Source organism: Labrus bergylta, chromosome 9, assembly GCF_963930695.1.
Source record: "Labrus bergylta chromosome 9, fLabBer1.1, whole genome shotgun sequence".
Taxonomy (NCBI): domain Eukaryota; kingdom Metazoa; phylum Chordata; class Actinopteri; order Labriformes; family Labridae; genus Labrus; species Labrus bergylta.
The window spans coordinates 5,615,046-5,755,435 of record NC_089203.1 but is presented as its reverse complement, the minus strand read 5'-3'; the positions used below and the strand labels follow the sequence as shown (position 1 = coordinate 5,755,435).

At 40.7% G+C, this 140,390-nt stretch overlaps 11 protein-coding genes across 20 annotated transcripts; 5 read left to right on the top strand and 6 right to left on the bottom strand.

Moving 5' to 3' along the window:
• Positions 1 to 108: 108 nt before the first annotated feature.
• micu3b (mitochondrial calcium uptake family, member 3b) lies at positions 109 to 18,337 on the top strand. 2 transcript variants are annotated; one of them, XM_020629726.3, is made up of 15 exons: positions 109 to 512; positions 2,373 to 2,520; positions 5,219 to 5,250; positions 5,417 to 5,495; positions 8,257 to 8,304; positions 8,416 to 8,498; positions 8,608 to 8,679; positions 9,627 to 9,668; positions 11,426 to 11,521; positions 12,063 to 12,151; positions 12,355 to 12,526; positions 14,628 to 14,736; positions 15,346 to 15,503; positions 15,951 to 16,019; positions 17,195 to 18,337. In XM_020629726.3, the coding sequence occupies exons 1-14, from the start codon at positions 252 to 254 to the stop codon at positions 16,017 to 16,019; spliced, it is 1,458 nt and encodes a 485-aa protein (XP_020485382.1). In that variant the 5' UTR covers positions 109 to 251; the 3' UTR covers positions 17,195 to 18,337. The 2 variants fall into 2 exon arrangements, with proteins under 2 accessions (XP_020485382.1, XP_065814893.1); XM_065958821.1 differs by lacking the exon at positions 11,426 to 11,521.
• Positions 18,338 to 19,518: 1,181 nt separating this feature from the next.
• Positions 19,519 to 32,541, top strand: zdhhc2 (zinc finger DHHC-type palmitoyltransferase 2). 4 transcript variants are annotated; one of them, XM_065959133.1, is made up of 13 exons: positions 19,519 to 19,676; positions 22,865 to 22,891; positions 25,144 to 25,238; positions 25,945 to 26,065; positions 26,234 to 26,303; positions 26,405 to 26,437; positions 27,499 to 27,619; positions 27,773 to 27,811; positions 27,965 to 28,097; positions 28,678 to 28,804; positions 30,680 to 30,772; positions 31,053 to 31,168; positions 31,285 to 32,541. In XM_065959133.1, exons 3-13 carry the CDS (start codon positions 25,179 to 25,181, stop codon positions 31,323 to 31,325), a joined length of 954 nt encoding a protein of 317 aa, XP_065815205.1. In that variant the 5' UTR covers positions 19,519 to 19,676; positions 22,865 to 22,891; positions 25,144 to 25,178; the 3' UTR covers positions 31,326 to 32,541. The 4 variants fall into 4 exon arrangements, with proteins under 4 accessions (XP_065815205.1, XP_065815204.1, XP_020485346.1 ...); XM_065959132.1 differs by lacking the exon at positions 19,519 to 19,676 and adding an exon at positions 19,726 to 20,090; XM_065959134.1 differs by lacking the exon at positions 19,519 to 19,676 and adding an exon at positions 22,075 to 22,202.
• A 76-nt stretch (positions 32,542 to 32,617) lies between these two features.
• On the bottom strand, positions 32,618 to 41,437 carry cnot7 (CCR4-NOT transcription complex, subunit 7). 3 transcript variants are annotated; one of them, XR_002277858.3, is made up of 8 exons: positions 41,257 to 41,436; positions 40,486 to 40,699; positions 40,204 to 40,397; positions 39,431 to 39,592; positions 37,717 to 37,861; positions 37,449 to 37,559; positions 34,514 to 34,732; positions 32,618 to 33,540 (listed from the first exon to the last, which is right to left on the bottom strand). XR_002277858.3 is itself a non-coding variant. In XM_065959135.1 (7 exons), the coding sequence occupies exons 2-7, from the start codon at positions 40,600 to 40,602 to the stop codon at positions 34,601 to 34,603; spliced, it is 861 nt and encodes a 286-aa protein (XP_065815207.1). In that variant the 5' UTR covers positions 40,603 to 40,609; positions 41,257 to 41,437; the 3' UTR covers positions 32,618 to 34,600. The 3 variants fall into 3 exon arrangements, 2 of the variants coding, with proteins under 2 accessions (XP_065815207.1, XP_020485348.1); XM_065959135.1 differs by having other exon boundaries at positions 32,618 to 34,732; positions 40,486 to 40,609; positions 41,257 to 41,437; XM_020629692.3 differs by having other exon boundaries at positions 32,618 to 34,732.
• A 997-nt stretch (positions 41,438 to 42,434) lies between these two features.
• On the bottom strand, positions 42,435 to 53,703 carry mtmr7a (myotubularin related protein 7a). The gene is made up of 14 exons (XM_020629689.3): positions 53,497 to 53,703; positions 53,086 to 53,208; positions 52,684 to 52,846; positions 52,293 to 52,450; positions 52,075 to 52,203; positions 49,936 to 50,070; positions 49,610 to 49,742; positions 47,652 to 47,761; positions 45,765 to 45,890; positions 45,341 to 45,390; positions 45,060 to 45,260; positions 44,649 to 44,783; positions 44,368 to 44,494; positions 42,435 to 44,279 (listed from the first exon to the last, which is right to left on the bottom strand). Exons 1-14 carry the CDS (start codon positions 53,518 to 53,520, stop codon positions 43,935 to 43,937), a joined length of 1,959 nt encoding a protein of 652 aa, XP_020485345.2. The 5' UTR covers positions 53,521 to 53,703; the 3' UTR covers positions 42,435 to 43,934.
• A 3,807-nt stretch (positions 53,704 to 57,510) lies between these two features.
• On the top strand, positions 57,511 to 68,942 carry slc7a2 (solute carrier family 7 member 2). 3 transcript variants are annotated; one of them, XM_020629738.3, is made up of 12 exons: positions 57,511 to 57,822; positions 59,212 to 59,589; positions 59,672 to 59,827; positions 60,781 to 60,946; positions 61,148 to 61,284; positions 61,371 to 61,593; positions 62,487 to 62,626; positions 64,727 to 64,829; positions 65,305 to 65,516; positions 65,600 to 65,766; positions 65,861 to 65,969; positions 66,608 to 68,942. In XM_020629738.3, the coding sequence occupies exons 2-12, from the start codon at positions 59,220 to 59,222 to the stop codon at positions 66,793 to 66,795; spliced, it is 1,971 nt and encodes a 656-aa protein (XP_020485394.2). In that variant the 5' UTR covers positions 57,511 to 57,822; positions 59,212 to 59,219; the 3' UTR covers positions 66,796 to 68,942. The 3 variants fall into 3 exon arrangements, with proteins under 3 accessions (XP_020485394.2, XP_029132424.2, XP_020485393.2); XM_029276591.2 differs by lacking the exon at positions 62,487 to 62,626 and adding an exon at positions 62,884 to 63,020 and having other exon boundaries at positions 57,512 to 57,822; positions 59,209 to 59,589; XM_020629737.3 differs by having other exon boundaries at positions 57,512 to 57,822; positions 59,209 to 59,589.
• Positions 68,943 to 72,419: 3,477 nt separating this feature from the next.
• pdgfrl (platelet-derived growth factor receptor-like) lies at positions 72,420 to 78,078 on the top strand. The gene is made up of 6 exons (XM_020629715.3): positions 72,420 to 72,663; positions 73,393 to 73,666; positions 73,747 to 73,898; positions 75,405 to 75,698; positions 76,196 to 76,332; positions 77,739 to 78,078. The coding sequence occupies exons 1-6, from the start codon at positions 72,609 to 72,611 to the stop codon at positions 77,925 to 77,927; spliced, it is 1,101 nt and encodes a 366-aa protein (XP_020485371.2). The 5' UTR covers positions 72,420 to 72,608; the 3' UTR covers positions 77,928 to 78,078.
• A 1,131-nt stretch (positions 78,079 to 79,209) lies between these two features.
• Positions 79,210 to 94,483, bottom strand: mtus1a (microtubule associated tumor suppressor 1a). Of its 2 annotated transcripts, XM_065958529.1 has the most exons (10): positions 93,922 to 94,483; positions 90,645 to 90,862; positions 85,441 to 85,507; positions 82,957 to 83,171; positions 82,416 to 82,521; positions 82,168 to 82,241; positions 81,929 to 82,024; positions 81,096 to 81,212; positions 80,899 to 80,996; positions 79,210 to 80,285 (listed from the first exon to the last, which is right to left on the bottom strand). In XM_065958529.1, the coding sequence occupies exons 1-10, from the start codon at positions 94,040 to 94,042 to the stop codon at positions 80,057 to 80,059; spliced, it is 1,341 nt and encodes a 446-aa protein (XP_065814601.1). In that variant the 5' UTR covers positions 94,043 to 94,483; the 3' UTR covers positions 79,210 to 80,056. The 2 variants fall into 2 exon arrangements, with proteins under 2 accessions (XP_065814601.1, XP_020485329.2); XM_020629673.3 differs by lacking the exons at positions 90,645 to 90,862; positions 93,922 to 94,483 and adding an exon at positions 86,188 to 86,389.
• A 5,636-nt stretch (positions 94,484 to 100,119) lies between these two features.
• Positions 100,120 to 104,340, bottom strand: LOC136179925 (uncharacterized). The gene is made up of 2 exons (XM_065958527.1): positions 103,774 to 104,340; positions 100,120 to 102,482 (listed from the first exon to the last, which is right to left on the bottom strand). The coding sequence occupies exon 2, from the start codon at positions 102,443 to 102,445 to the stop codon at positions 100,415 to 100,417; it is 2,031 nt and encodes a 676-aa protein (XP_065814599.1). The 5' UTR covers positions 102,446 to 102,482; positions 103,774 to 104,340; the 3' UTR covers positions 100,120 to 100,414.
• Positions 104,341 to 106,681: 2,341 nt separating this feature from the next.
• sybl1 (synaptobrevin-like 1) lies at positions 106,682 to 110,741 on the bottom strand. Its single transcript, XM_020629710.3, has 8 exons — positions 110,554 to 110,741; positions 109,992 to 110,168; positions 109,211 to 109,268; positions 108,989 to 109,126; positions 108,726 to 108,816; positions 108,349 to 108,416; positions 108,130 to 108,222; positions 106,682 to 107,733 (listed from the first exon to the last, which is right to left on the bottom strand). The coding sequence occupies exons 2-8, from the start codon at positions 110,135 to 110,137 to the stop codon at positions 107,668 to 107,670; spliced, it is 660 nt and encodes a 219-aa protein (XP_020485366.1). The 5' UTR covers positions 110,138 to 110,168; positions 110,554 to 110,741; the 3' UTR covers positions 106,682 to 107,667.
• A 490-nt stretch (positions 110,742 to 111,231) lies between these two features.
• polr1d (RNA polymerase I and III subunit D) lies at positions 111,232 to 115,903 on the top strand. Its single transcript, XM_020629732.2, has 5 exons — positions 111,232 to 111,385; positions 111,989 to 112,086; positions 112,358 to 112,434; positions 113,815 to 113,897; positions 115,570 to 115,903. The coding sequence occupies exons 1-5, from the start codon at positions 111,347 to 111,349 to the stop codon at positions 115,615 to 115,617; spliced, it is 345 nt and encodes a 114-aa protein (XP_020485388.1). The 5' UTR covers positions 111,232 to 111,346; the 3' UTR covers positions 115,618 to 115,903.
• A 2,788-nt stretch (positions 115,904 to 118,691) lies between these two features.
• On the bottom strand, positions 118,692 to 132,804 carry LOC109981026 (endothelin receptor type B). The gene is made up of 8 exons (XM_020629644.3): positions 132,576 to 132,804; positions 126,376 to 126,919; positions 124,205 to 124,317; positions 123,923 to 124,127; positions 121,203 to 121,352; positions 120,971 to 121,104; positions 120,750 to 120,858; positions 118,692 to 120,654 (listed from the first exon to the last, which is right to left on the bottom strand). The coding sequence occupies exons 2-8, from the start codon at positions 126,760 to 126,762 to the stop codon at positions 120,514 to 120,516; spliced, it is 1,239 nt and encodes a 412-aa protein (XP_020485300.2). The 5' UTR covers positions 126,763 to 126,919; positions 132,576 to 132,804; the 3' UTR covers positions 118,692 to 120,513.
• Positions 132,805 to 140,390: the final 7,586 nt, after the last annotated feature.

Below are 140,390 nucleotides of genomic sequence, written 5' to 3'. Positions count from 1 at the left end.
ACACTCAAAATTCACATTAAATCTGAACCCAAATATGCTTACAATCAACTTATATAAAACCAGCGAAATATGACACACAATTTCAGTGTATTTTTCCGATGGTTATCTACTGATTTCAACATTTCCTTCACTTTCATGAATCGGCGCCCTTTAATCCCAGAGCGCCTTGAAATACCCACGGCGTTTCTCGCGATGCTCTGCGCTGCCTTACGCTGCGTGTTATCGGTCACGACACCTCAGTGTAAACAGCCATGGCTGCCCTGAGAAGACTTATCCACTCGCTCGCTCACAGCTCCAAAACAGGGACCTTCACGACACGGAAACAACAGACATGTTTCAAAGGGACAAAAGCGCTGAAAGTAACCGCAGCCGGAGCATGCGTCACCGCCGCGGCCGTCGGTGCGGCTTATTATTACTGCTGCTCGTTTGACGGCAGACGCTCCGGCTTCAAGAGCCATGTCGAAGCTCGACTCTTTCATCTGGCGCTGCCATCAGTTTCTGCCACCGATAAGGTACAGTGTGACGTTTGGTGCTCCGCTGGTTTAGGCTGTTTTAATTTGAATCCTTTCTCATGACGTAACTGCAGCCTTTTACGCATTTCTGACATAATTAGCCATCAGAGACGTTAATGTGTCGTCATGAGGAGCTATCCCCGACCTTTGGTGCTGAAATTGAAGTGGTATTCGTAGGTCATGTGACCCAGTTGCTGTAGTTGACTGCTTTTTCTGTGTAAAGTCTCATTATGATGGTGTCAGTCTAACGCAAGAGAGAACAGTCACATTTACATTGTGCTGTATTTCGTTTATTCCTCAAATTACTTCGCTGTGGGAAGCCTATAGGGCAAGACTATATGACGTTTCCTCACACTTTATCTTGAGTTTTATCTACAGAGGTGAACTCAACTACATAAATGGTCATTGTTTCATATTTAAGGGCCCAAGTAATGAGATCTTTAATTTAAATATTTTTTGGATTTAAACTATCAATTATTATAGTCCAGGTAACATCTCTTACAGGTACATCACAATTTTCAAGTGTTATTTGTGACATGTGACAATGTGACATCCCCCAGTTGATTTGTTCAACCATCAGCTTCAAAAAAAGATATTCAACTGATAGTGATAAATATGAGAAAACAAATAAAGAAGCTCTAAGCAGTGGGCTTTAAAGAGCTTTAGTGAGCTTAAGTGATTCATCACAAAGTCTGTCTGTCCTTCTTCAGACAATCGTCAACAATTTGGATGTGAGTATGTCATTCATAAGGAGAAACGTCTGGCTCGTCATTTTGATTTGTCTTTGCTGGTTAGAAAACGGGGGTTGGTTTGGACAGTTAATTGAACAAAATAGTACGAGTTTTTGGCTCAATCTTTTTCAAAAGGAAAAGGAAGAAGTGTTAAAGGAGGAAAAATTCAGCAAGACTTCTTGAATTCAATAATTTATTTACAAACCAACATATAAGACATAAAGGACATAAACCATGCATTTATAATAATACCCAACAAATAGCTTGATCAGTTATAAGAAGATTAAGATGCAAAATGTGTTACTAATTAATCTGTTTATACATTTATTTTATAAATCAAATACTCCTGCTCTAATAAAAAGCCTTTACACATATTCTTCCAGCACTATCTGATTTTCTTCCTAACTGTGGCAGAGAGGTATTTTTCTTGCCCAGTGTACGGCCTCATTAGTGCGTAAACCAGCGCTTCAGCAGCCAGTCCCTGTAGCTCAGACATGTGTCGACATTGATGACAAGATGTTCATGGATCACAGGGGATATAAACAAACACGTTAGCCATGTAAACAAAGTCTAGTTTGTCCTCTTCTAGCTACACAAGATTCCTTGTTCCATAAGTGCTAGTCGAAGGGAAGAAACCTTGACTGGTGTCCACAGGCTGCAGGAATCCAGGGACACAGGAAACTGGACACTGGGACTTGGCGGAGGGGCTGACACTTGATGAGAGGCGGGGGGTGGTTAGAGGGGGTTTAATGGTTAAGCAGAGGGGGGCACACATTCCCTTGGTGTTTGCTCTGTGCCCAGTAGACCTGGCACACTGCCACCTGACAGAGAGATCCATTCTGTCCTCACCAGTCCAGCCTTCTGATCTGGCCTGGTTTGAACAGTTGTAGGGACATTATCTGGTGCACAGGGATGAAAAATAAAGCTGACATAACATGTGCCCCATTACTGAATTAAACCATGGGCCTCTTTGTTGTTCTACAGGAGTACGGCCTTTTCGTGACAAGAACAACTTCTGCAGATTCCATAAAAAGCTTTATGACTATGTTATCATGTTGATATGATTTCAAATATGACATGAGTGTGTGTGTGTGTGTGTGTGTGTGTGTGTGTGTGTGTGTGTTTACAGGCTAGAAGCTATGGCCTGGATGATGGAGACGCTTACATGTCGTCCTATGAAAACAGATTTCGTCTGTTTAGTTCAGTGGAGTACGAAGGACAGCTCTACATGACGCCACTCAACTTCATCGAGTCCATCACTTCCAATGAACCCAAGAGTGAGTGCACTTCTGTTACTCAGCGCCTTCCCATAACTCTTAGCATCCTCTACAGGAACAGAGCAGCAGTTATTGATTACTCATGTTTAGGGTTTGAACAGTCAATTCTTAGATGAATTTAAAGACACAAGTATCGATCAGCAACATTTTACTAACTGATGAATCAGTCTTTCTCATTTTATTGTCATTATAACTGTGAATGTAGACATCACATTGATCAGTCATGTATCATACTTTGATGTTACTGATAATACTGTACATACTTTCAGTATTATCACGGCCATTGTAGCCATGAATCTGTTTTATTTATTATTCTACAATTCACTTAGCAGACGCTTTTATCCAAAGTGACGTACATCAGAGAGTAAGTACAACACAAGCAAGGATCTAGAAAAGAGGAAACAAAGTCAGTAAGATCAAACGATCAGACACACAGGTGCTGACAGGCATTACACAGAGGCAAAGCACAACATTGACAGCAGTTGTTCAGAGCTCTAATCAGTATAGAAACCATCTTGAAAGTCGTCGTTATCAACAAATTATTGTTGTTGTTGTTGTTGTTGTTGTTGCTCTGTTTGTCTCCATCCGTCTCTCTCTATCCCACGTATCGAGCCCAGCACAGTTTCCGCAGATGGCTGTTCATCATGAGTCTGCTTCTGCTCTTAAAGGAAGTTTTTTTCTTGCCACTGTAACTTTGCTAAATGTTGCTTAGTGCTCATGGTGGATAAATGTTGTGTCTCAGTAAATAATATAATCATAATAATAATGCATTTTATTTATGGGCGCCTTTCACGTCACTCATCAGTAAAACAGTAAACAAAAACAAGAACACGATCAACTACATGAAAACAAAAACAGCAATAATAAGCAATAATAATAGCAATGTAACAAAACAATAAACCAGCTCTTTTAGTAAAGGGTCCTAAGATTACATTTGTTATGAATTAACGCTATGAAGGTTGATTGATTGATTGATTGACTCCGCTACCTTTAAATTGTACATATTTGCTCATTTTCCACCTTTCATACATATTTCATTTAGATTAAAACAGTTTCTGTTGTAGCACTTCTGATATTGTTTTGTGTTTTCATGCCAGAGGAAACATCAACACAGACTCACCTTACCCTTTTCTGTACTAACTATTTTGCAACTCAGTTAAAACATGATGAATTGAGTGGAAACAACATGGCCGAAGAATTTGCAAAGACTTCATTTTTTACTAAGTGCATAAATGCATCAAATCAATTATTTTTCGCTTGCTTGCCACCATTTATTCTAAAAGTAATATAAGTTAATACATAGCCTTCATAAATTTCTCCACATGAACTTTTCTTTATGTTGATGCTTACTGCTAGTTGTGGCAGTCTGAGCTCGATTTGAATAACTAGCGAGGGATGTTGAGCCCCGCAGAACTGTTCTGTAGTTTATTGGCTATAAGAGAGTTCTGTTACTCAGTACATTTGCTATCAACATTTCTTTAGCAGAAGGTTTTAGGCTCTTATTCCTTATAAAGACTGTTTGCTGCACTGCTGGTGCTTCACTCCTACTTAATTTGTCAGCAGCCATTTGCTTAATTACTTTTCCATCAAGTAGTCGGATAAATCTCTGCTCCTTTATCTGGTGGTTCAGAATGAGAAAGGTCCCTGGGTTATTTCCTGGTACATTATTTGTTTCTGAGGGCCTGTGAAGTGTCAGTGGACAATAAGCCACAGCTTGAACAGCTTCAGTCATAACACCTGCATAAAGATAGAAATCTTTACCAGCAACCTCACTTTTATGGCTCATTTATGTGGCAACAAACTCGCACAGACCCAGAGAGACCGAACGACTTGGCATGTTGGTCATAAAGGTAATGATAAGACTTGATTGCTGGCATTGATGATGATATAAGGCGTGTAGCTTGTTGTTATGTTTTTGACATGGCTTCACTGGCATCTAGAAGGGAGGTTAAATAAGGAGCATTAGCATATTAGCATAGCACATGTCACATTCCTCTGCCTAGTGCGTTTCAGTATGGTAACAAGAGTTTTTATGGTTATTATGGCTGTAAAAATACATTTGTTTTCGCCATTCCTGTAGATATTTAAAAGGCCTTGGCCATTATTATCAATGATCATTTTATCAATACATACAAGAAGTATATGATGGTGCGAGTGTGAACCAGTGTAGTCAGAACTTCAGATCCAGACACTTTGCTGGTTATGAAACATTCAGAGAGAGCATGAAAAGCACAGCAGGTAGGGTGCTGGTGGACTAGCAGTTAGTTTGCGTGCCCCATGTATGGAGGCTGCTGTCCTCGAAGCTTGCGGCCCTGGTTTGCGTCCAACCTGTGTGTCCCCGCATATCAATCCCCACGCTCTCTCCCTCTACACAATAGGACAATAGGATCCTTTATCTCCTCGTGCTCACTCAGACACCTCACAGGCCATCTAATGACAATCATAACAGCAGGCTCTAAAACGTGTCAGTGAGGGGTTATTATCACTGCTGTTAATGTGATTTTCCCTTCATATTCTTTTACAACGCGTCCACCTTATCATACACTTTATTGACCATTGGAATGCGCTCACAGAGACAAATAGCGTTAGTGTTTTTGAACGCCTGTTGTCTTGTTTTCTACATCTATAGACTTCAGTATTAAAACATAACAAGTCAGACATATACCTTCCAGTAACTGTGAATCTTCTTCTGTTTTAGGTAGGAGAGTATGGAAGGCTCTTACAAAGAAGGTAAGTTGTTCTGTCATCAGAGTACTTCATGCTGTTTAACTTAATCTCCTCTTCATCTGCGTACAAACCTCTGTCATTACTGTAATGCCCACAAAGTTGCATTACTGTGTGATTATCGGGACTTAGAATTGAATAATGGATTTGGGATTGTCTTCTGTTCTCTCAGGAGTTAGACAAGATGCTGGCTGATACCCCCCCTGTTTGGAAGGGATCATCTAATTTGTTTAGAAATCTCCGTGAACGAGGTAGGTAACTCAGCTGACAGAGCTCGACACATAAAGCCACAGAATCAAAGTAATTCCCCTTTATGCTTTAAATCTTTGAAAGCACGTCCGTGTCTTACTCAGAGCTTTCTCTGTTGTGCTTATAAACCTCCCTAACCTAATACAGCAAGTGTGTTGTAAATCCTATCTTATCTTTCCATCAGTCTGCTAACTTTTTGCTGAGTTACTCTCAAGTAACCTTCACGGAGGGAATGGTCCATGATAGTAAACAAAATGATCCTTCATGCTCTCTCTTATAAATATGCAAACAGTGTTACTAATAATAGGGAGAGTATGAATTCCCCTTCAGTAAGCTCTGTAACACCTGTGTCAGTTAATTCATTAAAAATAAACAGCTCCTCAGGCTACACGAGCGAGGGTTCAGAGTGAAATGTTAAAACAGCCTTGAAGTTTCCCCAAGAATTAGCAACACAATTTATTTTCATTTTATTTAGAATACTTTTAGGAATTTAGATCTCATTCTGCACGCATAGACAATAAAAATTAAGTCTTATATTAAAGGAGCACTATGTAGATTTTGTAGTGAAATTTGAAAGTTTAAGAAGTGAAACAAGTCTATGCTTTATTTTCTGAACTAAATACACAAACTTTATTCAAAGGAAAAAATCTGTCCCTGGAGCTAAAAAGCTACCAGCAGAGTTACATTTCACAGTTGCGGGTCCACCACCATAACTTCTCATGTAGCGTTTTATCTTCAAACAGTGTTACATGGACCACATCTTCCTCTGAGGACAGTTTGTGTATTTATAGAGATATGAAGAATCTGTACCTTTCTCCAACTTTCAATTGTGCGTAGGATCTTCAGGTGTAGAATGCTTTCCCTCCTTTTTCATGTTTTCTTATTTTCAATATACCATGAATAATACCTATTTTTAAAAACGAAGTTTTAATCTTTTGGTCAATTGTTAAATTTACAATATTATACATAATTATTATTAATTCTAGCTGCTGAAATGTTTGTATTTGTGTTTCTTCCTTTGATGTATATGATAGTTAACTGAGCTTTTTTGTTACAGAGAAATGACTCTATCGGTCTTCAAAGGGAATCAGAATCGGTTTTATTGCCAAGTACATTTGCACGTACAAGGAATTTGACTTGGTGTTTTGGTCAAAAGGACTTTTGTTTGACACTTGATAGACAAATTTAACTGATTGATAAAACAAACTAAAGTTAGTATCAGTTGTTTTGATAATGAAAATAATGGAGAGTAACTTTCCTTATCTTATATCCTGACTGCTTTGAGAGGGAAGTGGTAGGACTCTGACAGGATCTTTTACAATCTGTCTCCGTGTTTAACCTGCAAATGTCAAGTTGTTGAGAAATAAAGTCAGAGAAGATCTTTTCACTTTCCCACCTGGACCTGCACACTCCCCGCTCAGTGGGTCCTGCAAGCCAGTGGAGCATCAGATCTCACTGTTCTGCTTTCTCCTCAGTTGCTTTTGCTAAGTGCCAATGCTGGGATTTGGGGCTTTTAATCCTGCTGTTAAACGTTGCGGCTTTGTCAGACGAAAAGGGCTGGATTGATCTGTGAACAAAGCATTGCTTTAGAGAATGAGGGAGCTGTTTGAACCCAGCTATGTCAAGACATGTCCCACTGGCCACCCCCAGATCACTACGGACATTATGAAGCCTAAGAATGGCATTGGATTACATCTCCAGGACTGCCACTCTGTATGAAGTGTTTCTGTGGAATTCTTTGTATTGTCTAACAACATCTACTTGAGCTCACAGGCTCAGAGGGAGGGGGGGGTGGCCCCCTTCAGCACTGAAGGTGTGTGGTATTGGTGAAACATGGCTGGAATCTTAAAAGTTTTTTTCTCTCTCCTCAACCCATTTAAGCTTTAAAGGCTTTGAAGGTAGAGATCTGTTGTCATTATAGGGCCGTACCTGCCAAACAAAGACAGCTGGGGAGAGAAAATGGCGCTCTGAGTCATGGGATTTTGTAGACACATTTTGTGTAACTGCACTCATCAAAATGTTCCTTTTTACACCTTAGTTTGTACTCTATTTTGTCTGTTTCACTTTATACCACCGGCATGCTTGCACAAGCATCAAGACAAACTGAAGAAGCAGAGCTAGAACGATATATTTTCTGTATGTTTTCCACTGAGTTTTCTTCTTTCTGGAAATATTTCCCTGAAGCTAAAACCCAGTACCTGAATTCTTTTCCCATAACACCAAGAGCAGTCACCCAGAACTATCTGCGCTCGATTCTCTATCTCCCCGAGCAAACAAAAGCTTGGGAATGCTTTCAGAGTCGGGTGGGAGAAGCCTCCTGAGTCGGCTGAGATGTCTCCTGACACTTACTCTTCCCTCTCTGTGTCACACAACAAAGGGAGCTGAAGGATGCAACACAAAACCTGAATCGGCTATTCTCAATCAGTGACAGATCACTTGAGAATGTATTACACCTTGTTAGTCAAACACGATCAGAAGCCGTAGGCCTTAAATTTGTTTGGGTTTGTGTCCAGATAGGTCATCTCCGTTGTAAAGCCTTTGTTTGTGTGAGGGGAACACCAAGCATGAAGTAAAAGGCACCTTTTAAGATGTTATCAGTCAGGCCGAGAAAATTACTCTAGTCTGAAGACGTGCAACGTTTCTTTGGATGGCTTATTCATCTCTGACGCCTGATACTAAAAATCAGTAAAAATCTTCTGCTAACTGGTTAATGCTCCTTGATCCCATCTTAGTTTTAGCTTGATAAGTCTTTCTCTATTCCAGGTGTCATCAGTTACACAGAGTACATGTTCCTGCTCTGCATTCTAACAAGTGAGTATCATCCAACACTTAAACTTCATCATTCAGCTGACTGAAGTTACAGAAAATGAGTTACAGATTAAAAGGTGACCGTTGAATGTGACTCCCTTTGTTTCATCTCAGAGCCCCGCGCAGGCTTTAGGATTGCTTTCAATATGTTCGATGCAGATGGGAATGAAATGGTGGACAAAAGGGAGTTTCTGGTGGTACGTGCATATCCTCGAGAAATCAGATGTTAGAAAATAAAGATATGATGAGATACACTTGCTCACAATATTAAAAGGATGCATAATAACTTATCCTCTCTCTCCTCAGCTGGAAGAAATCTTCCGTAAGAAAAAGGATAAAAAAGAAGTTAGTGAAGACGTGCAGAGACTTGACCAGCAGGTACGGATAAATGCTTTCATTCATTGTCCTCTGGCATTTGCTTTTAAATGTCTAATAACGGCTGCTAGACTTTGCAATGTTTTATATTACCAATGGACCAAAAGAATATGCTTGTTGTAAAGTGATGCTGGTCATAAAGTTCTTACAGATTTGCACTTCCCCTAATTTATGACTTGTTTTTAAAATGTTATTCATTGAGTAAGTCTAGGTCAAAGTGTCTCGCTTTGAAGCTCAATTCTACTCCATATTAAGTTGTCAGAAATGTTGTGTTTTTTATGTGCTGGGCAGGGAGTATACACAGCTCTTATAAGTGGGTTGTCATTAAAAATTCACCTACCTGTTGCCCTTAGAAACAAGATCAATGGAAACAGTAAAGTGTCTCACCAAAATGGAAAACAGTAAGCTGAGGCTTGTCAGAGGTTTTTTTTTCTTGCAACACTTGCAATGTTCCTGGAGAGACTACCGGCTGCAGAGAGGTGACTGTGGTCATGCAGGGTAAAACATGCCTTGAGTCTTTCATCTTTGTAGGGCTGCCTTGTGCTGCATGCAGGTGGATGTAAACATGCAGAGCTGAATGGAACGATAAGAGCAACTCTTTGAGGTCTTATCACACAAACACAACATGGAGGAGCTTATTTCACTGGGACAAACATAAGCATCTCAGGACCGTCTTGAATTAATCTGACGCCCGTATAACCTTCAAAAAGATCATTAGAAAAGAGCACTCTAGATTGGGAAATAAAGATGATGACAAAGTTAACACGATGAACATCATTCACAGAGCTGACAACGGGAATAAGAGTCTCAGCTCTGGAAGTTCCCATCTTATTTAGGCTACTTGAAGGCTATGAGATAACTTAAAAGCTCATTTCAAACCATCCTCCTGCTCTAAACATTCTTGTGAATTATGAATGAATCTTCTCTTTCTGCCCTTTTTGGTGTTTCAGAGCCTGCAGCTGTACGGTAGTCCCAAATCGCAGACGCACAGTGTATGTATTGTTCTCTTCCCTGAAGACAAATGAACTGCTCGGCTTGCTGCATGTATTTTTGGCATGCACTCCTCCTACCCTGACATTTTTGCATAGTGTACTTGAACAGAAAACACAGATGTATCTGAGAGGCTGAGACCTCTCATATGTATGCCTTATAACACAAAATAACCACATTCACATTCATCCAGATTCAAATATCTCAGTGTGTGTATGTGTGTGTGGTGGTGAAGGGGGGGGCGGGCACTGAAGATAATTCATGTTCCAAAGTGTGTCGGTGTTGGGCGATACTTCAAGAAGCTCTTACCTGCCAACTGACAGCATTTCAGCCAGACCCCCATGTTTTATTTTTACAGTTACTTGAGGAGTGGTATTTGGGCTCACGTTACCTTTTGTGATGGGTTTGACCATGAAGATGCCCTTCAGAGAGGACAGTAATGCAGGGAAACGCTCTTAACACACACGTAGAAGAGCTAACAGAGAGAGAGAGAGAGAGAGAGCAGTGTTTAAAGACTTTCTTTAGGTGTGCCTTTTGTTTTGATTCCTCCATGCCCTGCTCTTTGTATCTTCCCAGCAAAAAGTTCAAAAGTTGAACTTTTTCAGAAACGTGAACCAGACTTGTCTTCAGTGCTGTGGTTGGGCTTTCCCAAGTGTATTCTAATTACAAGTACATCAGGATCTTTTCATGGGATTAGATGGGAACAGGGCGGCACATTAAAGAGTTGTTCCATAATTAGTTGTGGAATCATGTCGTAAATCTCTCTCGATGGTGAAAAGCAACAAGGCGCAGAGGAAGAGCTGTTTCATCAGCTGTCTCGTATATTCGCCCTCAGGCTTGAGGGATGAAAGAAACGAGAAATAAATATTATGAAATGAAGCGCGCTGGGCTTAAGATGGCACCTGGTTTGTTGTGTATTGATGTTGCTTTTCAGTACGGTGATGTTCGACTTGAGAAACATGAGAATGAGAGGCAAGAACAGAGTTTAGATTATTACACGGAGGTAGATATGCAAGTGTTTTTTAAAGTCTGTCCTGTGATCCTTTTCTACATGACATCAATTCCAAACAGGATATTGTTGATCGTTGTGTTTCAGTGTAGCTGTAGTTACATTTGTCCTACACCATCCCAAAGGAAGCACTTTGAACTGTTTTGATTTAAACGATTGGTTTATTGGAAAGAAACCAAAGAGCATAATCTCATCAACAAATATTCAAGGGATATTTCTCTCCTTTTTTTTTTTTGTTTAGCTTGAATTGTTTTATCTTTTATTTTGACACCTTCAACCTCAGACAAGAGACACAGATTGTTTCTGAAAATGGATCTGAAGCTCATTCAAACCAGTAGATGAAAAGTGTCTGATAACCGGCTCTGACCTCACAGCGCAGCATCAAATGATGATTTATTGTGGGTTGAGTTACAATAGTTAACCTGGCATGAAACACCCCTCAGGTCTCACGCCCTGCATGCTTTGGACATGTACTAGCTGTGTTGGCCTAATGTTCTGCCAAGAGGCTGCATGCATGGCTGCAGAGCAGGCACACGAGGGGCCTCTCAGATACACACCTCTCAGTCCAGTTTCTGACTTTTGGCCCATCTGTCTCTCCGTACCGAGTCTGCTGCACCAACATTTTAATCATTACTTTCTTTTAAACCCGGGAGTCTCTGGGTCTGTCTTCGATGTGTCTTTTGTATTTTACTAACATGTTGCCAGATGCATTTTGTCTTTCTAACAGCTGTGATTCGATTGCTGCCACAGGTTCTTAAAAAAGACAGCCGGCATGTGGAGGCCCAGGGCATGTGGGATGTTCTCAGACGTGGCTCGAGTCAAGTTCTGTTTTCTGATCTCACCGAGGTAGCCACGTCGTCACTAAGATCCTTCCTTATTATTTTGTTCAAACAATTCACTTTACTAGGTTTTAACTATCTTAAGAGTTTTATATTCTTTATGTTTTGAGTCAGCAGTGATAGTTCTCAGAGAGCGCTCCCTCAATACTTCTCCTGTAGCATGTTTCATGGATCCTCTGCATGGCACATGTTTGTATCATGTAGAAATGTGAAATGCTGCCTCTCTGTTTAGTTTCAGGCTCAGTGGAAAAATTAACCATTAACTTTGAGTAATTATTTAATGAATCTGGGTATGGCTTTTAACTAACATCTCTGCTTCAAGCCTTCAAGGTAGTATGTCACTGATGGTGTTTACATAATCTTACTATGATACACACTTGTAACTTAAAATCTCAAACTGAGATTTTAAGCAGATTAACTCAACAATTGTGTGAATCATTGCTGTAAGTAGTTGTGCAGTCTGTGTTGTAATATTGATTTCACCACACAGACGCATAGTTAATGCGATGAGGATTCATAATTCTGTCACTTCTTTCCCCCTCTTGTAGCATGTGAACGACAAAACAGAGACAACGCTGCTGGTGCATTTCTTTGGGAAAAAAGGCAAAGCCGAGTTGAAATTTGAAGATTTTTACCAGTGAGTCTGAACCTTTGGTCTGCTCTTAAATAAATGATGATTATCTGAAATATGGCCATTAATCATTTTCCTAACACGGCGACCCCTCAACAGCTAAACCCTTCAGAGCTTTAGTTTGTGACTACGTTTAAGTGTTCCTTTGGGCGTGCGGTCCTGGTGGTGGCATTTCCTGTCATCAGCTGACTTCTGTCTCGCTCCTCCAGGTTCATGGACAACATGCAGACAGAGATGCTTGAGATAGAGTTCCTCTCCTACTCCAAGGGCCTGCCCACCATCAGCGAGGAGGACTTTGCTCGGATCCTGCTTCGCTACACCAACGTGGATGATGTCAGCGGGTATTTGGAGAATGTACGCCACAGCATACCGGATGAGAAGGTGCGTTTGTTTTCCCTTTTTTAATTATGTTTTCATAAGTTTACTCTGAGAGATACAATTCATCTTACAATTCAAGGTTTAGACTATTAAACATTTTAACGCTAAGGCCTCTCTTTAAGATGTAATCCAAAAAACATTTTAACAACGGGGGCCTCAAACAGGCTGGAGCGATTAATCAAGTCCTCTTTAAATAGGAATGATTAACTACACAATATGTAGTTAATGTATTGAACACATTATTGTTTGGACATAGGACAGTGGATAGAGCTGGAAATCAGGGAGTGAGAGAGGGGAACGACATGTGGGAAAGGAGCCACAGTTCGGATTCGAATCCACCCGCCTGGAGGAATACAGCCTTCATACATGGGGCACGCACTAACCACTGCGCCACCAGCGCCCCTGAACACATATTAAAGAGCCCATATTCTGCCCTTTTTGGGGTTCATATATTTAATCTATGTTCCTACTTTTGTACGTTCATAATAGATAAAGTCCTAAAAAAGTGTCTGTTTTCATGTACTGCTCCTCCTTGCTCCCTCTACACTCTGAGTCCGTCAGCTGCACTCTGTTGAGCCCACACTGTTAGACCCCACGTGGGCCAAGTCTGCTCTGATTGGTCTGCCGATCCGCTCTGTCGTTATTGGTCAGTTGCTCAGCACGGTTCTCTGAAATTTCAACATGAGCTGCTGGGCTTGCCACAACGAGCCAATGGGCTTAGATCAGTGATCTCACACTGACAATGACACCACACTGACAATTTTTTTTCGAGGGGGGCTAGAACCGAGCGCTACATGCAGCTAATGCTACAGCTAACAGGAGGAGGTAGCAGAAGCTGCGTTTCCGCAAACTTTGAATTTTTGCACATAGATGTTCCTAAACATGCACAGGACACTTGGAAAACACACTAAAGAGCATATAAAACCATATGGGACCTTTAAGGAATAGAAGGGGTAGATTGTTATCAAGGTTTCAGTGTATAAATGTGTATTTAAGTGTCTCACGGTTATTAGCTTAGCTTAGCACAAAGACTTGAAACCGGTAATACAGTAAGCTAGCTCTTCACCAGGTAAACAAATCCCCTCTAAAGCTCAGGGAAGTAAACAATGTGTCACATTTGTTGATCCGTTGTTGAACTCTTCCTTCAGCTCACTAAAGGAGCCTTTTGTCTTTTCAAATGAACAAAGTTTAGAATCTAAAATCAGAGATAAATTGCTTGTTTGGCCGTCATGCAGACACTTAATAAAGAGTACGACAGCACACATCTTCACACATATCTCTCCTGGATGTTAGCGTTAGTGTTTTTTGCTGGAATAGAAGCAACTGGCTCGTGATTCTTCTTTCTGAAAAGCTGCTGAGTGAAGCATCCTCAATGTAGCTTTATTTGGTTTTTCCTCTTTGTACATTGACCCGTTGCTCAGCCTCCTTGAGTAGCCTGTTGCTAGATGTCCATTGATTATCAAGTGGGTCTCATCGTTAGGCGAAGAGATATTTTATGGCCCTCACCTTGTTAAAACAGCAAAGCGTCACAGATTAGTCATTACTCCATTTGTTCCACTGTGTGCGTTGCCTGTTGGGGGGGGGGGGGGGGGGGGGTAGCCCCAGCGAGAGAAGGAGCTAGTAGCTGTGAGATGGTTGAGTGGAGATCAATAGGCTCAGTGTTTGAGTCATCAGCCAAGGCTGAGATGTTTTAGGATTCATCACTTTTGTTGTTTTTGTTTATTTAAGTATCAGGTTAATCTGCCTTAGAAAAGTCTGCAAACGACCTGACCTCTTCCCAAAAGAGGTAAATCCTCCCCCCCCTCCCCCGCTGCTGACAGCTCAGCGTGTCCATATGCGCAGGGAAAATCCAGCAATGTATACTTTGTCTGCTTGGGTGTGTTATCTATGTGATGGCTTCAAGGTCCCACACACACTAAAGGATTCCCCTCAGGATGAAAGGAGGCAGATTATGTGTTGTGTGAATTGTAGCACTATCCTTTGCTGAGTGTTGACACGTGTAGCAGTGTCTTTTATGCCGCTCCATCATTTCTCATGTTGCATTTTATTAGCTTTATCTTTTGTAAATACAAGGCCTTGCTTTATTGTTGTTGTCTCTTTACAGGGAATCACCTTCGAGGAGTTCAGGTCCTTCTTCCAGTTCTTAAACAACCTTGAGGATTTTACCATCGCCATGCAAATGTACAACTTCGCTCACCGCTCCGTTGGTCAAGGTGAAGTCTCACACATTGTAGTCACATACTCGTTTTCAAAACGTTCATTTACTGCTTAGTTTTTCTCAAAATGTGACATATACTTCTATCCTGTTCTGTACATGTATTCACTTGCTGGTGACATTAATGAAATGTATGTGAATCCATGTGAGACGCAGAAGTGACTTCACAAAGATATAAAAATCACTTTTACAAAGGCACTACTTTTATCAATAAATGTGTTGTATCCATTTCCAGGTGACTTTTTGCTAACTTAGGATCAAGGAGCTCATACTCTACTGTTGGAATTAGGAAATAAATCCTTTTAACTCGAATGGATATGATTGACTTGTGTGTAATTCAACAAGAAAGGGAAGTTTTGAAGACAATTAATCGTGTTTTCAATTTACTAGCTAACTCTTGAGTTAAGTTTATTATGGAGCTCACATCATGGGCCATTTTAAATGAAACTTCCAGACACAAATTTGTCACCTTTCAAAGTCTAATTTGATGTAATTGAATTGATTCAAAGCTTAGCTCTATTTTGCCACGTCATTTAATGTTGCTGGTGTCTTAGAAACTCTGACTTCGCCTCTTTCCTGATCACATGTTTCTCTTCCCCTTTCACAGAGGAGTTCACTCGCGCGGTCTATGTGGCTACAGGCATCAAGCTGACCCATCACTTGGTCAACACAGTCTTCAAGATCTTCGATGAGGACCACGACGACAAACTCAGCCACAAGGAGTTCATTGGCGTCATGAAAGACCGGCTGCACCGTGGTGGCGGGGTGAGACAGCAGTGATCGTTTAGATGATTTCTATGTCTCTTTTTTGAAGCTGTGGGCAACAATGAGAAGCTGCTTGAGGACAGATGAGAAGGAAGGTAGCTTGGAGGTGTCTGGACTTTACAGCAGTACTGGACGATGTGATAGTCAGCTTCTTCTTTATGTCTAATCTGTCATGATGGATGCATGACACATGGATGTAAAGTCAAGTGGGGCAAATGTGGGTTGATGCTGAGCACAGAGATACATGCTTATTGTCAAACAGAGTTTGCTACTTCAGTAGTCTAATTACAACATCTTGTTAGCACTTGTTAATTTTTGAGTTCTGCTACTATTCATTACTGATACATCTTTCACCTCTGATGGAGAGGAGTAATGATTATGCAATAATACTGCCATCTAGTGGACGCCATGTGTCATAGTATCCCCCTCTCTCTCCCACGCTCACAGGGTGCCAGAGTGGAGGAGAAGTTCACCTCTTTTAGAACCTGCATGAAGAAGGAGCTTTCATCCAAATAGGTACAAACTGTTTCCCTTAGTCAGCGCTCTTTGTTAAATTGTACAGGTAAACAAATAATGTTTAGCATAAGAAGGAAAAATGCAACAACTGTTCCCTTACAGCCTTCCTCGGGTACACCCTCTCAGTACCTAGTCAGTCTTTTCACATGTGTTTTGAGGCCCACACTCTGCTCGCCTGAAGCATTGAGTTACACTGTAATATTAACGCCTGATCTAATGCTACTCGATACCAGCTTTAGTCTGCAGACATGAGCAGAGAGCGGTGCAGTTCAAAGCCGTATGCATGTTTCAAAGGTAGAGCACCTCTTGGGAAAGAGCTAGAGTTTTCTCTGATAAACCTAAGAAAATCTGTGTGTTCTTGCACAAGATATAAAAAATGTTAAATTTAAATCCTCCGTTTGGCGGCATTATTTTGAGAATTTCATCATTACAAAAGTGCAGATTTGAAAAATGTGTTACTTGTTTTTATAATGTAAAATATTTTCTGCTCTGCCAGGAGTAAGCTTTAGAGATAAATACCACTCCTATGTGTCTTTTCAATAAGCTACACATCAGCTTGGCTATCCTGGCTGGGTCCAAATTGAACAAAATCCACCTATACCCACAGCTCCTAAGAGTGATAAAAAACATCTTTTATGTATCTTAATTTACACTTGAAACCAATGTGTGTAAGCTGCAGGTTGTGTTTGTAATGTGCCATATGAGGGCATGTTAGCCATGCTAACTGGCTGTAACTCTATCTGCACACATATGACAGTTGTATTTACTAGATATTAAAAAATGTTCTAACTTTCAGCATGAGCTACAAAAGTAAATCGGATTTTCTACAACTATTTATCATTGTGTAACCTCTGCGACCATTCCATTTTTTTTTTTTCAAATTAAAGTCATTAGTTTGTAGTTATTTGAGGTGAAAACACTTTTGTTTGTTGACGTCTGCAGGCTGTAAACCACATCTTTGGTCACTGCAGTTTTTTTCTGCACATTGCAGAACTATTTGTTTCTCTGTGGTTGGAGGTGTTATTGCCACTCAGTATTTACTCTTTGTCATGTAATATGAAAGAAAGAAACGACTAAGACTCTAAAAGAATGAATCCTTGTCTGCACTGTATGTAATGGCAGCAAGGTTTGTTCATACACATTTTGATCGCTCTCTCTCTCTGATTCGTCAACAGGTGAAATCCAATCATCAGTGCATGTCTGACAAAGTGGACAAGCTGCGCCTCACTGTGCTTTCTACAGGGAGAGTTGAAGAATTGGTTTATATTAGAAGTTCTGAAATAAACAGAATGAGGCACAAACAGGATGAGGTCGGCTTAATGGGGAGCTGTTGCAAGTTGTCAAATCAACAAAAAAAAAACATAAACCTGAAGAGACAATTCACTTAAGTCAGTGTAGCAGCGCTCTAAATCAGAACTATTTGTTTGCTGAAGTGCTTTTGCCTGCTTAGTAAAATATTTAAATATTTATTTATTCATCTATTTGTAAATATATTTATACATTTTAGATTGGGATCTCTTTATTTATTGATCTAAAAGTCCAAGATGGTCTTCTAGCAGCTCTGCTAACTCTCCTTCTGTCCTGAGCCGGGTTGTGGGCGACGGTAGCATTTCTCACATATTTTGTCTTTCTTGCGGCTCTGCAGCCCCCCTGCACAGATCAGCTCAGGACACTGCTCCCCCTCCTCCCTCCTCTTTCTTTCTTTCTCCCAAAGCGCTGCAGCTGAAATCCTGGAGGATCCTTAAGAGCCAGCAGGCCTGAACAAACTCTCTCAGGCGGTGGCTTTTCTCACTGTTTAACTACAGGCAGCTAACACTGTTAATCATTTCTTGGCTAGTACAGAAAAGTGCTATTTTTAAGTCCTCTTTATAAATAAATATGCAGAATATTGAAGCCATATGTTTGTTCCCCTCCTGGGACACTTAGCCTAAATTGTTGTCATTTTTGAAGTGTTCCATTGAAAGGCCTTCCCTTTATGCTCTGTGAAGAAGAGCTCACACTAAAGAGGATCCCTAACTTCTCCTGCTGTGCACCTTGTTACTGCTGCTTCCTGCTACAATGTTTGCTGTAAGTGCAATTCAGTACTTAAAAAGATGGAGTGAAGTTACCAACATGTAATATGCTTTAATATCAACCAGAAGTCTTTATTCTAAAGCAGACTTATTTGTGTTGTAGATTTTATCATGTGTTAGTTATTATACCTCTTGTAGAGTTTTGGAAACGTCTCGCTTTTTGTCATTCAGGCTTTGACTGTTACACTCGTGTGAGAGCGCAGGTGCATTCATGATGATATGTCACAATAAATAACATTTAAAAGATTTGCCTTGTTGATATATTTGTTGTTTTTCTCAACCATAAACACACACCTACTACCAACTGTGTTCCTGCTGTGTTGGGGTTTGTTATTCTCACTGCTTCAGAACAGGTGAACTGAACCAACTCAGCAAACTGCTGTTATGTTTTCTGTGTGTAGACAGCGGACTGATGGCAGGGCCACAGAAGAATACATTTAACAGCTTAATTCTAAACCTGAAGGCAAATCATTGACAGTATTAATCATTATGAAGCTGAGGCAGTGACACTCTAATCAGAAGTTTCATCTTTAAATGATTCATTGAGGAGGGTAATCATTTATATTTCCCTACTCTTATTCTGCAGAACCTCTTCAGGTAAGATCACATAGTTCTCTAAAGGGTTGTGAAGATTCCTGTTATATAGAGAAAAGATTTGGTTACGGCTACATTAAACACACTTCATCTGATAACTTTGCTTGTTAAGTGAACAGAAAATAAATGGACGCCTTTGCTTTTAAAATCAACACGACCAATGCTTAATGCCCACAGAGACATGACCCTCCTCTTGTGAATAAACTTCAAATTTTTATCAACTATTGCCTGTACTAGTTTCTTGTGGTTAAAAGGTGTTATTTCCCAGTAATTATGAACAATCCAATTCTTTTAAACAAGAATATCTCATAAAGAATGATCGATGCAGCAGACACAGACATCTCTAACATCTTTATTTACTTTTTATTTTACTTCATAAAACTGAAAAGCCGCTGATCCTGAGAACCAAGATGTGTGTGGTGCATGGTGAACTGTATGCCACTCCAACAATTGGCAACAGGTGTCTCACATTCAGAACAGAATTTATTTAATGTACTAATAGTCTATTCAAGCGAATCAGTGAAACGGGGATGCAGCTTGTCAGTTGCACACTGTGTTGTGTAGAGCTGCAAAATGTAGGATATTGTAAAACATCTGCAGGTGTAGTCGGTCATCATAAAGACTGCAGGTGTATCTTGGAGGCTTTGCCACCTTCACTGACAGGTAATGATATAATACAGCTGGAAACAACAGCTCTGACGCAAGAGCAGCACAAACAACCTGGTGAACAGAAAGTGAAAACAAAATGACATGTTTTATTAAAAATGACCATTTCTCACAACACCTTGCACAGGCTGGGCGGCACCATTCAAAATGTTTTGTGTGTGTGTGTTGGTTTGTAGGGGATGTGCGTGAACAGGCTCCGTCTCAACACTCGCGAGGATGAACTCATTGAACCCATCTGGCTCACGGTGAAAAATGTGCCAGGCTTGCAGCATCTCGCGGACGCCATGGCAACCTGTGGGGAGGCAGCAGGGGCGGTCCTGACTCCGTGAGTGTGTGTGTGTGTGTGTGTGTGTGTGTGTGTGTGTGTGTGTGTGTGTGTGTGTGTGAGGTGTCTGATATTTTGTTGTAGTCTGTGCTAGTGGCTGAGTGAGCAGTACGATTAGAGGGGAGTAGAGCAGCAGCAGCAGCAGCAGCACTAGAGGCGGGAGGATGTTGCGTCTGTGCTACCGATTAGGCTGATCAGAGTCGGAGCTACGATGCAGTGACAGACTACAGGAAGACACACACCAACACACACATACATAGAGAGAGGGGATGATATGCTACTAGACTATGGCACCGTCGGGCTCGCGTAGTATCAAGAGGGGCTGTCAGAGAGTTTTGTACTGGATCCCGGTCCTCTTCATTGCCCTCATTGTGGCTTGGTCATACTACGCCTATGTTTTGCAGCTTTGCATAGGTAAGAAACCCAAGTGTGTGTAAGAGCAAGAGAAGGAGCTGTGTGTGTGTGTGTGTGTGTGTGTGTGTGTGTATGTCTGAGTGATCGTGTGTAGTACAGAAAGACAAGGTGGAGGAATGCCTCTGCGTTTGTGTGAATGTGTTTGTGTGTGTGAGTGTGTGTGTGTGTGTGTGTGTATGGGTGTGTGTGTGTGAGAGAGAGAGAGAGTGTTTTTGGAGTGATGTGGTGGGGAGACATTTCTCTTCCTGCAGTTTCGTTTTGGATGCAGATGACCTGCTTGTTGGTGATGCATGTGTGTGGACAGTGTCAGTCACATGACAATAACAGTTCAACCAGGGATAGTCAGCACGCTGCTTACAAGACAGTTGCATTGTGTTTGCATGGTTTGTGTTTCTATGAAAAACACAAGTTCAGCTTTTAAAAAAAAAAAAAACAGAATTAGAAGAATTTCACGATCTGTTTTATTGTGAACAACTTTTTTAGGACATATACAATATCTTAGGAAGTCCATAAAAGGATTAGGGCCCCTCTATGAGATCCATTATCCCACACTACCACTCTATCAGCACTATCTTAAAGACTTACTGTAATAGCTTCAGGCTTGTGTAGTCACTGAGCTTCATTATCTGAATTGATATCCTCCACCACAACACCGGCAGTAGCATTATCTTCTGGCAAGAAGTCTGTCTGTAATGGCTTTTGAATCAGACAGGCCTCCTTCCTCCTCGCTCCCTCTGGCTGCTGAGCGTTGGATGGTATGGTTACAGAGAGCGAGCGTCCTCAGTGAACGCTGAAAACACAGTTGACCTGGATAGTGAGTAATGGTTTCTAGGATGTCTCAGAGGAGTCTCAGCAGCCTACTCCTGTGCTCCATTTGGCAGCTTGTCAAACCCCAAGGAAAGCAGATCTCTTCTGTCAAAACCGAGGATGAAATGGAGACGGTGTAATGAGACCAAACAGAGGAAAACACGGAGAGGGAGGGTTTGAAGGTCTGACTGTTTGTTCCCAATTCTGAACCGCTCCAAATTTAGCCAGACAAGCTATGAAGCTTTAACTGACATTGTGTGTTTCATCAGAGAGACCCAAGTATGATTCAGGAGTCATAGCGAAGCCGGAGGGGGAGCAGGAGAGGCTGCACAGGCCTCCTGAAATCAAATGGGCCAACATTTTTATTTTAGAACAACAAAAAACATGAATCTGACTTGATGAAGACACAAAACAACCACAAGATTCAAGAAACTACCAAAACGTCACACATCAAAACAACATCATCAGCACAGGAATATGATAATGAAAAACAACAACAAATAAAGAAAACAAAAACAAAACAACGACCATGAAAGCAAAAAAGAAAGCAAAAAACACCAACCAGATCGAGTTGACAATGACCACGAAGAGATGAAGAAAGTGTGTTTCTTACTGAATTGTTGGAGCGTTTGTTGGGTTTCGTCTGCTTTGGCCCGATGTTACATAATCTAATCATCATGTATTTGGGTAAACACTGAAATAGTGATATTATATTTTCGCTGTAGCACTTTATGGCTTGATGTCTTTACTGTCAGAGCCTCGTCGTGTCAGCCTGCCAGTTTCTGTCCCAAGATGAACCTTCCTCTAGAGTTACAGGACGCCCCGTCCCTGCTGAGACACCCTCTACCCTGCAGGGTGACAGAAAAAAGCTTAATCCCCTGTATGATCCTGATTTCTTTAAACCGTCTTGTTTTGCATCCCGGAGAACACACAAAATGTGATGCGTTGGAGTCACATGGGACAGTCAGAGGACAACACGAACAGAAGGGCAGGGCAGCGGCTGCTCAGGGCCAGCATGCGGTCTGCAAACACAGAGAGGGAGTTGTGTGAAAGTATCGTCAGCTGATACCTCTCGTTCAGCAGCTCAGTTAATCCCATTGTCTGGTTTACATAATTCACCCCCAGCAATCTGCGTATGACCCACTTTCTTTATAAATCACAGACTGTCAGCCTTTGAACATTTGGGCCTTTCCCCAAGATTGTTAAAATGTGAGATCAGGTGGTTCTTTTTGAGTTGCTGTAGCAGGATGGCAGAGGAGAGGGGAAAAGGAGTTTGGTAGAGACTGCAGTGCTTTCATACACACGGTAATATACTTCCCATCACATGCACTTAATCACACACACACATACTTATGCTTCTCTGTCGGACTCTTGGGCTTTTATGCTGGCAAGGCAGCATGCACACGATTTTTGGCTGTTTGCCTCAATTCAGCTCTCTGGCATACCTTTGCTCAGTCCGTACTGCGTGCATGCATTTGTGTGTATACTGCACTTTACAGGCTGTACAAAACTAATTGTAGTGGATGGATGTTTATTGTATATGCTATCCTAATAGTTGCTTAGACATTGGGACAAATGTAAAACTGTGTCAGTTTATCTTCTAACAGGTCTCCACTCGTCTCTTATCATGTTTATATTACGAGATCTTTAATGTGTATGTCTGTGAAGGTGCTGATGTTGACCTGTGATTGAACACATCACCCAGTCACATCTCTGGTGGTTGTAGCTGTCAGCATTTATATGAGAAATAACGCAGGATAGCAAGAGGTCCATGTGTTTTGTAAATTTGAAATCAGTTCCTGAACGTCTGTCAAACACATCAAGGAATGTTTTTCAAAAGCTTTAAAATAACTTTAATTTTCCTAATTGTGACCTACTGAATATTAAAGAGATGCTCCCGTGTGTTAAATTTTTCACTTGTTCATTCAGCACAAACCTAACTGTGTCTTTTTGTTTTGATATTTCAGAATCCATTGAAGACATTGGAGAAAAGGGTACGTTTCAACACCAGGAAGTGTTTTGACTTCTCTAATGTTTCATGTTGGATGTTGAGATGTGTTACATGAGGTTCAGTAGCTTTCAGTCTTTGTGGAGGAAGCCCTCAGCCAAACAATAAACAGAAACACGATCAACATGGATCAGCTGGGAGTGTTTCATGAGACTTTTATTAAACTGCAGACTTTAATTCACCAAACATTTACATCCACAGAGTCCAGAGATGAATTAGAGCAGACCAAGACCTTTAATCATTTTTGGTTCCACAAACAGCCGGTTGGTTCAAGAGAACATTTCACTCTGTCCATCGCTTTAGTCTAGATGGAATATTTGAATTATTACATTTGACTCATATCTGGAAAACTGAGGGGCGTCCAAAACGGCTGTGTGGGGGAGCCTTAAAACTGCCTTCAGTAGATATCTTACTGATTGCTCCTTTAAACAACCAGGCCCAGAGAATAAACAATGATCCACCATGAACAAAACATTTGGCAACAGCAACAAGAAAACATTTTCAACAGGCAGAAACGTCGAGCAGAACCACACTCATGTTAAACTGCTACCTGCTGAGACTGTGTTGGGCTAGATAGAGTCTGAAATCAGGCAGAGAGAGAGAGAGAGTGAGTGGGGAATGACATGCAGGAAAGGAATCACAGGTCGGATTCAAACCCGGGCTGCCCGGGACTTTTGCCTCTGTACATGGGGCACATGCACTGACCACTAGGCCATCGGCATCCCAAAATCAAATTTTTAATCCCCTGTCGCTGTAAGATGTCAAATGATTCTCTGCCTTATCCTGCAAAATACAGAGCCAATGTGAAATGTTTACGTTATAGTTCAAGGGATACGTCACCCGTTGAAACATGAATCTGTATTGACATTGGGTCATATATGTAGTAGAAATGTGAAATACATTTTGAAGTTGGTGCCTTCTTGACGAGAAAAGGCAGAAAGTGTCTTTTTGGCTCATGTGGATGAAAGACACTAAATCCCAGAATGCACAGCACCGCAGCACCCACTAAGGTCCTCTATTTCAGAATCAGAAATACTTTATTATTCCCAGAGGGAAATTCGATCGATACAGTTTCTCCAAAATATACAATATAGCAGTAGAAATATAGTAATAAAAACATTTACAGACATATTTACTTCAACACATGAGGCCGTTTCCTCAACTGATTCAGAAATTTCTTCCAGAATTGATCTTGTAAATTCCTGTCAGAAAACAGACTCTATGTCTGTGTCCATAGGCAAACAGTGAGAGCACCGACTCTACCAGTCCGCCCCAGCTCGAGCCGGCCCGGGCTCCTCGTCCTCACAGCCGCCGACAGGCAGGCATCATGTCTCGGCTGCTGAGCTGGCAGCGACGGCAATATAGCAATATAGCCGCTAGGCGGTTGCTGCCGACAGGCCGGTCTTGTGTCGCGGTGGCCAGCGCCCAGCGGCCGCAGCAGCCAAAGCACAAGACCGGCCTGTCGGCAGCAGCCGTCTTGCCGCTATATTTATATTTTTTCTCCATTATCAGCTTTCTCCATAGAGCCTGTTAGCATAGCTTCCAAGCAATATGGCGGACGTTAAGTTTTGATTCTGGGAGTGAGTTCCCACCCACTGATCTGTGATTGGTCTGTAGCTTCAGTGGTCGAAAATATGAGGAACTAGCGTTGTAGTTTCACCCAGCTTACCACAACCGCTTCCAGTGACGCAAAAATCGTCATTTTGCGTCACTTGAAGCTCCTTTTCAGACTCAGAAATACAAAGATTTCCCATCTCAGGGGAAAATGAGGGCGGGATGCACGACCATTCAAAAATACGACCAGGTTTCTAATGATACAAAACTTAATGCAAATGGGTGAAGTATCCCTTTAAAGTCAGGCTTGAGAACAGCAACATAAAACTGATGTCTGTAGATAAAGGTTCACAATCAATCCCCAGTGCCTGTTAAGAGTTTGAGAGAGCACTTTGTAAGTACTGTAGTTTAAACTTTAATGTAAGACGTCATTACATCCTGAATCAATAATTATGAGTTATTAGAGACAGACATGTGCTTTTAGTCCTGTTTCTTCTTTACATCGTTACACTGACATCTTCATAGCAAGTACAAAAATATGCAATAACATTTTCTGTGCCAGTAGCAGAAAAAATAAAACTGATTCACACCAATGTTAAAAACAATAAAGCTGCAAACTGAGTATAAACGGTTAGATGCACTGATGATGGATTATGAGTCTGACTTGTTTATGATCTGTTTCAGTTGTGTACCTGCTGGCGTACCATGTCATATTCATCATGTTCGTGTGGGCGTACTGGCAAACCATCTTCACCAAGCCAGTGAACCCCCTGAAGGAGGTGAGTCCGACAGAAACGCGGCGTTGTTGTCGGCTGGCTACGACGAGGCATGATACGAAGTGCAGATGTAGGTTACACAGCCTCCCTGCGTGATTGAACGCTGCATTTAGACTAATAATACTTTCCACTGCAAGTGCCTGAAGCTGCACTGTAATGGCCCTGATCCTGACCGCAGCACTTTAGCTCTACAGGGTGAATGCACACATGCATACATCTTAGAGAGGACGCTGGGAGAAAAGCCACCTTTGCATTTTATAGTGAAGTCAGGTGAAGCACACTTGCAGTGATATTCATCTCATATGAAGACTTTGCTTTATAAGAGCTGATGGCTGGATCACTTGAGGATTTGAGATTGTAATAAAAGTAAATTTTCATGTGTGCTGTGCTGTTTGTTATCCTCACAGTTATTTGTTGCTAGTGTTCAATCATAAATCGCCTGAGTGGCTGAAAGTAATATCGCAGCTCTGTGCTGCTTTGCTCCCATTTGCCTGCCGGGGCAGAAAGAGCCAAGACAAATGAAAGATAAAGAAAGACCCTTCACTGTCTACTGAGCTGCAGCTTCCCAGTAACAAAAAATCACTGCATTACCGACACTAACACAGCCGGCAGATAATCTGACAATTAAAATCACTGCTTGCAGATACAAGTATTGATAAATCACAGCAGGAGTTGTTCTTCTTTCCCCTCTGTGATCTGCCCTACATAGTTTCACCTGTCCTACTCTGACAAAGAGCTGCTGGAGCGTGAAGATCGGGGGGAGTCTCAGCAGGAGATCCTGAGGAGGATAGCCAAGGATCTGCCCATCTACACCCGCACCAACTCTGGAGGTACAGTAGAGCTCACATCGCTGCTGATGTGGAACAAGAGGAGAGGTGTGAATGACGGGGGCGGCTCTCAGAGCTCATTTCACCTCCGTCACCTTGTTAGTCTGTGGTCAAGTGTTAGGAGAGGCTGCTGCTGACGGCTGTGTGATTGAATTGGCTGTGTCTCCTCAGCAATCCGTTTCTGTGACCGCTGCCAGCTGCTGAAGCCTGATCGATGTCACCATTGTTCAGTCTGTGATAAGTATGGCTCTCTGCTCGTGCACCTATAGAGAAAAAGACCACACAGTGTATTGCAAAGAGTGAGATTCAATTACACTGATGTTTGACCCCGCTGTGTTACAGATGCATCCTGAAGATGGATCACCACTGCCCCTGGTATGTAGTGACATTAAACAGGCAAAGGGACTTTAAACAAAGATCAGTGACACTTTACCAGTGCAGTCTTTCTTGGTGCATCCTTTAATTAATGTCATCTTCACACACATCGATAGAAAAGCGTGATATATCGTCTACTGCAGGTCTCGATAACACACATCAGAGGGAAGCTTGAAGAGCTTGTTTACATGACAACATTTGACCCTGTAGCCTCTCGTCCTGCAACATGACAGATTCTGGCTGCAGAGGGAGACAAAACAAATATGATTCCACTGTCTGTCATTTTTATAAAATCACAATTGTTAATGCCGCTCTTCTCACAATAACAAAATGTTATTCCTGGAGTTCAGAGTCACACCAGAGGAACATTTATTTAGAGGAGCTCAATGTTGAAGTACAATTTGAAAAGGATTATTAAATAAGTGGGGCGGCAGCAGCTCAGTCTGTAGGGACCTGGGTTGGGAACCAGAGAGTCGCCGGCTCGAGCCCAGGTGCGGACCAATGCATGTTAAGTTTGTCTGGTAGCTGGACAGGTGTCAGGTCACATCCTGAGTACTGCTGGTGTACCCTTGAGCAAGGCAATAGCTGTAGTGCGCTCTCTGTGTAGCAGTGTGTAGCAGCACCACTCTGACATCTCTCCATGAATACATGTCCACAGGTCCTGTTTGTGCATGTGTGTGATTCAGGCCTATAAGCCAGAATTTCCCACAGAGATAAATAAAGTATGTAACATGTAAAGTGGACCCATTTGTTGTTTTGAGCAGCGCTCTTCAAAAAACAGAATCAAATGTGAACATGTCCTTCTGAATTCTTCGACAGATCAAATGTAAAATACAAAAGTCTGGCCTGATGGGCTGAAAACTTCCTGTTCTCCTGTATTCATGACACAAACCTTCTGATTGAAGGTTTTGTTTTTCAAGCTCAGCCGTCTACTTCTACACCCACCCTTCAATACCACCTTTCACATAAACCCACCATCCCAGTATTTGCTTCAGCATTTATATAAAACATGTAAATGTGATCCTATTGTTTTTGTAATGATCCTTTCATTCCTGCTGCAGGGTGAACAACTGTGTGGGATTCTCCAACTACAAATTCTTCATGCTCTTCTTGGCGTATTCACTACTCTACTGCCTTTTTATAACGGCTACGGATCTTCAATACTTCATTAAATTCTGGATGGTAAGGATGTCCATCTCAACATACGTTCTCGTTCACATACGTTCCTGGTTATCTAACAGTTAGTTGGTGCATTAAAATCTCTAATCAAATCTGAATGATTCTCTGAAAGATTCTGTGTTAAATTTGTGGCATTTGATTTTTTTTTCTCACAAGGCTGGAGGTAGAGCACATTTCCGTCTGAAAGAATACGTGGTATGAGCCAACGAGCTAGTTAGTGACAGTGACATAGAAACAGCTTGATAAGCCCAGTCGGCACATCTGAGTAGAAACCTCTTCCTGTCAGTGTTGTCTCATCTCTCAGTTCTTCTTGCACTTATGTTTATATATGTGTTGTTTCTCAATCAGAACGGTCTCCCAGACACACAGGCAAAGTTCCACATTCTGTTCCTCTTCTTCTCGGCCGCCATGTTTTCTGTCAGCCTGGCGTCACTTTTCATCTACCATTGCTGGCTCGTCTGCAAGAACAGGTCTACTCTGGGTAGGTGACGTTCTTGCACGTTTGTGTTAACTTGGAGGATGCAGTACCCATGCAGCCTCTGTTCCTCCTCTTTGTGTTTGAGCATCAGCTCTCCACCTGCACAAGGTTCTCTTTGCACTAATGATGGAAGGATGTTTTTTTTTCTTCTTTTTTCCACCATCCTCATCCGTGCAGAGGTTTGATGAAGCTCTCTGGGCTGTTATGAGACGGAGTGATTTCTCATTATGCGTGCACAGTGGCACACTTTGTCTGTGTGGAGGAGAGTGGATTATCCTGAGGAGTATGTTACAGTGAAATGCAAAGACACAAGGCTCAGAGCAGTAAGGAGCTTAGAAACAGAAGCTGTGAGGGGAAGTCACACATGGTGGCACGCACTAAGATGTCCCTTTCCTGTACAACAAAGACACTTTCATTCAGAGTTTTTCCACCGATTCAGCCATTCAGCAGGAATCCTCCAGCAGGAATGTGTTGATCCGTTGTCTGAATGAGCTTCTGTTGATAGTCTGAATAACAGCTTACATAAAGACTGAGAGGGAGTGCGTTTTTTTTTTCATATTCTCCTCTTGTGTGTCTCCTCTAGAGGCTGTGCGTGCTCCAGTGTTTCGCCACGGCACAGATAAGAACGGCTTCAGTCTGGGTCTGAATAAGAACTTCCGCCAGGTCTTTGGGGATGAAGTGAAATACTGGCCCATTCCAGTTTTCTCCAGGTAAACATTTATTTCATATAAAATCAATTTAGAACAAGAAACATCACGAGACCAAAGAAGGACTAAAGAATCATCTGCAACAAATCAACACCGTGTTAAGAAATGATTTCTAACAATTCTGGCAGGTGATTTGACCGTTTAGGAGACCTGATGAGCAGCAGTACAGAGTCCAAACTGAAGCATGATCAGGCTAAAGACAGAGCTGCAGGTCTGTCACCGTGCAGTAGGCGTTTAGCTGCCTGAATCTCACAATATGTTTCTTAATGTGTCTATGACACCATGTGGATCTTTTCCTCTCTCTGTCAATCATTGTAAAATATTTCCACAAAACAGTTAGATGATAAATGATGACAGACAAACCTGAGGTAGAGATTGTATTTAAGAAATGATCGATGCACGTTAATATTAAATGTGATTGTTTAGTGCCTTAATATTCATAGAGGCCAATTTTGTTTATATATATATATATATATATATATGTATAGAGAGAGAGAGAGAGAGAGAGAGGTGCCAGGTCACTCCTGAGTGCTGCTGAGGTTTCCTTGAGCAAGGCACCGAATCCCCAACCGCCCTGGTGCACTCCCTGTTTAGCACTCTGACGTCTCTCTACTAATGCATGTCCACAGCTCCTGTTAGTGTGAGTAGCGTGTCTCTCAATAACAGAGGGTAGAATTTCCCTCAGGGGTTTATAAAGTATATCAAATTCAGAAAAAATACAAATAAATAAAAAGGAAAAAATATCAATATATAGAGTCATCATCTCTCAACAGGAAGGTCAGGGGTTCGAGCCCCAGCTCCTGGAGCAACATGTCCAATGTGTCCTTGGGCAAGACATTTAACCTTAAGTTGTTCCCGCTGCTTCGACTGCGGCCTATAAATGTGTCTGAATGGATTAGTTACTTCTGATGATCACTTTACATATAAGCCTCTACCATCAGGGTGTGAATGTGTAGCTGTGACCTGTGCTGTAAAAGTAGAAAAGCGCTTTACAGGCTCAAGTGTATTTACCCTGAGTAAAACTCTTTTCAAAGCCTCTGTCTGCTCCCCCTGCACCCATCAATATAAATGATAAATAAATGAGGTCAATGATTTATATATGGATTCAAAAATTATTTAAAAATCAAACCACACAGTGTCTTTTTTTCTTCTTCAGATTTGTCTTCTGTAGTTCAAATGATTTAGTCAGGATGTCAGAGAAGTGTTGAATGTCTGAAGACTCTGTTCAGCTCGAGCATTAGAGTCAATGAGGTGAAAACAAAAGGATTGAATGGAGGGAAAAGACCTCAAAGCAGAAAAGAGAGCATCCCTTCAGTAAACAACAACATCAACATTATGAATTAAAGAGAAGCTCCAGCTTTGAGAATCAGAGATTCATGCTCACACAGTAAACAGTAAATAAGTAGAGTTTTCTTTGCGATCACAGTCAAACTATGAAAACATAAACTAACAAACTTCACATGTTTTATAAACAAAACAAAATACGGAGGCCCATTTGTTCCAATTTTGCAACTTGGTGAGGTTTATTTTGTGATCTAACTCAAAATAAAACTTAAAAACATGGAAACCTTCAGTTTTTGTTCTTTGCAGAACATTTGATGAATAAGTGAGAATAAGTTCAACTTTCTGTATATATAAGGATACATCACTGAGTTCATTGACTTTATGACAATTGTCAGTTTGACCTTTTTACATAATACTTGTTTTTTCTTTTATAACATGGATGTACATCAACGCAACCTCTGTCTTTTTTTTCTATAATTTCCATTAATGACTTTTAAAAAAGATAACAGTTAGCTCCACTGATGCTAACAGTTTCACCTATTTAGATTTTCTTATGTTTCTTATTCAAACATCAAACTCTTTACTGGTTTCCAGTTTAGGCGACGGCTGCTCGTTCCCAGCCTGTCTGGTGAACCTGGACCCTGAGCAGCCCTCTTCACCCACCAACTCCAACCCTGTAAACAAAGTGTGAGTACAAACAAGAATAAAAAAGTAGATCCCATTACATCACAGAAGACAAAATGACTATGCATGACTTCTTCAGCTTCTAGCAGTTTTACTTAACCCTTTATATTAAAACGATGCACTGCAGCATTTAGTGGTGTAAAATGAGTCTTTCTGAATACAGGATTAAAGACCAAAGATATTTTTATATTTTAAAGAGGGATGCGAGTGCTGAGATTTTTTAAGTGAGCATGTGATTCCTAACCATATTGGCCGACCTACCTTTGATTATTCGTGCTTCCAGTGCAGCAGAGGGCCGCCAGTTCCCTTCAAAGCCGCTGAGGGAGTCTCAGAGTCGACTGCTCACCAGCACCCCCTCCTGGTCAGAGAGTGACAGTGCAACAGACAAAGACAGGAAGGGTGGGATCATGTTATCCTCTTTATAAATAATTTTCCAAAACCCAAAGAAAACACATTTAAAAGAGTAAAAAAAAAAGAAAAAAAGTTAGATCTAACAAAACCTTTTGTTTCTTTAGGTGCCAGCAACCCGGTGATGATCATTGAAAACGAGGCGTAACCAGAGACCGGAGAGCTATTGGTGACACCTTCATCCCAGAAGAGTACGTTTACAGTCGTGTAGAAAGTACTCACACATATTTAAAAAAATCTCTTAGTTTGTGTTTTACACAAACAGGTCTATGCTGCCCCCTTCTCTGTGATGCTATAACAAACCTCTTCTGCTGCTATCTCAAAGTATCTGAGCTTCAGGACAAAATGATTGAAATTAAAAATGCATTCCAACATCCCATGATCTCCTGTTTCTCAATGACAAAGCACAGAGCAGCAGTGGAAGAAGAGCGGTTTTGTTTTTCACTTTGTATAATAGGAGATTATTTCTATGTAATGGTAGAATTTGTCTCGTGTGCCAAATGTTTGCACATCCAGTATAGCTTATAGAAGTGTTCATGTGACTGGTGTTCCTTTAGTCTTTTGTTTCGTTCTAAAAAGGGGGTGGGCAGGTTTTCCACCGACCACGTTTGAGTGTCGTGAAAGTCCAAAAATGATGCATGCTCTCACCTCAGGATGTCTACACACACTGTTGTAATGAACTGTACCACAAGATGTTCTGCCCTTTGCTTGGAAAAAAAAAAAGGTGTATTTTAATTAGTCATCTGAATAAGGGCTCTTCAGACTTGTTTTAGCATGAGCGAGGATTTTACTGTCATACGGGAACACCTGAGAGCGGGTGCTGCTCTGTGCTGCTCTGTGCTGCAACAGTGTGTGTGTGTGTGTGTGTGTGTGTGTGTGTGTGTCTGCCAAATATCTACACTTCTGTCTGGCAGTCTGTGCTACACAACCAACTCCCGGCCAAAAGCCTCCCGACCGTCTCCCCGGGGTTCACAGGCACACCGACCAGCCGCCAGGAAAGCCTGCAGATCTGCTCACCATCAAAAAAAAAGCAGATCCTGCTCAGTGTTTTTCTTTGACATTGTGAATGCACTGCAGAGCAAACAAAAACATTTTAAAAAAAGGAAAAAAAAGAAAAAAGCTCCAGTGGCTTTGTACAGTTTATTTTCCCCCTCTGAGGATTCTCTCTGTTCTCATCTGTGGCTGGAAACCATCTCTAAAAATGTATTTGGAAGAATGTATGCTTGTTACAAAACCCTACATGGTGACAGTGTTGCTCTATATTTTTCTATTCTACTGTCTGTATGACTCTAAAGACAATATGGATGTGTGAGTAATGTACTGTACAATTGTGATGCCTTATAAGAATAAAAAACAAGCTCATCTTCAGCCTCCTTACTCGACTCTTCACTGCACTGGAAAGGATCGACTCATGAAAGAGATGTCATTGCCCAGAGTGTGTTATGGTAGAAAATTGTCAAGCCTTTATTTACATTATAATCTAAAAACAATGCTCTTGAATATTGCATAATTCTTCTTTAACTTGTGGAAGATGTGCTGCAGAAAAGAAGTGGTCAGTTTGACGCAGTGCAAGCTTAAATAAGTCATGAACCTACACTTCAACACACCTGTGAGCGTTCAGAGTGCCATCACACCTCAGCATTTATTCAAACTTCTTAGTACATGCAGCTGTTCAACGCAGCATGGGTGAAAAGGAAAACAATACAAAAACAAATGCCATTCAATGGTCAGAACGTCAGGAGAAATGAACTCGACTGGAACAGAAAGTTGCATGTTTCAAAAGCAACATGTTTGGTTTTTTTTCCCTTCTCATGAGAAAAAGTGTTTTTCTTCTTTTATTACAACACTGAAACTCTACAAAACCTTCACTTCAATTAAAAAAAATGAAAATATACTCTCAACAGAGTAGTTCAGGGCAACTTCTCCTAAAGCAGGCAAGTGTTTGAAACGCTTTTTTAAATTTCTTTTTTCAAGCTCGGCTGAATTCGGTTTAAACCGGAACAAGACCATGTAGAGGCGTTGCAGACGTCTTACGTGTGTGCTTGTGTCAATGAGGGTGTTTATATGCACAAAGTATCCACATTCCTCAAATGAAAACTCTGTATGCTTTAGTACATACTGGATATAACTCTTTGCATAAGACGTCTCTGAACATTTTCAGGACTAGGAATTGAAAATCAGCAGCTGATAGGTCAAGAAGAAATGTGAAGCTTGATCCAAAGACCACTGGACTTAGGTGACAATCTTGAAGACGTTTCAGCGCTCCTCTGAAAGGCTTTACGAAACGTATTCAAGAGCTTCAACCAAGTCCACTTGTCTTTGGGTCAAGCCTCCACTTCACCATGACCTGGAAGACTGAGAACCTACACAGATCAAGAAGAAATGGTTTTCAGGTTTCCCCTGTAGGATCTCTGTACCAGATGCAAACTAAAGTTTGTAAATTAAAGGCTTCTCCAAGTGGGCTAAGAGTATATTTGACATTCACTTCATATGTACAAAAGGCAAAATAAACTTCAATGAGATGTTCATGTGCAGGTAAACACGCTCACTGAGAGCTCCCTTTCTCATCCTCATACAAAAAGTGAACGGGGCGAGAGTACCACCATGTGGAGTCTTAGTGTTTATCAGGTCATCTTTTCCATGTCAGATAAGCAGCACAATAAATTAAAAGTTTAAAAGCTAAGAATGCAGCTTATATTAAGGCTGAGTGTGGTGATGTTAAACTTTGACATGTTCACGATGTAAAACAAGGAACATACAGAAGGCAACAAAGAGGAGAGAGACACCAGAAACATTTTCAGCTTTCCATATAAAATCAGGTTAGAGCTTTAAAGTGCAAAACATGTCTACAGAACATCTTAGGAAAACTAAAATCCCATCTTTTCAAGCATGTTAAATTGAACTGACCCAACCAGACTGTCTAAACTGCTTCATAGGATTAAAAGACTAAACTCTGTCTCACACTCACACACACAGACACACACAGACACACACACACACACAGACACACAGACACACAGACACACACACACACACACACACACACACACACACACACACACACACACACACACACACACACACACACACACACACACACACACACACACACACACACACACACACACACACACACACACACACACACACACACACACACACACACACACACACACACACACACACACACACACACACACACACACACACACAGCTAGCAGGGGGCGTGTGTGAGGCCAGCTGGGTCATTTTTTGATCATTTTCAGTGATCTAAGGTGAGCAGAGGCTATGAGAAGCAGCTTGCTAAATGATGTGTGTATGTCTTTCTTTTCCTACATTATTATCATCCAGTTGGTAAAAGCCTGCTCCAGTGCCACACTGAGTGTGTGTGTGAACAGCAGGATGGGAAGTTTGGGAGTGATGTCACGACTGCTGCTTGTTAGCCTCCTCTTCGTAAGCGTTCCCTGTTCCGTTCTGGACGTAGGCAGAACCAGAGCTGAGCCCGTACAAGTGCCCACAGTACTTTGCATCGTCGATATGATCCTCAAAGAACATCTGTGGGAGGGGGAAAAAAAACACAGGACACTAAAGTCACCTGCACAGTCATTCACCATCATGTGATTTACTTCATCTTATAACCCAGTCATCTAGAAAAGATCCTGAATAAAGGTTGTGAAAGATAACTTTTTTTAACCCTCCAGTCATTTTTTAACCCTAGAGTCATTAGTGGACAAAAATGTACACTTCCAAAAACATTCATAAAAATGTTTAAGTTTGTTTGTTAAAGTTGTTTTTGAACATATATTTGGGTAACCTAAGTTACTACCGACCCACAAAATGTGAAATAAACACACCAAGTCCTTTGTTTGTGGTCTGCTTAAGTCTTACAACACAGAGAGAAATGCTCCGTTTCAAATTTGCTCTCTTGAACCCTTTTCACACATAACGGAAATCTCCTGAAAAACTCCGGAGATTTGGCTACCCGGAGGGTCTTTAGGCTATGTGTGAACGCAAACATCTGAATTTTTTGCGCTGACTTTACCCAGAGATTCTCCGACCAGACCCCTAGTATTTTTTCCGCAGAAAATCCGAGTGAGCTGATGTGAGAACACAGCAACATATACTCCGGAGATTTCACCTCGAGCCAATGGGACGAGAATGACGTTAATATACAGTGACCGGCTAAAGTGTCTGCACGCGACCACTAACGGCTGCATTCTGTTTTCTGTTCATCAGTATGTTGTTCTCCTCTCTTTTGTGGATGTTGTCATTCCATTGGATTACACACAGCATTGATATAAAGACAAATATTCTCATTATAGCGTCGTGTAGCGGACTCTGTTGCTACGACCGCTACTTCCGCGTTGTTTATTTACGTCACGTCTTACCTCAGGGAATGCCCCGACCCCCCTCTGACAGGTAAAGTCCCCCGCTGTGAGGAGCATATGTGAACGGCTAGGTCGGGAGAATCTCCAGAGCGGTCCTTCTGTAATTATCTACATATTATCTGGAGTGCATATGTGAAAACAGCTTTTGTGATGTCACACTGGGATTCTGGTAACAAAAATCCCCTCCCCTCCCCTGATATCTCCCCACTGGATTGTTGATGGACGGCTTGCCTGAACAACACAAAGGAAGGTATTTTACCTGCTTTTTGTAAGTGTCTCGAGATAACACTTGTTATGAGTTGACGCTATACAAATAAAAATTGATTGGTATCTCCACCCATGAACTCTACCCCCAGCCTAGAACAAAACTTTTGTGCAGGTCTGCCATTTTTATTCTCGCTACAGAGGAGTGATGTCTACCTGGAAAACTCAGGGGGGGGGGGGTCATTACATTTAAAGAGACACACACACCAAAACGGAGCGTTCTGAGAGAGCTGGTTTCTACAGGGTCACAAACCTCCTCTGGTGCTTGATTCATGTTATATTTTGACCAAAGCTCAGCACAGATGTTTCATTTAGACCACAGGGGGCTGTTTGAAAAGGTGGAGAAGAGGGATAATATGTCCTCTTTAAATATAAATATTTTCCCCAATTTTTTGGTTTGCATCTTTTAATCAACATCAGTCCTGATCAAAACTACCAAATACTTAATTATTTTCAGGATTTTATACATTTAAATGCCATTTAGATGACATGATGTCACTGTTGTTTTTCAGGAAAACACATTAAAACACAAGTTTCTATAAAATATATGAGGGGGGGGCTGGGGGACTTTTTTTTAAACACTTGGATATGTCAAAGATTATCCAGAACATTGATGAAATGGATTATTAGTTTTTGTGCAAGTTTGCCTCCCTCTTGAGCCACTCATGGACAAAAATGTCTGCTTCCCAAAACTGCTATAAAATAATACAGAATATTTTCTCCCATTCTTTTGTGGTTAAATGTTTTCATCAACATCAGTCCTGATCAAAACTATTAAATATCCAATTATTTTCAGGATTTTAACCCTTTTAAAAAAATGATTCCAAAATAAAAGTGGCAAATTCAGCCTTTTGGACAGAAGTGTCCAGAGTGATATCTGAGGATTAAACTGTTGGCTGGACAAAACAAAAGGTCGAGTTAAAAATAATTCTCTGATCAATGACACTAATACTTTGCCAATGACTCACTTAATGACGCCTGATGCTCTCCTTGAACCTGTTTTTCTGGCTCACACAGTGTTTTTCTAAACTTCTTTGGCTCGTGTCGCATCATGAGAGGAAAATACATTTTCATGAACTGAACTCATGTATGAACATAAATTTGCCTCTTTGAGTTTCTACAGAAAGATTATATTGTACATCTTAGCATTTCTGTCTTTCTCTCATTATTTATTTATCTTTATATTGTAACATTCATTCTCATTATTATTACTTTTACTTTCCCTCATAAGCCCTCTGTGGACAAGTAGCATGTGAAATAAAAAACTCAAACAATGCACCAGGTTCGTCAAATGTGATTTTGATGTCCATGTCAAGTTAAAAAAAATCTATCTATCCATCATCATCCATCTATCTATCTATCTATCTATCTGTCTTTAACATTGTACTGCCTCTTCTACATACTTCACATAATTCATACCTGTGCCTATTTAAAGTGAAAACACACCTTGATGCTTATTCAGACATGAGACATCCACAGTAAACTGCCATCAGATGAATATTAACATGTGCATGTCTGAAAGGTGATTGCATAACGCTGTGCTATCATGTTGAGGTCAAAGTATTAACATTCATAGTCATAAACTGTGTAAACAGGTGTCTTCAGCTTGAGGAGCCTACCTCTCTCATCTTGAAGAAAGCCATGCCTGTGAGTAAAGAGTCAGAGCCGGCCTGATGCTGTGGTCCAATCCTCTCCAGCTCCAGCTGCTCAGCTACTTCCTGCAGCCCCCCCTGGAAACAAAACACCGTAAGCTCCCTCAAATCTACGCTTCTGGTCAAACAAAGACCACACTCACAACAGATCTCAACACATCTCGAGGTGTAGCGGTTTAAAAATGAATGAAAGAGGAGATACTTATGTGTGCTACTTGCTGAAATATTTAGTTACCTTCAGGTTTTTACAACTCTTCATGAGGTACTTGACATCATAAATAACTGGAAAGTACAAGCGGAGAATCTCAAAGAAGTCCACCTCCTCCTCAGGCAAGTTAGCATTGGACAGAATTTTGATCAGGTATCCAAAGTCATAGCCACTATAAATCACACAAATACACAAATACACACACATCGTTTATCTCTGTCTGAAGAAATCAGATAACAGGGGATAGATAGATATTCACTTTCAATCTGCCATGACACTAAGACAATTAAACACACAATGACAGGCTCGGTTTTTTGAGTGGCCGGTCTCACTCCCGTGTCAGGATGCAAGACTGAACACTCATACAAGGATGTACCATACCATAAAAAAAGATCCTGTCATTTAGAGATGTTGCTAACATAAGATCAATGGCTAATGTCTATTTTCCAAAGCCTGGTTTTCTTTGACATCAGGTTGCCATGGAGACACAGGGGGAAAACTGAGAGCGACATGAAGATGTTGATGTTAAGCAGCAGAGTGCAGGAAATACAGGTCACAAGTATCTCTGTCTTTACAAGACTAACGTTTCTTACACTTTGCAGCAACTTTATATAAAAAAAAAATGTACTGGGCTTTTTTTAAACATGCTTAAAGCCAAATCTTCACAGTTCTGCGTAACATCTTACCTCTCACTTCAAAACAACAGGAAATTAAAGATAAATAAATATTAGCATTAACTAGTGCATCGCGATTCATTAAGGTCAGAAATTGTCTGAAGACTCATCCTGCACTCAGGGGTGTTTACTCATTTTTTGACCAATTAAAACCAAATTGTCAACACGTTAAGTCCCGCCTTATTTCTTGTGATTGGTTCCTGTTTGTGCTACGCTTTTGAAATACGTCACGACACGGCAGTACGTTACTCTCGAAGTTCTGTTTCATGGCGACTTTAAATAAATACACTTTATGGAGTGCTGGTTTCATTTATAAAACAAATGGGGGCATCATGACTCTGGACCAAAGTGTCGCAGGCTGTGGGTTTGTACTTCACAACACTGAGAGCTTAACTACTGAACTGGTAGCTGAGCAGGATTGCAAACTCCACATGGCCAAAACATCTGTGTTGCTGATCTGTCTGTTGTTTTTGTATTTCAGGTTGTTTCTGTTGTCTGATGTCAGAACAAGAACCTGCTGTAAACCAGTTTTAACTGAGTCAGGCCTGTTTAACTGTAACTTTTGTAATGTTACTTGTCATCCTTTGTCTGTATAATAATAATAAATTAAATGAAAACAGATGGTACAAGAGAGAGCTACAGGGCCGTTTAAAAACTGCATGTTGTGGACTTTGATGAACACAATGGAAATCATCATGCAGGATGACGGTATGAACTTTTTTCCTTCTGGGAAACCTCCCAAAACAGATTGTGTCTTATTTACCAGTGCAGCTTATATTTCAAAATAATTAAATATACTGCATGATATATATATGTACACAGAGAGAGAGAGGTGGAAAAAACAAAATTTTGGAGATACCAACGTCAGCATAATGTGTTTCTGTAACTGCTTTTTGTTATCTAACTGACAAGAACACAGTAATAAAACCAGAAGAGATGTTGTGGCTGGACGCATAGATAGTTTATGAAATTGTCTAATCTTCCTAAATACTGTGGGATAACTTGTGATGCTGCCACAATTCAGACATAGCTTAGTGGATAGATAAATAGCTACATAATCAGAATACCTGTGAAAAGACAGCCACTTGACCCCATCACAGAGCACCACTCCTGATGTCATTAGCAGCTCGGCAAAGTACAGCGTCTCGATGCCTTCGTCCTCGTGCTTCTTGAACTGGATCCCTGAGGTGGTCAGGAGCTCAATGGAGTCCTGTGCATACATATCTTCTCTGGTGATAAAGACAGACACATGTCACTCTGTACTTGTTGCAAATACCCTTAAAAAACAACAAACATCAAGTAGTGATGAGATAAATAACTCAAAAGCAGAATTTCTTAAGCTGTGCCAGAGGTGATCTGTAGCAGTTGTAAGCCTGCAAAAACTTCGACCAATTTTTGCCATGAGGTACCAATCAGACGCCTCCCTGTCTCCCTGCTCGTTCTCTACCTCACGCATGCACGAGCCCACACTCAAAGCACGAGCTGAGGTCCGCTTCTGGACCAACAGCACTTGTGCATGTAAATGAGGGGGCGTGGCTTTTGAGGGATTACAGAGGGGAGCGGGTGGGTGGGTGCAGACGGAGCACTGAGGGAAAGATACTTTCAAAATCATGCTAGTTTCTGAAAATGACCAACCCTACCTTTAAGATGAGCTGTTAGAAAGTGAAGGTACACTTTCTAATTGGACATTATAATGCAGCGTTGATAACTGCTGTATAACAATCTGTTTTGCATAACTTTTTGATTTCTGGTTAATGTAAATTTCATCGATACGCTATCCTAAATTAATCTCATGATCACCACATGAGAAGTAAAATGGGAGAGCTTCTCGTCCTCTTACGTGAGGTTAAACTTAAAATTGAACTGCCATGTTGATGTCCCAGGAGGATATTCCCCTTGTTCGTTCATAAACGTGAGGCCCAGCTGGATAATCTTGAGCAGATCCACATTACAGCGCAGTAGCTGGTACTGATAGTCTGCATTGCTTCTGAACTCTCCGATGGGTCTGGCTACAACACCTGGAAACTCTGTATCCTGTAAGATGACAGACACACATTATGCAAAAAGATATCCTGGCTACATCAGACATAATTACGCCCTCTTTCAGAAGAGCATTACTCACCATAGCAATATGGTTGTATTTTCGGATGACATTTCGAATCCTCTTCAACTCCTCCTCCAGGTTATTGGCCCAAACCTCACATATTCTTTGGCTGTGATCCACAGTAGCTGCGGGCATAGTGCCACTTTACCATGCAAGGAGAAAAAACGCCAGAAAGACAGAAGCCTTCACATGAGAGGTGGTGTATAGACCCAATGTGCTTTCCTGCAAAAGACTTGACAACAGGAGGAAAGGGGAAGGGTGTTTTAACTCATGATCACAAGATACCCGAGTATTGCTTTAAATCAATTTTGGCTAACAATTTATAGGGTTATGATTTTAATTGTAGTAAGCCCAACCCTAGCTTAGTATGTCAAATCAGCTGACTCAATTTCAGTTTTGACAATGGCATAGCTAATTAAATCTCACAGCCCCCACTCACTCTTTTTAGCAGCAGTATTCACAGCTCAATGAAGCAACATAAATGCAGACACACATGTGAACAGCAGCAGCAGGAGCCTGTATGGCTGCTGGTACCATTAGCCCGTCGCAGGTAGTTTTCAGCAGCACTTTGGGCTAGCTACATTACCTGCAGCAGTTAGCAGCCTACAGACTTATTGCTAGCTAACATGAGCAGGACAGTGCAGTATCTCAGGTGGACAGTTTCTGCACACTTCTCAGGTACACTCTTTAGCACGAAAGATACATAACATGACATGACAGAGAGAGGTGTAACAAGCTGCAAACACACAGTCGGCGTCACTTTGATAAAGCTCACTGACTACAACTTACCGTTCCCCGAACCGGCCGGGTGTGTGTTTTAATTGTGTACTATCAGAAACACTTTATTTGTTCTACGCTACTGTGTCGGGGTTTTATCGCTAACTTTTAAATAGTTTATATTCAGTAATGTATCGATGTCAGCCCACGGCTGCCATCACAGCTATGCCTACAACACTACGTCATTACGTACAGGAGCGTCATGTGCGTATGTATGCATGTATGTATGGTGTGTGGGTCACGTCTGCTTGGTATGGGTGAGTGGAGCATTTCAAATGTGTCCTCAAATACTTTAATATGAGGATTCATGTAAAATAAACCTTGTTAGTGTTTCTTCTTTCTATTCTTTAGATTAGAATATGTTGCAAAAATATAATGGTAGCAAAAATGATGTTTGTTCCTCATAGTACAGTTTTAATATGTTAATAATTCAAAACAAGGTAAATATGAAAGCAGATTCAAATGCTTTAGGGCAGTGGTGTCCAAACTTTTTTTCTTGCGGGCCACAGGTTTTGTTTTTAAAATATAGTTGAAAAAATAGGAAGGCTTTGTAGATCAGAATCAAAAGGCTCGCTAAAGAAACCCTTAAATAAAAGGAAATCAAATATTTTGATTTCTTCGTTCTACTTTATTTGTTTTTTCTCAGAATCAAGTCTGTAACGTGGTTCATGTTTTTGGAAAAGCTTTCTGCATTTAGCTCAGGTCATTAAATGGTTAAACAATAGTCCGCTTGTTTGCACGTTTTTTTTCATAGTTTACAAAAAAATTTGGAAAATAGTAAAAGCTGTAGATTTAAAAAACAACAACAACATACATGTCACTGAACATTTTCTATTTTAGGAATATTGTTCAGCCCCTGTTAACATGAAAAAGAAAAACAAGATAATGTGCCAATCTTAATCAAGGCCTCGGGCCAAAATCTTCTGATTCTTCATTTGAAGTCACGGCCGCAAAAAATCCCCTCAAGGGCCGCAAATGGCCCTCGTGCTGCACTTTGGACACCCCTGCTTTAGGGTCATCTTAGCTGCAGTACTGATGCTGACGGAGCTTCAGGGCCTGAAGCTGACTCAGTGCAGCTTATATGATTATTAAACCGAGGGAGTCTTTTGTGATATCACAAGTCTAATATGCTTTTATGTAAATCTGACTCCTTAAAGACCAGGCAAGTACACATCATGGACTAATTTAAACATAATTGACAATTACGTTTTTATTTAAACTGATACAGGTTTCACAACTTTGCATTTAATCAGTTTGACAAATTTGGCTCTTATTCCATCTGAACAAATAAACACATAAAGCTCTTATACATGGTCAGAAGTTATTATGACCACACAATTTAGACTTTCTTATACAAATAAAAACAAACACATTAAAGAAAGATTACAGTAGTCAAAAATATGTCATGGTACAAAAATATTTGAACATGCAATGCTTGATAATCTCCGCTTTGTTCATTTGCAGTTTTGGAGTGCATCACATGCGTATTTTACGCTATTAAAGTCAGCGGTTTAAATGTTCATTTTCAGTTGGCACAAGTCCTCCAAATGTTCATAATCTGCTACATGTAGCAGACTTATTTTAGTGTTCACATGCTCTAGTTTTTTTGGTTCAGTGCTCATTAGGCTCATCATCTACTCTGCAATGATCTGTTACCATCAGACAGTCGATCAGCTTTTGTAAAGTTTGATCATCAGGTGTTCAAACGCTATGAAGAAATATGCAAGTGTCAAAGCTTACTTTGACATCTTGCAGAGGAATCATTACATGTTTATGTGAGTGAAGTTAAAATACAAGTCTGGACCTCAAGGTGGAATAAACCACAACAAAACCACTGATTATAGAATAGTGGCGAGCCAAGGTCTCTGATGTGTCCCGAGTTTAGTGCAGTTATTATCAGTGCCATGGGATTTAAAAAAACTGCTACATTTTGACTTTAACTACATTTTTTGGTTCAACAGGATACGTCTTGATAACAGGAAGGAAGTTACCATAAGGTGCAACATAAATTCAATCAGCTTATGGACAAAATGACCCAAACAATCGATAAAGAACTTTACGAGATAACTCTTTACAAACATTGCTACAGAGCTACGTTATTATAAATTCCCTCGAGCACCTCGTGTTGGCAGCCTTTATTATGTCGTCATTTGCCTTTTAACGACCTTCAGTTTAAAAACATTGTTGTTACTTCCTATTGTTTTATCATTTAATTGTCTGATAGCTTTAACTCTGTTCTGATTTCCATTACAATAACATTTATGTATTTATTATCAATTCACCTAAAATAGATTTGGAACTCATGAATTAATCTTAAAAGTGCTCGCCACTTCCTGTCCTTTTCCGTAAACTGTTGACATTTCAAAGCAAAATACCTGATATAAAAAAAAAACATTTGACCGTAGCAAACACCAAGCACACAGCTAAATGGCTGCCAAATATTCCCATGACAATCAGAATTTCTAAAACTGAGGTAAGAAGCTATATGTAGTCGTTACAATAAACACCTACTAACTTGAATGCACACAGAAACAGGAAGAGTCTACCACCACACATGCAAACAGAAGTGCAAATCAATTGTGTAACCCAACTTAGCCCACATCTGGGTTACATGGTAAAGGCAGTGTTTGTTCGGTGGCCCTGTTGACGGCTTGTAGGTGAAGCACCTTCTTCCAGAACGCTACATTTGCTCAGGTAAATAAGTGGGCAGCCTCATCAGAGTCTGGGTCCTTGGTACTGTCCTCGCTGAGCGGTGAGCGACAGCTCAGGTCTGCAATACCCGACTCCTGGTCGCTGCTGCTGGAGAGGTTGAACTCAGACGTCTTGGTCAAGTCCTGGTTCAGGAGTATCAGGCTGCTGTCTGGTGCTTTAGGCTGACAGGGGCTGCTGGTGATGAAGCCCCCAGTGTAGTCCTGAGGAGTGTTGGCCATATTTAGGTTGTTACCTTGAGCCCACGCTGTGGGGCTGTTGTCAAAGGGAGCACTTTTCTGTGTAACGCTGTTCCACCCCTGCTCCTTCTCCAGATGAGCAATCTTCTGTTGATAATGAAGGAAGGAAAAGTATTGCAGTGTATGATTTTTCAGGATAAATAAGCAGCAGTATGAATGTATAGCCCTGTCCTACCTGTTTGTGTGAAGCCAGCTGCTCCTCCAGCTGCTCTGTCTCCTCTTGGATTGCACTCAAGTAATCCTCTACAGACTGGCGAGGATGCATCCCTCGGTCAAAGCGGTTGTACAGCCCTCTCCAAAACCTATATGAAGCAAGAAATATGGAAATAATGGATGGATTTATATCAAAACAGTCTTACGACAGACCTGAAATAAACAAACATGTAGCAGTAAATACTTGTATGTCCTGATTTTTGACTCAGGCTGTACATGTTGTTCCTGTCTGTGGGGACCTACTTAAAGCAGTAGGGGGCAGTAGATGGCCGAAGGAGCCCCTGTGTCTGGCTGTGGTCTTCTCGGTACAGAGGATTGATGTAGACTGCTCGGTTTGTCCATAGATAACTCCACAAAGAGTGAGTCCTCTCTAGCAGTCTGTAGGAATGTCAAATGGCAGTGAAGAAATAAAAAAACAGGGATAAACAGTTTGATCACATGATTCAAAGACTTCTGATCAAAGAAAGAAAACTTTTATGTCCACCAACTAGAATAGAGGTGTCTCTGTTTGAATTAGCCCTGTGATGTGATTAACTGCTTTTGGCTGTCACTTCTCTTTAGTAGCCTGTCTTCTCCCAGTGCAGTCGCTCTGACCAGATGTCTGCGCTGTGAAAAGGAAAAGAAACGGATGGCGGCTGCAGGTGTAAATCTCACCGCAGATCTGTCCTCTCCCGCTGGTTGTTACCAATGAAGTTGCCAAACTGGCAGGAGTAGATGTGGCTGTGAATGGTGATGAGGAACCTCTCACTGAACTCAAAGGCACAGGGGAACTGCTCCATGAGCTGCCACACACACTCTAGGAACTGATCTATGATGGGAGATACCTCTTTGGGGTCTCCCACCAAGTGGTTGCACCTGAAGATGAGGAAAGGGCTGTTTACTTGGAGGAGAATGGCAAATCCAAAGTGCTATGAGAGTTTATTGTAAAGGCAAACCTGTGAGAGAACTTGTGTCCAAATGAGACCCAGTCTTTCTCGATGAGAACCTAAAAGCAGAATTAAAAAAAGAAAGTCATACATAGTTCATGCACATTTAAAGTTTCTGAATGCTGTGAGCAAAGGTACTGCTGAACCTCTTTACCCTCACTCTGATTTTTTTAGAGCTAGGCTTGTCTGTGAAATGTATTTTCCACTGTGGCTCTTAGTGGATTTCAGGTTAGCCTGCTAAAGATCCTTCTAATAAAAGACACAAGTCCCAGAGTGTAATGTTTGAAATACTAACAGGTACAGTCATACTGTTCCTCAAATATGAATACAGAGTGTAGCAGAGGGGTTTATGATATCACTACTGCTACTAAAGTAAGTAACTTTATTCTACACTGTAGCTTTAAGAGAAATAGTAACAAGGTGTAGTATCTACCATGAATCCTCTGAGGGTCCTGTAGTACGGATCCAGCAGCACAGAGGCCACTGAACACACCTGGGCTGTTCGGTCCCAACCGTCTGAACAGTGAACTAAGACACTGACGCCCTCCTCTGCAACAGCCTACACACACACACACACACACACACACACACACACACACACACACACACACACACACACACACACACACACACACACACACACACACACACACACACACACACACACACACACACACACACACACACACACACACACACACACACACACACACACACACACACACACACACACACACACACACACACACACACACACACACACACACACACACACACACACACACACACACACACACACACACACACACACACACACACAGAGTACAGCTATTGTCACAGAAAGTCAAGTTCCTTCATAAGAAGCAAATTTCAGCAACAAGGCAAATCAAAGTCACTAGACATCTAAAGCATCATGACAAAGGGAAAAAGAAAATAATTTTTAAACCAACTAAAAAAAACCATGAACATTCAACATGAAGATATGTAAACATAAATACAATTGTCAGAAAGAAATGCTGAAATATAACAATAAATGAAAATAAGACATTCAAATACAGCAGTTAGTCTGCCGGTTAGTGTGCACGCCCCAAGTACAGGGGCTGAAGTCCATGAAGTCACGGGTTCGAATCCGACCTGTGGCATGTCTTTCCCTACTCTCTCTCTCTCTCCCCACAGTTTCTATCCACTGTCCTGTTTCTAAAATAAAGGCATAAAATGCCCCAAAATAAATCTGAAAATAAAAAGAAATACAAAAAAAAAAAAATGACCTCCAGTTTGGAGTGTCCTGATTTTATCTGCTCTGCGCCACTTTAAATGTTATATTGGTCTGAAGTTCCCAACTACAGCAACCTCTCTTCCCGATGGACACAAAGTCAAATACTGGTCTTGTCTAACTGAAAGTGATTTAGGCTCAGTTTGCGCCGTCTGTGTTCAGCCACAGCCCTAAGGTGCCCTGGAAACTCCACCCAGGGTAGTTACTTTTGTTAAACCTGGTATTTGCTGATAAGGGTCTTAATTACTAAAACTGTCAAGACTTCAAGTAATAGTGTGGCAGAGAATTAGACTCCTGCTCTCACAGCGTTAACAATGTGTTTGTGTTTGTTGTGCTCTGAGAAGTCAGACACAGTCGATTGTGGTATGAACAGATGAACAAAAGCTCTCTAGTAAAGGAGCGTTATGACAAAGAGCTGCTTGTTATAATGTGTTCTGTTGATTTACTTTCTATGAAGTACTCTCTACTTCCTGTTCAGCACACGCACCTTACCTCTGTTTGTTAAACTGAATGACTAATCAGTCAATCAAACTTTATTCATATAGCACCTTTCATACAAATTAAATTGCAGTTCAAAGTGCTTTACAAGAGCGCAGAAAAGTTATTGACGAAAAAGTAGTTTATAAAATCATTGAGAGACTAATGCACACCAATAAGAATACAAAAAATATATATATAAAAATGAAAAAATAAAATACTACAATTGTAGTAGGATAAAAAAGACAATACAATAATGTTAAGATTTTAATTTATATAAAGCACTATATAAAAGCCAGACTGAATAAATGAGTTTTAAGACTGCGTTTAAAAATCTCTATATTCTCTGCTCCTCTAAGACGCTCAGGAAGGGTCATACATGGAAGATGTTTCCTGCACTCAAACATGTGAAACCTTAAGCATTTAACCGGTGGAGCCTGAGAATAGATGCTGCAATAATGTGCATCTCACATACAGGATAATGCACAACCATACATACACACACACACACCTAAGCTAATATTGAGTGCAGTAGAGGGGCAGACAGCAGGGATTAACCACCAGACTGACCTTGGCGATGAAGATGCCTGCATCCAAAACAGCTTTGATGTGCCTCAGCCAGCCTGAGCTCTCCAGACCTTCCAGGAAGTCTGACATGGAGGGGGAGTGCAGCTGACTCACTGAAACCACAACACAGCTGTCTTACTGGCAGGAAACATGGAGCATACCTGATCACTGGACTTTACTCAACCTCACATTCATATCAACATCTTTAACAACCCTCCATAAAGAACCTGAACATGGCATGAGAGAAATATGGGTCACATGGCCTCCTAACAGATCCCATTGCCTTTCATAAGAGGAGTCCTGCAGCTTCTCACGTAGTGGTTTTTATTTGGACTCCGCTCAATGTTTGAGTCACGTTAACAGCATGGCTCTAGGGATGCCCATGTCATTCCTCCGGTCAGTCTGTCAAATGCATTTGTGCCAGACTTCATTACTTATCAACTGTTGGATAGATTTACATGGAATTTTAAAATGGTACTCATGTAAATCCCACTGACTAATTGATGCCCACTTTCCTCCAGTGCCCTCTGCAGGTCAACGTTGGCACCCTTCCTGTGAAATATCTTGACCTCTGGGGCGATGGTGGCGCAGTGGCTCCTTTCCTGCATGTCATTCCCCACTCTCTCTCTCCCTGATTTCAAACTCTATCCACTGTCCTATCTCTCCAATAAAGGCACAAAAAAGCCAAAAATAAATCTTTAAAACAAAAAATATCTTGACCTCTTATGATTAAATATCTACAAAACTAATAATATGCCAATGTGCATTACTGTACTACAGTTCTTTTCATCAAATGTTAACATTTATATGACAAACTCAGATTGCACAACTGTCTAAAAACCACCTCATGCATGCTGACTCCATAAATCATCAACATGACGTGTTTGTTTTTTTGCCTCAGCAAGCTTCTGACTGTAGATTTTAAATCTAATAAGATTTGTTTTTTTTATTGTTTTAAGTGTATCATGTTATTCTCAATACAATCAGTAAAACCAGCCTGACAGATGATGTACTATACGGCTTCCGGTCCTGTGTTTGTTTATTTGGAATAACTGAATCTCAAATGTATTTTCCCTTCTTCAGAGTTCAACATAAATATTTTCAAGTTCACTGGAGGGCTGAGTGTCCTGAGTATTTTTCTTCAGTTAACATTTCCTTCACTCAGGCCAATCTATCATTAACGTTACTCATTTAAACACATTTGAGATAGCAGCATTAATACGCTCTCTATGCAGTGGACAGACGTGACACTTCATCAGTGTGGGCCCTGTGAGAACACTCTGTGACCACTGAGAGTAGAGCGGGCAGGTGAACGAGTTTACTTAACCTTTCATAACTCTTGCTGGAAAGGATTTCTACAAGAACAAATGCTGTAGCTGACGCTGCCAGGCAGGGGGTCTTTAGAATCTTATTGGAGTGTGCTATCGGGCGGAGAGAGTCAGACAGGCTCTGAGAGTCAGCCGCTGTCTCCAGCATTTAAAGACTTCCCTTGCGCTGCCAGGGGGGGCAAAGAGTTATCACAACTAAGAACAGCTATAGATTTTCAGACTTGAAATCACATCATTCTCACGCCCTCGGCCTCTCTTTGGGGGGATAGGGTCCTGGATTGTCCACTCCGGGAAACCAAAATAGCTCAGAAATAAAATCCAGATGGATTGAAAGTCTTCCTAGGAGCACCCCTGCACAATACTCAGAAATCCTCCAGTGGGCTCATTTGAGGCCCGATTGCAGCACAGTCCGGTCTGCATGAGTGCATATGAAAGCCACGGGGGGGTCGTGGGGTCTCGCTCTGCTCTAGTAATGTGAAGAAGCAGCAGAATTTAAACAGACAATGGCAGAAAAGATTTCTTTCCACTAACACTTCTGCGGTCGGACATTTCTGACACGCTGCGGCTTCAACACTTTCTGCAGTTAATCTTCAAATCAGTGGGAGAAGTCGTTTAGCAAGACGTGTTAATTACCTTCGAGCATTTTCTGCTGGCTGTTTCTCATCACATGGATGTTCTCAATGCCGATGAATTTAAATTTTATGTTGGAATAGTTGTCTTCATTTTCATAGCCTTTTCCTGCAGCTCGGTTTGCAATTGCATTCAGCTGAAAAGACATTTGATTCATCATGAAATGCTTTTTAAAAGGCAAAGGCATGAAATACACACATCTGTTACACACAGCCAGGATGTTTTCAGGCTTTTGCTGTGAGATGTGCGGGTTAAGAAAACAAAGCCCACCTGCACATACAGCACTGTACTGCAACCTTTGTATTTTCATCTAGGCACAGAGGGCTCACCTTAGGCCGGGTGTCCACCACATACATGAAGTCACTGCGGGGATTGGACCTCAAGATGGCCTCCAGCATCTGTTCATCCTCCAGGCAGCGGGCGCTGAAACCTGACAGGGGCTGGCTGCTACGGCAGATGGCAGCCTTGGAGGAGGTAAGAGGCACTCAGGCTTCAAACGGGAATGTTTGCTTGTTCAACATTTAGAAGAAACAATAGTTCTGTGTAACTCAGAATGAAAAATGACTTCCCAGTACTTTCTCTTTCCTTGCATTGCAATCTAAATTAATAAACCACATAATTATTCCATTTAGTAGTCACAAGAAAAATGACTTGTACTAACCAAGCTCCACAAACTGAACCCTCAGCCCTGGGAAGCTGACCTCTAACACAAAGCACTCCCAACTGTCCAGGCAAGGATTAATAGAGGGGATTATGAATGTTCTGGCTTTTTCCTGATACAGTTTTAGAAAATGGTTATTATTAATGCTTTGATTTAATGATAGATTCATCTAAATCCCTTAGGGGGAAATTTTTTAAACTAGTCAGATTTCAGGCCTAAAAAGCTCCTGTTTAAGGCAAGAATCTCTTTGGTTTCATTGTCAGGAGATTCTCATTCTGTTTCATGCCATCCTTGTTAGCGTCTATTCTTTCTGTAGCCGTTTTCGGTGGCTGTGGCTCAGAGTCGGTCGTTTCTCAACCGGAAGAATGGGGGTTTGATCCCCAACGCCTGCAGCCACATGTCTGATGTGTCCTTGGGCAAGACACTTAACCTCAAGGTGCCCCCTCTGCTTCGTCAGCAGTGTATGAATGTGTATGAATGGGATTAGTTAATACAGATGGGTGTGTGAATGTGTAGGTGCCACCTGCGGTGTAAAAGCACTTTGAGACTAGAACAGCGATACACTGTACAAGCTCGAGTTCATTTACTATTTAAATCGTCAGGTCTACTCCCGTGTCCCCATGTATGTTGATGAAGATCTACCTGTTGCCACTTACCACCTATCTGTGATTTAGCATTGTATATCTAAAATTGCAAAAAGGAACGCTCTGTTTACACTTCAGATCTCCACAAAAGACTCATATTGCCCTGCGGCTTGGCTGTGTTGTAGAGCACTCTAATGTCTTATCAACTGGTCAATCTCAGCTGAACAAATAATAACAAACCAGATAAAACATCTGGTGCTACTTTGGTGGCAACAAAACATGACAATTCACTTATACTGATCAGGAGTTCTGTGGTCATGAACGCTGCATGCTTTGTAATGTGTTGTCATTTACAGACATTTTATCATAATGCTGTACATACAATGCTAAATCACAGACTGTTTTGTTTTTGTTTTATTGGCCTGTAGGCTCCTCAATGCATCTATATCTGTGTCTTTGCCAGATCAGCCTTTTTTGTGGTCTATATCTGTCATTCTGAAATTTGAAGATTGTTAAAAATCAGGTTTGAAAACAACAATATTTTTGACCACAACACATCTGCAGGCAGAACCACGAGCTCCAAAGCCGTGACTTCAGGGAATTGTGATTTTTAATGCTTTGATTTTTCTGTCCGCTCTGGTTCCCCCCCTTGGACACGTCAGTACCTTTGACCTGTCAAAGCACTTTAACATCTGTTTTTAAAAGGTGTTACTATTTAAAAAAAAAAGAGTTATTATTACCTCTCTTATTATCATGTTACTTCAGCATCTTTTGCAATATTCATCACTGCACTGTTTCATATTTAGTCATGTAAATATTAGTCTTTTCTTATTATGTATATTGTTGATATTTAATGTTGTACCTGTACATAAGAGAGCACAGTTCACCCAAGTTAAATTCCTTGTGTGTGTAAGCATACCTGGCCAATAATGCTGATTCTGATTTCTTCGATGTCTGACTAAAATCACATCCTGCTGTCTGTCTACACTCTATGTATCGCTAACTGGGACTGAAAATTTAAAGAAAGGCTTTTCCTCCAGTGGCAGCGCTAACAGGCATTAAACACTATTATGCAGAAGTAATAAACCTTTTTCCTGTTGGACTCTTGTGCTTTTGTTGCTCGTGTCAAGGCGTTAGTATTGTTTTCAGTATGATTCAGATAGAAGAAGAAGAAGAAGAAGCTTTCATATATGATTGACAGAAGGGAAAATGTTTCTACTTACATGATTTTCTTTGGAGTAGTAGGCCAGAGTTGGAAATCTGCCTCTGCTTCTGAACTTGGAGCTTCCAACTATGACTGGAGGAGTGGCAGACTCCGGTACAAACAGGTCAGCAGGGTAAGTGTCACTCACCTTTGAACCCCAAAAAATTACAACATGGGTCAGAACTAGTGTCATGACTATATGAGGTTAAAACAGTATGACTGTACTGACTCGCTGACCTTGTAGTGCTGGTTGACAGGGGAGAGTTTCCACAGGGAGTTTGGGAGTCCCATTCTGCTGTAGTCGGCCTTCAGGTCTAACAAGTCCCACTCCTGACGTCTCTCCTCCTCATCAACATTTGGTTTATATGTGATACAATACAGCTCCTCGTAACTCTCTGCAAGGCACAGAAGTGGTTTATATTTGATGTGTAAAACCTTTTATTGTGTAAGAAATCAAAAGCAGAGGAAATAAAAACCTACAGCCTGACCAGTTTTTTTCAATTCACATCTCCACTTGGACCCCTAACCTTCACTTCACACCATCCATCCAACATCAATATAACACAGAAAACAGCTGTAAAAGCAACGGCCGCTCAATGATGATGGTGGACATTGTAACACAGCGTACCTGGCTGGGAGAGGCGCCGTAGGGACAGGAGAACATCGTGACACTCCTGCTCTCCAGGTATGACAAAACGTAGAACCTGGAAGTTCTTGCAATGAATGAGCAGAGGACATCCTGAGTCCGTGGCTACTTGTTTCTCCAAGCTGCATACCAAACTGTGAAGCACCTGGTAATAGAAATGCAGGGGAAATAAAGAAAATGTATTGTTCTACATTGTTTTCTATAGAAAAGCGATATCACACTAAGTAAACATTACGCCTATGTGTTTTGAAATATGAAAATATGTGTACGACTCTGTATTTTCCTGTATTTGAGGCCTTTTAACGCCTGAGACACTGAGACACTTTACCTCTAATCACATGTCCAAACTGACTTGATTTCAGGGTGTACCGTGTCGTTGCTTACCCAAGTTTCGTTGCGCACCCCAGCCTCGCTCTCTACAAAGATGGTGTGAGTGGCTGTCAGGTAGAGGGTACCCAACTTACTCCTCCTGGGGGAGACTCTGTCAAGCAGCCTAACATTGTCCACCTGGAAAAGGAAACACAGCATCCAATCATCCTCAGGACAGGCGGCTCTGACGCAGCAGCTGCACTGATGTGTTCATAGCTGGCCTATAACACACTACTGACAATCAGAAGAGGGGACTTTGTCATGCCTACGTGGCCTACACTGCAGCACACACCCTTTCATTTAGACTGTTGGTTGAATTATTTGATTTAAATTCAGCAGTTCAGATCAGCGTACTTGACAGTCTGTGTACAAGAGGCGGAAGTCGTAGCGAATCACTGTAATGAGTGCGATCAGCTGCGCGGTTACCTTTGGTAGTCGGATGTGCTCCATCAGCAGCTGAGTGATGAACCGCAGCTTCCCGCGGCTACTGAACTTAACTCTCTCCAAATATCAACATTAAGTTGTGTGTACAAAGGTGTTACAATGCGCCGTGGGTTAGCTTAAACAAGGAAAGTGTTGATCCTCAGCAGCGCGCAGGTAAACGCTTCCATAATGTCGCTGTTTCCATCAGAGCCGCGCTGCCGGGTCCTAAAGCCCGACACGTACCGAGCTGCGGCCTTTAGCATGTTAAAGGCCATTTAAGGCCACTGCTGACCAAATGTAACTTTGAGCTGCCTTTTAAGTTGACCTCACAAAAGTGAATGCTGTTCAGAAACATTTCATTAAAATTAAAAGTCTACAGGAAAATGTGTCATTCTGTATTTCTTCACCCAAATGCAAAATTAGATTCAGCGTTAAATTTGATTAGTCTGCTAACTTTTGGTTAATGAGAGTAGTTAGCCTATTGTTTTTTTCCCCTCCAAAAACTGTTTTTTTTTATCGTCAGTGATAAATGTCACTAGCATATGAACTTTAATTAGCCTACAGTTATCAAATCAAGAAAACATTCACACCTGGGATGTCAGGTAAATCAAGTTGGTTGGCCAATTTCAGCTCCAAACAATGAGTAAATCAGTCCATACTGTGCTTGGTAGACACGCCAGGTAAATCTTAAAAATGCAAAAAGCTGGCTTAACTTACACAGGTGTTTGTTTTAGCCTATGTGTAGGATATCTAGACTGATAAGACCTGCTGACATCATGTTGGATGAGGTCACTGAAATAGGGTCAGGGGTTGAGAGGGTCAGGAGAAGTGCTTCAATTAGACAACAAAAGCAGAAATAACTGAGATGATCATGAGACTGTGTTGGGAATTTTTGGCTGGTTGACTCTGTATTCACACTTCGTTACACATCCAAAATATAGCAGACCAAGGTCAAACATGCTAATCAGCTCTGCCCTGTCTTTTTTAATAAACATATGTAATACATCTGTCTCAGGAGGAATTTCAGTAACATTGAAATTTACTGCTAAAATTCAGTAGTTAGGACATTAGCAAGAAAAAAACCCTGAAAACTAGTTGCTGTTTCGCTCAGTGGACCTAAAAGAGTCAATTTGTACTTTGAAAATAGTTATTCCTCTGCACTAAAAGTGAAGTCATGACTTTTAACATCTGTGCAACCAGCCCAGATGTTGAGGGTTGCTCCACAAATTAGGGCAACTGAGAGAGAATGTGCTAGATTTATAGCAGGCCTACATTTCTGACAGAGAGCATACAATATCTGGTGTTTGCTTAACTGATTGTTGAACTGTTAAACAGAGCATGACGCAATGTTGAGAAGCTCCCCAGGGCAAACAAAGATGGATCCCATAGGACTTAAACTGGATGTATACACTTTTTTTTGTATCTGCACACCCACACTGGACTGTTTTAGCTAATCAAATTCTTCTGACATCCTCATATAAGTCTAAGCAAGCTACATTTCTTCTGTTGCATTTTTCACATCAGTGAGCGGAGAAAAACCATCTGTTGGACAGTAGACAGAGAAAAAACAATAAAAGTAGTTAGTTAAACTAAGCAGAAGTGATTGACTTACTGACGCCTGGCAGCCCTGCATACTCTCTCTCGAGCTGCATTCATGCATGAGGAACCACAAAAAAGCTTGAAAAGAAATAGAACAAGCAATTCAGTTCTGATAATATCACTAATCAGATAATTTTGCCGTTATTATCTCAATAGATAACCTCTGCCTTAATGGCTGAGTTGATATTTTTTCTGGTTTAATGTCTCTTTAAGCATTGCTATGTGAGTAGTCATTGTCTCACATAAAAAGCAAAAATAAGAAATGGAATGATAATGACACTGCAGAACTGTGAATCCTACAGCCTTCTTAGTGAGGAATTCATTTTTGGAAGTCAGTGTATCGATAAATCATCTGTCGATCATAAGCAAATCTCTTATGATGCCAAAAGTATTAAATCAAAGTAATGACTGTATTCATTTGACTGTCTGCTATAAGATTCTGCATTGGATTGTCACATCTTAAAACATTGAGCCAATGTACTTTTCTAAAACATGAATGGTAGTGAATTAAACATTTTAAACACATGTAGATATATGTCCTGTAATGTAGGTTTCACACTGACCTAGACAGAGACAGGAAATCACTTAGATTGAGATTGAGTCTTTGGTGAAGATGAATAAATCCATACATAATACTTCCTGCTCCAAACTAATAAAAAGAGTATTAAGTCAAGCTAAGAGCAGCTATGTCTTCAGGCTTAGGGCTCCAGACCTTTCTTAAAATGTAATATGAAGAGGCTTTATCTCACTACATTTAATTTGACATCCAAACCATGGCTAAATAGCCAAACTTTGGCTTCTTAAACTAATTTCTAACCAGCATTTAAACAACCAATCACACAGTGTTTTAGATTTGATTGTGGGCTATGAGAAGTCATTTATTGACTTTTCAATTGTATTTGGTCATTTGTGTCTCCACAGTTTAAAAAAAGGGATTTTCATCTCTTTTGTATCTTCTCCTTGTTCCCATAGGCGGCCGTTCTTTATCTCAAGATCAGTTTCTAGATTCTACTCAGGTCTGCTGATCTGTCTGCCTTAGCAGTAATTCTTCACTCGAACGTTTCCTGGTGACACCAGAGTTAACTGGAGCGAGCAGAGCCGGTGTCTGCAAGGCAAACACCATTCAATCTGTTGACCATATCCACCTTTTTCAAGCTAGGTCACCCAGCTATTGGAGGGCAAATGCATTCAATTGGCTTCACAGAATTAGTGCATGTCAACAGTGAGAAATGTTCAGCCAGTGGCTCCTTTCCATCCTTACCATGGTTACAGTGACCACCTGAAAGTAAAGAAAAAACCTGATTCTTATCCCAAAACCAATTATATCTTTAGTCCAGGAGGCTTGTACAAAACATTTAATTTATTTAACCATGAATTAAAGTATGCAAGATGATACAGGACCTTTCAGAAATGTCTTCTCTTGAATATAGACATTTTATGGAGTATTGGAGAGTTTTGGCTGTGGCTTTACCATCTGAATTATTTATTCTTTTTATTTATTTTTTAAAAATGTGTGCTGCTTCAATAGCCAGAATGTACAATTGTGTCTTCAGCCTGACCACCACCAAGAAAAGCAATTGCTCTCCCATCAGCATGCGGCACAGATAATCTGCCCCTGCAGCCAAGGCTTAGTTGGCAAGGTGCCATGATATTTGGCTGCCTGGCTGGATGGACAAACTAAGAGAGAGATAGTTGTTTTAATGCTACGAAGTGTTTAGTCTGTTGGTTGGACGTTGCTTCCAGCTGCCACCTTCCCACTGAGGTCTCAAGCTGGTTTGAGCTGGTCTTGGCATTTTATTGCCCTCACTGCACACTCAACCTTAGTTGTTAGGAAGTGTTTGGCAGTGTTTATGGAAAAATGTGACTTTTCCCCAGTGAAAGAGCTCCAATTTATAACTAAAGTCGCTGTGGCGGTGCCAGTCTTTTGGTGGTGTACCACAGTGAGCTGTGCTATTGATTTGTACTGTGCATAGGTCCAATAGCTCAGGGAACATTGAGCAATACTTGTCTTCCATTAGGAGGGCTTAACCCCCCCAGTACTGTAGCTCGTCCACCCTTCATTGACCAATCAGCACCCATGCTTTTAGCAGCACTCTTGTGGGCTGTACTGGGTAAACACAAGTGTCTGCTTCAATGTTTGTCAACCCCAGTTGCCCAACCATTTATCAGTAGTCAGTTTGCATGTGGGCAGCTGGGATGTATTTAGCCTGAGTGTGCTCTGGAAATCACTTATTCTACCAACAAGATTCCTTTTTCCTGTGTGTCCTGCTGTGCCATCCCCAAGAGGAGAGTTTATGGTGCAATGTTGTCCCCAGATTTTCCCCATATCTCAAGCATGCCGCCCCCCCCCCAATTCCCAATGGCCTGCCTCCTCCCCTTTTGCTTCCCTGCTCAAGGGACGTCACTCCCCTGGCTGCAGCAGGACTGGGAGTGTGAGGGGTGAGGAAGGGGCAGATCCTATGAAGAAACACTGAGGACAGAGGGAGGCGTAGATGTACTGCCCCTGAACAGAGTACATGCCAGCATAGTGAGTGTTGAGCACAGTGCTGCTGCAGAGTTTGAGGCACCACTCCATGGGATCAGTGGATGTAATTTGACTTCTACCTGTGCATCTTGTGCAGCTGATCTGCTGCTCCCTGCAGAAGGAGTTCAGAAAACACCCAACGCTTCAAACTGCATCGTCTCTCCCTCTCCAAACTTTGACCTGTCAAATCCACGCAGTGTCAACAGGTATGTGCATGTCTGTAATGAAGTAGAAATATTGTAATGTTTGCTACATGTGGTTGTGCTTATGCTCAAAATAACTGATGCTTGAATTTAAAGGTCACACTTTTGCTGTGGTTCTGAGTTGTCTTTAAAGCAGCCTTTGAAACAAATTTCAACAAGTTCAGTTTAGGACATGATCTGCTAATACAACTTGACGATGACAATGAAAAAAAAAAAGATGACATGTTGAATAATGATACAGGTAAGAGCTGCATATTGAGTAATTGTATTGGAAGTAAAAAAAAAAAGTGAACTTTTACTTGTCAAAATTAGAATTTGTTCTCAACCATCATCACTTTTTATCCACGCTTGAAATGCTGTAATTGGATCCACTTTGTAATGCTAATGAGCTGTCACATTCAAGACTCATTTCTCTTGGTCTAAAGGAGTACACTTAAATAGAGATCAATGCATATTTGAATGGTCGTCAGTGTTAATTTACAGTCAAGACAATCAAAGTGCTGGTTCAAAGAAGAAGGCTTTACTTCCAAAGCAAGCAAAGAAACTATTCAACAGAAAGCCTGCGGATTTCATTCCGCTTTTATCATTATGTATCCAGAGGCCTCTTCTAATGAAAAGAGACATGTTAAGGTACAATGAAAACAAAGAAGACTTTGCGGTTTGTCTATTTATGTCCTTTCTAATGTAATCAGTTAAGAGTGTGTGGAATGTCTTTATTGTGTCATAACGGTTCCTCCATGGTCCTTTTATGAATGCAGCCCTTTGAGTACTTAGATATGCACCATAACCCAGAACAATAGATTTTTAATGGGACACTACTGTATGAACTTTACCACGCTATAGGACTTGGCAGTATTCCTAGGATGCACGTCATAGTTTTTTGGGGGTTAAGACCCGTCTCAACTAACCTACATCTGTGTTATCCTCACGTTATGCAACCAACCTTTAAGCTTTTTTTTTTTTTTTTTTTTCAAATAAGAAGATCCAGGAAAATGTGAAGCAGGTAGAGAAAAATCTAACTGTGCTCATGGACACAGCCTTTGATTTTCAAACTCATTCAGCATTAAAGTGCAAACATTGATGCTAAGACAAAAAAAAACAGTTGTAATCAAAGGGGCAAAATCTTTACTCTCTCTTGAGCTGTGACTTTCTTTGATTTTTAAAATCTTCTTTAGCTGTGTGTCTGCACCTTGGAGGCCCTCAAGCTGTACACACATACTTGCATACCAACCATGACAGTTTGACTTATCCAACTCATACAAGAGGGTGTGTCAAAGTCAACAAAAAAATGTCTCCTTACACACAGTTAAGTAGTTCATACAGTACCTATAAGCTACTATATACCTTATATATTTTCACTCTTTTCTCTTCACTCGTTCCCTCTGTCAGCAGGTGTCAACATGTTGGAGCAGGTTCTGTCATTTGGCCAATCCCTGGTGCGCAGGAAAGTGGTGGACCTGAGCACCCTGGAGGACTCAAAGCTGTGCCGCTGTCTGGGAACCGTTGATCTCATCGCCCTGGGCGTTGGCAGCACTCTTGGCGCTGGCGTCTACGTCTTAGCTGGTGAGGTGGCCAAGGGGAACTCAGGCCCCAGTATTGTCATCTCATTCCTGATTGCTGCCCTAGCCTCAGTCATGGCCGGCCTGTGTTATGCTGAGTTTGGTGCACGTGTCCCCAAGACTGGCTCAGCATACCTTTACAGCTACGTGACTGTAGGAGAGATCTGGGCCTTCATTACTGGTTGGAACTTAATCCTCTCCTATGTGATTGGTAAGTAAGCTATATACTTTGGACTACTTAATAAAAAAGAAGATACTGATTGTCACGGTTTCTATTTATTGCTTTGTCACAGGTACCTCATCAGTTGCCAGGGCTTGGAGTGGCACATTTGATGAAATGATAGGAGGACACATTGAGGTGTTCTGTAAAACCTACTTCAGCATGAACTCACCTGGCTTGGCTCAGTACCCTGACTTCTTTGCTGTCTGTCTGATACTGCTGCTCTCTGGTAAGGCCCACATACGGACTGGGGATTGACAAATTCAAGTTGATGTGCACCAGAGAAAAAACACTTAAAATCAGGATTGGTACAATTTTATAAATTAAAAAAAAAAGCCAAAGCTTGCATGATCCAATTCAGTAAAGTTATGATATGATGTGAGTTGTGCTTTATAAAGGCACTGTGAGACCACAGGAGCCCACTGTCATCCCCTTTCGTTTTAAAAACTCCACAATCACCCTGACAGTTTGCTTCACTTTCCCACAGTCACACAGTCATATTATGAGAACTTCCAATTACAAGCCCAAGCCTTGTAGCAGCCGAGGGTTTAGTAATTTAGCTGTTGAGGACTTTGAGAGTAGGCCATATTCATTTCTTGTGGTCGTTTTAACCACGGATCAGGAATTTAAAACCGGAGACAATTTGGTTGAATTCCACCTCCATGGCTCCCAGGCTAAAACTGATGAAGCAAATTGTTATCATGGCCTGCCAATGCATTGATGAGATTAGGTATATGTGACCCTTAAACAATCCATTAGTATTTTCTTTGAGAGAAAAATATGTCGGAGTTAGAAAAAAAATTGGATCTTCTTTTTTTGTTCATCATACCTTTTTCTGTAATTTTTTTGGGAACACACAGAGCTCACACTAAATTTACCTGTGACTATCTCAGTTATCGAAGTATGATACCAACCTTATTGCCACACTCAGGATAGTTGTATTAACTTTACTGATCTTTCCCGAGACGCTCAACCAACCGGTCCAACACTTCTACTTTTGTTTGTGAACCATGAAGTATAAAACACTGCAGACTCAGATCATTATTTATGTCATATTATACCTGCTTATTGCAAACGTCTTGGTCTTAAAAGTAAATATGTTTATTCGATCAGTGCTCGGATTTCAGTTTGAGATATCACACCTCACTGTACCGTTCTGAGCATCTTTTTTTCTCAACCCAGGACTTCTGTCGTTTGGGGTGAAGGAGTCAGCCTGGGTCAACAAAGTCTTCACTGCTATCAACGTGTTGGTTCTCCTGTTCGTCATCATCTCCGGCTTTGTCAAAGGAGACACATACAACTGGCAGATTTCTGAAGAGTCCCTTATAAATGTCACCATAATTACAAGGTAATAGAGCCATTCATTTTGTATATCATGGTCCACTAATGCAAAGCTTCTTCTCCTGAACAGCAAACAAAGCATCTCTATCCCTGTTGGTCTATGTTGTTTGTTTTAATGCAGTGCTCCCTATCGAACATGCAGGGCAGCAGTGGCCACCTTCCTCTCTGGGAAATGTCTCGTTATGAACTGACAGCTTTTATGTTTCAGGAATGTTTCAGTGACGGCCAACGTGAGCAGTGATTATGGAGCTGGTGGATTCATGCCCTATGGCTTCAGTGGAACCCTGGCTGGAGCTGCTACCTGCTTTTACGCTTTCGTTGGGTTTGACTGCATTGCGACTACAGGTAAGCTGCATAATGAATACATGTGACGGGTGTTTTGCAAAGCTAAGTGTGAAGGTGATTTGTTTTCATATCTGTGCATATGACAGGTGAGGAGGTGAAAAACCCTCAGAGAGCCATTCCCATCGGCATCGTGGTGTCGCTGACTGTGTGCTTCTTGGCGTACTTCGGTGTGTCAGCTGCGCTCACACTGATGATGCCCTACTACCTGCTGGATGAGAAGAGCCCTCTGCCCATGGCCTTTGAATATGTGGGCTGGGGTCCTGCGAAATATGTGGTGGCTGCAGGTTCACTGTGTGCTCTCTCTACCAGGTACCCACTGAGATTACTGTCCAAAAAAATATTAAGATTAAAAATCAATTATCATACTAGACAAAGGCTTAATGTAACTTTAACTGTATTTGAGTTTAATTTCTTATCAATGTGGGTACTATAAATGGGTAATAATGGTGAATAAGATCTGGTCATTAACTCTGACCACATCTCTCTGTCTACGCCTTGCTATCGGATTGATTCATGTTGCTTACTGGGATGCTGTGGTGGTCAATTCTCTCTGTTTTCAGATACCTGCATGCTTGAAATATATAGTATTCATAATTGAATTATTCTAATTATCCTAAAAGTTGGCCAAGCTTTTCTCAAACCAGTACACTGATGTGAATCTATTCTGTCTTTCTTCCCTGTAGGTTCGCTGAGTCAGTTCAATCAGTCTTCACTAATCCCATGCTCTGCATTCATGTGCATAAAATTCGACTTGAACCAATTGCATTTTGATGCAATTGGGGTCCGCCCTTTGGCAGATTTCCTCACAATTCCTACAAGTTGTGAGAATATTTTAAAACACATGGATGCTTTTATATATTTGGAATTAATCCCTACACTTCTGAAAAATGTGACTTTAGAAGCCAAAAACTCCTTTTAAACTCAACTCATAGCCAAACTCAGAACTGAGAAATACAACTATAATCTTCTTTATGAATACATTCATGACTGCTTTAGGACATTGGTGACTGCTAGTGTCTTTTGTTTGCCATTTATTAGATTTGTTAAAAAAGTGAATGAAGAGTGAGACGCTATGAAAGAAGCAACCACAGGAAAGAAAGACATGCTTTAAAGATGTGATTGTAAGTGTAATTGTGTGTATGTATGTGTTGGGGGCTTTTCACTAACGTGTTGGTCTTGCATGTCTCTGCTGTCTCATGCAGTCTGCTGGGTTCCATTTTCCCCATGCCTCGTATAATCTATGCTATGGCAGAGGATGGGGTGCTTTTCAAAGGCTTAGCCCGAATCAATCCTAAGACGAAGACCCCACTTATTGCCACTATGACCTCCGGTGTAGTCGCAGGTGAGAGCCGGGGAGAGTCCAGTGAGATCACGCCTGCTAATCTTTCTCCACCAATCAACTGTGAAAGACACCATGAACAATGCACAAAATCATTTGGCTCTCCTGCTCCTGAAATTGACCCTACTTCTAACTTTACGATGTCCAGTTTTAAAAGGTTTTCCCTCCTTAAGCACACGTTGTTCTTTCACAGTTGTGCAGGTGTCATGTTTTCTTTCCTAGAGTGTCCTCAACTTAACCATGAACCCTCTTCTCCCTAGCCTGTTGGGCTCCATGTTCCCTCTGCCGCGCATTCTCTTTGCCATGGCACGAGATGGCATACTGTTCAAATTTATGTCCAAAGTGAGTAAGCGCCAGTCGCCTGTTGCTGCCACCATGGCGGCAGGTACCACTGCGGGTAAGCTCCGGAGACAAGGACTCGCCTATCATGGGATTGTATCGTGGACGTGTGTTGTGGATTTGATCTATGCACGTGGTGTGGTGGTGGTTACTGCATGCTAATGTGGTGATGGTGTTTCTTAAAGCATGTGAGAAAATATTGCTCACTTTAAGAAGGCTGGATTCTTTTTTGTTAAAAAAAAAAAAAAAAAAAATCAGTATTCACCAACTCAGCCCGTCTGGCTTTAGCTAGCTTTCTACACATCAACCAGTGCTGTCTGTCAGGTAGCCTCGCACAATAAAAGCAATAACAAGACCCCAGCTGGCTAGTTACCCTCTTCCCCTCATACTGTGCTAATTTAACTCATCTGGTTTTAAAATTAAGCACACATGCACCTGGGCATAGAGATGGTTAACTTAGCTAAGCACAAGTGGAAACAATGATCATTTGCTAGCTACGCTTTGACAAAAAGAAATCTACCTAACAGCACTTCTATCGATCATGATGTTACACTTGCATGAAAATGAGTTAATAAAAACTTTGCTGGTTTTCTTGCTGGAGCAAGTGTCTTCCTAAAGTCTGGTGCACACTTTAACTGACATCCACCTCTCAGCAAGAAAGTGAACTAGCTTACAGCTTCTTAATACGTCGCAATATTTCTATGAATCTCTTCATTCAACTGTGAATGGATTACAGGGAAGCCTTCTCTACAGACTGAACTTGTATTGAATTTCTCCTTCAGTTACTATTTGTCTTGTTAGAATTAAAGAAGATTGTCTCTTCATTGAAGACCATCGATGAAACAGAGTGTTGCTGGTTGGTGGTTTTATTGGTGCTGAATCTTTCACATTAGGATGCTACATTTAAATCAAGTTTCTGCAGCTAGTCTTTAGAACAGTTACTTCTGCACATCTTCTGCTTCATTTCAATAAGAAATCATAAAAACGTTAACTTTCTTTTTGGTGAATGCTGAGCCGGGTGTCTCGGAGCATAAAAGTGTCTGCTGTTGATAAAGTTGCGAGATAATTAGATTTTGAAAATGTGGCGCTTTTAGCTAAAGAGGGAAACACATTTTGTTTTAGGTCTTAATGTCTATACGTCATTAGATTTTATTCTGCTTCTAAGGATAAAAGAATATATCCAAATTGCTGGCCTTTATGAGACTGATGTAGTTCATGTTTGGATTCTGCTCACTATGTCCAGGTGTTTCAGGCTTAGACCCGTAAAGTTATGACCTGATGAAGGGACGGGCAGATGTGATGAGCAACTGGTAGAACTGTGCAGGGAAGCTGTCTTTGTTATTCTTGTTTTAATGTAATGTTGCGCGGAGCAGTGTGTACACTGTGTTTGAACTGTGCTGCTGAGATCAGCTCTATGAAGTCTGGAGCTGGGACACAAGAGGAAACACAACAGTGTGTCTCACATCAAACACCACCACATGGTGTGGAGAGGATTACAGCCGTCACTCTTTTGTATCGCTTCATTTTGAAAACATGTTGCATGACATTTAATTTGAGTCTGTTGAATGTTAAATTGTTTTTTTTGGATGGTCGTTTTCATTTTGTAATTGCAAAATAAGTATTATAGCACTTTTGTATGTGGGTGTTTTTTAATGTATTGTATCAAAATGTTGTTTGACAGTATTTCGTAATTCACCTTTTCATCTCTATGTTCATCTTCAATGTCAAAGTGTTTGAGCTAATTGTAATTTCTTGATTATATAGCCATCATGGCCTTCCTGTTTGACCTCAAAGCGCTGGTTGACATGATGTCTATCGGGACTCTGCTGGCCTACTCACTGGTTGCTGTGTGTGTCTTGATTCTGAGGTGAGTACATTTATAAAATAACAAATATAGCCCTTCAGAGAAATCTTATTATTGCAACTTCCTTAAACGTTCCTCCAAACCAACAGGTTTGATTACTACGTTGGTGTAACAACGCCTTTTGGTATTGCATCACAGTGGTGATGTAAGAGCGGTGAATGCTCCCATTCTATGAATGTGACCGCTTGAGTGTGGGTTGTTTACTCAGGTTTTGTGTTCTTCCTAAACTGTGTACAACTGTTTGCACAAATGTGTCTCAAAAACAGAGACGCAGTGTTTGTTCCCTGGTTTAAACAGGATTTTAATGTAAAAAAAAACAAAAAAACAAAAAACACATTAGATCTTTCACTATCAAAGTGGTTTGTAGCTGGAGAAAGCATAACCCTGAACATGTTTAATACAGTACTGCAGTTTGGCTGTTTGTGCTTTAACCTTTATGAAGACATGACCTCTAATCTGTGATTACTTCACCCTCAAGGTACCAGCCTGATGGAACCATGGAGCGGCGAGCAGGCACTGGGGAAAAGGACTTCCTGTCCTCTGAGGAAGGCGAGTCTGACCTAACTGAGTCAGAGTCCCACCTTAACATGCTGAAGGGTGGCAGCTCCAGCCTGCAGACTGTCCTGCACCCTCCTGCCTCCCCCTCTGAAAGTTCTTCCAGTGTGGTCAACACGTTCGTCTGTGTGCTAGGTAAGCAGGCCAGGTTAAAACCCTTCTTTGTAATGTCACTAAAGACGCAGCGATTAAATGTGTTGTTGTTTTTTGCATCACAGTGCTGTTGGTGTGTGTGATGAGCTATCTCACCACGTACCACATCGGCTCCATCCTTGCCATGGAGGTTTGGATCCTAGCACTGCTGACCCTGTGTCTCCTCATCTTCAGCGGCTGCGTCTACATGATCTGTAGGCAGCCTCAGACGAGCAAGAAGGTCTCATTCATGGTGTGTAGCTGCTCAATGACTTAGTTTCTTTTCAAACCAAGACCTGCATTATTAAACGAGGAAAATTGTAAATGTATGCTTTTTGTTTTACCAGGTACCTCTTCTTCCTTTTTTGCCCATTCTGAGTGTATTTGTTAACATTTACCTCATGGTCCAGCTGAGTGGAGATACATGGATACGTTTCTCTGTGTGGATGGCTGTAGGTGAGTCCCTAAAGGTCACAACTCCTTTTCAACCAGTGTAAATAAGTCTCAGAGCTCCCCAAAACAAGTCTGTGAAGTGTTTTGTTCTAAATCCACTCTGATCCTGTATTTGATCATGTCTATAAACCCCTCTATTTCAGCCCTGCTCAGAACAGGCTGTTTCTCTGTCTGTACCTTTAAATGCAAATGAGCTGTGTCTGACCACGCCCCTCTCAGCGACTTGCTGGCGTCGCCACTTTGAGGTTGCAAGGCAGGAAAAATTGAGACTTCAAAAAGTCACTGCTTCCCAAAGACATTGTTTGGCATACAGTATCCCCTACTGTAACACTGTAACATGTTGCTTCATATCAACGTTTTTGAATGGATTTAACAAGCAAGTTGTAGAGCATGGGGAGGCTGTTAGCATGGGGAGGTTGGCGTTCAATTCCTGGCTCCTCCAGTCATATGTGGAAGTGTCCTTAGGCAAGACACTGAACTCCTAATTGCTCCCACTGCTATGTTGGCTGTGTGTGAATGTGTAGGAATGGAATTAGTTTTAATGCTGATGGTAACACTGATGGGTAGATGTTATACCTTTGCCAGTGTTTTTGTAGTTACCTTTTATGGAATCTCATATCTCGTCCAACACTTCATCTCAGGCTTCCTGATCTACTTCGGCTACGGCATGTGGCACAGTTTGGAGCGTCAGCGTCAACTCCAGGGTCCTTCAAGCAGCAGCAGTAAAAATGAAAACAAAAAGGCCAGCAGGGAGCAGCAGGCTGGTATGGATGCAGTCGAAAAGGACAAGGAGCGTTTCATCTGCCCAGAGAAGACCAGCCAGTGTTAAGGTCCAGCGGCTCAGTCACTGAATCTGTGAGGCCACAGATGCATAAAAGCACACAGAACTCTGCCTTGATGCACCTGTTTATACAGCCTCACCACATGTGCCTCAGACACGAGCCCACTCAACCTGCAAAGGCAGTGTCAGTATTCTGTATGAGCGGCCACATGATTGGGAGCTGCTCTATCACTTCTATGGAACCACATTGTGTGTTGAGCTTTATGGACAGCATGGAGGCAGAAATGAATGGACAGGTAACACACTGGAGAGTGATGTTCATTCCCTTTACAATGAAGCAGTTCATTCAAGGACTGCAGCAAAGGTTTTTTTGTGTCTCGTTGTAGAGTTGAGTTGTTAGTGCATGACAAACATTCTGTCTTTTATACTTTTTAAGTGATCTTGTACAGGTGATTTTCTAAATGCAAGAATGAGTCTTAGAAATCTGTGTTATCCATTTAATGATGTGATTAGATCTGGATCCAACAATTATGTATTAGTTTAAGTAAAAGTTGTATAACTTAGTGGTGAAAGTACTCGTTGATCTTTGACCAATGTGAGAGAGAACCAGCATGTGGATAAAGATATGTTGTCAACTACGGAGGCCTTAAGAGGACATGGGTTCATGCATTTTATTTTACTCTGTTTTCCCGTATTAAGAAGTAATTTCCGGTTGTTTTCCTCAGGATCTAGACTTATTTAGCTCGTTATCTGCTGCATTTTCCTGTGTTAAATGTTCATTTTTCTGGCATTTTATTTTCTGGGGATCTCAAGAAATGAACTTGTTGTCACAGTAAAGCCTGCACTGGTGACAACATCAGAGCTCAGTCAAATCTGGAGAAAACAACTGGAAATGACTTCTGATCAATGGAAAAAAGAGTAAAATAAAATGTATAGATGCATATCTGCATAGGGCTTCTGTTGTTGATCATAAAGTTGAAATATATTTTTAAACAACAGTTTTATATGCCTACACATCAAATTGTGATACCAGGACGATTCTACCACATTAAGGCCAATGTACAATATCTCAAATCATTTTGCTGGCACTTAAATCATGACTTAATGTCTCTCTCCCTGAGGGTAGGCTTAGTGTTCTTTGCATGTTTCAGGTTTCTGTAGTTTTTATGTAACAGGTCATATCCCTTTTAAGTGAAGAATCACAAACTGTTGTTGTGGTTCATTCAGCACAGGTTTATTTTTCTATTATTTCTCTTTTGTGTGTTTAATCTCTGAGCTGTTACAATAGACACATAGACTATTATCTGATGTAAAAACGTTGCTCAAACAGTATTTAGATTATGTATGTTGCTGTATTTACGGTACACATTTTGTCTGATAGTTTGTGCTTTTTTTGTTGCAAAGATGTGGTTAATACAGCCTTCATGAAATGCATCTCTTATCCAGAGTACACTGTTACCTAACACGGTGTACAAAAATAAAAACAAGTCTTAATTGCCACATAGTTTAGATGAACTTGGCATGTAAGTCAAAGTTACGTTCTTTCCTCTGGGCTTTTTGACGGCCCCCCCTTTCTGTCTTTTACTACGACTTGTAAGGCTCAGTGAGCTGTAGTTTTAAGTAGAAACTAGTTTCTTGTCTGACTTGTCACCCTTACCATCAGTGTTTTACACCATCTGATGTGATTTAATCCAACACTCTCAATAGTCCTTTTCAATGACTTTAGGGTTTAAGGTAGTTAAAGCTGATAGATGTATTCCTGGGTTTAATAGAATGTGGAACAAACTCAAAAGAGTCCCAACAGGAGTTAAGTATTTTACTATACTGAACCTCTACATGGATATTGTAGAGTTGATCAGTTAGGTTAGAGGATAAAGTAAAAAGAAGTAACTTTTATGTCATGATGTTTGTTCACTTGTGACTAACTGCTGCCTGGACTGAAACAATAAATGTATTTTTCAGTAAGAAGTAATTAGTTGTTTATTACTTAATTGATATATCTGGAAACCTTAAGAGCTAAAGCCAGTGACAACTGTTGGACAGTTTGAGATGACGCCACCATGTGGCTAAAAAAAGTTTTTTTTCATTCTTCTGACCTGTAACTACATTTCTTTTTTTTGTTTTTCTGCATACCTTTCAGTCCATTCAAATGCCATTCATACACTGGTGGAGGAAATAAACAAATACAAGTATTACCACAATGTGAAATACTCTTTTGTCCTGCAGAAATTGGATGTATAGCTTCCCAAGTAACTCAAAATGCACTTAAGCACAGTTATTATACATTTTGACAAGTGCCAAATAAATGTATTTAGTTTTGTTCCACCTCTACAACTATTGAGACAATACCTCAGCCAAAGTCTGTTAAATATTTTTTTAGGGCCCGAGCACAAACAAACTTTGTACACTGAGTAAGAAGTGAAAATATAAATGATATAACGATCTTGCAAATAGTGTGTTGCGACATGCCCACACAGTGCTCCCCAATAATTCTGATCAAGTATGCTGCGCAGCAGTTCACCTACAAAATGTGGTAGGCACGGGGCGCTGGTGCGGCAGTGGTTAGAGCGCGTGCCCCATGTACAGAGACTGTGGTCCTCCAAGCGGGCGGCCCAGGTTCGGATCCGACCTGTGGCTCCTTTCCCGCATGTCGTTCCCTGATTTCCGACTCTATCCACTGTCCTATCTCTCTCCAATAAAGGAGCTAAGCCCTTTTCTCTACACCCTGTAAACCAATGACTGCACCAGCCCCTCTCCCACCACCACCTACCTCAAATACTCTGACGACACAGCCATCCTGGCCCTCCTATCAGAAAATAACTCTGTATCAGACTACCATAACACTGTCACACATTTCTCCCAATGGTGTAAACATAACTTCCTCCATCTCAATGTAGCCAAAACAAAAGAAATAACAACAGGTACCCCATCACCCCAGACCCCACTCTCATCAACAACGATACAGTTGAAACAGTTGACAGCTTCAAATACCTCAGACTCACACTAGACAATAAACACACTTTCAACCAGCACACAACGGACATTCAAAAAAGGAGCCATCAAAGACTGTATGCCATCCGTAAACTCAAAGGACTCTATGTTGCCCCCCATCTCCTCCTGCTGTTGTATCAAAGTATTGTCCAGCCCATCCTGCTCTACTGTTCCACCTGCTTCTTTAACATGTTCACTGTCAAAAACCAGGTCAAACTCACACGTGTCACAAACATAGCTGCCAAATTAATTGGTCTCCCCACTCCCACACTGTCAGAGCTCAATCTCAAGGCCATCTCACGCATCGCACTTACAATAGCACTGGACAACACACACCCACTCAACTGCCACTTCACCATTATGCCCTCTGGACGCAGGTACAGGTCCCTGTTGTGCAGGAGGGCTCGTTATGGCAAAAGCCTGGTGCCTGCAGCCATGGCAGCCCTCAACAAAAGGCCAAAATAAAAACACCCCAGTCCCACTCTGTCTTTATATTTGTCTGCATGTTATCTTGTGTGTTTGTGCATCTGTGATTATCTGTCGGCGTGCTGTCCATAACTGTACTGTGAAGTGGAAAATAATTCCCCCTTAGAGTAAAGTCAAGGCCCAAAATGCCCAAAAACAAAATCTTAAAATAAAAAAAAATAAAATGTGGTAGGCATTTGTATAATGTCAACAGCTATTTGTATGATAGTCCCATACGCCCAAACTCCTAACTTAACAGGAAGTTCACTATTTGTGTTTAAGTAGAAATTTAGATGATTTTTTGCCCATTTCCAGGACTCATGGATTAACTCCTACAGCATAAATCTGATCAAGCAGTATAGGTGGAGGAGACGTGGGCAATGAAAGTTATCAAACTTGTGAAAAAGCTCAATAACTCAATTAACCCTGACTCTCACAGACAATAATAATAAATAAATACACAAATAAAGCATGGATTGATGAAGAACTGAGGGAGTGTATGCTTAAAAGAGATGAGCTTTAAAAAGCTGCTTTTGCCTCTACGGTAACTAAATGTTGAAAGTACTGTGAAATGAGACATAAGGTTACAAAGTAAAACAGGACAAAGAAAAAGCATATTACCGAAATATAATTCAGGAGCAAAGGCATGATGATAACAAACTTTGGAAAACCTTAAATTAAGTTTTGGGCAGAGCCAAGAACAACACTTCTTTCTTCACTGAAGTGGGAGGGATTTTCTTAACATAGCAGAGGGCATTGAAAACATTTCATTACAAGTTAAGGAACCAAACGGGGCCCCCCCTTGTGGGGGTTGAATGTCATCTCATATAATAACCAACTCTAGCATGAAAATCATTGAATTTCAACCTATTGAAGCAGATAAGTTAAAAAAATTAAAATCTATTTGATGACCTAAATAAAGGTAAACCAGCTGGTATGGATAATCTGGATGGGAGGTTACTTAAATATTAAATCAGTAAATATATGTTATGTTTTCTGTCTGAGGAGGGGTTTTCTCCCCAGGTTTGTAAATCTGTGAAAGTTTTACCTCTTCAGGAAAACAAACAAGAGAGCTGCCAATAGCAGACCTATCAGTATTCAAAGAGGCGCTGCACGTCAACAGGGAATGCAGGCAACTGTCCGGGGCCCCAGGCCACTGAGGGGCCCTGGAGGGCTGACAAACTTTAAACCACAGCACTAATTTTGCAATGACAGTATAAACCTCCTGAATGGGGCCCCATCTGACAGCACTCACCTCATTGCCCTGATTAGCATATCATGTATTAATCCAGTGAAACTGAAGTTCATCAATGAAAATCACAGAAGGAAAATGAGGAGGAATTATCTGTTTGGGAGTGAAAAAAGAAAGAGGAAGACCATCGAGACAATGGTAGATATAACAGTGGCTGAAGGGGCACCAAATTAATTTTAGCGTAGGGCCCCCACAGACTCAAGCATCTTCACTGAGTATTCTTTGAGTGTTGCACAAGCTAATTGAAGAGGATGTTCTTGTACAAATAATACACTATTTTTCACTAAATTAGTTAACAAACACACTTCGATCTGAACTGTAATTAGTAGTGGACAGTTTGCTCTGGTCTGTCCATCAGGTGTGATGCTGAGTTCAGAGAGTATGCGCACCAGTCTCTCATGTCTCAGAGGAGTCGAGAGGTTGGCATGCAACCTTGTGAACTTCTGTTATAGCAAACAACCAAATTCTCTCTACTCTCAAATAAATAATGAGAGAAATCAACATAATCACCCAGCAGGCTGCTCAGGGGTTAGTTAAACATAAACCCAGGGCTGGTGCGGTGTGCAGATGTGTAACTTATAGAGCCATCACGAGGTGGCGTAATTGACCAATTAGCATAGTTGAAGCACCCAGTAAGGCATTATCCTAAATGAACTTCATAACTCTATAATTGATTGTAATGTTTAGTTGCTTGACCCTAGTTGATGGGAACATGTACATAGTGATACTCTTTTACATGCATTATGTGTCTTATTTAATATATGTGTTGTATTTTATGTTTGTTGTATTTTATGTACATGTAGTATTTTATGTATATATGTATGCATACAGGCAGGTCAAGTAGCATTCTTTGGTGGGTTGAAAAATGCAGAAGAAGGCCTTTAAAGGCACTACGATTCATATTGTGGTCCAGCAGAGGGCTCTAAAGACCACGTTTCAGCCCTTCAGGCGTGAGGAGAGGGAGTACAGAAGGAAACTAAAGAGTTTACCCCTTTTCTCTCCGACTTTGAGGAGGTTCAGTCTAGAAATCTAAACTGGGTATCTGGACCCTGTAGAGCTCCAGGGACGCTCAGAGCCCGACCTAATTCCCTTCTGAGCCCTGAACCAAACCTCCTGACCTCTCCAGGCCTCTGACCATCCCCGGGAGAACACTATGAAGCTCTGGATTGTGCTTTGCCTGGCATTGCTTGGGGTGGAGCTCCAAAATGGTGAGTGCAAACTCGGTCTGCCTTGTAAGTTTCTGAGTGAGGTAAAATTACTGTTTATTTTTCATCACAAGAACTTGGAGTGCTTTCTTGGACTTCTGGGGGGATTAGATAATCTGAGACTGTAAATCTTTTCACATAGGGAGTAGATGAAGTCTTCATTAATTTGAGATTTGTTTGTCTTCAGGAACACACTGCAACTAATCTGTTATTTTCTAATTTTACATACTGGCATGAATTTGTGAAAGTTTGCACAGCAGTTGCATGAAGTTGTGTAAGTTTGTGTTAAGTATTTCCATGAACCAACTCAAACCAGCTGCATCACAGGCATGCAACAGGCGTTTCTCATCAAACGGCTTTTACTGCTGACCTTTGCTTGAAGTTATTGGTTACGCTGCAGAAGAAGAAAAACTCTGAAAGTTTACACTTTAGAGCAATCCTTTTTTGGGGAAAGCTTGCAGGTAATGTGTTCTGTGCACCCTGAGATATATGCAGCATGCAGATACAAAGAGGCAGGGTTCCTGACATTTTGTGCTGTGAAAATGTCTTTCCTACTCCCTAAGACTGTTGTCACAGCTGTGGGAAACATACTGAACACTGTTTCTCTAAAGAATAAGGCCATGGTAAAGTTTCAGATTATTTCATGGCTTATCTCTATCATCTGTATTATTTTTGCTCCACTTCCTCCCTCCTCTAATGCACCCTCCCTTCTCTGTGCCTCTGTGTGTACAGGGGACTGTCAACAAGTCAAGCGGAGGAAAGATGTTGGAGAGAACCGCATCCGACCAGGGGGAAAACGAGTGAAGATGCGACAGCCCAAACTGAAAGATGCAGTAGTGAAAGGTCAGTCCCTGTTGACCCAGGTTTTAGATAAGGGACGCTTCTTGCGCCTGGGCCAGACGACAACAATGACTCCTGGGAGGAATATGGAGCTGCGCTGCAAAGGAAACTCTATTGGATGGTCATATCCGACCTACCTGGACACTTTCAACGACTCACGCCTCAGGTGCTGGGAGCAGACATCAGCTGTTTCTTGTACTATACGTTGATTTGTGAAAATCTTAATGTATGTTCTTCCATCTCCAGCATCAAGCAAAGTGACAAATACAGTCAGCTGATCCTGACGTCGCCCTCTGCTGCTGACACAGGGCCTTACAGCTGCTGGGTGGTAGTGTGTGATGGCACGGAGTGTGAGAAGGACCATGATCGCACACATGTCTCATACATCTACTTCACAGGTGATTAAAAGGAGCACAGAGCACTGCACTTCAATTTTCACTTTTAGCAATAAGGTACATTTACAGACAGATATTTATAGCCTTGAATGGATGGTGTTTATATTTCTACAAATATATTTAATGAGGCTTTATCTATGGGGGCAGCTGTGGATCAGTGGTAGAGTTGGTCTTCTCTCAACCAGAAGGTTGGGGGTTCAATCCCCAGCTCCTGCAGCAACTTGTCAGATGTGTCTTTGGGCAAAACACTCGACCAGAATCAGATTCAGAAATAAATTATTAATCCCAGGGGGAAAGTCGGTTGTTACAGTTGCACACACAATATAACAGTAGGAAATATAGAAACACATTGACAATATAAAATAAAAGAATAAGCAGTAAGTACCACGTTAGAGTAATAATAAGCTATGTACAAAGCGCAGGAATTAAAGATATAAACAATATTTACAAATATAACACTGCTGTGTTAAACTGTAAATGTTGTAGGTTTATGAATTAGGCTCAATATGGACATGAAGTTGACTGCTTTAATTTAAACTACTTAACCCCAAGTTGCTCCCGCTGCATTGTTGGCGGGGTGTGAATGTGTATTTATGGGATAGTGAAGGTCACTCTACATAGCAACCTCTGCCATCAGTGTGTGAATGGGTTGACATGACCTGTGGTGTGAACAGTCCCATTGAGTAGTCAGAAGACTAGAAAAGTGCAATACAAGCTCAAGTACTTTTACCAAATGATATCACTGCATTGACATTGTTATACTAAGGTAGGAACAGGTTGAGAGCACAGGCATCCTTGAACTTTAAATTACATATCAACTTGAAAGCAGCTATAACTGTATTCAAGTTAACCCGAAAGTTTGCATGAAATCAAATGCATGTTTTCGTTTTTTTTACACTGTATTTTTTGCTGAATGTCACCTTCATTTTAGTATTTGGCCCAAATGACCAAAAACTTTTTTCCAGGTCTCCTTGTTAAGATGTAAGTGTAAGCTATTTCCTGTTTAAAATAAAAAAAAATGTTGGTGACAGATCCTACACTCAGAGATCTGCAATTACTTAGCATCTAATTAATCACTTTCACCTCATGACACTCAGGACCTTTGAGTTAGCTAGTAATTAGTGATCACAATGATTATGTTAAAAGTTCACATGTTTGATGCTTTTGGCTAATATAAACACTAATCAATGACCTCAGCGAGATGCTTTTTAGAAAAAAAGTAAAAATGCATGTATAAAAACTTAAAATAGCACTTTGTGAGCCAATTTAGAAGTATGAATGAAATTACAACTTAATCTATCATCAGTGACTATTTGAAATTCTCAACGTATGAAAAGCCAAGATGTGATTTGTGATAAATGAGCAGGTGGGGTTAACTCTCGCTAAAAGAAAAGTAGTTGTCTATTAAACACTACGACCTCTTTACCTGTCTTCTTTAAGTTGTATTTCTGCACCCCTGCCACAGAGAATATTACACGTTTAATAACACACATATGTCCCTCTAAACAGACAAAGACAACCTCTTCGTTCCCTCTGCCATCCACTTTGAGATCGTGTACCTGCGCCCGGACCGGCCAGCTGTGGTGCCCTGTCGTGTGACTGACCCACAGGCCAAGGTGACCCTGCACAGAGAAGTCCCTCCAGAAGAGATCACATCCAACGGGACGCTTCTGACCTATGACCCCACCAAGGGTTTCATCCTGCAGAGCCCCAGTCTGGAGCATCAGGGAGTCTTCTACTGCAAGGCTGTTGCCAGGGGGACGCCTCAGATCTCCACAAAGTATCAGCTGCTCTATGTGGAAGGTTGGGACAACTTTAATGTGGATTATAAATACAATAACATCCTGCTCAGAGATCAGTAAACATTATCCTCTGCCTTTTAATGCTTTAATGCTGCTTAGTCGCAAAAATCTTGGTTGTTAACACAAATGCCTCAACAACAATGATAAACTGTTGTGATTTAGCCTGCCCCATAATCTGTCTGAAATGGACAGGGGTGAGTCACGTCTGTCAAAGTGGATACATCAGAAACACACAGATTCATCCACTTGCCAGGATAGCTAACTATCTCCTGTCAACAGTTCAGGTTAGCTAACAAAAATTTCCCAAGTTAGCTAACTGTCTCCTGTTAACATTTTCCAGGTTAGCTAACTGTCTCCTGTTAACATTTTCCAGGTTAGCTAACTGTCTCCTGTTAACATTTTCCAGGTTAGCTAACTGTCTCCTGTTAACATTTTCCAGGTTAGCTAACTGTCTCCTGTTAACATTTTCCAGGATAGCTAACTGTCTCCTGTCAACAGTTCCCAGTGGGCCACCGTTTGTGAGTCTCCAAGCGTTTCCGCAGTCTGTGAGGGGCGGTGACAGTGTCAATGTTACGTGCACCGTGCTTGGGGAGCCAGAGGTGGATGTGAGTTTCAGCTGGTCTTATCCTGGTCAGGTAAGAGGAATACTTGGTCTATAAACCCAAAGTCAACAATGACTACAAACAACAGCCGGCAGTATTTATTTATTTGTTTTTATTGAGGCAGGTTAATAGCAAAACAACATAGAGCAGAAATCACAAGAATGGAGAGAGGCATGTGAAAACATTTAAAAACAGGAACTACAAGAAATTATCTTAGGGAATCTGGACAATTTCAGTTCCTGCTGTAGGCTTTGCAAAGGTGAGGGGGCAGAGTGGTAGAAAGCTGGATTTCCACTTTCTTTACAGGCTGAGGGGGCGTAAAGAGAAATGATGCCTGAGAGGGCAGGCCATAGCAGCAGTGTTTATGTTTATAAGATGTGTAGGCAGCAGATCAAGGATGCATCTAAAAATGAAGTCCCCAGCTCCTGCAGCCACATGTCCAATGTGTCCTTGGGCAAGACACCCAAGTTGCTCCTGCTGCTTCGTCGGCGGAGTGTTAATGTGTATGAATGGATTAGTTACTTCTGATGGACACTCTACATAGCAGCCTCTACTTTCAGTGCGTGAATGTGTAGGTGTGACCTGTGGTGTAAAAGCGCTTTGAGTAGTCAGAAGGATAGAAAAATGCTACACAAGCTCAAGTCCATTCACCATTTACACTGTCAACTTCATAGTAAATACACTATAGCACTATTTTTTACAAAGACGAGTAAAACTAAATAATGAATTGAAGAAAGTGATCAAAAAATTCTAGAAAAGTTGTTTATAATAAAAGACAAATGATGACAGGAAGTAATTATTGATCATCAGCTTTTAAATGAAAATTAAATGTTTTTCTAACACAAAGATTTCATAGCAATAGAGAAAGTAAATGCAATTAGTCATAGTATAGTAAAATTAACAATTAATCATTAATCAGATGCTTTAAGAATATACAAGTACTCGGGTGGTAGTTTCCAGACTTCCACTGTAGCATCTTAATAATAATTTATTGATCCCGTGAGGGGAAATTCATTTTTACACTCTGTCTAGTGAACATGCTACACAAACATAGGCCGAAATACACACACATGCACAAACAGGATCCTATGGACATGCACTAAAGGAGAGGTCTCACAGTGAGAGGCCTGTCCCAGTGGGCTATCTGAATTGGTGGAGGGGTTTGATGCCTTACTCAAGGGCACCTCTGTGGTGCTCAGGAGGTGGACTGGAATTTCTGGACTTGGTCTGTACCAGGACTTGAACCGGTAACCCTCCGATTCCCAACCCAAGTCCCTACAGACTGAGATACTGCTGCTCTTCTGTAATGTAGTAGCTTTATATCTCTGCATTTTAGAGAATCATTTAGGACACATTCTTTGTGGTTAACTAACCCTTGTTAATTATCAGTCCTTTCCCCGCTCTGTTTGTTCCTTGCTCATATGTTTTTGATTGTGTAGGGCCGCCGACCGGTTCACATCCAGACCTCGTGGCGGCTGGTGAACAGAGGTATGAGCCACACCACGCGGGTCTCCCAGAGCATCATGACTGTAGAGGACATGGAGACCATTGACTTTGGAAACTACGTTTGTAAAGCAAAGAACCAGAATGGCCAGACAATCCTGTCAACCAACGTCATCTCCGATTAGCCCCAGCGACATGGCCTGTGTAAAGCTTATGCTTGGTATGAGCTTGGTGTTGAGACAAACGTGTAACCAGATGACTTCAAAATGTATATACCAAAAATATGTGTATTTTAAAATTTGCAGATTCTCATACATAATAAAGATTTGCTACAGATTTTGCTTTTTTTTTATTGAGGATTTTATTTTCAAAACCAGGTGTATGTCTGCAGTAGGCAGTAGACTCTCATCACAGGACGCGACTAACTGACAGGTTAATGCAACTATGTAAAACACTAGAAGTCAAGGTGCCGCATAGCCAAGCGGTTATGTCGTGCCTCCAATGTACTAAGTCCTCATTGAAGCAGCTGTGGGTTTGAATCTGACCATGGCCCTTTGTTGCATCCCATACCTCATTGTCTCCTTCAAACATCATCATCAGGCCCAAAAAGATAACCAAAAAAAAGCCACCAGTCAAACATAAATACAGTATTTGGGGTGTTTCACTGATTTTGTAGTTTTCACTTCACTCTGAACTAAACAGTGACCGAACAGAAGCTTGAATAGTGCCGAGATGTCACACTTCCTCCTCCTGGATTTGTGTTATGAGGATTCATTTTGCTGCAGGACACTGAGCCCAAACATGAAAACAATCCATCTGAATTCAAAAAGAGAAGCGTGACGTGCAGACCTGCAGGGCTTTTTCATCCACAGTTACAAGACCTTAAAATCTATTAAACATCTTTGAGAAAATCTGATAAGAAAATAACAAGAAGCCCAAACAGTTTCATTACATGTCACAAGATTTTCTGCTGGAGTGTGGGCTAATTTTAGTTTTTAAAAGATAAGAAACAAAATAATCCCGACACATTGGACACCTCAAACATCAGAGTTATCGTTGTTATCTCAATGATACATTTAAATGTAATAATGCTGAAGACAGATCAGCCACCATCAGACACTTGCTCTGGAGCTCGTTGTAAAGAGAAGAATCTGATTTTAAAATGTGTGCCAGGCGGGCTCCCTAATGCTCTCCATATGTGGAATGTCATCTGAAGGCCCAGAACTTATTTGGGTCCAGTGTAACAATTTTCTGAAATTTCCACTTTGTTGAATAGTTGCATGTTGTTATATTTTAGGATAGTAATTAGAATATGACTGTTTGCAGTTTAGAGTTCATTTACATCTCCATGTTGGACTGATACCAGCTGACTTCATGTTTTCCAGGAACAGGGGAAAACTGCAGTCCTCTCATTGTCAGCCATACAGGTTTCATCAGCAGTGATCAAGTCAAAAATTATAAACATGATAAGGTTTAATACAAGACTTTATTAATTGCATATTTCAAAATAAGATCAACACACAACGAAGGACAATTCCACGCAAACTTTAAAGCTACATTGAAAGGGTTAAGTGAGGGGCGATAAAACTCAAACACATGCACAAAGACTTGGATTGGTCCCATAGTTGAACACAAAATAATAAACTGAAAGACAAAACATGTTTGAGGCCACAGATGATGCTCAAATTGAAAACTCAGATGTAAAATATTCTAACATTTGACAAAAAATTGCGAACATAGATTTAGATTTTCACGGCGCTGCTGCAGTAACGAGCAGCTGAGTACTTGGATAATTCGTCTGTCCCTTTGCACAGATAGATATGAGAAATGGTGCAAGAGTCCATATTTCATACATATTTCAGAAAGATAGAACAGAGGAGAAAGATAATCATCTGTATTCATGGCTGTGATGTCCTCTCTCCAACATATACATATATATAGATATATATTATTTCACTGTGTATTTTTTACTGCATGTACTATGTGCGTAAAAACAAGCCTCTGCAAAAATGAACAAGTAACAAAAATAGTGTCATCATTTCATACAAGTCCTGAGATTTCCTTTTCCCCATCCATTGTAGGAGATGTTAAAGGCAAAGAACAAGGTCACCGTGCTTTTTAAGTGCTTCTGTGCAACATTTTGTTTTTTTTTACAGTCTGTAGCGTCTCACTATGCAAAGTTTCAAGAGTTCATCCAAGCCTGAAGGAGCCAAGGTCAGGCTGCTGCGATGCTAAAAGGAAACAAACATGGCTCTAAATTCCAGAGGGATAACTCAAAAGAGAGGGTCTGCTTGCTGGAAGCAGGGGCCCATCGTTATCTGGGAGAGACAGGAGGGCTGGAGAACACGCCGGAGCTGCGAGGGGATTGGAGGCTGAAGGAGTGGGAAGGTGAGGACGAGGTGGGGGACATCTTGCGGGGGCTACTCAGGTCCCCATTATGGAGTTTCCATATCAGCTCCTCGTTCTCCATTGACAAGCGCTTGTTCACCTTGGACTCCTTCTGAAGGGTTTCCTGCAGCACTGCCTGCTCTGTTGACAGCTGTCTGTAATGCAACAGCAGAAAACAGGAACATGAGAAAAACTCACACGGACACATGATAACAGACATGAAGATATTCAATCAGTCGACTGAAGCCCCCACCTACATCAAATGACTCAACTGGTGTCAGTCAGCTTTAAAGAAATAATCAAAATGAATGCATCTATAAATTAAAACTATGTTTACAGAGAAAGTTTTGGAATACATTATAGAACAATCTGGGAACTTATTTTTTAACAAACCCTGTAAAATACAGAAATGATCAACACCATTATGCTGTCTTACTTCCAAAGCCTTTTTGTCTCAAACATATTGTTTACTGATGAAGATCGGACTCTCATCACTTAATAAAATAGCTTTTCGTTTCAATAAAAAAAATTAAAAAACCTTTGTGACAGGCAGTGTTTTTTCATGTTACTGGGCTGCAGTACGTCACACGGTGTAAGGATGTGGCCTGTGTATGTTTTGAAAAATAACTGAGGTCTGTTGGCACACAGGAGTATGGCTTAATTGAACGCAGGTGTAAGAGAGTTCAGTAAGCAGAAATCCTCCTGATAAAATGGATTGATAGTGTGATGCTTTATAGTGTGGTTTCCACATACAGTATGAGCTCTTACCTCGACAGTGCAGCATGTCTATCCATGCGGGCTTTCAGGTCCTCATTCTCCTGCTGGACCTTTTTCAGGCTCTCATCCAGCTTCACATTTTTCTCTTTCTGAACAGAGTAACACAAACAGAATGATTGAGTGGTGTCAGTTGATATCAGTAGCCGTTCTTGTTCTGATGGCCAGTAATTCTTTTCCACGTGTCTCACCAGTTTTTCGACCTCCATCAGCTTCTTCTCCTGCTGGTGGAGCTGCTTGTTTTTGATGTCCAACACCACTTTAAGGCTTTCTAGTTCCTGCTCCAGATACAGGGTGTGGGAGTCTTTCTGCAGGGACAAACAACATGAGCCAAGATGTTCTGACAGTTTAAAAAAAAACAAAAAACAAAAAAAAACCCATGTCATCCAGCTTTGTAAATGTCATGTGGCCACAAAGCTCCAACACACAACAGAGGGCGCCATGCAGCAGTAACAAAAGATTAATTGAACTCATTGATGTCATTTTCCTCTCGTCATGTTTGAAGCCTACACATTCAAAACAGGCCAATAAAGGTTTTTTTTAACTCATCATGGTAATTAAGTTACTCTAAGATTTAGAAAAAGCTTTTTATAAGTCATATTATTGATTGTAAATTCATTATTATGGTTTTAATAATCTAACTGTTAATAACATATGAAGGTGTAGGTTAGCAGCTTATCATGTGCCAAGGCATAATGAACACTGACTGGATGAGGACAGGCAGCCTCACTGTACAACTGCACTCTGGGGTGTTACAATCCCCATGAGGGGAGGGGCAGAGCTACACCTCACACAGACATGTTGCTCAGTTAACTCCCCTCCTGTTAACATCATTTAGCAAGGTACAGAAGTCAATGTTTAATCTAAGTGATAACTCTTTCACATGATGTCTTTGAAGAAAGCAGGGCTTCTGTTGCTCATCTATCTTTCTATTAATCATTGCCCTTCAGACTGCTGAGGAGGAAACCCTGGTGTCATGGGATGTTTCTGAGAGAAGCTATAATAAGAACACAGATAAGAGTACCTGACACTTTTCAGCCAGCTTTTTCCTCCTGTTTTCCTCTGCAGTTAGCTTCTCAATGAGAGCATTGTTCTCCACAGTTAGCTCCTTAATCTTCCCCTGTGGTTGTAAAAGCACGACAAAGTTACTGAGTACATTTGTTTACACTCTGGTTCAGCCACCCACAACTTATCCCTGTGCCATGCTTTTCTTTGGTTTTGTGATTTTTAAAGAAGAAGAAGTTAAATAAAACTCATGCTTACAGATAAAACTGCTTCTGCATCTTTCAGTGTTTTATCCAGAGACTGCAGCTCCTGGCCGTGGACGTTGATAAGCTCTGAGGAGTGGACAGGAGTAATAGCATCAGAAATATGTCTGAAAATGTTGAATGTAGCACTGGTCATTCATGCATTTGTAAACTGATGTAGAATATCAACTCTAAATCACATCAAGCCAAATTAAAAATGCAGCTTCAGAGATGTGGTGTTGTTTCATTGTGCTGGTCTCTCACCTTCCAGGGACGTCTCATACTGCTCTTTTACACACTGAAGCTCTTCTGCATGGTTTTTCTCTCGTTCCAGCTGAATGGTTTCATGATTGGCTTTAAGCTCTCCCATCTTTAAAGGAACAAAGTACAGACTTATTTACAGCTTCAGAATGATTTATCTTAAAACGGTTTTACACAAAGCATCAAATGTAGATTTGGACAGTTAGGGTTAGTTAGACTCTTATAATAAAAAAAGAAACCAGACATTTGAAAAAATGTCCCAGATGTCCCATTTTCTTTTTTAAGATTTATTTTAGGCTTTTTTTATGCCTTTAATGGAGAGATAGGACAGTGGACAGAGTCGGAAATCAGGGAGAGAGAGAGAGTGGGGAATGACATGCAGGAAAGGAGCCACAGGTAGGATTGGAACCTGGGCTGCCCGCTTGGAGGACCAAAGCCTCCATACATGCCACTACGCCACCAGTGCCCCATGACGTCCCATTTTCTTTATTTTAACAAAAGGAGGGCCACACAATCATATTGAAAAGGTGTTGTAGGCACAAACCTGCTGTTGCATGAGAGTCTTGCACTTGTCTGCCTCCTCCTGGTAGGTGAGGTGGACCTTGTCCCACTCGGCCTGGTAGAAGGTCTGGAGTCTGTGCTCCAGCTCAGCCAGGTCCTTCTGGTGCTGCTCCTGCAGTTTGAGCAGTGCGTCCTCCAGAGCAATGCGCAGCTCATCTTTCTCCTTCTCCAGACGTTCAGATGAATGAACGGAGCAGACTTGAAGTCAAATAAAGAGTTATTATTTTTACTTTATGAAGGGACATCTGCATGATGTTCAGGGACTGAATGCAGTGAAATATTCATTAAAATAGGGCGGAGGAAAATCTGTGTTGAGTAATTGCTGGTAAAATAATAATGATATGTCCTGTGAGACCCTTGGTTAGACAAAGTTCTACCTTTCTGTGTCACACTAAATGTTCTCCACAAAGGAATGGAAAAACTGACTTGAGAGGAGCAGTTCCTCTGGCATTTGACTGCATATGCCAACTACACTGCAGTTATTTCTCGGCAGATGAAGAAATGGTGACACATGTTGAAATCACTAACACAGGCAATAGGTTTTTTTTTTTTTTTTTTTTAAACTAGGCTGATTTCTCCGTCCTTTCCTAGCTAACAACCGTAACTATTTCACAACTTTTTCCATCATCAAGTGTTCTTGGTGTGTGTGACAGCATCCGGCACCATAACCTATCTCCAGTTGAAGTGCTTGTTCTCAAACACGGCTGATATCCAGCAGCTGGCATTGCTAAGCGATGTGAAGTGATGCCGATGGTCTGTCGATGTTTAGCAGGTGATTTTATTAGAAAGGCTGACCTCAAATACAAAAACTCCTACACAAAACTTCAGACTGTGTTTAACTTCAGCGGTGGGCGTAAAATAATACCCAACCCAGATGTGCACTATGGAAAGAACAATTTCCCCATTCATAGCTCGAGCAAACCAGGCCCTAAGGTGCTGTGGGTAAAATAAAGGAGCCATGAGAGCAACATGTAGCATGCTGCATTTACGTCACTCTGAAGTCTATGTAGGTTGGGATGGCAACTTGAGCTCTATGTTGTCAAAATGTCTCAAACTGTGTCAGACAGAGTGTTTTCCTGTTACTGTATTGATTTAAATGCAGTCCCAGAGTCTGTGCTTTTGCAGGAGAACAGTGAGCAACAGTATGAGGGGAATAACTCTGCAGAGCATGAGCCTAAAGATTCACCTTACCAAGGCTGGAAAAACAGCAACAGATCCAGGAACAGAGGCCAAGCCAACATAGGGACTATCTATCAGGCTTTGGCATGTACAGCTTAACAAACGGAGGCCAGCACTCCACAACCATGTGTAACAGAGATCTGGTCATGTGAGCCTTTCCAGGCCAAATCCACCCGACAAAAACATCTCTTGGCACATCCAGAGGAGAAGGGCCCAGTTAATCTAAAGTTAGCTGTCATTTGGCTCACAGTCAAGAGGCTGGCAACGCTGCAGATATGCAGCTGTTGAAAAGTGCAGGTCTGCCTTAATGTAATATTTTATGTGAGGAATGTTAACAAACTGGGTGTGGTTGCATCACAATTTGGGCTGTGACTCAATACATTTCTGCAGTATGAGGAAAATGTGTGTGGTAGCAGACAGAGACAGGTGCTATGGATTATCTCTACTCTGTGTAAGAGAATAAACTAAAAGTGAAATCAAAACATCTTTTACTTCACAAAAAGGTCAATCTGAGGTCAGTGCAGGTCTCAAAGCTCACTTAAGTGAAGAATGTGTTAAGCACAGATATCACAGCGCTCAGCATGTAAGAGCAGTCATGTGGAAGTCCCGAGGCTGTGAAGGCGCTGGTGTGGGAGCCTGTTTTTAAGCAGTCAATATGTGCAAGGCTATTATGTGTGAACACACTTAGACTGGAAATAAAGGACAAAAGCAATTATCATGTGGAGATGACCCCCACAGGGGAATATTCTATGTGGGGGGGGGGGGCAAAAGCAAACAAGACCACCCTCTGCAACAGGAATGATCAAATTTGATTCATGAGATAATGTTGACTTCAAGTTTCATCAGAGAAGAAAAAAACAGATCACAGCAAAGCAAATTCAAGGCCAAGCACTGAGCTGTCCCGTTATTCATTTCAGATAAATATTTCACTGATTAGAAAATCTGTTGGGACTCTTGGTCAAGAGGCATTTTTGCAATGTCTGCTGTGCTCTCATCACTGCACAATAATGTTGATTTTATTGTCAAAACTAAAGCACCAATGACTCAGGCAAAAGACAAAAACTGCACGCGATGACAGCAACAAAATAAGTGAACCATTGAAAACACAAGGAGAACCATATAACCCTCATCAGCTGTACAACTTGAACTTCTCTACATGTCATGCTAACCACAAACAGGCCAAAACAACATGAGATAGAGGGATTGAGAGGAGACCCTGGACAGGATTGTGTAATTCAGTGATAAGCATTAAACACAGCTGGTGTGAGATCAAGGTGACCAGACTTACCCAGCTCTCCTCTGAGGTTGACCAGCTCCTGGGAAAGCTCCCTGCAATGCCTCGTGGCTTCTTCACGCTGCAGAAGAAAAAAACAAAATGTAAACAGTCACGCACTTGCTCATGATGATGTCACTGTAATGTTTATGATTTGACAAACGGACTAAATAAACTCAGTCACGATCATAAATAAACTATTGCCACATTTTGTATTTGAAAGTATTCACTATGAGAGCAGAGGTGACATCAATGCAACACCCTGATATCTAACAGTATAATGAATACAGTCTTTTAAATTGACTGTTAGTACATTTACAGCATTGCAGCAGATAACAACAAGGACACATTAACAAGTAAGGGAGCAAGGGATTAGGAAAACTTGACATTCAACTCATGTTTTCAGTCTTAGCACATGCCCTGTGTCAGACTAATTCCTTTACTTCTCCTTCTGACTCAGCCTTGCAGTGGAGAGAGGCTGTGCTGCAGCGGCAGGGCTCCTCCAAACTTCAAACTGACGCAATTATAATCAAAAAGCATTTCACCCCTTTACTGTTCTCTAATATACTGCTTCACAGAAACAACCATCAACAGTCTGAATAATTTAATCATGAGCCAGAGATAAAGTGGCTTAGAAAACACAAGTTAAACATTAACTCACTGATAATCTAACAGACCCAAATCAAGTCCTCTCCTTGTTTACAAAGACCAAATCTGAATCTGTTCCTTACTGCAGAGTAGAATCATGAAGAAGCCAATTACCCTCGCTGCAGTGCAGGGAGCACTAAGGCACGCTTTGCTGCCGGAACAGCCCATGATCCAGCCTCAGCCTGAGGCTTGTGTACTGGAGTCTCCCCCTCCTGTTATGGGGACCCAGGCCTCCAGGACAAACAGTGGTCCAGGTGGACACACCACCACCACACACCTCCTCTCCCAGACTGCTCTGACTACATCTGGGGCAGAGACTGAAAAAGCCGCTTCACTTGCTGTGCTGAGTGGCTGCAGAGCCCATTACCGTATTACACCTAAAAAAACAAAAGCCCAAAAGGGGCAGGCTGCAGTGTGCATGAGAGCAGCCTCCTCACCAGGGAGGCGAGGTCACTTTAAGAAAGCCGTAGTGGAGAAAACAGATAAATTGTGCAGAGCCGTGTGACATCAGGCTGATGGTGCAGGACTTGTGCTTTGCAGTGACCTTCCCAGGGGAAACATGGGAGGCTTCATTACCACCATCCCCCACCACTCATCCAAACCTACATTAAATCATCCCCTCAGACCTCGACATCATTATTACCTTACAGTGTGCTGTGTGGCTACAGGATTCATGGGTACCATCCCTCCATTACAGGACGAAATAATGCTGAGACAGATCACATTTCCGACCTCTGTGAGCGCATACGGCTTTACAGTCAATATATGGTTAAAGGAAATGATGTCACTTTTTGACTTAACAAAATATACATTGGTTGACATTCCTCACACTGCACTAGAAACAGCAGAAATTGTCACAGGAGGAAGGCAATATAGCAATCTGTGTCACAAGTGAAATAGTGCATTATGCTTTTCACAGACAATCCAATCACAGGCATTTGTTTCGACCCCGCATTTACACACAAACTGTGTGAGAAGCAACAGCGTCTGTCAATCAAATGTGTACAAATTAAGAAATATGTTGACCAAAAAGTGGGTATTCTGAAGCAAAAAGCTCAGAGTCTGGAGTCCTGTACTGAAAAAAATGTCCTCCTAAGCTGCCATATAAACTTCACTCACCTCCTGTAGGACTTTCAGAGCAATTTCAGGTTCCATTAAGTTGAAATTCAATGGACTCTTAGACATGTGGACTGGAGGAGTCAGGTATTAAATATCTTATCTTCTGATGTGGACAACCCAATCTACCTCCTGAGTCACAGCTGATTTATAATGTTTCATTTTTTTAAATTCAAAAACTACATTTAGTCCTCTGTGATTGATTGGACACATTTTAATATAAAGTCCATTTTCTCAGCCGATGTTAGGGACATCTAGCTGGGTGCAAGAAGTAGTCATGTCCCCAGTGAACATCAATATGATACCATGTCAGGTGTAGAATAACACTTCATGGTTGACTAAGATCAATGACTAATTGCTTCAGGTCAAGTTACAATTTCCTGGAAACATTAAGAATATCAGAGAGAAGATGGAGAAACAATTTTATGAATCTTTCTTGTGTAATCATTTTGTGGTTATTTGTTTTTATATTCTAAAATGAAACTTGTGTGGTGTCACATTGTTTGTCTTTGACAGAACGTAGTCAAACCAGAGCCAGCTCACTCTATCCAAGCAGATAAACAGTGCTCCGTGCTGCTGCTGGTCATAACCATATCAAGTCAACAGCTGGGACATTTTCACACTGGGATGGTAAGGACCTTCCTCCTATTCTGGGGCTGTTGAGTGGCCACCAGATTCCACTGTTCACAATGTACAGCAATGTCAGCTAATACACTTGAGACATAAATCTTTGAGTATCTAAGAGAACTGTTATTCTATATAAAATGAAAGTTGGGATTGTGTGAGATTCTTTAGTGTCAGCTGGTGAAGGGTGGACAGCATTACAACATGCTGTCTTTGGAGTTGAGCCAGAGACTGCGGTTTTTTAATCAAAAGAGGAACAAACATTTTGTGTTTTTATGTCTTGTTGATGTCATCAGTTTCACAACAGAGGGAACACTAAAACAGAGGGATACGAGTCAGTGACTGGAGATCACAAAGTGTGCTTCAAATACCAGCTGTCAAACTACAAAGGGATATACCATCTGACATACTGAAAACTAATCTATCTCAAGCCTTGTTTTGTATGACTGTCTTCATACATCTTTAATCAAAGATCTCTCAAATATTCTTAAAAAAATAAGTTAGAACTGGCCATCTAATCTGTTCTCACAAAGGCTTCAACTGGACTGAAGTGAACTTTGTCACAAATGTAGCAACCCAGAGCACCGCCTCAAGGGATGTGTGTCTGGTGTGTGTGACTCCAGACTGAGGCAGGAGTGAATCAACTGTCTGTAATCTAGGCCGTAGGAAATAAATGCAAATGACTCAAAAAGTATGACAGAGAAAAAGGCTCTTAACTTTTCTGATTATTTCTATACACCTCAAATACAAAATCATTTTCACACATGTGCTAAATTCTCATCAACCTCTTGATTTTCGGCCTCACGTTCCAGTCAGAGATGTTCTGAGTTGGAGGATTATATCCTAATTTCATTTTCCGAAACAACAACAGTTAAGAGTTTTTAAGGTTGGTCCTTTCTCTATCGTTTATTTTGAATAAATTTTAGATATTTCTGTTGCCCTTTTTAAATCTTTTTGCAAGAAGTCTTTTCAGAGAGCAAGACACTATACTGTGTGTATAAAATAAATTATTATTTTTCTTCATTTGTTTTAACATTAGGTCCAGCAGAGTCATTAAATGAACAGTTCCCAGCAGCCTCCAGAGGAAAATTCTCAGACGGCATGCTGCCTGCCTCTTGTGTCTCTGAGACAACTGATTATACAATAACATGAAACTCATAAACAAGCATCAAGTAAGGAATATTTAGAACATGTATATCATATTATTGCTTCTACTCTTTAGGTCTTGGGTAAGATGCAGCTCATGTTCGACACATAGTCAAGAGAACAGGATTTATTATCCCGACAGTAATGAAAGTGAAGGACAAGATCAGAAGTCTGAACCTCAGATTCATCTTCACTGTCTTTAATAAAACAGCACTTAAACACAGGATCCAGTATTTGATAAGTACGGTTTTCTTCCATCAAAAGACCTTAATCTAATACAGAGTCTGTTGAAAGAGACACCTCAGCAGTGACAAACAGATACCTGATGTATGTCATCTGGAGGTGTAAAATATTGAGTGGCATTAAGAGACACTTTAAATATTCATTCAGAGAAACTACTTATCTAATGTCTGAAATTACTTTATATTGGAAAGGTGCATTGCACATGTTTCACGAATCTTGCGAAATATTTCAAGAGGAAACTTACAAAGTTAATCAGAAGGACTTCATTTTCATTGTAACGATTCATTCTCTCAGACAGGCCAACAGACCATCTTCATTTCTCTCTAGGCTGATACATCTTTTTTCTTTTTGTTATTAGGATCCCCATTAGCACCAGCATATGCATCTTTACTTTCTACAATTATGTCATCCTTTTGTCAACGTTCACTGCAGTGCTTGTCATTTAGGTTTATGTAATAGAGTCCAAGCACCACTTTCTCATTTTTGCTTTGACAAGTGCTGTATGGGAGAATGATGGTTGGGGTCAGGCACAGGGTAGCTGGTAGGATAAGCTTGTTTGTACTGCACGGTGGGAAGAATAATCCCCTGGGACATCTTGTTTCAAGCAGCCAATCACATGGCACTGCTATTAAAACACATCCAAAACAAACAGCAAGCTTAAACATTCATCTTATTGGGTGGGCGGGTCATTCTTGCCTACCCAAATAACCAATGAATGTATAGAAGTTAAATGTCATCACAAGTGAAAGAAGTGAGCTTTAAGGTAAAAGTCCCAAGAAATGAAATTTATTCTAAAACATTTCAATTAAAGTGCAATAAAAACTCTATAATATGTCTGTGTGTGCTGCTCCTCATACCCTCACATCTCTCACCTTGTGGTAGTTTTAAATACTGTAAATAAAAATGTCTTGGTTTGCCTTCTATCAACACAGGAGTTCATGTTGTAACACGTATAATCACCTTAAATCACATCACTATTTCAACTAGTTGGTCACAACGGATATTTTAATTTGAGTAAAAAAAACATGGTATAATTTTTTTCACTTTGGTAGATTAAGCTCGGCTGGTACAGTGTTTCCATGACTACAAGTACCTGGCTTCTTTAGCTTGAAGTAAAAGCAAACAGGAAATAATGTTTCATCACAGATTTTGAAAACACGATGAAGCACAGAGAGCGCTTCATGATGAACTAATACGAACATTATTTCCACTTTTGTGATTTGATTTTGAAAACTGCATCAATTATTAAGGTTATTAAACCGCAACATTTACCAACCGAGCCAGGCCAACGATCTTTAGAAATGGCAGGATTACTGCGCTACTTTTATATTTTATTACATTATTTATAATTTTTAAATCCCCTCACATGGGAAATGATCAAATAAAAACAGTTAATGTTCTTCAACACAAACATTTAAAAAAGAACTCGCACCAGGCCTTACCTCAGACAAAGTTTGCTGCAAGACGATGGCGATTGCCTCAAATCTACGGTCACTAGCTGCCAGGAGCGCTGTGAGCCGCTGAGTCCTCTGGTCCTTTGAGCCATCCTCAGCCACACTCGCTGGTACCACATCTGGAGGACCATTACTCTGGTTAGGTTGGGATGTCTGCTGTGGAGGTGGATGTGGGCGGGGGTTGGTCTTGGGTTTGCTCTTGTCCACTGTAAGAGAACAAGTGTTGAGTGTTGTTATAACGCTGATCATCATCATGCCCCCCTCCAGAACGGCTGCAGCATCTACACTACACAATCCTGTCAGGGTTACAGATGAATTAAACTCTAATGCCCTTGATAAATCTGTTCTGTCCAATCAGCCAGTCTGATGATTCCCAGTGCTGCTCCTCCAGCGGCCTGGACATAGAAATTGGTCCTCTGGATACAATTAGTTTTCCATTTCCTAATTTAATCTACTGCTCTGCAGACACTGGTCACTGGAGACAACTAGCAAGTCTGTGCTACAGTAGTTTTGATTTACATCAGCTTTATAAATACATCACCAGCATACAATAACTATCATCAATCCTACTAATAAAGAGCACTTTTACTCTGCTAAAACACATAACAAAGACCTGAATGTAAGAAAGTTAGTTTATCACTGAAAGTGGGGAACAGGGGAAAAAGAGAGATTTCTCTTTGAAACAAAATATATGCTTGATAATCGTTTCACAGAGAACTGTTTTTCTACACAGCAGAGAGAGTAGCCTGTGACATATCGAGGATACCAGTGAGTGGACGAACTATACTGTTCCACCAGTGGCTTGTGGGAATACTCAGTCAGCTCTGTCGGATGTTTCAGATGACAGCTGCCTGAGCAAATTAAGATTAAAAAGAAAAATATAGAGATATATCTAAATCATCATATCTAAATCATATAAGTAAGTCATATATGTAAATTACTGTATTTCTTACACTCTTAAAGCTATGTAGAGTAAGCTTGGCCAATGCTGTATTTATGATCATGACCTTTCCAAACCATAAAACCTGGAGCATATTCCAAGTTAAATTTAGATGCACTTTGCAGGGCATCATTTAAGAACGTTGTAACATTCAAGAGTAACTCGAGCGTACAGCTGTGGGGTACAGAAAAGACCTGGATACCTTTAAAAATAAAGACTGCAGCTGCTATTGGCTGAGAAGAGGGTGTATCAACCTAACAGAAGTTCATGTTTTTGTTCAAATCCTGTCCATCCTAAAAGAGAACAAAACTTGTGTTGAGGAAGTCAAAAGCAATAGAGAACTTCGTAGAAAAAAAAAAAGAGCTCAATTTAATATCAATACAGTTTTGCTGGATCATCTGCTGACTTGATAACAGTTCACCTTAAAACTAGTTTCTTAAATGCATGTCTGTGTTTAACAGCCAGAGTAAAACGTATTAATACAATACTACATCTGGGTGGATGGAATCAGTCTCCTTAAGTAGTATTTTTGAAGATTTTCTTTTCTTTAGCATTAGGCTCCATTAGAGCATAAGCAATATAAAAACAGAAACAGCTGTGCTGCTCAGCTTTCAATTAGTGGGACAATGCCGACTGCTTACTATCAAAGGTTTCTCTTTAAATGGGGACGCCCTCTGCTGGCTGGGCAAAGAACACAAAGAGAAACCATCTCGTGTGTCATCACAGAAAACATGTATGACACAAACGTGCAATGCCTGCATCCAGAGTACAGCTCAACTCACTGACAGACCTCGGTTACTTTAAGTTCCCATCTCATCATTGAAATGTAACTGTGTAACCAACATGTCAGTAAAAATAAGAAGATGCAAGTTAATATTATGACTGTCTCTTATCACTGTGAGGAAAAACGTTCAATATATTCATTTATTTATTTCCTGTTTAAATTTTTTTCTTCAATTAAATTAAAATGAAGTTATTGCTCTTCATAGTTATATCTCTTAACTAATTGCTTGGCCTCTTTCACAATTAATAAATACACAGTGGGATCAAAGCCATGTTCTCTAAGGTCATCTATCTTTTACTCTAATAGAGAAAGACAGGAAAGTTCCCTAATCTGCCCCCTGCTATTACATTATTAGTTGTTTTCAGGACCAGTGGAGGAACCTTATGTAACAGATTTTTTGCTAGGTAAAAAAAAACATACGTCTCAACCTCTGAGGAAAATATGAGAAGCTGGCAAAAAAACCCCCAAAAAAACCAGATTCAATAGTGAATTAATTTATTTTAAAAAGTTTTAAAGTCAAAAAACCATGACGTATTTGCAGCAGCGATAAAATTAATTTAGTCACGCTGTAAGCCTGTAAGCTTTCTGCATCTGACAGATGATTCATGACATTAAAGGACCTGCAGCTATTTTCATGTAAATATCCAAACAGAGAGTTTATGACACATGTTGCCCTTTAGTTCATACTTTCCTCTCAGGCTAAAAAAAACAAAGTTCTACATGAAATACTTGATGATTTAGTGAGCCTACAGCAGAATGCTCTGCTCTGAGGGGAGATATCACTGTAGCACAAAGTCTGATGAATGATGACGGCCCTCACAATCACACACTTGTTTTAGTGCTCGACTGACACAGATGACACAATACCAGACAATAATTCTCAGTGAAACAGCCAACGGACCCTGGACTCAAATAAATACGTTTTTATAAAGCCTTTGGGACCATGAAGCTAAGTTACCATATTTGGACATAACTCAGCAAAATAATTATAAAAAAAAACAAAACAAGAACCAAAGGGAGCTGGTTTGTTTCCCACAATCCTTTTCAACAACCACAACACAGTTCAAACTCGAGACCAAGTACCAAAATAACCTTGCTACATCTCAGGGTGAAACAGGAGCACAGTATCAGTGCGGAGGAGAGGAAGAAAATAACAATTTGACAAACAGTCATATGAGTTAGCCACAAAATGAATAAAGACCCTCCTGACATTTAATTTCAAAAAGAGATGTACAGATTGACTTTGAAATGAAACTGTTTCTAAATCCAGGATTTGTATCCTAGTATACTTCTGCACAGGGTCACATATTTTGGTGACCAAGGTAGGTAAATGAAAGATGAACCTCCTGTTTTGCAACTAGCAAATAGCCTTGCTAAAAATAGATTCAGAAACAGCAAACTGCACAGGACTTAGCATGAAGCAAACACAAAATGGTTTGGTTAAAATATTATAGATCAACTAGATCAACAAGCCCCCCCCCCCTTTAAAAAAAAAATAAATAAAATGTCTGCAGAACATGTTATCAGTGAAACAAACAGACCTGCTTGGAAAACCACAGTGCTCTTCCTGCATCCTGACAGCAGCTGTATGTTTCGGAGTAAACCCTTGGCTGTCAGGCGCACGTGGATGTTGGACAGTGAAAGCTTCGGAGACCATAACATCTCTCAAACACAAAGCGAGATGGCCAGGATTTTAAGCCAAAAATAACGTAGAAAAAGTCACCAGATGGAGCAGCTTGGTTATGAACCACATGCCATGGTGCCCTTTAGTGTATCATATCTCAGGTTCTAAAAGCTCAGACAGGCAGAGAAAAATAAATCAGCAAAAACCAATAGTAGGAGTTACACAACAGGAACAGCTTTGGAAAAAGTGAATGCACGCAGTTCAGCATGGCAGGTCTCCCACTCAAAATCCAAGCTGTGAGGACTGGACGATGTAAAGAGGGTTAAAGGATGTCCAGTAGCTTGTAGCCCAATAATGTGATAGAGGCAGGAAAAAAAAAAAAAAAAAAAGTAAAAATCCCTTAATCCTCTTGGTAAAGCCAGGATTCAGCTATTCACCAAACACATCAATCTCTCACAGCAGAGCTGCATCTCCAAGCATGGTGATGGTGGTGCTGTCGCAGAGCCAGGATGCTTGGAAGAGAGCAGGGGGGGTGGGGCGGGACAGAAAAGAGTGGGAGGAGCAAACAGCACAACTGCAGCCAATGAGAATTTAATCTCACCCCCCACTCGTAGCTCAGTAACTCTCTCTTCCTGTGTCACCAGCAGAAGGATGACATGAGACCTGAGACTTGGTTGGCATGGTTTTGTCTGACAGGCCGAGCTGTACACAGCTTGGCTGGCACAGCTCATGAAAATGTGTCTTCAGCTGTGATGAGCAACAAAGCCAATCCCCCTCACTGTTCTGACTAAGTTCAGCAGGTTTTATAATGCAGCATGTTTTACATATATTTTATGTAAAACTAAAAGCTGGACCAGACTGTAACAACAGAGAAGGAAACAAAAATATACATCAAGCATAATGAGAGAGCGACAAAGTGAAAATATCAATATAAAAATAATATATATTTTTTTTTTTACTTTGAATACTGCACCTTTTGTACATTTGTGTTTTTATACTCTATTATAAATATAATTCAAGCTCTTGCTATTTTTGCCTTCTTTTTTTTTTTGTTAACTGTTTTTGCACCAAAACACAAAGTCAAATTCCTTGAATGTGCAAATGTACTTGGCAATAAAAAACAATTTTGATTCTGAAAAGAGAGCACATCTACTGGCTTTGGTGAGGTTATGTTTACAGGAAACAGAAGCAAACTAAAAAAAATAAAACTAGCACAATACTGAAGTTAAAGGTAAATGAACTATATAGTGCTTTTCCAGTCTTATGACCATGCAAAGCATCGCTAACCTTCTGGTTGTGAGATGACTGACTCTACCACTGAGCCACAGTCACCCCAAGTGCCTCAGATGAATCAGGGAATCAAGGCATCACTTCAACAATACAATTGGCTGAAAATGGGAGTATTTTTAGTTTATAGTAAGTTAAATTGATGCTTGAACATGAGGGAGAAGGTGGCACAGAACAATGTTCTTGTAAGGAAAAGATTCTGAAAATGGTAACATGCAGTTGTGTAGTACATGGTATACACAGGTATATGGAATATAACAATTTATTTTTCAGTCTCCATAGAGTAAACCCACTTCTAAATCTTCTCTGATTCACACCATTGATTGACAATATTCAGTAGGATGCTGCAATTTTTTCTAAGATGGTGAAAGGATGACCCTCCCTTCTCTGTCTGTAATCGGCAAGTACACACTTAACATGCAAGAGTAGTCACTTTTTACAACAGAGGCCATTTATCCTCTGCTGGATGGGAAGTGTACCCACTTCTTAAGGCACCACTACACCACTGGTAATATGTCTGTTGTCTCTATTAAGACAACACACCATTTTAAGAAGGCTGAATGTGTTAACAAAGAGGGGGCTTAAATGTGTTCACAGCATTCAGTAAAAACAAAGGAGAGACACATAATGGATACAATTTGATAGTTTGGTCATTAAAACAAAGAGAGAATGAGCACTTACGAGGTCCACTTGAAGTCAGACGAAGTCTTGCAGAAACAGTTCTTTTAAATGGACAGACGGTTTGTCCTTTGTTTGTTGGAGCGGCAGATTTGCATGCTGTGGCCAAAGCTGTAAACGACAAATCAAGGTGAGGCACAAGGCACGAGTTAATCTGACCCATGATGAAGCGGAGAAACAGCCAACTGACTGACCACAATCTCAGACAGCTTTAATGTTACAACCAGGCCAGGAGGTGTGACCAAATACACCAATCCTCTAAAAGAACAAACACATCATTATCTCAACTTAATCAAGATTGTAGAGTGCCTGTCAAATGTGGTTACCATACAATATTAACGAGATTATGAAGAAACACAAGCTACTGTTTGAAAATGACTGTTTCAGGAGGGCTTGATCACTTTCACCTAAAGTAGATCAATCAGGCACATTTTGTTTTAATCAAAGTGAAGATTTATTACACAATGTAATATCATAGTGTGAAGACTTAACACAAGTTGTATAAATCAACATGGTCTCTTTCAAATACTTTAAAGAAGGAGATCAGAAAAGTGTTGAAAAGGTAAAGCTCAATAGCTCAAACAGAAATGTAAACTGACCTGGTCTTGAGTTTTTCCCAGGGCTTGTGATGAGTCTTGCTTTCAGCATGGCAGTTCTGAATGGTGTCTGTTTATGTGCAGCTCCTCCGAAAACTGTTGAACATATAAATGCTGGTTATTTAAAGGCATTTGAATACCTTTCAACTATCAATACATTACTGCTGTTATATTGAAACTTATCACGTGTAGTCGGACATCACCGGGGTTTTATATAATAGCCATGTTGATTTATTAAAGTGAAGTGAACAGAGTTTTTTAATGTAACAACACCATGAAGGTAATAAGGTATTATTAATGTTATTATGAAACCAAATAAAATAAAGGTAAAAGAAAATTAATCAAATAAAAAAGTGTAAATCTGACCGTTATGGAAACAACAACAAGATGTAACAAATACAGAAGCAAATGCATAAAGACTATGACGATATGGATTTATAGATTAGAATCATTAGAATCAGATTTGTCATTATACAATAGTACAACAGTATGATAAAGCTTCACCTTAAAGTGCACACATATCCAGTCATCCACAGCTAAAAACAACAACAACTCTCGTTCAGGTAAGATGGGCAATGTACTGTATGTGTAGAAGTATTTACTTGAGGGAGTATAAAAAAAGTGTCTTGCCAGATAACAGAATATAAATAAATATAAATATTGCACATGCAGAGGAAAAACAAATAGCATGTAAAACGATATAACAATATGATCATTGTTTAACAAACTGTTAATCAACAAATAGAAGTCCAGTCTCACTTACTTCTCCAAAGCTTTTTATGTTTTCCATTAAAAACAGCTATCAAAGGGATGATACAAAACCGATAGGATCCAATGAGCAGACATGTCAACAGCGTGACATCACAGTTTGACACTGCACTGCTCTGTGCAATTAAAGAGGAGTTGTTGAAAAATGGGAATTCAGTCCAAGTGCAACTTCTAAGTCCTGTGTAACCAGCCATTTGTTTTTAGTTTAAAAAATGGACAAAGAGAAACTGGCTCCTCGTCTGCACCTCAGACAGCATCAGCTGCGATGCATGTCTGCTCATTTTCCTCCAGGCAACGCTGTGTGTGAACTAGAGTGGAATATAATCTGTTGCCATAACAACCACACAAGGCGGGGGGGGGGGTCCCAGATTGAAAAATATGTCCTATTAGCCAATCATTGACCTGCAGGCCTTTGATGATGCTGGGTGGACAATAGCCCATCTTCTGACAGTTCTCATTTTTAAAATAAAAAAAACAGCAAAACACCGCTACAAAGATCACACTGGAACCATTCAAGACGCACCAGCAAAACAGGTTGATTTTCTGAAACTTGACTGGATTTAATCTCATTCATAAAGATTTTTGATAGCTTAGAATTGTATTCTGTTTCTTAAATAGCTTCAAAAAAGAAAGAGAAAAATCTCACTTTGTTTCTAAGATGCTCAGCTCCATGGAGCTTGACAAATGTGGAAGTATTAAATCAAACCAAGATTTTTCTTTTGGAGATTACACACTGGCAATCCGTACCATGCCTAAGCATGCTTCACCCCTGAAATCCAGTTCATCTGACCAGTGCTCGAGCACAGTACACTTCCTTGGCCCAGGCACGCCTCGGATAGGTGCGGTTCGGCACGGTACAGTTCATGCACATGGGTAAACAACATTTACAACCTTTATTATGGAGAAATCTGGAGTGTTCTGTCTGTATCTGACTAAAATGACTTTTTTTAAATGTATTTATGGCTGTATCTGTTTAAAATAACTTAAAATAAGCCTCAAAGTCAGTAAGGTAGCTGACATGCTCTCTGTGTTGCTCTCCGATGTGCAGATGCGGACATGACCGCGCGTCCCTTTTTTACATTTTTTTCTGGAGTCCACCTACTTGTAACCTGAGCATGCTTCATAACAAGGCCAGCGGGGTAATGGGGAAGGGGGTGGGGGGCAATCGTGCTTAAGGATGGTATGGGACAGCATTGCCAGTGTGACCGCGCTAACATCTGAACCTATCCCTGAATTGGGTCACAGTAGCCCCTCCCCTTTATGCCCAGATGTGTCCTTAAAAAGCACAAACACCACCATGACCTGACCCTGGAAAACTGTCTGTATAAAACTAAATCTATACCTTCATTGAACAGCCTTATGAGACAGAACATCCTATTTCTAAAAGCAATATAAATCTTAATTGGGCTCACCGTGTGCACTCCCAGCCCCTTCACTCAGCTCAGTGTGAACACTGTTTTCAGCAAGGCTTCTGGATGGCCCCAGGGTTTTGCGTGGTAGTCTAGAAGTGGGAGTAGGCGACGGACCCATAAGAGAGGAGCGGGTGGGAGTCTGAGGAGTTTGGCATCTATTCAGTTGGGGCTTAAGACTCGCAGATGAGGCAGTTCCAAGGAATGGCCCTCCTGCTGCTTGTACTCTGTGATTGCCTGAAAGCATAAACACAAATAACCATCAGAGGACCACAAACTTTTTATTAGGACACTACACACTGAGCTCAAAGTTGTTTTGGTTATATACAAACACAGGCAAATATAAAATGTCCACAAAGCTACCAAGCAGGCCATATGAACACTAATAAACATGTCTTGTATATGTCGTCGATTAAAACTAGTGAAAGTTTAGAATGCACAATTAAAGGCATACAAACACAACATAGCCTGAGTCAAGTTTCAGGTAAAAAATGAACACTGACATCTGTTGGATTTCTCATCTGCTAGTGCACATGCCCATTCTGATGAACTACAAGCTAAAATATGTTAAAGCAGAAAAATGCAAACCAACAGAGAGTCTCTTTAGTCAGAGCATGAGCACTTTTCTGATCTCTTTTACAGAGGGTGCTCATTTTTAACTTTTTTTCAATTTAACACTACTGGTGAGCTCAAAACTCCCTTTCCTGTCTCTGCTTTTTCCCCTTATGAAGATCCCTCACTATATTAAGAAGATTCAGCTTCCTTCCCCAGGGCTCATATGTCTATGACGATCAATAGAGAAGAGGCTGTTGATTGCTCATCCTAAGTTGAGAGTCTGGAGGTTACATCTGCATCCAACACTGTTCCAGTGCAGAAAGCTGACGCTAATCAGGGGGTAGACACATGGTCTATTAGAGGAACTGCTAAATGTCCCCCTCTCAAGGAAAAACTGCTCTACTACAGTCAAATCAGAGAGCCATATGTCTAACTGGAGCAGCGCAATGCAAGTTTAACACAGGAAAATGTTTAGCAAGGCTGTTGTTGTAGTGTAAAATATCCAACAGCAGGATTTTTCAAATTCACATTTTCTTATCTCTGCCGATGCCACTACATAAATATTATGAGAGTGTTGATTGTGACTTACTGTCAATGTTAAGTTACCATTAAAAACATTAACTGTTCAGCTTTCCCCTAATGAAACAACTGTAAGAAATCTTTCTCAAAATTCCCTTGATGTTATCACAGGCTTAGCTTCACAGCAAAAGCATTGTCAAGCTAATACTAGACTTACCTGTATTGCACTTGGGTTTGAATATTGCCTTCTCTGCAGCTTTGAAAGTCTTGCATTCACCCCTACCCAGAGTTCCTTGCTTCTGCCTGGTGGAAATCGTGGCTAGTCTTGGACTGACAGCTGGAGGCTGTGAAGGCGGTGCTCCTCTTGGTTGTCTAGGAGAGGGGCCTCCTCGAAATCTGCCTTTATTATCATCCAATAATGCTCCTGCTGATTTGCTAGTCTCCACCTGCAAGAAGAGAAATTACTCAATCATTCAGCTCTATACAATTGGAAGGTTAACAACACAGAAAAACATTTTTGCAAAGGCCTTACCCAACCTCCTGCAAAATTTGAATTATATACTACTATATATACACTGTCATTTAATTGATGCTGAAGTTATAAGTACATACTCACCACCAGGCTGATCTTCTTAACGTCTCTTTTTGAGTTTTCAGCAGGACTGTTTGTAGACTCAGCCTGTACCACTTGTTTATTCTGAGAAGTGTAGTTCAGGTTCCTTGGTTTGGTTTTACCCAGGTGGTTGTCAACTTTGTGAATCGTTAGGCTTGTAGAGAATCTAATGGTTGTTCTTTTTTCCCTGGTCGGCAAAGACGCTGATGATAAACGTGGCCGGGACTTGAGGGTAGGAAGATTGTCCTGACCTAATGCTGAGCCTGATCTGACCTCAATTTTGTTTGAGATGCCTTTCTTTGGAGTTGGTTTGCGAACTGGTTGGCCCCTTCTATCTGGGTTTTTTTCCAAGGGTGACAAGCAGAAGGTCTCGTTGCCAGCATGCTCTGCTGCTGTGTCTGCCAATTGGCTAGAAGCTGCATGTTCACTTTTAGAGAAGGAATTACTGCATTTGACTTCTAAATCCTGAGTGTTTGCAGATGAGAGCTGGCAAGGTGATGATGCTATACTATTACTCAGTTCATCCACTGCACAATGCCTAGATAACTGCATTACTGTCGCTCCTAAATTAGCAGCCTCTGAATTAACTTGTGTCGGTGCATCATTGGCAAATTTGGCAATGGTAGAAACAACGGCAGCTCTACCCCTCTCCTTGGATGGACTTACCCTTGTAGCAGCACCTCTGTGTGATTCAGTGGGCTTGTTTTTCACATTTGCTTGAGATTGTTGGTGCTGTGAAGCATTGCCTTCTACTGGCATCTGATGCACATTTCTTGTCAGAACTTTAGATTTTACTTTGCTGAAGTCTGATTTAGGGAACTTCTTGATTTCCCCCTTCTTGAATTTGGTGACTAAATGCAGACATGCAATTGAAGGTTGTTTAGGAGTTCCAGAGATTTTCTGGTGTTTCAAAGGTAGGATACCTGGGGTGATTGCTCTTCCAGTGCAGGGAGAAAATGAGGGAAGGCTGAGTATGTTGTTCCCTATAGTTTGTAATGGAGTGGAAGTATGAATATCTTTGTCAATGTCTTGCATTGCTGAGAGAGTAGACAAAAAAGCGTTGCCTTGTCCAGGTGTTAGCTCTCCTGGGAAAAGAAGCATCTCTTCTTCTGCACCTGGAAATTCAGCCACTTTTTCATAATCTGAAGGAGATGTTTCACAAACAAAGGTCATAAAAACCTCTCCTTCGTTCTCACCCGGCAGAGCTATAGACGAGCTAGATGATGAAATATCATTTTCCTCAGAAGAAAGCTCTACCAACACATTGAAGGTCTTGCCAAGACTTGAGTGGCCCGTATCAACCTTTATAACTCTTTCTGTGGATTCTTCGCAGACATCTGGTAGAGTGGTGGACAGCAGATTAGAATAAGTAGGTAAAGTTGAACAGCCAGCAACTTCAGAAATTGATGACTCATCCAGAGAAGAGACTACCAAAACAGACTGGTCCTCTAGACAAAAACTATTATTCCGCATCATCATTTCCCCAGAACTGATGGAGCAGCAGTCATTCTCGATGGATCCTCTGTGGGAGTTCTCACATGAACCCGGTTGGCTTTCTCTCCCAACAGAGTCTGGAGACATCCCTGCACTGTCACTTCCATCCAATGTGTCATTTCTAAAAGTCTGGTACTTGAGTTTACGCGTTACACTCATGTTGTCATTCAAAAAACTTACACTGCCATTGTCAGGTGTGGCAATAAAAGTTTTGTTCAAGTTTGTACTTCCATCACAGAATGAATTAACCTGTGGTACGGTGATGTCATAGGGGTCATCCATAGTGGGACCCTCACTGAGGGAATACTCTAGCATGTGGATGTCTCTGTCACTAAAGTTAGGATTACTAGTGTAAGAGTCGGGTGACAGGGACAAGCTGCTGTAATGACTCACAGGGGAGAGGCCCACAAGCAGGTCTCTGTGGGGAAAAGGAATTGTGCAATCAACTTGGTCACTCAACATGTTGAAGGTCTTATTGGACATTTTGGAGATCTTGTGGTATTTGGGGTATTTGCATTTCATTCAGTTAGCATCCAGTTTGTTTATCGAGCATGTACACCTGTAAAGAAGATGAGAGAGTCAAATTTACAACTTTATGAAACAGGGGAAGAAAATCAATAGCAACAACTATGTCATTTCTAAAGGTGGTAAATAACGTCACAAACTGAGCCAGTGTTGTGCTCAGGGGTAAATACTAAGTCTTTGTATTTATTGGCCATTGTAGTAGTCCCATTAGCTAGATACTCATGACTTATTTATGACTTTGTTCAGTGAAAAATGCAAAGTCATCAGGGTCATTCTTTGTTAGTGTAGGTCTGTTCAAATAATATCCTGGTTGTGTTCCACAAGATATAATTTCATTACTGAATATCAGATTTAATTTACAGGAAACAACACAGAATTTCAAGGCACCAACAAAGCAGGCTACATTTTCCTACATTCCAGGTGAGAGGAGGCAATAAATACTTTAACAGCTGTCTCTTCTCAAGGATAATCAGCGTAATACAACGTTTAAATGCAGAAAAGTGCCGACAATGTGTTTGGCAATGAGAAGTGTACGGCAGTCCTGACTTTGTTGTGTTCTATTTAGTTAAGCTGACTGGACTGCTAAACTTGTCAGCCACTAACTACAACAAAAGCGCCATTGTAACATATCAGGTCACCAACAGAAATGATCAGAAAAGTAAGACATGGATTCACAAACTACATGAAATCTTCCAGTACGCTGATCTAACAAAAAAATGAAACACTTCAGGAGGATAATGAATATTCAATGAAAGATTCTGAAGTAACAAATGTACATTGTGCTGCTGTAATTACTCCAATATATCTTGAATGTTGAAGCTATTGTATACAGCCTCCTGCATATTTGTCAAGTTTAAAGAGAGACCACACACACAACTTTAAAGCAGGCCTTACGCACAACACAACTGCTGAAGAGAAGTATTTGAGTAGTTCTGCTCTTATCAATACAGCAAGAAGGACAAATCTAAATGAATATGTTTATTTAACACAAACAGGAAGAACACACCTTATTGTGCAATACAACCTGTGTGGTCAAATTAAATGAACTGCCTTAGTCAACTCCAGTGCACATTGACCCTAAGAGTAAAGTACCCTGCCAATGCCACTACAGTACTTTCCACACAAAACACACTCAGTAAAGTAACATAGCATGATAAATAAATGTGAAAAGATGTTTAGGGGAATTATGTTAAAGTACAACTTCATGCACCTGACATGACCCGACTTTTGGTAAAAACAAAACCAAGTAAATCAAGCCACATACTTCACCATTTAAAAAGCAAGACGCAGCGAAACATTTGTTTACAAAAATAATCAACACTTACCTTTCAAATGAAAAAAAAAAACAATCAGGTATAATCTGAACAAACAGATGCAAGTACTCCATTACAGGCTGAGGTTAGGAAGAAAATGCCCCCACATTCAGTTGTTTCCCACTGTATATCAAGTCAGAGATCAGTCTGTTTTTTCATGTTCAGCCAGCTCCTTTACCCCCTCAAAGACAATCCCATTACTGCTTTCCTTCCATAGCTAAATCCAGCCTACTAGGCAGGCAGAGGTGTGCAAGCATTCTTCAACCAGTCACTGCAATTGTCCAACCACACCTCCCCCCTAGAGTTCAGAGTCAACCTGGATCAGTACCATCACAGCCTGAATGATGGTACTCTCTGTGCAGCCTGCACTCTCCACTCCAAGGGGTAACGTGACTAAGTCCAGCAAGCCGACTGCAGCAGTGGATCAGCGTTTTTTCCAATCAGACAATTGTGCCAGACACCATCAGTGTGTTGGCTGTACACTCCCCAGTGCAGGCATCAAGGTCCAGTTTAACCTTTAACAAGTCTAGAGCTCCACTGCAAAGTTTACAGAGGGAACGAGTGACGAAGAAAGTAACATGTCACCCTATTCATGCCGATCCCTGTGCAGGAGGAGTGGCTATGGCCTGCCAGGCTGAGTTGGCATTCACTGTTGCTAAGCAGCCAAAGTCCTTCTTTTATGAGGGAATGGATCAGGCGGCTTTTTAGGAAAGGATAAGTGAACAGGAGAGTAGAATGGCAGGAGGCCTATATAGGTGCAGGAGATTACTCCTAGATTGCAAAATGCGTTTTAATGCTGCTTATGACTTCTCCAACGTACTACAGTCAGTGTCACTGTTTGATATTGAACACAGAAAGCAAACAAAAAGATGACACCTGATCCTGACTCTGCAGCAGTGGTGTGACACCTGAGTCTAAGACCCTTAAGTCACATGCTATTTCTGCTTAATCTATACAAGGCCCCTGACCCTGGGAACTACAGTCTAATCTTAACTACAGCCAAGATGTAAATCATGGTATAGAGCAGGCTTATATTCCCAGAAGTATTAGTCCTGAAACAAGCAAAATCGTATTTACTGGATATAGTTCTGCAGTCACAGCACATAAACCTTGGTCTTCAATTATCAATGTAAACAAAAGACAAAATGTCAATTTTGAGCAGAATTTAAAAAAAGCAGCTTGACGTCTCTACAGACCAGAAGTGAAACCACAGAGATGCATAGTGCAGCCTAAAAAGTTTACACTCTGAAAGCATAAACAATTATTATCAACAGTTCTGTTTGATAAGGCGTCATTAATTACTCTGTTTTTCAGTAGACACAAAAAAGTCCAAGTTACAGGCTTCACATTGAGTCAAACAGTTAAAGCTGAAAGTGGTTTAAACTGAACAATATGTCTATTTCTTATGGGCACAGTGCAGAAAGCTTCAAATGGCCTTTCCATTGGTGGTAGGACATATCAGTGTCATCTTATGAGCCGTTCTGAGAAGCAATCAAAAGGCCCGGGCTGGCACAGAGCTCCAGCAGGGCAGCAGGTCAAGCTTGGGGGATCGGCATACCGCAGGGACAAGGCGGTCCTCTGTAAAGCACAGGGGGAAAAGTCACAGCAAACGGCCTAGGAAGAATAATAGCATCCTGTCTTTCAACAGACAGAATATTAGTCTGTTTGATGAAACAAAAGGGCCGTCAAGACAAAGCTGCAGGCCAAAAGCCGTCTAGTGAAAAACAAAGAGACTGAATGTCAGATGTGTCCGGAGCTGTAGGCCTATAACTACAAAATTATAGTCAAGTAGCCTGCACATCATTTGTGAGGCACTTCCAGAGGGGGGTGGGGGCAGAAAACAACAACAACAACAACAACAACAACAACACAAAAACCAAACTTGCATAGTAAAGTGTGTCTTAACGCCAATATAACATGGATGGATGCTGGTGGATGTGGATTTCCTCTTTTCTTCTGGCTCCACTAACACTTAAAGTCATTAGTCAAATAGTTTCTGATGAAAACACCAGGCAGGTTTTCTGCACCTGATAGGTAGATTATCCCAGTGTGCAGCCTCCTCTAGCCAGTTAGGTCTATAATTAGATCAGGAGTAAACATAGTGTGCAGCTAAATGGCTTAAGACGCAGGCCTCTGGACCACTTGAAGGGATAGATTAGAACAATAAGACAACATCGAATTAAGTTGAATTATCGCGATGCAAGCTTGTGTTGACATTTTTAAAGTTAACAAACACCGCGAATTAATTACAATTAACTTCTAAGGGTTTGGTAGCAAACATTAATATTTATATGAAGGATGAAACAAAATAACGAGACACACAGCGGGGGAAACGGACAAACAAACACTATTAACAAGTTTAGCTAACTTTAACTAGCTATCAGGCAAAAGTTCATTTAGTTGGGAACAGATGAGCCAGAATTTTTTGTTACGTAAAGTTGCACGTAAACACGTCACTGAGTGGTACATCACTTACGTGAGAGAAAACATACAGCCACACTTACCATGTGTCCGGTACCAGCGCAGACATTGAAAGGAGTTTATAAGACGCACACAGTTAATGATGAGCATTAAAAAATCAACAGTCTGGATTAACGGCTTGTACCTGTCATGGTCGCGAGCCCCGGCAGAAGCACGAGGCTGAAGTCCTAATGAGCAATTAGTTTCACCTGTCCATTTCCTTTTTCAGCATGACCTGAAAACATCAACAACCTTCACATACGGTCGGATGTCTGTCAAAACAACATCCAGATAATACTCCAAGTCTTTGCGTGACCATTGATCACTGATATGAACATTTAGAAATCAGTCAATGAAAGTGTTTGTAATGCCTTCATCAGTTCTTCTTAAATCCATGAAAGGAAGTAAATATTAAAACCCAAAATAAAAATAAAATGCTATGCATTTGTAGGACCAACCATTGGATGCCATCGGTTTTTATTATTTCAAATTTTAATGTACAGTAATTAAATAATTACACGATGTTAAGTCATATGATGCAGGGAAGCAAATATGTACATTGTAAAAAGTGCATTGTGTTAACAGAAAGAACATATTGGGCACACTTAACATCGCAGAACAGGAAAATGGTGAAAGAATACCCCCCCCAAAAGTGAACAGGCGAGAAATAGAAATTCTTAATAATCGGGCTTCATTTAAAGAACTGTTAGATGTTTTGAATCAGTAATATCAATCAGATTTACAATGTTTATTTGTATGATCATATCTGGTATTTTACAACATCTACTTTTTGAGTACACTTTTGTGCTTGGTGATGATTGAGACAGCATCAAAACACACAGTATAGTGTATCAGCGTGGTCAAACATTAGTTTGTTAAATAACAGAAAGAGAACCCGTGATGTAAAGTCCTTATTGATGAATCTGCAACACACTTTCCATGCTACCTACAGTTCAGGTCCCACATGTTTACAGGAAAAGTATAACAATAACAAACCAATTCTTTCTTTCTTTTATGGTAAATTTCAGGTATCAGTCTCTTAACTGATCAATGACATAGATAGGTGCATGGCAGGGTATCACACATTGATACATCAGGCCACTGAGTGCATGAGACAAGATGAATATACCAGACTAGTTTAAGACAAGATTATTCTTCCACGTCATTTTTGTAGGCCACATGGCTGCTGTCCATAAGAGTGGGTATGAGGTGGCGCTCCCTTTTCCAGAAGGCAAGTCAATGTGCACACTATCAAAGAAGGGGCTAAGGAAGGAGGCAGCAGGAGGAGGAGCAGCATGTGTCTTCTGAGGATGTAGAAGCTGGAGAACAAAAAGAAGAATAGTTGCGTTTCCTTTTGGATCCATTGGCAGGCATATTTATACATGTGCTTCTCCCCCTCTTCCTTTGATCCTTTATATCTCTTTTTTTATTCCAACTCTGCTCTCATTATTTGACACACGAGGGCCAACTGAGGCCCCCACAGGCAGCAGAGACGATAATGTAAAGGACCACCTGAAAAAATAAAAGACACAAAGTTGACATCTTGTAACACTTTTTCATTCATCACAGTGAGTCGCACAGCTGCAACACACAGAAGGAATTCATATAGTCAATGTCTACAATACTGAAGAGGCTCTTTAGGAAAAAATCAATGCAGCAATGCGTTTTCAGTGAGATAACATGTGAAGTAAACTGCTAGAGTTTACAAAACTGCTGGTCCTCTTTATAGCTGAAAATCAAAACTAGTAGCCAGGTGACTTTTTATGTAAACAGAAAAAGGACTCTGTCCAACAAATGGTATTTTATCATTACACAGCCAGAGGAACAACCACACCAGCTAAAGAACCATTACATTATTTTCCTCTACTTACTAACATTTGACCAATTACCATTTTTGTCCGTACTCACCAGGCACACCAGCACAATGAGAAAGGTCAACTTGAGGTTCTTCATGCACATGGCTCGAGCCAGGTTACGACTTGTGGTCTTAAATGTGACTGACTACATGGGCAAAGGGAGAGAAAGTTACATCATGTGAATAAGATTGCTATATTACTGTCAAATGAACATGTAGACAAATCTAATGCATCAGAAAAACAAGTTGGATGAATGAATGATACAACTCACAGAATCAACCAGATTTTCTGTCTTGTCAATCAGTAACTCCAGCTTCTCTCCTCTCTGAGCAACCAAGTCTGTCAGAAGACACAAAGAGAGCCAGAGATCACTTCTGAGGCACAAAGGGTCAAGGCTGCTGTGGAAAGTACCCAAACTGCCTGACAGGTGTAGCTGGTAGGTGTAGCAGCGGGCGCAATAAAGATTTCATTGTCTTGCCCAAGAGCACTTCAACATACCCCTGCAGGAGATGGGGATCAAACCCCCTACCTTACAACTGAGAGACTCCTGACTCAACCACTGAGCCACAGGCACATATCAACTGGATATGTAATTGCTCCCCTATCTCAGGGGCTATATATAAGTAAGTAAAGTCACAATAAGCTCACCTATGTTGCGGACCATAATGCCCTTCAGGTCATCCACTTGCATCTGAGTCTCAGTGACACGGTCTGATCCCCTTGGGTCTGAGTGGTGTTTCTACAAAAGAAACAAAATCAGAGAAAGTTTAGGAAAAGACAGAAATGGAAAAAAGATTGAATTACATGTTGTGATTATTAAAGCTGTGTGTGTTATAATTTGTCATGGCGCTTAGTTTAAGTTAAAAAAAGTCACAGTGCCATGATGTTGCTCAGAGTCTTATCATACTCACCATCTGAGCTGCCAGTGTTGAGGAGAACTCACTGTTCATGGCGTAAGGCAGGGCTGTTTGTGCTCGCGACCCGTACGTCGTCTGGAAACGCTTCTTGACTTCACTGAGGAAGCTGAATGCACGAGACCTCTCAAAGTCCTTCAAGGCAAAGTTAAAAACATCCATCACTCAACATCCCACTAACACCAACAACAGAAAAAACCAAGCTATCTTTATACTTACATCGTCAGTGATACACAGATATATGATTCTGTCATGGCAGATGTAATGAAAGAGATAGCTAAAAAAGAAAAAGAAAAGTGTTGACAAAAAAAAAGCAATCAGTTTGATAGAGCACTGAATGTCCAGAGAAGCAGTAAGTACAGGTTAAAAATTGGCTGTAACTCTACATGATACTGATATTCCCCACTCTGAACTGCCAAGATTTTTAAACAGGAAGACATTGTCTTGTGCCTCTGTGGCATGTGATACAACTTTATGGTTTCAGGTTACATTTTCAACTTGTGATTTTAGTCAAGTACAGTTTACAATGTGTGCTAGAACTAAGATATCCTTTATAGTCTTAGCAAACGAAGGACATTTTCAATTGCACCGATTAACAAAGTGTATTACACACTGTGATAATTAGAGCATATGATTACTTTTCTGTAAATGCTATTACCATATTAAATGAAGATTTAAAAACTAGTCACAGCTGTTTTTCTGGTTCACAATTGTTGAAAGTTTCTAAAAGTGCATAAAAAGGCCTGAGCAATATACATTTGGAAATAATAGGAGTTCATTACTTCAACTGTTTTCCCCCACATTACATTGAAGTTCTCTTATGCTGATAAAGTTGTGATTTTCAAGTCAAGTTTGGAATGACAAGACATGTAGTTGACAAAAGAGGGAAAAACTGACTCTAGGTCTGACTCTACATCTCCATCAGATCAGATGTATTTCAAATAGGACTCCACTTCTTTTTATGCGATATAATTAGTGTGTTGTAGTGTGCAAGTCTTACCTTCCATGGCTGTAGGTTAGTTTGTTATTTTCTGATGGGATTTTGGCTAAGATCTGCTCGGTCACTTCCAGGAAGTTGCCACCACACCACGCATGCTTTGCCAGGATGGTGGTTCCACGAGCCACAACAGCAAACAGAATTGCCATAGCAACAGCAGTGGTTTCAGGTTTTTACTCACTGACAACACAAGACAAGTAAAAGATGTTTCAGTGACAGAGCTGAAGACAAGCAGCACTGAGGCTGAGGAACAGACACTTATTCAGGGGAAACAACTTGTTAAACGTTGCAAACAGGACGACATGATGATAACTGTGAATTTGTTTGACAAGTTATTGGAGAATGAATAGCAGCCCTTGAGCTATAACTAAGTTAGCTTCAGCTGTCACAAGACATGAAAACGAAAGCCAGATTAACGTTAGCAGTAAAACAGCAGATCCGCTAGGTTGGCTAATAATGTTGTTAATATTCATAACAACTGTATGAAGGTAGCTGTAACGCGTTTATCGTCTCTAGCAACAAAGGTCACACATTCAGCAGTAATATTGAACACCCATCCAAATACCTCAATGTGTCAGCGCTGTTCAAATGAGCTTATTTGGCACAAATTCCAACATCTAAAGAGATTCCCTCTGCTAGCAAGCTAGCTAATCCTTTTCGACTGACTTCTGCTTCGCAAACCTCCAAACCGGAAATACGTCACTCTCCTACTCGGTAATGTAGTTCTCTCTACGTTGCGTAGCCTAATATTTAATTATTAATATAAATATTTAATTAGTTTAGCCGTAATATTTACAGTCCATGTGCGTAGCATACGTATCCTAATGTATAATTATTTTATAGAACTACGTTTTTTCATTTCCTGTATGTCACTGTTATCGTCACATGTTTTCCTACGTCACCGTATGGAGACCGCACATATTAAGTTGGGTTAATTCAGCCCTTGCATGTGTCTTAAAGGCAACTTAACTGCCATTGTTATGATTCGGTAGATGACTAAAAGTTTTATTTTTTGTTTTAGAGTAACTTAAGTGTGTCAGCTGCTCAATATTTGTAAGTCTCTGGAGTGGACCAGCAGCTGTCAAGTACAAACAAAAGTCGAGCAATGGCATGTTCCTGAGACTAGGCTAGCAATTTTTGATATTGGGCAAAAATGATTTTAACTTTCACTTTTTCAAACAAAAGTATGGACAATATTTATGTAGAACTACTTACTGACAGACCACACACCCTGCCTGTGTGTGTTATTTTACAACCACACAAGGATCGTGAGCAGCAGCAGTGGGCTGATTGCCTGTCAGACAGCGACGAGGAAACACTACCCAACATTCTACTGAACTACAACCAGAATGTGAAGCATGGCCGGTGAAGGCGAAAAGAAGCCAGTGCTGGAAATGGTTAGTATTAAAATGTCTTGCACTTTTCCCAGTCGGCATAAAGCTTTATAGTTACGCTATTAAAAAAAAGTATGTTTGTAAGGAACATGTTCAGCTGGAAACCTTTTTGCCCGTCTCTTAACTCCTTACGTGGGCAACATAGCTACTAAAGCTAGCAAAACACAACCACGTGTCTTTTTTGAAGTCTCATCTATAAACGTATAAAATGTGTGTTTTTATGTAAAGCTAGGGTTTACGGCTTCTGAAACGTTACTTACCTTACCTACTTCGTTGAATAGCTGACGGGTTTTCCCACAGGGGGGCAGCAGTACTCAAACAGACCCCAGTGCTGCTCAATATATTGAACTGTATGAGGGACAAAAAATGGCTAAAGTATAAATAAAGAAATGAATGAATGTTGGGAGAAATGCATACAATAATGTATGAATAAATAATTAAATAAATGCATCAATAAATAAATAGAACTGATGCTTGCCATATAGTGAGATAATAAGTATTGCATGCATTAAAAATCAGTTCCCTCCCCAACTAACTACCCCCCCCCCCCTCTTTCTAGAGTGTGATTTGATGTGTGGTGTAATAAGTGTCTGTTTTGTGTTTCAGGTCCAGGCAGATGGTGCTGATGAAGGATGTGTGACATTTGTGCTGCATGATGAAGACCATACACTGGGCAACTCCCTCAGATATATGATTATGAAGACGTCAGTTTCACGTTTTGTTCTCTAACTTCAGCTGAAGTAGACTTTTTAAATCTCAATTTCTCTTCCATTTATTTGATACCCTTCTGACTATTTTAAAAATCAAGTCCTAAGCTAATTCTATGCTCATTGTTTTTCTTCCTAGTCTGTCATGGTCCACTGGGATCAGTTAATATTGGAAAGATTGTAATAACACTGAAACAGCTCCACCCATTTGAAGCAAAACATTGATGATAATCTCCATTGTTGCTATCATCTCTCTGTTTTCCATCAGTGTGGATGTGGATTTCTGTGGCTACACCATCACTCATCCCTCTGAGAGCAAGATCAACTTTCGCATTCAGACACGAGGTGAGAGACACCCTGTAACTCCCAGCATCTTTTTTTCCTCTCTCTTCTTGCATTCCAGGTCAGTTTATCCGTGCCTTCATGCAGTGGACAGCTAGAGAGTCAACATGTAGTGGTTATAAAACAGAGGAAACATGCTGATTGGAGTCTGGTGCATTCAATTTGACCACTCAACCAAACAAGAAGAGCTGGTGGAACAGAAACATATGTCATCAGCTCTGGTCAAATTTCTCTAAAAACATCAGCTTCATCACATGAAAGACTGAGATAGCAGATGTTTTTTTTTGTTGTTCAAACTAAGGATTGGGATGCCTGTGGGACATAAAGAAACAACAATTACCTTTGAGGCTCAAGGAAAAACCCTGCTTCCCTCTGTGCTTTCAGATAATCTGTTTATTTGTAGTTTATATTTTCCACCGTGACAACAATGAAAATACATCTCTGTAGGGAGAGAAATGTATTTTAATACTTCATATTATTTGTATTACAATATTTGATTAATCAACTAGATGGTAATAAAAAGCTGGTCAAACATAGTCGTGTTTAGATTCAGTGCTCTGTTCTGAAAAAGATACTAAGTATGCAGGTTGTAATGAGAAACTTAAAGTAGGGTTAAGCCAAGATGGAAATATTCTGTAAAAGACTCTTTGAGCAATGAGTGCTTGTTTTGACTCAGGTTCCTTTTAGCGAAGCAAATTGTCGACCATTGTTTACACTCAAATCAGATTTAACTGGCAGGGATTCATGGGAGTTCCCCCCCCCCCCCCCCTCCATCCAATCTAACTCTGCGTTGACCGCAGTGAAGACGCAGGGCGAAACCGACCTGAGGGAGAGAATATGTTTACTGGCTATGTATCCAAGTATAATTTACATGACATTTTTATCACAGCAGCACATACAGCAACAGTACGGCAGCTTTCAGAAGCAGCTCACGCTTCCTTATGCAGCGGTCTTTGACATAACATTTGGTGTTTCCACGCCAACAATAAAAATGTAGGCTCTATCATGGCAGCCGCAGCAACAAGACACGTCCCGTAACAACTATAACATTTTTGATTTCTCTGGCTTTAATAACTGTTGGGAAAGTTTGAGGTAATGTAAATACTCAACAAAAAAATATTCATGACGTGGGTTTATGCAAACATTCTAATGAAGGTCTACATATTGTTCGTTTAAATGTAGGTCATACGGTGCTTTTCACAGGCTTTATGATAAGTGAGTGAGAGGAAATTAATCTGTTATGATGGCTGCTGCCATCATCAGTGAATCCAACATTATAAGTGTTCAACTCAACTGTACAGGGCCAACACAGCTGCTTCTGGAGCAGGACGACAACTCAATATGTCCCAGTAACATTTCAGGTGCAACTTTGGTCTGTTTCAGGGGGACTTCCTGCCACAGAGCCTCTGCGGAGGGGTCTGAATGAGCTCAATGATGTTTGTCAACATGTTCTCAACACCTTTCAGGTAAGCCTCTAGGTCTGTTTGGGGCCCTTTTTTTACAGCCTCTCATCAGGAAACAATGTTCAGTAGTCATTAAGTATTGATTTTAAGGCTTAGCTGTTCATTCAGTTTATTATAAATGTAATATAGTGACCACATCAGCTCTTAAAAAGAACTTGACATTTATAACAGTATATTTTACTATAAAGCTACCCCATGCCTTGATTTAAGATGAACATGCTTATATGATTCCACTTTTAACGTTCACGATCATTCACGATCAAAGTCCTCTAAATTAGTTCAAAATGATTTTTGTTGTATTATTCCATTAGCTTTCTGTGGTGTTATATTTCATGGAGTCAATAACGCATCCGTTGTTTTGTACGCTGCTCTTGCCCAGATAAAAAGCTACTTCAAGGACACCTGGAACTTAATTTATTGTCGAGTGTGCTGCTTTTTTGACTGTTTAAATATGTGTGTGGCTCCTCCAGCTACCAACTAAATGAAAGTGCTATTTCAGAAATGATGATCAACTGTGTTTTAATTGATTTTAATATCATGAAAATACTTCAGTATGTTTTCTGATAAAGCAGTTGGCATTCTTTGACATTTGTTGAGATGTTTTGGTGACATTGAAGGACAACAGGGACACAGGAAACTAAAACCCTTTAAGTTCCGGCCTAGAGGTCTGGACTTTAACAGCTCTGGTTGAATAGATGTAGAAGTATGTGGTGATTTGCACAGGCATAGAGTAAGTCCTAATGACATCGATCAAATATGAGGTATTAGTAGGAAAAACAACCTTTTTCTAAACTGATACAGTTAAGGCTGTAAATGGACTTGAGCTTGTTTAGTGCTTGTCTAGTCTTCTGACTACTCAAAGTGTTTTTACACCGCAGGTCACACCTACACATTCACACCCTGATGGTAGAGGCTGCTGAGTAAAGAGACCATCAGAAGTAACTAATCCCACACATTCATACACTAAAGACAAAGCAGCAGGAGCAACTCAGGGTAAAATGTGTTGCAGGAGCTGGGAATCAAACTCCCAACCCTTTGGTTGAGAGACGACTGACTCTACCACTGAGCCACAGCCGCCCTGTGTGTTTTAAGCCATCTGCCAAAATAGTGTTTTCAGAAACTAATATGTGCATTTTGGCCTCGCTGTTTTTCTTAATCTAATCTAATCTTTTCCATTTAAAAATGTGAAGTCAATCATTCAAAAATAAGGTGGTGTGATGGAGCCACTCATCAATGTGTCACAAAGTGTCTCAGTGTTAGGATTTGTGTAAGGTACATGATGGAACACATTCAAACCCAGATTTTTCCAGTTTACAGACAATTCACACGTTTACATTTTCATTTGATTCACGACCAACATCCAGCTTATCCTTGGCAGTAGTGAAAGCTGGAGAAGTGAGCAGGAAGCGTGATATGTGATTCTCCTCTGTCAGCAGTCTGCAACTTCTTCCATGCTGCAGGGTCTCATATCCCGCGGGTATGAAAAGCAAGCAAACATAATTTCCACACATGGACGGATATTATTTTCGTGCGGGATACAGGAAGAACCTTGGATCCTCTGCTTGGCTCACTATAGAAGCACTACGCTGACAGAAAAATCAGCCAGCACTGCTTTAACACGCCCCACACGCTCACAACTCAACCTCTTACTACATGTTTTTTTATTTTGTTCCAGGCAAGAGTTAATGAATTCAAAGATGGTCTGGAGCAACCCATGGAATGAGGAGCATGACGCATGTGTGCCAATGAAGCTGTCAAGACACACTTTGTAAAAACTAACGATGTCATGTGGATTTGTCCTCTTTTTTTATTTTTATATCTACTACTTAGAGAAGGAAAAGTTCTCCTTAAAATAGTTCAATCGAATTCCAATCCGAGTATTTGTACTTTTTTTTTTATATGATGTCAAATTTATGTTTCATTGTTGTGCATGATAAATGTTTATCAGTCCCGTGCTGATTATTCCCACGTTTTTGGAAGGAGTAATAAAAGACAGTTAAGACATGAAACTTGGCCAGCAAGACTTTCATTTCCTTCCCTTTTTTAATTTCATGAAAAGACTTCCAGAGAACAGCACTCATGCATTATTACCATAACAAGGATGTTCAAATCTAAAGTGATGACTCTGGAGGACCAAATTGCTCTCATCTGTCTTTGAGGCGATGTTCGAGGTGTAAAGGAAGAAGAAAGTTCGTATTAGCAGAGGAATGTGTCGAGAGGGATTTCATAAAGTGGCAGGAAGACGGAGAGGAAAGATGAGGGAAACCAAGGGTAAATAATGAGGTCAAAGTTATTTGAGGTCACTGGTCTGTCTGCTAGTCACATGTTTATGCTCGGGCCACATTGGCTGGTACAGAACAAAATGTTGGCAAAAACAGCCTCTTACCACGACTCTAACTTAACAGACCACGTGTGGCTATTATGGGAAATAGGAGCTAATCAAGAACACCACATCAGTAAATGTTTTTTATACAAAAGAACCTGATAAATAACCTTTCAAAACAATATTTGAAATTGGAAATCTATTGCTGAGTAAATCTCTCAGAGCGAAGTGAGAAACAGAAAAATAAGAACATCCGTTGCACCACAATATGTTTCAAAGTGAACTTATTTACTTCAAACAAGCCACCATGTCAGCGCCTGAAAGAGAGAATTTATTATATCTAATAAAAAAACACATCAGGGGTGAGCTCACCACTTGAATGTTGTGTGCACTGAATGATTTATCCACAGTGGCACACACACACTGAAGCCCCGCTGTCATTAAATTAACCAGAAAATAATGTTTAGTACTGCGCCATCATGATTGATGTGTTCCTGTTGCAGTTGTCACTGCGCCATAGAGCTCAGAGTTTGTGTTATTGAGCGGTTAAGGCCCTCGCTCATAAAAAGTTTGATTTGAAACACATCAACTTACGTCTACATTTGGTTCAGCAGGTCAAAGGTTAAATCCTCCAAACCCTCCAATAGCTGGCTTATCTTTTTAGATTTTTTTAAAATCTAAAGCTGTCATCCATGCATTTTTACTTAATGGATCAAAAGCATTTGATGTTCTGAGGGTTTTATTTAAACTGCTTTGAGGTTTACTGAAGCAGACATGAAGATGTTTTATTTTCATCCTCTGTGGACAAAGTGTCTTGTCCTTCAGTACCTGTCCAGGATAAATCTACTGCTCTGTTTTCTCTGATGTTCTGCTCACTGTGAAGTTTTACCAGATAAATGTTGATAAAAGCTCTTTCAGTCAGTTGAATCTGACCCAGTGACAGCGGTGACATGCATTCAAAAGAACCATAAATGTGGTGCTTTCATTTTCATTAGTGGGTCGTAAAAAGTTGTTATAAAACAAGTCAGTTTCATAACCAGTTGAGAATTCCTCACATTAAGTTTAATTCAGCATGTATTTGACCTGATCGTTGCTGTGATGAACTACTGCAGCCACTTCTGTGAGGTCTGATTGACGTCAAGGGGAACCAGTGCTCATGTCTTCTAACATCAGTAAACCTCAAAATCCACGAGTACCTCTGAAGCAAACTGAGAAGGTAAGGTATCATTATCAGGTTGGCTTTTTTCCAAGAAACATTTTTACTGGGTGAAAAAAAAAACGTCACATGGATGTTTGTAAAACATCTTTCCTGATAGTTGATCAGCAGTTATCTCTGTGAACTGGCTTCTGGGAACTGGCACCCTGAAACTAATGCAGTTTAAGCAATCATCCCAAACAGGAAAACACTTGTAAAAAAAAAAAAAAAAAAAAAAGGTCATATGACATGTTTTTCCTTGGACGATCTTTCCAGGAAATGAGATGCTAACCAAATGTCACCTTAAATAGTGGTAGAGTAATGACAGGTGACATCATATTAAACCTTGGTAAATAACAGAACCTTTTTATGTTCACCGCCGTCAAGAGTGCCAGTGTCTTATACCACAGCTCATCTCTTTTTTTAAAGGATTAGTCAAGGTTTTTTATTTTTAAGTATGTGTTCAACGGACCTCATACACTGATACACAAGAGTTTCCGAAAATTTTCGATCCCTTGAAGCGAAGTCTGAAGACTCTAAAAATCACAGAGGAGGCTACACTAAGGTGCGCTGTGTAGTTTTCTTGCACACATCTCTTTTTTTTTCATGTTTAGCCTCGCTCACCTACAAAGCAGTGTATTCTGGAGCCTTCATCAATATATTTGGTGCATTTTCTTCCTCATGAAAAAAACCTAAAGCCGAATTTTAAATAGAGCCCTGAGTTGGTTCAGCCAGAATAAGGTAGTCCTGCCCGCAAGCGGCCACCAGCTGATCTGAGAACCGCCCCAATGCCAACCAATCATTATCACACTCTGACAACAAGGCGGCCTATTTACACTATTCTGCCTCTCACTCCTCCTGCATCACACCTCCTCTGCTTGGTGGATTGCTGCATGTCTTGGGTTATTACTGCCACACCTCCTATAATGCAATAATAATAGTGTAACACTACTGCGATAGGAATGTGTACCATGGGATGGAGCATATCCAGGCTGTGATTGGCCCAGAGGGGACAGTCACTCCACAGGCACCAATTAACCTAATGAATATGTCTTTTGGGGTGGGGGAGCTGGAGCAAGGGGACCCACGCACACAGCCACCAGGGACAACTTAAATTGATATAATAAAGCGACCCGCTGCCAGCAGATTTGAAACAGAACCTGTCCTGCTGTGAGGTTACCGACACTTCACCCTGCCGCCAACCTCGACTTTTGTCAGTAATTATGAGTGTACATTATTAGAGACCAGAAACGACCTTAAATAACACTCACAGTATGTATAAAGCTTAAACAAACTAATACTTTAATATCATATTTACAACCATAGCTTGGAGGTTTCCTTCCTACAGACAGGCACAGGGCGTCTCACATCTTCTCGTACACAGTTACTTTAACATGGATGATGACATATAGCTTTGCATCAAGTTTTTAATATATACAGAATCATTTCTAAGAACAAATATTTGTATGTGAATGCAGCATCTATAGATAAGGCATGATAGTCTGGTATCAGGGGAGTTCTGGTTTAGGGCTGTTTATAGTCCAAGTAGTGTTTTTTTTTTTTAGTTTCAGAAGAATTTGGTTTCAAGCAGGACACTGTCTGAGAGGACACCGGAAGAATCTGAGCACATCGGCTGAAATGTAAGCCAGGAACCCAATTTGGCATCTGGAGTCGCTCACAGGACTGTAAACAATGACTATCACACAGAGAAGAGAGTTCTGGCATGGATATCTGTAATTGGGATATCTGCGGACAAAACTGGTAACCCCACAAAATTGGCCATTTCCTCTACAGGCAGTATTGTTGTCAGCAGTATCAAATGAGTTCTGAGATTGAACGCTACATGATGAACCAATAAGAGTGTTATTACAAATCCTTATTCACTTATATAGTATATTACATTCAAAATAATATTAAAATGCTTCAGGGTAAAAATAAACACTTTCAATTCTAAACACAAATGTGGCTTCAAAAGAATATGTCAGTTTTACTTAACCATAATACAGAGACATTTTCTCTGAGTGTTTTCACCCCTCGTCATTTTTCATTCAAATAAAATCACTCTCTCTAAAAACTTTTATTACATTCAAAGCAAACAAAGGATATACCTAAATAACTTTTATAACCATTATGTAGAAAAAGAAATCTTCAAACCTCCACTAAAATATAAATTCTTAAGAACAACCAGCTGCACAGGATTGTGGTCCTTCCTTTCTTAAAGCTTATAGGTGGATCAACTTTAGAAAATGTATTCCTTAAGCAGCTGTAAGAAGTCGTTTCTGGAGTAATTTCCTGCCACAGGAACATCTTTGTAACAGGACCAGGGAGGAGTGATGGAGGTGAAATGTTTGGAATCATAAATAGATACCTCGTGTGGGGAGTAAACAGGCTGAAGTGTTTCGTGATATTTTCTTAGAAAAATAGAAGCTACACCGTCACATGTGAGGGTGAGCGTAACATTCTTTATCCAAAGTGGAAACCATGTATAACAGCATAAGCACTGCACAAATAATAAAGGTTGAATAGTGACCTTCTCTGTGTAGCATCATGGGAATCATCTGGTATCTCTCAGCTTTCTTGGACAACAGCTGCCCTCCATGTGACCACTCAAAGCAGCCATGATTCTCAAGATAACAGATGTTCGATGTTTGACTCTCCCCATGGCTGTTAGACACAGTGGGGCCCATTTTACTCTGGTATGATGTCGCTGGGGTGCTAGAGGGAGCTCAGTGACATCACGCAGTAATGAACCAGCTAATGACCAGTTGAACAGAAGGTTTCCCTCTTTGCTTCCCTGTGATGTATGGAAAAACACCCAACAGTAAGCTGTTACTCATAAATGAAAACTAAGACTAGATATGAACATAGGTCTACATGTGAATAATCCTGTACATACATTTACACATGGCTTGAATAAACATTCCTTTTAAATGTAATGTCCATGAGCATAGTGCCAGAACACAAACAGTACGTCGCTCCATGTTCCCCTCGTCTTCAGGATCTGTTAGGCAGCGATACGGCTGATTTCCCATGTCAGAAACTGCTAAGAACAGTTTTTAGGTTTTGGGCAGAATATGAGTGTTATATATGCGTCTGTGTTTTTATGAAGAGCTTGTGTATTTCTGACTGGAGCGGGAGCTGGAGCGGTCTAGTCCATTCCCGTTACAGGAGCCCTTCCAGCGTGCCCCTGACCCCGGTCCATCAAGGGGAGATGCTCTGTAGCACCAGCAGCACAGGCAAGACTGCAAGGCAAGAACACACACACACAATGAATGGCCTTGGTTTACTGGTGTTATAAACAAGCCTGGACTTTTATTGCCAGTTTGTGCACTCTTACCTGGAAGCAGTTTTTAAACTTCTGGCTGACAAAGTAGAGGGCAATCGGGTTAATGCAGGAGTTGAGGGAGGCCATGTTGATGCCAATGTAATCCATCACTAACAGGAAGCTGGCAGGGAAAAGAGCAAAGTTAGGGGTGAAGACTACAGGAAGCTGTAGAGCAGAGAACAATGGGTCTTTATGAAGTTTGCGGTTTATTTGCGTCGCTTCTGCGTGCCTACCTGAGCAGTTCACAGCGGTTGGGGTCATTTTCGTCATAGATTGTTTTCTTCAGAATTCGGCTGAGATGAAGGGGCAGCCAGCAGAGAGCAAAAATCAACACCAGGCAGAACACTGTCTTCGCTACTTCCCTCCGCTGCACACACAAAGAGACAATGATGAGTGTCACTGACTGCTGCTGTCTCATTGTGCCAGTTATAGTAAAAGGAGCACTGTAGTCATCCACATGTGTACCTGCTTCATGTGGTCATTGAGTGCGATGCGCATGCCTTTTTTGCGGCTGAGCATCTCACAGGACATGAGTGTGTAGAAGATCCCTGTGCAGGCTAGTGGGAGGCAGAAGTAGAAGCCAAACAGCCACCAGTCTTTCGTGTCCTGGTAGAACTGGAAAAAAAAATAAAAAGACTTTGTGAAAAGATGCCAGAAAAATACAACTGTTTCTGAAGTTTCCTAAAAATATATCTATTGGATTTATCCTGTCAGGCTGAAACTGATGCTGTGGATTTTCTAGGTCTCTTGCCTTAAAATGCTTCAATAAGTCTCAGAGCTCCACAAAGCTCTGTGAAGTTTCTTGTTTTAAATCCACTCTGATCCTGTATTTGATCATGCCTATAAACCCCTCTATTTCAGCCCTGTTCAGAACAGAGTGTTTCTGTGTCTGTAGCTTTAAATATGTAAATGAGCTGTGTCTGACCACGCCCCCTCTCTGGAAGGGCTTGGGTGTCACGGGCTTTCTCGCTCCATCCACCGTGTTTACCATGAGAAGGCGGGTTTGTGATGTCATGAAAGTAAAATCTCCAAACGGCCTGTTTGAGCACACATTTTCTGAAAAGTGGAGCAGGTAAAAGATGGAGAGGATTAACTTTTCTCATCATTGGGGTTTGTAAACAAACCATGGTCAAATGTATTTAGCATTATATGTGATGTGACCAAGTTTCTGCAACAGTATTTTTTATTTTTTAAATAACTGTAGCCAAATTATTGAACTAAGCCAACCTTCAAATTATATCCATCAAAACAGTTACATGTCTTTTTTAAATAACACAAGCAATGAGGTATGTTCCATTATCCGTCTGATACATGGGAGGATTTTTAAACCTTCATTTTGTCAAATTTTTACATTTATTTTTCTTTACTGTTACCAATATATAACCTATACCACAAACAAAACGCAAACCAAAGTGGATTCTTTAAACATAATGGCCTGTCAAGACCCTAGTGCAATTTTATAATTGATTTAAATATCAGGGGGTTCAGACTGGATCTAGCACACATCTCTCCCTCTAAATATGATGGTAATTCATTCACTGAGGGTCAGAATTGTTTGTGTCGGTCACAAGTAGTACTTTTGCACAAATGCAAAATAAGCTTTTGAGCAATTCAATGACATTGATTCAAATGACCAGTTCTTTTCAAAGTAATCTCAAGCTGGTCCTTTAGCTAACCACATCAGGACAAAAGTACAATCCACCAATTTCAAATTACACTTGATAAATGACCTCTTCCTTATTTCCACATAGACCTGTATTTCTTTAGACCCCTCTGATTTAAAATACGTTAAAGTGTTCACACATTGGAAGTGGATTTGAGAATGTCACGTTGAGATGATTAAGATCATTTATCACTTATTGGCCCAGCTCGACAAGGAACAAAAAGATCCTGATTAAATACAAAACTAACTGTATGTTTTTGTTGAAGCGCTGAGCTTTAAAGTTCAACGTTTGTAGTTGAAAGTAACATCAGGTGCAGGCTGAACAACATCCCAGAGTCTTTGTAAACTTGGCTTTGATAAAGAGATCTAAATTAGAGAGCAGGATATTTTCACCACATGAGAAAACAATAACATTACAAGCAGCCGCTATCAAACATGTTGATTTGATATATTGCTGCAGTTTGTGCCAAGCAACAGTTACACTGATCATATTTCTCTAGAGGGAATGTGAAGTATGCAGCTGTTTGATTTTATTAAGCTGTTAGTCATTTCATTAGGTTGACTCGCATCGATATTTCAGATTTCTTTGTGCTGTTTTTCTTTCTTATTTCTTAAAGTGATTATCTCTTGATCTACATTCTGTCAGGATGTGAACGGTAATTACTCCAGCACGTTTATTTAGAGTTATTCTATTAAAGGAAGAATGTGTGACTTTTTTGATCCAGTAGTCGCCCTTGAGCACCAGCATTAAACCAAAACAAAGTGCAGTTTGGTGACACCTCCGCTATTCTGAAACCTCCACTCTCCTCCACTCTCTCCTCTCCTATACTCAAGGCCGTCCTGTCCACATAAACATGATGTAAACACAGCTCTGACAACAACACAGCTGGCTGAACTCGAGCTTCTCACTCATCGTAGACAGTCATGACTCAGAGACATGTAAAGGGGTTATATTTGATTTCTGTTGTATTTATGTGTAAAATGTTGCACATTCTTCCGTTAAAGAGATACAGTAAATACAGACCTGGTGCTCTGAGGATGAAGGATGACTTCTTCTCAAGCACAAGCAAGGTGGAAAAACTTTTTCTTTTTTTTAATAGCTGACAAAATCAAACAGAACTTGTTGTATGCCACCATGTAGAACAATATGTTGTTGATTATATTGCCAAACAACTGTATGATAAAGTAAAAAACAAAATAATGTATTGTTCGATGTAACTACCCAGCAGTAAATAATGACACTACAAGTAACTCCATCAGCTACAACACCTTCTTGTTTCTTACACAACAAAGCAGCAGAAATATGAACCCACCACAGTATTGTTAAATAATATAACACTGACTGATTTTTGATACAAACAGAATATTTGGCTGAATCCATAGTCCTAATTTTACTTTATATTTATATGAAGTGCCTTTACTAACGAAATATTTGAATATTGTGGTATTATTGTCTTACTTAATAGCACCTCTATGCTTCCTCTATCACTGTTAAAGGGTTACATTCTTATCAAGCAACTACCTTCATAAAGCTGGAGGTCTGTTCTGGAGGTAGCATACACACACGCAGCTTGTTGCCTCTGTACGGTAGCTCCAGCATGTCGAATGCCAGCGCCTCAGGGACAGCCAGCGCCACAGCAACCAGCCAGATCAGAGTCACCTCCGCTGCTTTCCACAGAGGGATCCCCATGCCCTTCACCCTGCTCCATGATGTTACTGCATGGTAACTATGCAGACACAGATAGATGCATTAGTTTTTAGACCTTACATATGTCATGTGTATGTAGAGTGTGTGTCCACTTACCGGTCAATACTGAGAGCGCACAAGCTGAGGACAGTGATTCCAACTGAAGCTTTCTGGATGAACGGGAACAACTTGCAGATGTACACACCAAAGGGCCAGTCCTCCGCTATGAGCTGCAGGGAAGAATCAAGAGGCAGACATCTGCAATGAGTTAAGCGACATGGACAGACATTTTTGAGATTCTTTCTTGTGTCTTTTATCATGACTGCATAAAACTCTAGCCAAAATCTACAGCCCTTTGTTCTTCCACGATGCTTAAGTCCTTTTCCTGGAGGCATTAAAGTCAGTTCAGGATCAGTACATTGTGTTCAACAACTAAACTGGAAATGTATGCCATCATTAGTGCTTGGCTGCCACTCATGGAAATGTACAGTTTTATTATCAACTAGAGCTGCACCATAAATCAAATTGTCATAATTATGACAATATGAGCATTCACAAAGGTATAGCTTAAGTATCTCTGGATCTTGTTGTTTATCAGTGAGGGTAGGGTGGACCGTGAGATAGACAGACGGATGGGTTCAGTGTTGGCAGTAATGCAGGCATTGTGCCAGAGCGTTGTGGTGAAGAGGGGCAAAGCTCTCGATTTACCGGTTGATCTTCGTTCCGACCCTCACCTATGGTCATGAGCTATGGGAAGTGACCGAAAGCATAAGATCGCGGATACAAGCGGCCGAAATGAGTTTCCTCTGGAGGCTGGCTGGGCTCAGCCTTAGAGATAGGGTGAGGAGCTCGGAGTAGAGCCGCTGCTCCTTCGCATCCAAAGGAGTCAGTTGAGGTGGTTTGGGCATCTGATCAGGATGCCTCCTGGACGCCTCCCTTTGGAGGTTTTTTACGGGTACGCCCGACTGGGAGGAGACACCGGGGTACACCCAGAGTTCGCTGGAGGGATTATGTATCCCGTCTGGTCTGGGAACGCCTCGGAATCCCTCAGGAGGAGCTGGAAAACGTTGCTGAGGAGAAGAAAGTCTCGGACCCGACCTCTGATAAGCGGAAGAAGATGGATGGATGGATGGACAAACGTATAGCAGGAAAAATCAATTAATCCCCAAAAATGTAGAAAAAAAATTCAATTCAAAGCAGCAATTCCCTCAGCATGTTCATATTTTACCTGTTGGATAGAGGCCCAGTTATAATGGCCACTTTTAACACCAGGTTGATGCAGTCAGATGATTCTATGTTTTTTTCATATCGCAACTTTAACGCAGGAAGAAAATAAATCGAGATGTCCGTTTTTTCCAGGATCGTGCGGTCCTGTTATCAACGCCATGCTGTATGACTTTCTTATTGACAAAACCATGCCTGTTGTCAATTCAGCAGATGCTGTTTCTCATTATATTATCATCCTTTAAATCTCTTAATCTCATCATGTTTTCAATTACAGTTTGGGATTTTCATAAAAATCGGAAATGTATGACCTTTTAGACAAGGGAAATAAAGATCAGAGTGACTAATGCTCTGATTGGCCATGATAAAACGCAGCACAACAGTCCAGCTGACCTCAGTGATAATGGATCCAATCAGATTTGGGAAACAAGGCCAGTTTCACACATCACGAGTTTTGTGGTTACAGTTTGAGTTTCAGGTTTGTGATCTGATTTGTTCTTACATCCTGCTGAATGTTTTCATTGCACACTTACAGAGTCACTTTTGAAAACAATGACAGCATTATTTCTTCGGCTCAAGCTGCCCATGACTTACGGCTCACACCTTCTTTAGATTTCTTTTTAGTGTGAATGATCCCTTGTGGTACAGGTGGAAAAGCCCGAACAGTCTTTACTGCCAAATGAAATAAAGAAAACCACAGAGAACACACCAAATGGAGCGACTCCCCACAGAAATTAACTTGTTGAAAAACCACAGCTAACCACAAAGGCTGCGCCAAGAAAGCAGTTGCAAACAGCCCTCTCATAGTATGTGATGCAGTGCAATGCAGGCATTGAGATTCAAGTCGCAATGAAATACAGTCAAAAAGAGGAGTGTCTAACTGAGGCCACGAGTTTTAAATTAAATCATTAAAGTTTTGTTTTTGCCTGAAGTATGAATGAATTATTCTTTTTGGATTGACGTGAGTATGAAATGTTTTCCTCTGTTTTAAAAAGTCATGTATCTTTGACATGCAGACGTCATTATAACAATCAGAAGAAACACCAAAACAATCTCGTTCTTACCTTAAACACATTGATGGGGATGGCGATGATAATGTACAGCAGATCCCCGAGAGCCAGGCTGCCAATCAGGACATTTGGTCCGTTCCTCATGCACTTGTTCTTATATATGATCCTGAGCAGCGAGGAGTTTCCGATGATCCCCACCACAAAGATCAGGCAGGACACGATGGTGTTCACATACTTGAAGGCGTGCTTGATCTCTGTGGGCTTTATGCACATGGGAGGGAAGGACCCCCTTGGCCGGGATGGCAGAAGGGGGGGTATTGGGACGGAGGCGTTGTTCTTGGAGGGTTCTGAAGCCTCGAGGCTGTTCTGGGAGTCCCGAGCAAACCGGGATGCTTCGATCTCAGCTATGACCAGGAGACACATCAGAGCGACGGCCCTCATCTTCGCACTCGCACAGCACGATGTTCTCTCACTCAAAGGCACAGTCAATCTCAGGATCACACTTAAAGGCACTCACACACACATATTCGCACACTCACATACATCTACACACAGGGCCTTGCTCCTGACCTGGCAGCGTAGGTCGGAGTTGTTTGCCCTGCCGAGAGAGAGAGAGAGAGAGAGAGAGAGAGAGAGAGAGAGAGAGAGGGAGAGAGAGGATGAACCATCACATTACACCACCAACACAAAAACAAAAGTGTATCTCACAAACTACTGGATAAATAAGCATGTCGTTTTGTACAGGCATTCATGATCCCCAGTGGATGATTTCTCTGGAGACTTTTTGGTTCTGTGACCATTAGGTCAAAGTTTTCACCTGTCCTGTGTAATATCTTAAAATCATCACAATGGAATTGCACAGAATCTTGTTCTGAAAATCAGCGTTTAGAAAAAATTAATTCTAATGACTTTGGTGATCCCTTTGCGTTCACTTGAACAACAATACTTTGTTATGAGTAAGAAGTCCTGGCATGTGCAGAAAAAGGGGCTTGAGCACCTTCCCCTTTCCCATCTTTGGAGAAATCCCCTTTTTTAAATAAATAATCTCCTGTTTGCCGAGCTGTCAGACCTAACAGATAGATCTGGTTATATGTCAGGTTAGGAGATATGTGATACAGGCCACTTATATATCCTCTTTTGTGCTGCAGCAGTGAGCAGACGCAGGAAATCTTGCATGTATAGGCTCTCCATCGGGGTTACAGCAGGAGAAGTCGAGCTGTTTAGAAGTGGAAAAAACACAACCACGTCCACAGACAGACAGACAGCTGCAGATGATGAAGAGAGACAGAGAAGCAGCAGAAGTTGATAAAAGATGAAGGATCAGCAGATGTCGAGAGACTAAAAAGTTCAGACTCTACTGATAAAACTATCTGATAAATCCTGCGATTATTAAAAACATGGTTACCTAAAACATTTTGTAATTTTACAACAATCTAATGAAAAACAAATTCAGTTCACCTTTTATCCAAAACTAATCATTCCATGTTTAATGATAGCAGATGTGCATCCTATGTGAGGAATTGGTATTAAACATGTATTTGAATATAAATAAAGTGCCCACAGTGCACAACATGGTATCAAAATAGTGATTAGTATTCAAAAACTCCTCACCTAAAAAGTCCCCCTAATTCTTCAAATCCCAGCAAATTGTAGTAAACTAGATATCAGATCAATACATCTGGATCACTGCGTGGTAAAGTGGTACGGACTGAATGAAAAAATACACTTTTTATCAGAACATATGTTCAACTAATTAGATTAGACAGCGTTGTACCATGGAATAATAATAATATTACAAATAACGATTAAAAATAAGGAGGAACTAATGCTAACCAACACGCACAGAATGTCAAGGTGCATTAAAAAAGCATCAAAATAAAGCAATTTATATTTCAACAAAGACTCAAGGGGGCGTAGAATCCCTTAGGTCTGGTCTATACTGTGTACAAAAACAACCCATGATGTCATTACATCTTAGCACATTGTCTTCTATGTAAAATCATATGATCAGCTGTGTGCTGGGTAGTGTTGAATTATGGCATGAGATATACATTATACTACTTGAAGTACTCTCGGTCATGAGTTTGTTCTGAACACATTTCTATTCTAATGTTCCTTAAAGAGTGTTACGATAGTTCAGGTGTAAATCTATTTAACCTTTAGTGAATATAAACGCCTCCCCTCTGAAATCTCTACACGCCTCAACAGTGTTAACAGCTCTGATGGAATGTATGACAACCGGTATGTTTGTGTCGCCCCTAAAAAACAAGTCATACTTTGTATTTTCTCTGATCCCTCTACCGTGCCAACATCATCATCATCATCATCATCATCATCATCATCATCATCATCATCATCATCCTCATCATCATCATCTTTATTGCCAGACTCAGTAGTCCATTAGAAAACGTATGAAAAGACAAACAAACAGAAAAAACGTCACCAGTCTTATAAACGTCAGCTGTACCAGTGGGGCCACAAGGATGACTGGTATCTCACAGACCTATGACTGGGATTTATCAGCAGCATAATATTGGAGTTCTGAGAATCATTCAATCGGCAAATTGAGCCCGACCGATTAATCGGCTGATATTAGCATTTTAAGTGACTATCGGCATCGGCTAATTTAATCTCCGATTTGCGCAGATATTACGAGATTTATTCGCCAGTGAAATATCATTTAATTTGAATATCATTGTATTACACTAGCAGTTCTGTTTCACCAGCAGAGGGCGCTATATGGATTACAACAAGTATCATCACTCTCCAGAGAGCCAAGAGGTGATGCACGTACATGCCCGGTTACTTTCCCGTTGCGTCACCATCTTTTCCACAAGTGTTTCAGAACCGCATTTGAAGGTTCAAGGCTATAAATGTGTGTTTTTATATCTATTTATCTCTAAAGATCAAAAATAGAAAGATATTGGCCGATTTATCGTATCAGATTTTTCTTCTCTCCCTAATATCTGTATTGGCCACAGATATCTAATATCAATTGGGCCCTAATTTGTTCATCAAGTTTCTCATAAGAGCCTGACAAGTTTTAACTCCTACATTACAAACAGCTCACTTGCACTAATCCATCGAGGTTTTTTAAACTTTTAGTTTTTGTAAGCTTGCCTTTTTAAACCTGGCCCACAAGGGGGCCATCATCAGGGTTCACTTTTTAATGTGCAAAATGTCGGCCTCAGTAGTACAGGGGGGTCACACTCTTTGTCAGGAACATATAAATGTTGAAGTGGAGAGGCAGTTTAAGAACAGCAGACAAACTAGTTTGTCAATCAACATTTGACTTTCATTTAAAAAAAAATCATTAAACAATTAAATAATTTTACACAAAAGTGAAAAAGTATTAATAAAAGGAGAGGAGGCGAAATGAAAAGAGCAGTGGACTGTGAAACAGACAATTGGAGACGACTGTGGTTAGATCAGGAAAAGCACTTGTGTGTGTGTGTGTGTGTGTGTGTGTGTGTGTGTGTGTGTGTGTGTGTGTGTGTGTGTGTGTGTGTGTGTGTGTGTCTCTATGCTTGTCTGTATGTGTTTCTGTGATTGTGCTAATGGCTCTCTCAGAAGACCCTAGTTAGCCTCTTCCAAGAGTCATGTGTACTCCCAAGAATGCCCTGGGGCGCCTCTAGGGATAAATGGGCTTATTGATGAGGGTGGCAATATCTGTAGAGACATGCTAACAGGTCCCACAACTACGCACAGACACACACAATGGCTTCATTTCAGAGTGGGATGTGCAAACCTTCTTGACACCATAAAAAGCACAAGTTTGGGGTCAAATGCTTGGTTTGATTTGACTTCTTTCTCATCACATATAAAACAAAAAATGACACTACAGCAGCATATGGTACCCACATGCACTGATGTTAACATCTGCTCCTGGTTCATAAAGACATTGGCTTGTTCTGTCCACACACACACACAAAAAAACTAAATCACATGGATGAACTCACAGACATGTCACAAGAATCCATTTGGAAAGATTTGGCCGTGGGCCATATATGCTCTGTGTGTCATATGAATCATGTCTTTGTATTGGATAACATGGTAGGGACTGTGTTAGAGCAGGGCTGTCTGATCTGAGTTGAAAAGCTTATTTGTAATTGGGCTGATACTTTAAATCTAATATATTTTTCTTTGGAAACCACCTGCGACCTTAAGCTCTGCTGGCTTCACATCTTACAAAGAAGGATGTGGAAAGTTGGCAACAGACAGAGAAACAATGAGAGAGATACTAGCACTGGTCAGAAAATGTGTTTGCCTTTAAAACAAGGACACAGGAAGGGCAAAAAGGGTGTTAAAGGAAAATTTAAAAAAAACTTCACAGAATTCAGGAACAGGATGGCATAAAAACATTGAGATAAATGAAAGTTTACTTCTCCTGTTAGAGGAAGGCAACGGCAGAAAAGGAGGAGAGAGTTGAGAGCTGAAGTACAGAAACTGAGAGGGCAGGAGTCATGAGATGACCTGAAGGCATTTAGGAGGCAGTAAAAAAACGACGATAACAGGAAGTCAGAGGGAGTGTGGTGAACTCGCAAGGCAAATGGATTCAATTTAATTGGAAACAATTGAGAAAATAAATTAATTGTAATCCATTATGACTCAACTTGACACAAAGCAATTTGCCGAGAAGTTACAAGATAAATGTGATTTATGACCCTGATGAATAGATTCATTAATAATCATGATGTTAAGGTGGCTGTAAAACATTTACACAAGACTTAAAGACCACGAGTGTTCTGTAGTAAATATATAAATATATATAAGTAGTTATAACAGATTGTTGAAAAACTAAAGGTCCTATTTTCATGACTGAGTAAAAGCAGAATGCACTCAAATTACAAATAATACATCATGCACTGTGCATCTATCTATAATCTATCTATCTATCTATCTATAATCTATCTATCTATCTATCTATAATCTATCTATCTATCTATCTATCTATCTATGATCTATCTTGTGTAAGTGGAGTTTTACTTTTGCAGCTGCTCGAGGTGGTGTTTGTTTGAACTTTTATACACTTGCTTAGTCCAGTTGTTTTCCCCCCTAGGGGTCGGGTGCATCCAAAGGGTTGAAAGATAAAAATGCATTCAGGCCTACATTCATTTTTTACTTGAACTTTTTTCTTCTAAAAATCTTGAATATGGTTTTGTGTGTGGTTTGTGTGTGTTTTTTGACAAAAGGTAAGTGTCTGTGTTATTTTATTTCCCATGTGTTCACTTTGAAAAAAAAACAGCAACACCTTATGGTCATTAAAGGAATGATACACGTCTGTGAAAATGCAAACATCTGTGCACATACTATTCAATCTTGGTATTAAAGATGGGGGAATTTAACTTTAACTTAAAATGGAAAAATACAAGATGAGTTTCAGCTCCACTGCACCTAAATACACAACTGTGACAGTTTAAGTTTATAGACTTATTTTTGATTCTTCGTCAAGGTGTAAAAAATACTTTTTCTGCCAGTTCTCTGGAGTTAAGTGGGCGGCATTACCTGTAGAGTCATGCCAATAAATCCTGGACAGCGGTGCATGAGAGAGCCTGTGAACTGAGCACAGGTCCAATCTCTTGATTTAAACATTTTAGTTTGGACAGATATCATCCGTCATGAGCCAGGTTTTAACCCTCAGAGAGCTGCAAGAGACCAACGCATATCTGCACAGATCTGCAGGGCATGATATCAAAGAGTGATAAGATGAATACATCAGCAATGTCAGACTGTGATGCTGCTATAGAGCAGGCCTGCTCTCCAAAATGAAAACTGTATGTGTGTGGAATAAGACCTTAGAATGGAATAAGACAGATAGACGGACGGACGGACGGACGGACGGACGGACGGACAGACAGACAGACAGACAGACAGACAGACAGACAGACAGACAAATAGATAAGATAGACAGACAGACAAACAGATAGATAGATAGATAGATAGATAGATAGATAGATAGATAGACAGATAGACAGACAGATAGACAGATAGATAGACAGATAGATAGACAGATAGACAGACAGACAGATAGATGGATAAGACAGGCAGACAGACAGACAGACAGACAGACAGACAGATAGATAGATAGAATAAAAGTTTTTCTCCTTTAGTCTGACCCTCATGACCTGAGAGTTTGCACTGCGGGATAACTTAAGTCTTGTGGTCACGGTTAGCCTATTCTTCTCAAAGTGCAACACAATGGTACCACTCCTCGAATAGATAACTTGACAATAAAGTTCTGAATTCAAACCTACCTCGCCGCACAAGTGTGACGAGGTCACAGCCAAAGACTTCCGATGAATAATCCTTGAGTTGTTCCTGTGTTCTGTCCTGAATAATCACAGGTTTCTTTGAAAAGTTGTAGCATCGAAACGTTCACGGTGTGTCCAGTGCTTCCCGCTGTGCTTCAGGGTCCTCTGCTCCCTCCCTCGGCTGCTCTCTCTGACTCACAAGAGGGACGGCTGGCTTTTTTATACGCACGAGCCGGGAGGCTGCAGAGACAACCAATCAGATTTCAGCACACCAGCATCTTTCCCTCTTTCCGTCAGGACGCGGGCATGGACTTTTTTTTAAATACGGTTCTTGAAAATGTGAAGGACTCCACCAGAATTCAGGCTTTCCAGCTCTCTTTCAAAACCATTAAATATGGCTCTAGTATCTCTGGCTGATGACGCAAACACATTAGGTACAAAGAGGAGATGTAAGAGGAGTGGTCTCCCCTGGCGTGTTATCATACTTCAATGGGACACCGCTGTCATGTGAATGATTCAGCCTCCAGGTTTTTCCTGCAGCATCTTACTCCAAAACACAAGATACACACACTCTCTGATATATGCTCTATCAAAGCACTCGGTTTTTATTTCTTCAAATGTATGACTACAGTTAGGTGATCTAATTGGCTGTAAAAAGAAAAGTAGTTTTTGTTTAATCACGACTGAAAGTGCCTTTATAAAGCTCTGTTCCAATCATTGATTGACTCAGCTCGCCTCCAAAAACATCACCTGTTCATCACCAGGCTGCTGTTCCTTTTCTAAAGAAGTCATTTTAGCATGTGCTGTTTAAAAAAAAAAAAACATTTCACAGTGTGTTCATGGCCTTCTGCTTCTTTTGAATGTTTTTTTATTATATTATGAATTTGTAGGCATTACTGACGACGAATGAGTTCATTTTGTTAAACAGTGGTGCTAAAAAATTACATCTATATCCTAAACTTTTATTAGATTATGTTTGTTTGTCCTCTTTATTGTCCATATTGTGCAACTGATTTAAATGATTAACATATTTTAAAGCTGCAACTCACTTATTGTCACAGAAACAGATGCTTGCATGTTTGTGTTATTCTCTGAGATGGTCTTTCCCACTATCACTTGGTTATTAAATGTTAGATAAGCTGCAGAAATCAACATTTCAAAACAAACTTACTCATAAGGTTTCAGTTGCCAGGGCGTGTGACAAACCCAGGCACACACACACACACACACACACACACACACACACACACACACACCACACACAAACACACTACATACATGCGCACACAGCACAATACAAAGGTCCTTTCTGTGGCCGTTTAATGACATCCATCCCCTGCTCTATTCTGGGAGCTGACTATTCTGGTGCATCATTATTGTCATTAGCACAGTCTCATATCATTAAACCATTAACAGACATTATCACCATTATACACAGGGTTACACACATCATGTCTCACCAACAAAACACTGAATTCCTCGCACCTGTGTTTGTGTGTGTGTGTGTGTGTGTGTGTGTGTGTGTGTGTGTGTGTGTGAGCGTGTGTGTGTGTGGAGGGAGGACGTGCCGTTGTCCCAGTCACGATGTTGTCAAAGTGACCTTGGCAGAGGGACACGGTTGGATAGTTACTATAAACCTCATCCTGATCTGTAAACACTCTTCATCCTCTTTGACAGGAAACAAGCTGACTTGGAACTTCCCAGGGTGCACTGCTGTTCTTTATTAAGTCTGACAGTGAAGATGTTCTTTCATTACCCCAAAATGTTGCAGAGATTTTAACAAACGAAAAGCTGACAGAATGAGGTGAAGTGTGAAAGATCAACTCAGTCCATGTCTTTGAACTGAGCTAATTGTTGCATATCAAGGCAGGGCTCCATCTTTAAATGTCCACAGGGAAAACCCTGTGAAATACTTTGGAAAGACCTTTAATCTCTGCATTTAATTCATACAGTTGGTGTCCTTGTACTTCTTAAAGCCTTCATTGTGGTTATGAAAAATACTCAAGATTTTCTTGTGATATTTTTTAAAAGGTCTCACATTATCTGAATGTTCTGTCAATTAGTTTATTTCCCTGGGACTTACCCATTAGAGCTTTTTTTTGCTGGACACCAAACAAGCACACAATTCATTATCATCCCAGTTGTAATACGGCAAATCAGCGTACTATGATCCTAAGTCAAACAAGGCAAAAGTAACAAAAACATTCTTTCATGTGTCAAACCAGTAAGAACTCCAGAATTGTTCAGTTTCTTTGTATTAAATCTAAATCAACACTTCATCACAATGTCACACAAGCTTCACTTTTACACCAAAATAAAAATTTAACATTCAGTGCTTCAATTTACACTTTTTCCAACAAATGCTTCCTTAGATATTTGATCTTGAAAAAAGTTTAATAACCTTTGGGTTGAACAAAGCTCAGTCACACAGCACAACATCTGGTGTGTCAACTGACCAGCCACTTGATGCTTGAAAGTTCAAGAAAAATGCCCCAGGTTTTATTTACTGAAAAAAAGAAACGAAGAACCTTTGACATCACACACATCAGCGTTAACTTGGCACCATCTCAAGTCATGTTGGGCTTGTCTTTGTCCTGGTGTCCTTGATGTATGGGAAGAAGAGATTCATAAATAAATAACTTAAAGGTGCACTATGGAGTTTTGGTAGAGATATGTGAAAGTTGGAGAAAGGTACAGATTCTGTGGGTTATGTTCATATCTCTATAAAAACACCACCTCAGAGGAAGATGTGGTCCATGTAACACTGTTTGAAGATAAAACGCTACATGGGAAGTTATGGTGGTGGACCCGCAACTGTGAAACTGTAACTCTGCTGGAAGCTTTTTAGCTCCAAACAGTGTTCCAGGGACCCATTTTTTCCTTTGAATAAAGTTTGTGTATTTAGTTCAGAAAATATAGCACAGAATTGTTTCACTTCTCCAACTTTCAAATTTCTCATTTTGAAAAAAATATGCTAACGACCTGTCCCTGAAATAAATCATGAGCAGATGAAGCTAAAACTGTTTTAATCTGAAACTTAAGGTGAAGAAAACAGAACACATTTTTTGGGAACTAATCTCAGCAAAGACTTGTAAAGTCCTTTCAAAGGCTAAGCCAGCTTGAAGATAAGGAATTTGGGAGAGATTCTGCAAATCATTCCTCAACAGACACCCCAGATTGGGTACGTCTGCAGAGAAAGGTCTACTTGAAATCAGTTCATTTGCTGACACCTGGAAGACTAAAAGTTTTTTTAAAAGCTTGACTTTTCGTCAAAGGGTGTGGTCCTGGCCGGGGGGGTTGAAGAGTGATGTTTTGGCAATTTGCCTAAAAAACAATTGGTGTAACTCTCATAAACGTTTGATTGCCTTCTATTTTTTTTTTTTTACATACATAGCAGTCCCAAATGCTTTATCTCTCATATACAATGTTCAATCTTCCGGTCACCTCCTCAACATTACTCCCACAACTCCCCCTGCTAACAGGAAATGGTTTAAAGCTTATCAGCTCAGTGATGGAGTCCTTGTGGTCGGCGATATAAACCATATCTGGCCACAAAGACTCCACACTGAACTGATAAGGGATCAGGAGTGGGTGTATGATCACTCATTCCCCCCACTGCCTAGTCCACCCTGCAGTAACCACACCATCAGCAACCCCTGTTTGCGACACCTCTCAACCTCAACCCGTCTCCACCCGTCTCCCCAGAACCCCCCTGGACTTTCACTGCTCCTCCTACCGAGAGCCCCATCCCCACATACCCCACATCCTGCTCCAACCCTGTCTCTTTCAACTGGCCAAATGAAGAGAGAACGGAGAAGGCTTTAGGTCAGAAAGGCAAAAGGTCAGAACATTGACATTGTGGGCATGAGTGGTTTTCACCTGAACTAAAAACTGGACGAAAATGCACAATAAAAGAAACTAGACTCAACCTGTTAAGGAGACTCTTTTGAAGTGCAGGGAGTGCTGCTGAGGACCTTTTACGACTCTGTATTTGCATCATCCATACTTTATGGAGTGGTTTGCTGGAGCAGCAGAGTCATGGTTGCAGAAGAGACTCAACAGAAGAAGAAGAAGAAGAAGAAGAAGAAGAAGAAGAAGAAGAAGAAGAAGAAGAAGGCTAGCTCGGTTGCCCTCTTAGTCCTCTAATTGTTGGGAGACAGGAGGATGATACCTAAGCTTTCATCTCTCATGGCGATCATTTTACCACATTTTCATGGCACAGTAACAGTACCTAGTGATTAAGGGCTGTAAGAGTACAAACAACACTCCTCAACAATACTTAAAGGGGACATATTGCGAAAAAAAACACTTAAACAGAGTTTTTGAACATATATTTGGATAACCTGAGTGTCTACTGACCCACAAAATGTGAAATAAACCCATCCTTTGTTTGTGGTCTGCATAAGTCTTACAACACAGAGAAAAATGCTCTGTTTCAAATTTCCTCTCATTGTGATGTCACAGTGGGATTCTGGTAAAAAAAAAATCCCCTCCCCTCCCCTGGTATCTCCACCCATGGACTCCACCCCCAGCCTAGAGCAAATCTTTTGCGCAGGTCCGCCATTTTTATTCTCTCTACAGAGGAGTGATGTCTACCAGGAAAACTCAGGGGGGCTCATTGAATTGAAAGAGACACACACACCAAAACGGAGCGTTCTGAGAGAGCTGGTTTATACAGGGTCACAAAGCTCCTCTGGTGCTTGATTCATGTTATATTTTGACCAAAGCACAGCACAGATGTTTCAATTAGACCACAGGGGACTGTTTGAAAAGGTGGAGAAGAAGTTTAATATATCCTTTTTTAAATTTACATTGTGTTGTTTGATGTTATTATCCATCGTTTAAATGCACGATTACTGCATGTCTGCCTCTGCCACCTAGCGGCCATAGAAAGTCATATGTAACTCCTTTTTATTTGCAATTCAAATAACAATTTGTGTGTGTGTTGACCGAGATACACACCACGGTTGCAACATACCCTGACATGTGCAAAGATATGACGGCCTGTCATATCTTTGCTACTTTCTTTGGTTAGCGGATTTTGTAGCTGGAGTCCTGAACTAAAGGGATTCAATACAGGAGAGAGAAGTATTTTTATTCATTACACACATTCATGTATTTTCACGCACGCACACACACACACACACACACAGTTAAATACAATGGTACTACCCTGCAGTTGTTGATGTCTTCTCTACTGAGGTCTCATTGGACAGAAGCCTGTAATGTGGTTTTTATATCTGAGGCTTTTCATGTTTTTCGCACAGGGGCTCTTAACTAAAAACATACTTAAGCACTAAAATTTTGAAAAAAACAACAAAAAACAAAACCTCAAGCCATCTGTGTTGTTTGCAGGGCATTGTTATCCAGAGAACCTGTAACAACCATGGAAACAACGTTTCAAAGTAGGGCTTCATTAGAACATTTAACACTGAGTTGTTTTGTCTCCTGTTTTCACTTCCTACAGTCACATCTCATTTGCAATGACAACATTAACCAGCACCCTGCACTAGACGGTAAGTAGTCTTTCACAGTAGGTCTTCAACATATTTCCTGATGGAGCCCCATATATTCTGAATTCCTCTGGACATTAACTTTTGTACGGCTATAAGATAATGGTCCTGCCTTCCCCGCATGTGTAAAGTGAACTGTGCAGATCTCCCATCCAGCTCCACTGTTATTTTCACATTACTTTATAATAATGTAGTTAGCACAATCAATTGGATAATTTGATTCACTGACTACTTAAGCAGTATTAACTAATGTTACGGTTCATTTCATTTTTAAGTTTGCTCTCCAGAAAATACACTGTTTACCGCATGGACAAGCGCTGGAGGTCTTACATTCATTATGTTATGTTGTAAGCTGGTTAACTGATGCAGCAAGTTTAACATCAGCTCAATTAATTTAGCTTTAAATGAGCGTATAAATATCAAGAAATAATACACTTTCCTTGCCATGCATTTCATATCTGAAATTCTAAGATGATACGAAAATGTAATTTAAAGTGGCTGAATGCTAATGTTAGCTAACGGGTTATTACTGTAAATGTGTTTTTATCTCATAAGTTGGCACGCTGTGTCTCCAGATTTTCAGTAGGCCTAAGCATTGTCTGTGTTCTTCTCATTAATGAGGAAGCTTTGAAATGTAAACAGTTGCTCAGATTTGCGAGGTTAACATTTATTTAACGGCTTAAACCTGGAGAACAACAGAGAGACACGACACCAACATTTAAAAAAAAAAAAAAAAACGCACCTGCAAATTATTAAACAGGTCCACGAAATACGAATAAAACGTACGCGCGAGTTACTAAATCCTACACAAGGTTGCAATAATTAAACCTGTGTATTATGGAAACATTTTGGTCTCAGTCAATGCTTTTTTAACTTTTTTAACTGCTCCGGACTTGATGATGAACCTTATCTGCATTTGATTAACTTGTCTTTGTCTGCTTTAATGAATTAAAGAACCAGTCCAATCACTCTGAGATTGGTGGTTAGCAGAGGTCATGAAATCATGGCCAACCTGGTTGGCTCTTTATCTTACACTACAGTACAAATGGACGCTTGTCTTGTAGGATTGTTGACTTCCCTCAGCTTTTGCAGCTGAAAAGGCAGAGCTATGTGTCTCAGTCAGAACCATAGACTGTAAATATTACTGGACGAACCCTGACCCGTCTGTTACATAGGCAGAAAATGAGTCCAATCGACGGCCGCATCCATATTGGATTTGCAGTCTCAACCTGACTTCGGATCAACCTAGCAACAGCAGTAAGGACCGGCGGGACTTAACTCCGCCCATTCAGCTCGACGTTAGCAGTCCACTTGACAGCATAGCTAACAGCTAGACTGCTATCATCAACTATTCCTGCTCATCCTGAGAAAACTCTATAAACAGTAAGTTAACATTTAACTTTTCTACAACACAGTTAAAACTAATTATATTCAACCCAAATATTTAATTAAAGTCTTAAAACTACACTTTTTTAAATATACAATCATGGTTATTCGTTATTTGTCAGAGCAGTTAGACTTTGTCAGTGTTAGCAGAGCAATACATTAACAAAGTTTGATCCATAAACTGTAAATAAATATGAGACATCCAGAAGAAATCAATATTACAAAGCATACAGTTCATGTTACTGTTCTGACAAAAAGAGGAATGTCTGTGTCTTATATTTACTGATGTCAACAGCGATGAGGTGAACATGACAATTGAAAAATAATGATTTAGTATTTATTATGAGACATTTGTTTTCTATAGAACCTGTGAAGTCATGGAGTCTGTGGACAGTGTCAGCTTCACACCAAAAACTTTAAGTATTAGAAAAATAGTGTTTAAGACTGGCATCTATTATTATGAGTTGCAGCTACCTTGTTCAATATTATTCCTGCAGATGTGGCTCATAACAAAAAAACAGCCTGAGCTGTCACATGTAGTTAACTGTACATTTTGTCTGAGGCATTAATTGAACACCTTTGTATTTCTCCTATAGACACAGTGTGGATTATTGGTGACTGGTCCATCGAGGTGCCCAGAGAGCTGCAGAGACAGAGGAAGAAACCTGAGCTTCAACAACATCTGTATTTGTTGGTTCTTCTGGGGTGGACTTCAGTTGTTTCTCTTTAACAGCTTGCTGTGAGGGAGGTCTCCCCTGGATGGCCTGAGTGATGTCACCCACAGGCTGAGAGCTGGAGCTGAGACGTGTTTTAAGCCTCTTGACGAACCGTTACACCGCGCCCACCTGTCAAGCTGGTCAGCTACACGCCTTATTGTGAATAACTCTTATCCTTCATCAAATCAAAACTGATGAGTCAT

Excerpts from the sequence above, each read along its gene's own strand:
- micu3b (XM_020629726.3), top strand. The coding sequence starts at position 252 with ATGGCTGCCCTGAGAAGACTTATCCACTCGCTCGCTCACAGCTCCAAA. Across the intron at positions 513-2,372 it reads CAGTTTCTGCCACCGATAAG|GCTAGAAGCTATGGCCTGGA; the intron begins GTACAGTGTGAC and ends GTGTGTTTACAG. Across the intron at positions 2,521-5,218 it reads CACTTCCAATGAACCCAAGA|GTAGGAGAGTATGGAAGGCT; the intron begins GTGAGTGCACTT and ends CTTCTGTTTTAG.
- zdhhc2 (XM_065959132.1), top strand. The coding sequence starts at position 19,964 with ATGGCACCGTCGGGCTCGCGTAGTATCAAGAGGGGCTGTCAGAGAGTT. Across the intron at positions 26,066-26,233 it reads CACCCGCACCAACTCTGGAG|CAATCCGTTTCTGTGACCGC; the intron begins GTACAGTAGAGC and ends GTGTCTCCTCAG. Across the intron at positions 27,620-27,772 it reads ACTTCATTAAATTCTGGATG|GCTGGAGGTAGAGCACATTT; the intron begins GTAAGGATGTCC and ends TTTTCTCACAAG.
- cnot7 (XM_065959135.1), bottom strand. The coding sequence starts at position 40,602 with ATGCCCGCAGCTACTGTGGATCACAGCCAAAGAATATGTGAGGTTTGG. Across the intron at positions 39,593-40,203 it reads AATTTTAAGTTTAACCTCAC|AGAAGATATGTATGCACAGG; the intron begins GTAAGAGGACGA and ends CTTTATCACCAG. Across the intron at positions 37,862-39,430 it reads AAGTGGCTGTCTTTTCACAG|TGGCTATGACTTTGGATACC; the intron begins GTATTCTGATTA and ends TGTGATTTATAG.
- mtmr7a (XM_020629689.3), bottom strand. The coding sequence starts at position 53,520 with ATGGAGCACATCCGACTACCAAAG. Across the intron at positions 52,847-53,085 it reads GGGTGCGCAACGAAACTTGG|GTGCTTCACAGTTTGGTATG; the intron begins GTAAGCAACGAC and ends TTCTATTACCAG. Across the intron at positions 47,762-49,609 it reads CCAGCAGAAAATGCTCGAAG|TGAGTCAGCTGCACTCCCCC; the intron begins GTAATTAACACG and ends TTGTGGTTTCAG.
- slc7a2 (XM_020629738.3), top strand. The coding sequence starts at position 59,220 with ATGTTGGAGCAGGTTCTGTCATTTGGCCAATCCCTGGTGCGCAGGAAA. Across the intron at positions 60,947-61,147 it reads AATGTCACCATAATTACAAG|GAATGTTTCAGTGACGGCCA; the intron begins GTAATAGAGCCA and ends TTTATGTTTCAG. Across the intron at positions 65,767-65,860 it reads GCAAGAAGGTCTCATTCATG|GTACCTCTTCTTCCTTTTTT; the intron begins GTGTGTAGCTGC and ends TTGTTTTACCAG.
- pdgfrl (XM_020629715.3), top strand. The coding sequence starts at position 72,609 with ATGAAGCTCTGGATTGTGCTTTGCCTGGCATTGCTTGGGGTGGAGCTC. Across the intron at positions 75,699-76,195 it reads TCAGCTGCTCTATGTGGAAG|TTCCCAGTGGGCCACCGTTT; the intron begins GTTGGGACAACT and ends TCCTGTCAACAG. Across the intron at positions 76,333-77,738 it reads GCTGGTCTTATCCTGGTCAG|GGCCGCCGACCGGTTCACAT; the intron begins GTAAGAGGAATA and ends TTGATTGTGTAG.
- mtus1a (XM_065958529.1), bottom strand. The coding sequence starts at position 94,042 with ATGTTATGGTCTCCGAAGCTTTCACTGTCCAACATCCACGTGCGCCTG. Across the intron at positions 85,508-90,644 it reads TGCAGCAAACTTTGTCTGAG|CGTGAAGAAGCCACGAGGCA; the intron begins GTAAGGCCTGGT and ends TTTCTTCTGCAG. Across the intron at positions 83,172-85,440 it reads CAACCTCAGAGGAGAGCTGG|TCTGCTCCGTTCATTCATCT; the intron begins GTAAGTCTGGTC and ends TTTGACTTCAAG.
- LOC136179925 (XM_065958527.1), bottom strand. The coding sequence starts at position 102,445 with ATGAAATGCAAATACCCCAAATACCACAAGATCTCCAAAATGTCCAAT.
- sybl1 (XM_020629710.3), bottom strand. The coding sequence starts at position 110,137 with ATGGCAATTCTGTTTGCTGTTGTGGCTCGTGGAACCACCATCCTGGCA. Across the intron at positions 109,127-109,210 it reads ATCTGTGTATCACTGACGAT|GACTTTGAGAGGTCTCGTGC; the intron begins GTAAGTATAAAG and ends TTTGCCTTGAAG. Across the intron at positions 108,817-108,988 it reads CAACACTGGCAGCTCAGATG|AAACACCACTCAGACCCAAG; the intron begins GTGAGTATGATA and ends TTTCTTTTGTAG.
- polr1d (XM_020629732.2), top strand. The coding sequence starts at position 111,347 with ATGGCCGGTGAAGGCGAAAAGAAGCCAGTGCTGGAAATG. Across the intron at positions 111,386-111,988 it reads AGAAGCCAGTGCTGGAAATG|GTCCAGGCAGATGGTGCTGA; the intron begins GTTAGTATTAAA and ends TTTGTGTTTCAG. Across the intron at positions 112,435-113,814 it reads CTTTCGCATTCAGACACGAG|GGGGACTTCCTGCCACAGAG; the intron begins GTGAGAGACACC and ends GGTCTGTTTCAG.
- LOC109981026 (XM_020629644.3), bottom strand. The coding sequence starts at position 126,762 with ATGAGGGCCGTCGCTCTGATGTGTCTCCTGGTCATAGCTGAGATCGAA. Across the intron at positions 124,318-126,375 it reads TCCCCATCAATGTGTTTAAG|CTCATAGCGGAGGACTGGCC; the intron begins GTAAGAACGAGA and ends TCTTCCCTGCAG. Across the intron at positions 121,105-121,202 it reads TCAATGACCACATGAAGCAG|CGGAGGGAAGTAGCGAAGAC; the intron begins GTACACATGTGG and ends TTGTGTGTGCAG.